Below are 101,889 nucleotides of genomic sequence, written 5' to 3'. Positions count from 1 at the left end.
CAAACATTGAGCGCCTGCTCTGTGCCAGGCTTTTAAGAGGAAAAAAAAAAATAAAAGCACATGTAAAGCGCTTAGCATTAGGGCCTGGCAGATAGTAAATACTCAGTAAGTGTTACCTATTACACACATACATGCACCTATACAGACAGACCAGCTTTCAGGTCATTGATTCAAGAAACAAAAAATCCCCTACCTGCTCACGAATTCACCATCTGCTTCGATCCCCTTTAGCTGAGTGATTCTGGCAAGTTATTTCTCTTTTCCTAAACCTTTGGTTTCCTCACCTGTGAATAAGACTAATAAAAATTTCTTAACTCAAGATTTCTGTGAGGATCAAATTAAATGAGTGTGAGCATACTGGCCAAGAGAGCAAGCCCTTAATAAAAATTAGCTACTGTGATTATTATTCATAACAATTGTCATTGTTTTCGCGTGCAACGTACAGCGAGGCTACTGTTGCCAACCCTGTGCTGAGCAGAGGAGATCAGTAAGATTCTATAAGACAGAAGGCCTGGTCTTTTCAAAAATGGGATGCCATGAAAAATATAAGGGGAGAAACTGTTCTAAAATAAAAGAGCTAAAAAGACTTAACCAAATATAATGTGTGAATCTTGACTGGATCCAGGTGGGTTCTTTTAAGCTGGTAAATTTTTTTTGACAGTTGGAGAAAGTTGAGTATAGCTTAGATATAGATGATTTTAGTGAATTGTTGATAACTTTCACAGTGTAATAATGATATTATGCTCACGTGAGAGAATGTTCTTATTGTTAGGATATGCGTCTGGAGACTCTAGGGGGTGAATGTCATAATGCCTGAGAGTATTTTTTTTAATGCTTCAACAACAAAAAAATCATATATAGAAATTAACACATTTTAAACCGACTATACTTCAATAAAAACTTTTTTAAATAAAGGACTTTGCAACAATGAAAAACAAATATAAACACAGAAAGTAAATAATGCAAAATGTTAGCAATTGTTGGATCAAAGTGGTACTATCAACTTTTCCATATGTCTGAAAAAATTTTTAACAAAAAGTTAAGGAAACAGAATATAAACTGGTACCCATGCTATGATTACAACCATAGAAAAATTCTACCTGCATATGGATAAAGACCGGGAGTGATATGAAAACCTACTGGTGACTTGTAGTGGTTATAAAATCAGGCAGGAATAAAAGATCCATTCAAAGTACAAACTAGACCAATGAGTTTAATCTGACAAAATGGGACAGGAGGGAAGAGGGCAGGGCAGAGCCACTCAAGGAATGACAGCAATTTAACACCAAAATGGTGGAAGATTCAACTCCTAGTTGGCCTTGAAGATTAAGAGGTCTGACTTTTAGTAGACCTTGAGCTTCATTATGTGCTCATTGTAACAGGGTAATAAATAACATGCCCGCAGGCACCATGACCGTCTCAAGGATAATCGCAAAAGGCCAAGGAATGAGCAGTGGCCCAATTCCTGGGAATTCCAGCCCCTTCCCCAGGGTAGTTGGAATGGTCCCACTTGTAGGCATGTGAAGCTACTGAGCCCATAAAAACTGGCAACACCACGCCTAGTGGCCTTTTTTGCTCCCTCCTCTTTGGAGACGGCCCACACTCTGTCTATGGAGTATGTACCTACTTTTATTTTAACCTGAGCACCCAATTCCTACACCTGTTTCCTTGCCTTTCTCTTGCCTTACACTCTATGCAGTATGTATCTCTCTAAATAAACCTACCTTTACTCAACGGTGGCTCGCACTTGAATTCTTTCATGCAGGAAGCCAAGGACCCACACCTGGCCAGGCATGTCCTAGGGGCTCAACCAAGACCTGGGGCATGGCCCTCCTCACGCCCCACATCTGTTTTCCTGCATCAAAAGTATGAAAAGTTCACTGATAGAATTTCACATTCCACTTTGCAATTTTCCTTTAAGACATCTGTCTCCTTTTCACAGAGCAGCAAAGAAAAATATCCACAATTACCTAAAAAGTCATTCCTTTTGAGGACTACTTTTTAGGAAAATACTCCTCCCTCCCTTTCCCCATCTGTGTGAGGCTGGATTTTCTTCATACACTTCAATCAAAGCAACACACCACAGCAGACTGAAATCAGTAGCAGGTATGAGAACGTAGCTGTTTTCCTAGGAAGTCAGACACTAAAGAGCTTTTCAAAAATACAAAATGCTGCTGCTCTTCTGACCAACTTTTTTTGTTTTGACAAGTTGTGTATCATTACAAAATATGTTTTACATTGACATGCAACAAGTTTATGAGAAATAAATTCTCATCCGTATTTTTAAATGTCTCGGTTTTCATTCCTAAACCATGACTAGCAGTAAGATACAGCTCACAAAAACAAAAAAGCTTCTGGGGTCAGCAACAATTTTGCAGAATGGAAAGAAATTGGAAATCAATAATTTTTGAGGATGTCACCTCTAGGTACCAGGAAGACTCCTACTTGACCTTTTATGGGGAGGGGTGCTGGATAGGTAATTAGGTTTATTAATTTGTTTTTTTAAGGGAGGTCCTGGGGATTGATCCCACTCATGCATGCTAAGCATCCATTCTACCACTTGAGCTATATACCCTCCCCTTGACTTCACTTTTGCATGTGCCTTTTCTGTCCACCTCGCTCACTCAGCTCTCTGATGGCCACCAGCTCTGAAAGGACTACTCAGACCATGAGGACCACCAGCTCCAGTTCCTCCTGTTATCCTGCTTATGTTTCTCCATGGCACTTATCACTGGATGCCAGTGTGCAGTAATTTTCAATGTGTATTATCTGTCTCCTCCACTAGACTCTAAACATCAGGAAGCCAGGTGCTTAGTCTTATTCACTGATTATTTTTCCAGCACCTATAACCCTTCTAGACTTCTGGCAGCTGCTCAATAAATATTTGTTGAATGATTCAATGAACAAGTGACCTCATTTAATTCTCACAAAACCCAGTGAGGTGAAGACTATTTGTTGGTTTCCCCATTTTCAGACCAGGAAAGCTGAAAGAAGTCAAGCGACTACTTATGTTGTATATCTATTTTATATATAGTAGTTAGTATCTGCAGATCCCAAACTCCCAATTTATGCCACTCGAGTTCCAAGGGTAGTTCCTGCTCCCACCTCTCCCCCCAGTGTCTTGTCGGGCTCGTAGCTCTCCAACCATCTGTCACTTTGATGGGGCACCACGTGACTTGGGTGCCAGAGTGGCTCTGCTGCCAGTGTCAGTTTTGTCCCGTTAGTAACAATACATGCATCTGCCTCCAAAATCTGCACTTTTCTACCATGTTTGTGCTGTGCCTTAAAACCTCTTGAGGAGTTTTTGCTTTTTGCTTTTAAGTGTATTTTTAAAAGACTGACATCCAGACCCAGTCCCAGACCAATTCAGTCAAGATGTCTGGGTGTGGGCCTGGGCACCGGTTTTTAATGAACCCCCACCTCCCAGCTGTTCTAACACACAGCCTGGACAGAGAACCACCACATGGCTCTCTGGCCTGGGCACAGCCCCACTGGCTGTGTTTCCTAGAAGCACCATGCTCTCTCACTGCTCCGTAGCTTCACAGTGCCCTTCCCTCCGTCTAAAACACCCTTTCCCTAAGTCTAGTCTGGCAGACTTGTATATATTCATCTTGCCAGTCCCAGCACAAGCACTATTGGAAATCACATGAGGTTGGGATTTGGATGGACTTGGGTTACAATCCCTATCACTTACTCGCTGTGTGAACTTGGGTGAGGTATTTAACTTTTCCAAGCCTCAGTGTATTCATCTGTGAAATGGAACTAATGCCAATGGGTATTACGTGGAACTGTTTGTAATGGGAAGCAGATTGTGCAGGTTAAGCATTTGAAACAGCACTGGGTCCTTGGCATAGACTCAATAAATACAAGACAGTAGTAGCAGTAGCAGTAGTGGTAGTTGTTCTTGTAATAGTCATCACAGTAACAGCAGTCATAGTCTGTAGTATCAGAAGAGGTATGCTTTAGAAACAAATCAACTTATTTACAAACAGAAACAAACTCACAGACATAGAACATGAACTTACGGCTACCCAGGAGGAAAGGAGATGGGAAAGGATAAATTGGGAGTTCAAGATTTGCAGATACTAACTGCTATATATAAAACTGATACACAACAAAAGTTCTACTCTATAGCCCAGGGAACTATATTCAATATCTTATAGTAATCTATAATAAAAAAAAGTATATGGAAATGAATATATGTACATATATATATGACTGAAACATGATGGTATACACCAGAAATGGACACATTTTAAACTGACTATACTTCAATATATATACACATATATATATATGTGTGTATATATATTTAAAAATCTAAATTGACAGAGTGTGGGCCCTAATAGTAAATAGTATGTCAATCAAAATGACCATTCCCTGGAGAGGAAAACTAGGGGCCAGATATGGCCCCCTGATTGTTGTTGTAAATAAAGTTTTATCAGAACACAGTCAAACCCAGGCATTTACATATCTCCTGTGACTTCCCTGCTGCAAGAGCAAAGTTGAGTAGTTGCAACACAGATCATCTGGACCACAAAATCTTTACTGTCTGGCCCTTTCCAGGAAAAAATTTGCCCTAGAGCTGTGGTTCTTAAAGTACAGTCCCTGGACTTGCAGCATCAGCCCCTGGGGGTTGTTAGAAATGTAATACTGAGACTCCACCTGAATTCAGAGCCACCAAATCAGATCAGCAATCTGCGCTGTAATACCCTCTGGGGGCTTCCGATGCTTTTTTTTCTGGCTTTTCTCATCACATTAATGCAAGTATTTTTCCATTTTATTAAAAAGAAAAAAAGCCTCACTGGAGGGGAGGGTATAGCTCAGAGGTAGAGCATGAAATTAGCATGCAGGAGGCCCTAGGTCCTAGGTTCAATATCCAATACCTTCATTAAGAAAAATAATTTTAAAATTAAAAAAAAAAGAATAAATAAATAAATCTTATTATCTCCCCTCCACCAAAAAAAAACTTCAAATAAATTTTAAAGAGAAAAACACCTCATACACATTATTTTTCCTACTCTGTGCATGTTTCATGTATATAAATTGTTTCTAATTGTTCACTCTTATGATCACATTAATGAACATCTTCATGCCTAAAGTCTTCTTTCATCTCAAGTTATCACCTTGTATTAGTCAGGATTCTCCAGAAAAATCGAACCAGTTGAAGATGGATAGACAGATAGATAGATAATAGATGTAGATGTGTATATATACGAAGATTTATGATAAGAAGGTGGCTCACGTGATTATGGAGGCTGAGACAGTCCCGAGATCCATCATCGAGAAGCTGGAGACACAGGAAAGCCCATGGTATGGTTCCATTCCAAGATGATTCCAGTCTGGGAGCAGGAGAAGACCAGTGTCTCAGCTTGAAAGCAAAAAGGCAGAGAGCAAATTCTCTCTTGTCCCATTTTCTGTTTCATTCAGGCCTCCAGAGGACACCCACACTGGGGATGACCATCTGCTTTACTTGGTCTTTTTAAAAAATATTTTTCTCTCTTTCTTTCTTTTTTTTAATGAGTATACTGAGGATTGAACCCAGGACTCATGTACGCTAAGCATGCACTCTACCACTGAGCTACACATGCTCCAACACTTGGTCTTTTGATGCAAATGTTAACCTTATCCAGAGACACTCACACAGACGCTTTCAGGATAATGTTTACCCAAGTATCTAGGTGCCCTGTGGGCTAGTCGGGTTGCCACATTCCTACTACTGTGGCTACTCTGTACCACTACTTCTTTATCCATTCATCTGTCAGTGGACACTTAGGTTGTTTCTATACTTTGGCCATTGTAAATCCACCAATTTAAATGTTAATCTCATCCTAAAAAACACTTTCACACTTTCACACTCTGAGTAATGTTTGACGAAATATCTGGGCACTGTGGCCCAGCCAAGTTGACACTTAAAAATTAACCATCATATAAAATAGATAAACAAATGTATACTGTATAGCACAGGGAAATATATTCAATATCTTATAGTAGCTTATGGTGAAAAAGAATATGAAAATGAATATACGTATGTTCATGCATGACTGAAGCATTGTGCTGTACACCAGAAATTAGCACAGCATTGTAAACTGACTACACCTCAATAAAAAAATTAACCATCAGAGATAAATTAACTAAATCAATATTCTAGATATGCAAAATTGAAAGCTGGACTTTAAAATGTGGTAACTGCATCAAGCCACTGTCCTCTATGGGGACTCGGAAAAAGCCAGCCAACCATGTTCTTTGACATCTTTGTGGCATCTCTCCATGTGGGTGATGTAACAAGCACTGAATCTTTTACTGTCAGAGTTGATGGGACCCAGAAACCTTTTAGTTTCCCATTTCCCAAAGTGTGATATGATGACATAAAGCCTGTATTGTTAATAGAGGGAAAACTGGGGAGAGGGCCAGGGGCAAACAATCTTGGGAAATCTTGGGTTCACCAAAGTTAAACAGGTGTCTTTAATGGGACTTCCAGAGGCTGTAATATACAAATGTATAGCCTGATGTGAATCTCCAGAGGGGACCTCACCTCCTGAGTTCCCCAGACATTTCCTGGCCAGAGCTCCCTTCGGCAGCTGCTCAGGGTACAAAGGTGATGCAGGTCACACCCTGAGGGACACAAATCATCTCCAACGATCACATCCCATGGAGTAAAGAACTGAGATTTAAGAGATAAAGTGCCTCCAAGCACCTACTGGATAGCACAGGGAACTATATTCAATTTCTTTTAGTAACACATAGTGGAAAAGAATCTGAAAAAAAAATATATGTATGTATATGGATAACTGATTTGCTTTGTTGTACACCTGAAACTAACACTGTAAATCAACTATACTTCAATATAAAATAAAATTTAAAAAAGAGAGAGAAAGTGTCTTGTCCTGATGGCACGTGGAAGAGCCAAGGCTAAAACCTGCATTCCTGATGCACAGCCTCATGCTGTGTCCAGTCAGAGGTGGGATCTGGTCCCCATTCTGAAAGCAGGAGACACCAAGCACAGCCCTGCCGGGGGCTGATTAGTTATGAAGCTCAGACTGGAACCCTGGTCTCTTCAATTTCAGCCTGGGACAAAGGAAAAGGCCCCCAGCTTTCATGCACTTGGAAGCTCAGAACGGCATGTAGGAGTTATATATTTTTAGCCCTTTTAGGTGACTGAAGGAGTCGGGCTGTGACCCCTGGGCAGATGAATCACTGTTGTGGCATGCCTGGTAAAACTGAGCCGCGCATGAAGTCCCAGAGCCAGCAGATGCTGGAGACCATTCAAAGAGCTGGGCTGCACCCCAGGGCTTCCTGCCCCTGTCAACAGGAAGTCCACAAACGAGGTTCACTTTCTCTGGGATGCAGCAGGTGTGTGGCCCTGTTGAGGTTTGCTCCAAGACCTCTCCAGCCTTCTCAAGCCCCAAGCCTCAGCTACTCTGGGGCCGGGTTGTACTTACCCAGAGAGAAGCCCCATGGTTCAGGTTTTGGCCAGGGCAAAACAGGCATAGCCTGTTGGTGATCCGACTCAGCTTGGAAAGCCTACGGAGGCAGAAAGGAAGCAGAACCCTCTGGCGAGCAGTAATTCTCAGTCACGAGTTAGACTCCCCAGGAGGGCTCGTGAAAATACAGATTGCTGGGCCCCACCCCAGGCATGGCTGAGTCAGCAGATCTGGGGCAGGGCCTGAGAATCTGCATTCCTGACAAGTTCCCTGTTTGAGGACCACTGCTCTAGAGAGACCTCTGGAGGATGCCCTGAGTTCTGTACACACAGAATTGCTCATAGGCAGGCCCCAAATCAATGCTGTCTCTAGTCTTACCATTTTATCCCCAGCCTTAGGGGCAACCCAAGCAGGGAGGTTTCTATCCTGGCTCTCAACCTGTAGCTCAACACATAAAACTCAGAGGATGGGTTAAATTATTGTTTTAGTGTTGTAAAACAAATTTATTGTGATATAATTCACATATCACACAATTCAATGACTTCATATAGTCACAGATACATGCAACCACAACCACTGTCAATTTGAGGGTGTTTCCATCATGTGTACCCTTTAGCTATTGCATCCCTGTCCTCTTTCACCCCAACCCCAGCCCTAAGCAACCATGAATCTAATTTCTGTCTCTGTAAATTTACCTATTTTGGCCATTGCAAATAAATGGAATCATACAAGACATCATCCTTAGGGTCTGGCTTCTCAACTCAGCATAATATTTTCAAGGTTCATCCATGCGGTACCATGTGTCAGTGCTACATCTCTGTTCCTGGCAGAGTAATATTCCATTGTGTTGCTAGACCACATTCTGTTCAGCCATTCATCCATTGTTGGACTTTAATTTTCACAGGGAATAGTTCATTGGTTGTTTAATTTTGCAGAACTACACACACACAGAGTAAACTACTGGATGTTAATTTTTAGAAAAAGGACGTAGGCAACTTCTACTTCGTGTCTCTTAGAACCAGGTTGCCCTGAGCCCACCAGGTGAGAAAGGCCAGGGGTCCAGTCATCAGTCCCCAGTGAAGCCAGCCTTCCCCTCCAAAGCAGCCACAGGTGAGGCCATAACATGGAGGGACCCTGGCCAATGCCACGTGGACTGGTAGACTCTCCTCGCTGAGCCCCACCTCAATTCATATCCAGCAAAATTGGAAGATATAATTAAGTTGTTTTGAACAGCAGCAGGAGGGAACTAGGGCAGCTGTCATGCATTCCCTCCAGAGGTTTACTGGGGAGTCTCTAATCCCAGCCACCACCCACTGCGCGGATGGCAGATGACTACACAGGCCTCTGGAGGGGGTCCCTCCTTCTGCCCTGTCCCTTACTCCCTCCTCTACCACAGGACAGTGCCTGTCAGTCCCTCCCCTCCTCTGCTCAAAGCCTCTGCAATGTGCCCCCAGCCCTCATTCTCACCACTTTCTATGCCTATGTTCCTCTGACCTGCCATGCATACTCCCCAGTGTTTTGTTTTGTTTTTTTAAGTTTTGTTGAGATCTAATTCACACACAGAACATTTGCCCATTTTAAGTGTACAGTTCGGTGCATTTACAGTGTATTGTCACCCTCCCTGCCTGGCCTGGATCTGCTGGTCTGTTTCTTCCACTGGGAAGTAAGGGGTCTTCACTGCTTGTTCACCACTGCCCCCCCCCCCCAGTGCCTTCAGACTACCTGCCCGGCACGGTGTGGACCTCCTTGAGCACTTAAGAGTTGTCAAGCTCCTCGGAGGATGGGGCGGGTCCTTGAGACAAGGGTCTTGGTCTCAGCCAACTCGAGGTGTGGACCTCACCTGTGCATGGATCGGAAGAGGAAGGGTCCTCACTCTGCACTCTGCCCAGCCCCCGGCAGACTGGCCAGTCCCACACCTGCTGCCTCTCTGTGAGAGGGACAGCAATCTTTGCTGACAGCTGAGTGGAAACTAGCAGCTTCCCTGGTTGGCCCCTCTGCTCTCACTTTTGTATCCCAGCATAACACCCCAGGCAGAGACTTGTTATTTTCTTATAGTTGAAAGAGCAGGTCTGAGCTGGCAGCTCCAGGTGTAACAGGTGCCTCTGGGATCCAATACAGACCCTGTGCCCTCCTCTGACTCTACTGCAGGGTGGCCCCTCATCATACACCGTGCTTCCTGCCCAGGAGTAGAGGTCGTTAGGGCCTCTGGGAGCTGCCCTGACTGGGAGGCAGAGGCCAGTAAGTGTTCCGACCCTCCTTCCTTGAACAGATGTGCAGTTTTCTTTTCTTTTTTTTTTAATGTAGCATATTTTTCTTTTTTTCAGTGGAGGTACTGGGGATTGAACCCAGGACCTCGTGCATGCTAAGCATGTGCTCTACCACTGAGCTATACCCTCTCCCGATGTGTGGTTTTCAAACAAGGCCACCAATTCACTGATACCTCCCAGCAAGAGGTACCAGCCCTGTCACCTCCCACCTCCAACCAGGGGGGCTTTTGTGATGCCTTCAAGGAGCAGGATGCAGTGACTATTTGGCTGCTGCTAATCACACTTGGGACACTGGCTTTGGGAGACTTTGGCTGTCATGTAAGAAATCTTGGTGGGGCCACCAGGTGAAGAGATGAAGAGAGAGAAAGACCATGGCCAGGGGTGGGGAGTGGTGTGAAGGGGAGCAGAACTGAAGGAAAGGAAGGAGAAAGGAGGACCCCTACTTGGGCCCCATTGCGCAGTGAGCCTTGGGGAGCCACTACCCAGCCGGGCCTGTTGAGACCCAGGTGAGAGCTGCCTACCTGAGCCCAGGCAAACCTCAAGATTTGTTAGCAAAAATAACTGACAGTTACGGCTGTAAGCCACTGCTTGGGGGTGACTTACTCCTTGGCCGTAGATAAAGCACCTTCTAATCAGTTCTTCCTCCTTCCTGGTCTCACTCCAGCTTCCTGAGGACCAGCTCCCCAGATAAGCCACCTGCCTTCAGGTCCTTGTCTATGGTTCTCCATTCAAAAGGACCCAAACCTGCTGGGGAGGTAAGGTCATTCAACTTGGGTAAGATCATTAACCCACGCCTTGGGGGCTTCATCCAGAAAAACGGAAGGAGTATCATTTCTTACCTAAGATTCCTCTTGAAATGAAAAAATCCAGGTGAATTTAGCATCTGGCAGCTGGTGTCTCATTTGGGGCAGCTCACTGGCTGGGAGGCAAATTCTAATCTGGTTTCCAGGTGTGATGGTCATGGCAGGTACCTCCCGCCATCCTCCCAGAATTGAACTGCCAAAGGTTCAAGGAAGAAATGCCCAGCTGTGACTGGGCAGGTCTGCTGGTGGCCTTGCAACACCTTAGCAGTGCCAGGGAGCTATCTTCCTCCTCCAAGGCCCTAAGGGAAGTAAACAGACTCTGTTCTTATAGAAATGTTCCTGTATCTTTCTGATAAAGATAACACATGGCTTGCCTGTTTTTCTTTTCCAGTCAAATTACGCCAAATGACACAAAGTTAAGAAACAGTTCCATTTCAGGTTCCAAGATGTAGGGCTGCAATCAAGGATCTGAATGAAAATTCCTGGCAAAATACAGTAATTAGAATCATAATGTGAACAGAATTGAAATGGCCCAGCCTCCCACAACACTAAAAGACAGTCTGGTTAATTTCCAAATTATATTTGAGCTCAACATGCAATGGGTGCTTTTTCATTTGGGCAGAGAAAATAGGACTGAAGATTATTACAATAACCACACAAGACTAGGAATGTAATTATAAAATAAGCCATACCCTAGCAGGCAAATCAGTTTTAATGTGTTTCAAGAATTGAATACTCTTTATGGAATTAAAAACAAAAGGGGAAAGAAATCAACCTGCAGAAAATTAAGAGGTTAAGACACAGAAAAACTTTGGGAGTCATAAAATCACAAATACAAAAGCAACAAATTAAAAAAACAGCACACACACAATTACAGGTTTCAGTAACATTAGGAACCAGTACATACCCAACAAATTACTTAATCATCAAATAGCTTACTAATTTTGTAAGGGAGCTGGAAGTTGCTTGAAAGGACTTGATTCCTCCTTCCATCACAAGAAAACCTGTAAAGACTGCCCAAGTAACTCTGAAAAGTGGAGCTCCTTTTCTCAAAGAAAACAGAAATGGAAGGGTTTTTCTCCTCCACACACCTCCAACACCAAAATTTGTACATTCATTCAATCCTTTTAACTAAGGCAACCCAAGGACAATTTCTTGAGACCCTAAACACCCTACGAAACCAAATTCTATCCATGTAAAAAGGAAAAAGAAAAAAAGAAATGAACAACCTTCAAAACAAAGGGTGGTAACTCTACAAAGTACAGGATGTTCACCAGTATAGCTTTTGTGGATTTCATGTTAAAATGCCTGTAAAAGCAGGGGTGGCCAGGAGGGGGGTCAAGACCCAGCCAGGCCCTGGGTTGAGAAATGACACGTTGTAGAAAGGTGATACACAGATCAGGCCTCAGATACCTTTTCAACGCTGCATACTGCTGAGGTAGGAGCTTTAGAAGAAATGTAGAACATCTCAGGGAATTGAAGTATCCTCATACCAAACAAAGCACTGCCCTCTTGCTCGACTGGGGGTGTAAGAGGGCCACGTGTGACCTTACACAATTCAAGAGTTTTTGTACCAGACTGCAGCCAAAAAGGAGAGAAAGCCCCAAGATACAGCCCCAGGAGGTGGGCAGGACCCTGGTGCTGCCCAAGGGATACCTGCAAACTCAAGGGGATGGGGTGGGAGGGAGGAGGAGAACCCCGACTGGCAACTACAAAACACTTATTAGCAAATGGTATCAAAAAAGTATCAAAACATTTAAAAAAACTTTAAAAACTGCCAGGCATGGTGGACACACAGGGCAGGCTCTCCAAGCACCTGTGAAGCTGCCCTATACTTTAGAGGTTTATCCTGGGGCTCAGGCTATCGCCCCTTCCCTTTTGAAGATGCTCAGAATCCACGGAGATGGTGAGGATATCCAGACCACACAGCCAGAACTGCCCCTCCAGGTTTGGGACCAGCGGGCTGAGATTCTAGCCAGAAGTTCTGAGAGCCAAAAGCTCGGTGAGATGCTGGCCAAGCCGCATACCAGGGAGGACCTGGGAAAGGGTGCAGTAGGAGGCTGCTGACTCTAAAAGGGGTGGTGGTGGAGTCCTTCCACTTTCCACGTGGCTGCAAATCACCAAAAGGTCAATCGGGGCTTAGAGGCCAGGCACTCTGGACCACAGGTTAACGCACCTGAACACAGAGGGGATCTTGGAACTGGGAGGGACTCTATTGCCCTTTGGCATTTGGGTTCCCATCCAAAACTGATCACCCTTTAGAGTTGGCTCCTGGGGTCCCTACTAAGTTGCCATGAGGTCAACTTATTCAGGGGAGGGGGAGGGAGGCATTCAGAATATAAACACACACATGAGGTTTTCTACCCAGATCAAGATCTAGAAGCAGTCTTACCTGGTAGTCTAGATTTCTAAAGTGGCAGGATGTTAAAAATACGAATTGAGCCATACGCACAAGCAAGATGCTAAAATAATCTCTGTGTTTATTTTTTTTTTTGGAAGGAGGTGGTATTATTAATTTTTAATGGGGTACTGGGGATTGAACCCAGGACCTCGTACATGCTGAGGACCCACTCTCCCACTGAGCAGTATTTTAAACAGCAGGAAGACCACTCGAAGTAACGATTCTTCAGCTTTTCTACCCTGCTTCCCTTCTAACATTACATTAATGTCTTAAGCAAATGGGGTTCCAACTGGGGTGAGGCTCAAACTCCAAAACGACCACTAATGTGCAGTTAAAACTCCAGTTTTCTAAAAAGGAAGAAAAAAAATTAACACCTGAATAAAAGCCCACCCTGCTCATTTTGAAAGATCAAGATGATCCATGTGTTTCCAAAGGTCAAGCAGAGTAGCTCGGAGCAAGGAGGTTGAAGACACAAGGGCAAACGTCACTGTTTCTGTCTCTAGATGGCAGCCATGAGAACCCCAGCTTTGGTCACCAGGGTTTGAAACCACACTATCGCGATTCCTCAGCTCAAATGGCCATCCGCCTGAGTACATCCCCAAGCTCTGCCCATCTGGGTTATTAATGATTCTCTTCCTTCTCAGCTGGACTGCACAGAAGGGTGCTTTCCATCTTCAAAACACAGGCAGCAAAAACCTGCCACATTCCAACCTCTCTGCTCTCCCATGTCCAGGCAGACACTGCTCACTGGTTGTGATGCTCCTTTCCACCGACGCTTACGAGCTCAAAAACCTTTCTGGGCACAGCAGAGCCACCACCAATTATCTGAAGTCGGTCTGCAGAAGACGACCTCATCAACCCTACCTTTAAAAGAATGCTCGCCACCTCCACCATATTAGATTCTAAGGCATGTATGTCACAAACATCCTTCATAGCGGCCTAGAGAGACATCACACAATATCAGGGGCAGGACACTGTATGTCACCCACAAGGCACAAGAAAATCAGAATAGAAACCATACTGTACCCTTATTTTGGGAAACATCCTGGTAGTCAAAAATACAACAGCTGGCTTTGGCTAAAAATTCATTGCTGTCCTCTTCCCAAGGTCAAAGCCTTCCTGCTCCCCAAAGCATGCATGCATGGAGTCTTTATACGTGCTCCTCTCAACCTGCCCCTGTATTCTGGTTGAATGACCATTTCTTTGTTTAAGACCTGGGCTGAGCTGGGGAGGACAGACCACAGGTCCTGTGCCTTCTAAAGGGTCTTCAAATGATGAAACCTTTCCTGGAATACGAAAGGGTTAAGCTACCTCACATTTGGCAGTGGCTCCACAAAAATGTGTTTTGTGGAGGGCTGGACTAGGTTTGAGACCAGAAAAACAGTTTCAGGCTCAATGAAGTTTGCAAATGCTGGGTTCATGGAGGGTTAACAGTTAATGCAGGACTTCTCAGAGCCTTTAATACACTGAAGTGTTGTATTAAAGAAAAGATCCAAGAAGAGTGTACAGTTTTTTGGTTTGACTGTTTGTATGCCCTGCAGAGCCCCTCAAGAGTTTGTAAGGCTTTAGCAACTTCCCAGCTAAACTCTGCAGACTGGTTGCCCAACTAGCAAGAAAAGGCAACAACTTGGGTACTGAAGCTTTCAGCTCCCATGTTGCTCTCATCTCTCCTGGTCACTATTGAAACAGGCCAACCAAAAATCACAGTAAACCTTCAAGAGAAAGAAAAGGAAGGGCAGTAAAAAGACAAAAAAAAAAAAAAGAAAAAAAGAAAAAAGAAGTATATTAACTGAGATCCTTACTCTAACATCAGTGTTAACAATAAATCTTATATTTTTTAATGGAGGCGCTGAGGATGGAACCCAGGACCTTGTGCGTGCTAGGCACGTGCTCTACCAGTGGGCTCTACACTTCCCCAGACAATAAATCTTGGCATGTTTTCATCTCTGCAATCGGATCTCTGCCGCGGTAGAGATCATTTGCGCCTCCCTAGGCTCACGACTGAAACCCAAGCCCGTTCCTATGGTACTTGTATTACACAACGGCTTGGGCAGGAGTCTCAAACCCTCCTTACAGCACATGCACGACTGCTGTCTATTCCAGTAACCAAAGGAACCAGGGCAGGGTGGTCACACATCTCACAAGGAGGTGCTGAATACATTTTAATAGCTTATCCAGGCTGAAAGAGCTTACGCCCCAGAAGGAGCCTGGCCACTCTTTCAGCTAACCCTGTTGTTCAAAGCATGAGGAAACAGCTCCAGACTTGTTGAAGAAGTTGCCCAGCAGCACAAAACTCCTTCAGAGCAGACGGCCTGCCAGGACCAGGATCTGCCGCTGGAGTTGAGGGACAACCTCCTTATTGGGGATCAATGCGCCCTCACTGGTGCAGGAACTTCCTGTGGCTTCTCGAAGCTGCAGTCCAGGAAAACAATGACAAATCCTAGATGCTCCCTTTTCCTTTCCTGAGAAATAAATGGAGACCTGTGGGGCTCAGTACATCAGTAATATGTGAAACAGTGGGTCCCAGAAAAAAGACACGAAAAAGTAAAGTAAAAAGACAAAAGCACAAATTACAGAATAACGCTTGTAAAGAGCCTCGTGCCCCACTTTTAAAAAGGAACACACTGGATTCCCAAATGTGGCTGAGGCTCAGTCATTCCAAGAACAAGTTAAAACAGTCTGCAGGCACTCCCTCTGCCACTCCTGATAGTTTCAGGTTTGGGAATTCTGTGGGGGGGCCCAGGAATCCATTTTATTTTTTTAAGTTCAGCCAGGTTTGGGGGAGGTGTGGACTAGGGGGTCTGAAATGTCCCATTAGAGCCCTTCGTTTCACTACGAAAACGTCTGCACAACCCCTGACCTGGCTACTCTCAGGAGATGGTCAGGACTGCCTGGGCTCCCTGCCCATCCTGGGGACACATCATGTGGGAAGCAGCCCAGCATGGATCCAGGGACAGTTGTTGCCTGGGCCCAGGTTTAATTATTCAAGCAAGATAATATGTAAATTATATAGAATATTTAATCAGTTACTGTGATACTGTAGAAATACCAAGAATCATAAAAGTAAAAAAAGCTGCAAAGTTGTACATCACGGTCCAGGACTTGACCCAGGTACTGCTGGTCTCTGGGAGGGGCGGGTTCACTGGCCACGGTCCTGGGGTCTCTTGCCCTTGCCCTTCTTCTTCTTGTCCTCCAGCCGCGGCTTCAGTGCGCACACGCAGGCGGACACGCCAGCGATGGCCTTAGGCAGGTCGGTGCCCCGGCTCCACTTGTCCTTCTCAGGGTCGTACACCTGCACCGTCTTGGAGAAGGCCGTGTTCTCCCAGCTGTAGCCGCCCAGGATGTAGATGCGGCCCTGCCACACAGCCACGCCTGACTCGCTATTGGCATGCAGTAGCGGCGCCACGCGTGTCCACTGGTTGCACTGTGGGCTGTAAGCCTCCACACCTAGCACATCGAAGCGCTCCATGGACTCGATGCTGTCGTCACTGCCGCCGATGGAGTAGATGCTGTCCTCCAGGCTGCACATGCTGTGCCAGCCTCGCGCTGTGGTCATGGGCCGCCGCTCCTCCCACACGTCTGTCCGGTGGTCGTAGCACAGCAGGTTCTTGCGGTAGGGGCCGATCTGGTAGTCGTGACCCCCCGAGATGTACACGAAGTCTTTGTAGATGGTGCCCGCGTGGCCGTACGTGAACCTGCAGAGAGATAGACGGACAGACAGAGATAGAGCATGCTCAGTGCGGCGCGGGGCTGGGCCTCCGTGAGCTGGGGACCCAGTCTTTTCCTCCACAAAATGCAGACAAGTGCCCTCTGAGGGGGTCACGCGGGGAACAGGCACCCCCACCCCCTGCGCACTTGAGAGCCGCTGGGTGTGGACTAGAAGGGGCAAGCAGGGCAGGTTACACTCAGGCCCCTTTGCAGCCTAACCGCCTGGGCCAGAATCCCAGGTCTGCCCTCTCTGTCCCTGTCTGAGAGGTGGGGGTTATCACTAGAGAGTTACCCTTCTCAGCAGGGCTGGAAATGACCTGCTTCTGAGGCACATGTATGTACCTGACTCAGGGACGTATCAAATGGGGACTGAAACAGTACAGCCCCAGCTACATGACATTCTGGAAAAGTCAGCACTACAGAGACAATCAATACCGGTGCTGCCAGTGGTTGGGTCGGGGGGGAGGGATGAAAAGATGGAGCCTGAGAGATTCTTTGGGCACTGAGACTGTTTTGTGGGGTTTTTTTTTGGAGGGGGGTAATTAGGTTTATTCATTTATTTATTATTATAATTTTTCAAAACATTTAACGAAGGTACTGGGGATCGAACCCAGGAGCTCATGCATGTGCTCCACCACCGAGCTACACCATCCTGGCCACGACTGTTCCGCATGACCCTGTAACAGCTGACAACTATCATTACCCAACAAAACCTGCAAAATAACACAACCCAGAGAGCGAACCCTCACGTAAACCAGGGAGCTTCGGTAATGCTAGCATTATCAACTTTGGTGCATCAGCTGTAACAAATGTACTGGTCAGGATACTGCCAGACCAGATGTTAATGACAGGGGACACTGGGTGTGCTCAGGGGAGAGCATGTACTTTCAGTTCAATTTTCTCTAAACCTAAAATGGCTCTAAAAAAATGAAGTCTACTAGAGACAAAAAAAGAAAATAACAACAAAGTGCAAACAAAGGGGAAACGAAAAGGGAATGATGTCAGGACATTCAGGATGATGGTTCCTTAGGGGAGAGGCAGGAGGCTGGTGGATGGGAGGAAAGCACAGAGCAGGACCAGCCCCGGACAGACGGGAGTTACTGTTCAATGTCCTGGCTCTTGGGTTAGGCTGTGGGTTTGCGGAGGTACCACTATACAAGTCAGTCAATGAATGAAAAAATAAATGAGTGAATAAATGAAGTAAATGTGGGGCATATATGCTGTAATGATGACAGCATCATGATTATGTTTATTCCAACTCTGACCACCTGAGGTCCATTAAGGAAAAAAAACATAATAGGGTTATTGTAGTACTTAAGGTACATAAATCACCCTGGCTGGCCCAGAGAAAGTGACAGCCACAGATATCAGACTATTCTTCTCACTATAAATAAGCCTCACTTCTCCACTTGTAAAATGGACAATAAACGAGACCTCTGGGAGAACACAGGTCTTAGTTTGCACAGGACATGGGCAGGACTCACACCATTGCCCTCCCTGGGTTTGGGTGATAGATTACTTGGGCACTACCTCCAGCCCCTGGGTTAGTGTGGACATCAAGGGACTCATCACATCAAGCTCTTGGCCCAGGGTTGGCATGTGGTGATCATGACTGTCATGACTACTATCATGACTGTCAAATCATCTTATTAACAGGTGTCCAGCTGTTACTTCATTGGCTTCTTAGAACCTTTACATGAAGGTGGTAGTTACGAGGGACTGGAGGAGCTGGGAACCATACCCAGACGCCTAACCCATGCACTCTTCTAACTCCCAGGGACAAAGTCCCCAGGACGCCCAGATGTGTTACACAGCAAGACTGGCTCAAAGGTCCAACCACAAAGACCAGCAAAAGAACTGGCAGGCACCTTTGCTAAACCCATGGCAGTAATAAAGCAGTAAATGGACACCTCGATGCCAGGAGACTAGAGAGGCAGATGAGCTCCGACCCCGGGAGCATTTCCTGGGTGCCGGTTGGGAGGGGAGGAGACTCCTTAGCTCTTGTCCCATCCTTGCGACAACTCCACAGGGTTGGTATCATCATCACATCCCCTTTCCAGATGAGGAAACAAAGACAGCCTGGGGTGAAGACACTTGCTTGAGTCAGATCTAGGATAGATAACCTCCCACTTCTTTGAACTCCTCCTGCCCAAAATCAGAGAGATTATCAGGTAAATCTTTCACTCAGCACTCACTCCCCGAAACTCAGGAAGTGAAGAGACTAAAGTCACATTTGTCTCAGCGACAGAGCTGACACTTGCAGTCAAACAGCCTAGAATAGGCTCCCTGGCCCATCACCACCATGCCCTCTGCTCCTCATGGTCTACCCGCTGTTATTTACAAGTCGAGAGACTTTTCCTGGAGATGGAGGCTAAAATATCCAGAAAGGGAGGTGGGTTGACCTGTAACCTGAAAGTTGCCATGTTAGTACAGTCCACAAAACCCTGATCACCTTGGCAGGCCAGCCACGTAGGACCAGGAGTCAGTCTTGGGACTGTAGGTCTCAACCGAAGAGAGAGCTCCGTTCTCATTCCGGCCGCCAACAGCCACCAGCATGTCTTCAATGGAGGCAAGGTAGAAATCCACGCGGCGCTGGTTCATGGAGGCCACCTGTTGAGGCGAGATACCTGTACCTTCCCCTCCCCGACCCAGGTCAGCGTCAACATCCAACAGTGTGTCCCCAAACACATCCCACAGAAGGCACACCTGGGGAAGGTGGCCACATGAATCTGGGGAAGGGAGCCAAACTTGTAGAAAGAGGAGTTCCTTAAGTGGGAATTCTCAGAGCTCCCAGGAGCCTCAAAACATCATGAATCCCCAAGAGGGAAATGGAGAACTCGCTTCCCCAAACTTGTCTGGCCACATAGTTGACCTTGTGGCCTAGAATTCTGCAGGACACACACAGTTCACAACTGCTGATTTACTGGTTTCCTGAAATAAAAGTTAATCTTTCCCCTCAACACTCCCATCAGATATTTTTAAAATTAATGCTAATCGCCAAACATGTTAACAGGCAGAAAGTGGCACTCAAAAGAAAATTTACAACAGAAGACCTAACTTTTTCTTTCTTTTTCAAATCACCCAAGCAGAACACACAAATGAACATGGTCCCATGGGAGATCATACGTTCAGGCTGCCACTGCTATGAAGGTTTGAGGATGGGCTCTAAAGCTGGGAGCCTCCTTCCAGTGGCAAGACCTATACCTTGGAGGGTGGTTTTAGATTTTTGAGAACAAAATAGAAAGGTCATCTGAGTCTGTTCAGAGCCTTGAGCTCAGAAAAACACCAAGTTAAGTAAAAAGACTGAGGTGTGAGTATAAAGACTGAGACAGACTTCGCAGGTGGCGGTCCCAGGTCCTCTCCCTGGGAGAAGAGGGGCACACCTGCCAATCAGCGTGAGCTACAACCGCTGACCCTGGAAGGTCAGTGTTCCCCACCCACATCCAGAAGGAGAAACTGGAATTGGGAGAGGGCAGGGAACTAGCCTGAAACACACCCTGGTCTGAAACACAATTAAGCCAAGTTGGGATGTGAACATGGGTCTGATGTCAAGACCCAGGCTCTGCCTGGAATCAGCCGCCACATCTGCCAAAGGGCCACAACTCCCACCAGGGTGAGCCCTCGAGGCCTCCTTAAACCAGCTCCTAACCTTTCCAAAAGAAGAGCTCGGTGGAGGCTCTGAGACAAGGGGAGCCCATTGGGACGTTGGGTCCAATCTCTAAACTGGTGCTATCCAATATGGTAGCCACAAGCCTCGTGTGGCCGTTTACACTCAAATGCACCTCGGTTACAATGAAATAAAATGGAAAACTCAGTTCTTCAGTCCCACAGGCCACACGTGGCAGGTGACTGCAACATCGGACAGCACAGATGTAGAACATTTCTGTTGGTGCAGAAAGTTCGCCCGGACAGCACTGCTCTGGACACTGACTGACCCTGCAGGAGGTGGCCAGTCAGCCCTCACTGCCTACGGCCAGGTGCGGGCGAGGGGCAGTGGGAATGATCTGGCTCATCACTATCACCACACCTCGCTTGGAAGCAGGACAGTGGTCAAGGCCCGCGGTGGGGGGTAGGGAGGGGCAGTCAAGGTTAAGGAGATCAAAAGTCCTCAAGAATAAAGAAATAATCTGGCTTTAATCTCACCTTGATCCACTGTTTACAGCGGGGGTCATACCTATAAAGAAGGTTGGAGGCCGCATCCCCTCCGTTGTCCCGCGAGAAGCTGCCACCAGCGATGAAGATGAATCCCCCCAGCACAGCGACACAGTGGTGGCTCCGCCTGGCTGGCAGGGGTGTCTCCTTGACCCACTGCTCACTCTGGGCGTCCAGGTAGCAGGTGTCATCACTGAGCTCCAGACACCGCTCGGAGACCTCGCCGCCCACAAACAGCAGGCGCTCCTCATTGGTGCGGAGGGCAGTGCGCTTGGTCTGCATGACGGGCTGGGCTGCCAGGCTGTTGTGGTAGCGCACGGCCTCCTCGATGAAGCCCTCGCAGTTGGCCTCCCGGGGCAGCAGTGAGCACACAGCTGGCTTAACACGGTGCAGCAGGTCATTCTTGGGGATGAGTGGGAAGTGGATGTTCTCCAGCACCTGGTAGGCGTGGGCCTCGCGCTCCGGCTGCTGCGTCAGCCACTGCAGGGCAGCCTGCAGCAGGTCGTGCTCACATTCCCGCTGCACCTCGCTGCTGCCCAGGTAGATGCACAGCTTCTGCATGGAGATGTTCTGCAGGAAGTCAGGCGTGAAGGACAGCGTGCCGAAGTGACTAAGGATGAAGCCATCAATGAAGGCATCCAGCCGCTTGAGGCTGTAGATGGAGGCCAGCTCCTGCAGGTACAGGTAATTGTCCTCGCTCACCTCCTGCTCCAGATACTCGCAGCAGAAGTCCACTACCGTCCAAATCTGCAGCAGGTGGGCCGTCTCCAGGATGTAGTCGATGTTGCCGCCATCCAGCGCCAGCTCACCACCATAGAGGAAGTCTACCACAGCCTTGAGCCCGATGTAGGAAGCACCAATCAGCTCCACCTCCTTCTGGAAGGCCTCGCGCATGCCAATTGTGAACATGGAGTTGAAGTAGTCGCTGCACACGGCCAGCAGGTTGCGGTGGGCCGGCACATGCTGCTCGTCCGCCACCAGGATGACGTCGCAGAAGAGGCCTCGGAGGCGCTGCTCATTCAGCCGCTGCAGCACCGTGGTCGAGTGGTCGGCCCAGCGGTACACCTGCGGCAGAGAGCACAGGTCAGGACAGGGGCAGGGGAGCACACCAACTTCCCACTCAACAGCTGCAGGGTCCTGGGATCTATCTGGTATGTCATGACCAGCATTTTCAAATACAGTGGAATGAGAGAGAACAGAAAATAAAGTAGCAGCGCGCCTCCCAGAACAGAAGGCTGTTCCTCCACGTGTGTGTCCGTGCATGTGTATTTGTATTATTTCCTTCTTTATAAAAAAATTCTTAACTCAATCTTTTTTGCTTTCTTTCTTCTCTCCTTTCTCTCTCTTTCCCTCTCTCTTCCTCTTCTCTTTTTTAATAAATAGAATTCCTGAAAGTTTTCCTCCTTCCCTCCTTCCCTGGCTGTGTGCAGGTCACGGCACATAGGCTTGAATACACTGTCCCATCAGGACGGTGGAGTCGCCTGGTCGTAGCCTCTAAAGTCAGACAGAAGCTGGTGGAACCCTAGCTCCGCCACTTTGCAGCTGTGTGATCTCAGTGAGTCGCAAGCAGCCGGGCCTCTGTTTCCTGTCTCATGAATGAGGATGAGGGTATTTACCACCCAGGTTTGGGGTTGGGGGGCTCATGAGACAGAACTTGGCACAGAGCCCACCCGAGGAGAGCGAGAGGGATGTCAGCCACTGTGATGGTCAGTTCCAGGGGTATGATGGGTCCAAAGACTTAGCAACAGATCCAGACTAACATGCTCTGGGGAATCTTACTTTCAGAAACACGGCTTCAATATTCAGTGCCCAGGGTTAAAAGATATGTCTACAAAACGCTCTTTTCCCAGGGGCTATATGTGTCACATGTTGTGCTGTGCTCTCATTTGAGTATCATGAGAACCCTCCAAGGGAATGCCAATTACAATCCCTATTTCCCAGATGAGGAAAACTGAGGCTCAGAGAGACTAAGACACTTGCCCAAAGTCCCACAGTGACTGAGGGGCAGGGCTGGGACTAGAACCTAGGCCTGATTCCAGAGCCCAAACCTTTAATCACCACACTGCTGGAATTAACGAATCAATTAATATGAATAATTAATATGAATTAATTCAATACATTCAGGGTGGTGGACATCTATTGACTGTTAATCTGCCTGTCCTGGGCTTTTGAAGATATAAAGAAAAATCAGACCTAGACAATAGTTTCTAAATCCTTGGAGGACTAATTATGCTTTGGGCTTTCAGGATATTTCACATTGCTTTATTTATTCCCTACAAAAACAACAAGAAAATTCAACATACAGGAAAAAGAGACCATTCGGAAACATCAACTAGGTAGCAGGGTGATTCAAGGCCAACTGAGGAAAAGGGCGAGCTGGGCAGTAAGCCCAAGGTGGGGAACTGGCGGTGGAAAAAAATACAGGTGGGTGAGGGCTCAACAGGTGTGAGCGCCTCGGTGACTGGCTTGCAGGTCCCTACAGGTTACTTCTCAATACATGCCCTCCAGCAGTGAGTTTTTCCTTCCCTTTCAAATCTGTTCTTTGCTGCTGCCAGTGCATCAGTAACTGGGGCCCTTTATTTCCCTGTGGTCATTCTTCATCTTACAACGTCGATCGCTTGGTCTATATGACACTCTCAGGCAACTCCCGCACATTCCAACGAGACCAAACAGATGTGTCCTAAAGCTTCCTTTCCATCCAAGGTTAGAGAGCCAGGCTCCCCTGCCTTACATGACAGGACAGCTTCTTGTAGTCCCATACTCAGACATCTCAGTTTATTCTGGTTATTCATTGAGAGACCCAGGCTGGCTGGGTTTTGGCTTCTAATTAGGCAGGAATCGTCTGGGCTCCAACAGACACTGACTCAGGGACCCTCCTGGGTGTGGACTGAAGAAAGAAAATTAAAAAGCACTGCAGGAGCAGGGTATCGAGTAACAGAGAAGGCAAATGTCCTAGAGATGCAAGTGAGGGGCACCAGGTGGGCTGTCAGCTCACCTGGGGCTTCTGGCTGTCTCAGTGGGGAGGGACGCTGGAACTACCACACTTAGATGGGGGTGTACCCGCCCCAGGCTGCGGTGTGGTAAGGGGAAGAGCCCTGGGGAGGGGCGGAGGCGACAGCTGCGAGGGGAACCATCTGCTCCGTGAGCCAGGCTGGGAGTGGGCAGCTGCTGCTCCTAAAGCTGGGTCTCCATGCTAAGTAGGCACCTTTAATTCTGTACCTGGGTCTCGACTACAGCCCGTTTCTGGTTACTATACTGCAGCAACAGAGATTTAGAGCTAAAAACAGACAGACGTGACTTCCCAATTTCAAAGGGGCAGCAGTAACAGAGTTGCAGCATTTCATGTAATTTAGAAACTCTGACCCTCAGCATTTTCTGATGGTACTAACCCTGTTCATTCTTCATTTCTTATTTCACTGCCTTAGTCAGAGGCTAGGCAAGGTGAGAGAAAACAAGGTACTCAAGATCTAGCCCTGTACAGAATGCAGCAGGTAGTGGGTATTTTATGTTTAAAAAGGATTCAGCATCAAAGGGGATCAACACATTTTAGAGTACCTAAAAGGACAGTGGAAGCCATACAATGGAAGACTCTGCTGTGCTGAGGGCACCACTGATCACCACACACAGCAACTGGGGTGAACTTCAGAAGCAGTGACCACAGCAAGGATCCAGGCACTGGGGGGCTCCATCCTCCTACTCCACTTATGTAAATTTGAGGCCAGGCAAAACTGCAGGGCTGGAAGCTGGGAACGTGGCTATCTTGATTATAGCAGCCAGAGGGGTTTGGTAAGTTTCTTCCATTTATCTGGGTGCTGGCCACGAGGATATATTGAATGTCTAGAAAAATCAAGATTTTTTGATTTGGGCATTTTTTAAATATAAAAAGTTAGGACCATAAATACAATGAACCAAAGGATAGAGAACTCAATTCCTAAAAGCTTTGATTCAGAGAGAAACAAGCTCAGAATCTGGCTTTAAGGGACAAAGATTTCCAGTGCTATCAAACTTAGAAAGCTACACTGTCTCTGCAGCCAAGCTCCATAACAAAGGCCCTTTGAGTCAGCAGCAAGACCTTTCTGGGGTTTCACAGCTGATAACGCCGGGCTTGGCAGGAGCCTTCTCAGTAAACTCAAATGGAAATAGGAGACCATTTCTCAGGAGAACCAACCTCTCCTGAAAATTACACCCTGCTTTTCTTTTACACACACCTGTCGACCCTCGTTCCCTCTTTTTTTCTCTTCACGTCTGTAGGCTGATCACAACTCCCTTTATCTAAAATGGTATTTCTTAATCTTTTTTTATCTTGTTTTCAATCTTTTAAGATATTCCTCCCAATAGCTCACTATGTAATTTTAACCCCATATATATTCTGTATGTCTGTGCAGGTACTGTATGTATAATCGTGCTTTATATTTTAAAAGAATAAAATCCTTTCCACACTCACAAACACCAATTTCACATCGGGAGGGCAATACTGGCCCCACTGAGAATGCATGTTCCAACGTAACTATAGCATTCAATCTTCAAAAAAGAATACTTTTAAAGGAAAGAGTATTATTAATATTTATAAAGAGACAGGTGTAAATGGGGACTGTCCCACAAATTGGTCCCCCAAGACTTATCTATAGCAGCTGTAGGGACAGGGGCCACTCCAAGTCACTTGAAGAGTTTGCTAAAACTATAGATTTCCAGGTTCTGCTCTCAAATTTTAATTTACCAAGTCTGGGGTGGGGCTGGGCATATGCAATTCCAATTAGACACCTTCCCCCTCCCCTTCTCCCTGGGTGATTCTGATGCAGCCAGTGTGACAGTGTGACACAGGTAGGTAGCCCCACCCTGGGGAACCCACCCTCACTCGCTCCTAGGGTCCCAGAAAGTCATGACCGAGGGAAGGTTCTGGATCCTTAACAACCAGGTATTCAAAGTGTTGCCCTCACCATAAGGCTGGGGGCTGGCTTCTCAATGGATACATTCTTGGAGTTTTTGAGTCCCAAGTGGGGACGGAAATCCCATGGTGTGTACCCTGTCTGGTACACCTCTTAGGGTCGAGGTGTAGCATAAATAAATCAAGCTGTGTTTCTAACATCCCTCGTACCCCCAGCTCTCTCTGATTTTACGATTTTTCCACTCCTTCCACCTCTAGTCATCATTAGGGAGATTAACACCAGCACCAAGAATAGAAAATGTCTGTACAACGAAAATGAGCCCCTCCGAAAAATATAAGGCTTCTTTGGCAATCTGCATAGGTGGTGAGCAACTCATTCACAAACCTTTGAAGATTCACTGATCTTGTATGGCCGAGACACTCGCGTCTGCCGGCTTCCCTCCATCATAAAAGAGATTGCAGCCCTAGGACAAGAACAGAGTTTCTAAGCATGTAGTAGTAACTGGAGGTCATTCATTAATTGCAGGCTCTACTGGCAGGCATCAGTGACAGCAAGAGCAAAACAGTCACATGGAGGAGAGAGGGAGAGAGAACTATGAGCACAAAGAACTCCCCGATGCTGAAAGCTGAAAAAACTAGGTTGTTGGAAGCACACAGAGCATTTCACAAGTGTTCCTTTTTCATCTAAAATCCGAGAGCATCCTATCTCTTAGCCTACCTCCTACAAATGCCTACCTTTTGATGCTCCATCTGAATTAGGCCTTTTCCATAGCTCAAGATTATAATGACAACAGGTATCATTTCAGAGCCCAGACCCTGAACCTAGGGAAGGGATTTACCCGTGCTAGCTCAGTTAACATCCCTAACTATGCAGCCAGGCTGATGTCACTTAACCCATATGACCGATGCAGCTCTTGAGCTCAAGGTCACAAAGCTGGTGAATGGCTGGGAATCACACCACACCTGAATCTGTCCAGCTTCGAAACCAGGATGCTCTGCTGAATGTGGCCCAGTCTTTGAGCATATCATGCTTTAAAATTTTTGTGGAGTTAGGATGTGATGCAGTGATGACTACCAAGTATAAAATATTCTAGACATAGGCACCGTCTTAAGTGCTTTCCGGTGTCTTCACTGATTTAATCTCCACAACAAGTCCATGAGGCCAGCACTATTATTATCCTGTTTATGGAGGAGGAAGCTGAAGGGAAGTAACTTGCCCAGTGAAACACACACAGGAAGAATAAACCAAGGGAGAATTCCATGCTCTTAACCCCTAGGCTTTTCTACCTGGCCATTAAAAAAAAATGTCCACAGGCAGGAAATTTATGCTGGGGCCTATGCCCTGCCTGGAACATCCAAGATAAACTTGAACAAGCAAGTCAACCTCTCTAGGCTTTGTGGTCCCGTCTCTATAGTGGGCTGGTATACCAGGTAATGTTAAGGTTTCTTCTACCTTTGAAACATCAAGTAAGTCGCTAACAGCACAGAGCCAGGCTTTAGTGGACTTCAGAGGACGGGGGCACACAAAAGGATTAAGCTAGCAATATGGGCACAAGTCACATCCTGCGATGGAGGGTTTAAGTGGGAACTTTTCTCCCTGCTGAGCTGAGAAGAGTCAATTTGTTACCTACTGAACAAACAGCCTTTTGCTAATGAAGAACAATGTGGCAAGCAGTCAGCACTGTGTCAAGATAATCAGGGACACATCCGGGGACCCCAGTGTTCCCATGGGGGCAATAAATTCAGGCAGTCAATCCTGCCAGCTCCCTGGGAAAAGGGACAACTAGATTCCTCTTGGCAAACTAGCAACTTTGTGACAAAGACCCTAACCCCGTGCTTTCTGACTGCCCCTAGGATGCTGGGGGGGCTCAGAGAACGGAGGGAAGGACACCAGCATTCATGCACTGCCAGTGCTCACTCCTGACTCCCGTTTCACCTTCATCCTCCAAGACAGGTGCCACCACCATTTCTGACACCCAGGCTCAGGTGGCCGTGGGGCTTGCCCAAGGTCACACAGCAGAAAGTCTCCACCACCCCAGGCAGCCAGCCAGGGCTCAGGTTTGCCTTCAGTGCTAAAAGCTTTCTTTTCTAGGCCAAGATTTCTAGAGAGAGTTTCCCCTTGCAGAGGCTCTCTTTTGTCTGCGGGCAAGTGGTTTTGGGACGATTCCTACAGGAGTGTTGGGTGTCAGCTGCCTCCTGTGCTTTCTGGAAGCAGGTGAGAGGGTCAAGCCCATCTGCAGGGACAGTGGCATCCCCAGTGAGGCGTAAAAGGTCTTTTAGCAAAAAGGTGAAGAGAGGCCATGTCGGGACGGGAGGGTCCCCAGGGAGCCTCCTCTCCCGGCTCCTTCCCAGGTTTCGACCCTGAAGCTGCCCAACCTTCAGCGGTCGGGGAAACACAGAGTCGTGGAGATGGACACGGATGCCCGCCAGCACTCACCCGTCCCGGGTCTCGCTGGCAGCGTCTCCGAAGACGCCGCTGTCGCTCGCTCCGACCCGGCACCCCCCGGCGGAACTGCCCGCACAACGGCCGCCCAGGCAGGCTCGAGCTGGCTGCGAGGAGGCGGAGGGAGGCGGAGTTGGGTCGGGCCCCGGGCAGGCGCCCGCAGCGGGACAGGGGGACACTCACCTGGGCCGCGCGGGGCCGGCCGCAAAGGCCGCACCTGTCTCACCTGCGGTGGCGGCGGCCCCCTCTCCCCCGCCCCGCCGCTGCCGCCGGCGTCCCGCCCACCCCCGGCGTGCTTGCCCTCCTCCCACCCCACGAGCACAAAGGGATCCCGGAGGCGGGGCGGGGGCGCAGCACGCGAGGCCAGAGACCCTCCTGAGGCAGGCCCGCCCCTCCGCCCCGGCCCCCGGACGGCGCGCGGCTCCCGGCCCGGGCGGGAGCGGAGCGCGCGCTGATGCCCACCTGGAAGGGCTCACTACGGGCGCGACGCAGGGACCCCCGGCGGCGGGGCCGGACGCACGGAGTGGCGGGGCCCGGGCTCGGGAGCCCGTGGTCTGGCCGGGTGCGCAGCCATGGCTCCGCCAGGAAGTGCGAGGCCGAGGGCGGAGGCGCGCGCGGCCAATGGCGGCGGCCGGGAGGAGGTGGGCTTAGGCGGCGCCGGGGCGGGGCCTGCGCGGGTTGGGCGGGGTCTGCGCGGGGCGGGGCAAGGGGGCAAGAGGGACATGCGGTTGGCGCCCTCCCTCCACAAGCTGTACCCCAGGCCACCGGCCTTCGTAGCCGCTCAGGCGGGCCGCACACAGTTACGCATCGCGAAATGCCTACTGAGTGTCGCCTGCTGTCCCAAGCGCGGGGACTCCGCATGGACGGGACAGGCAAGGTCCAAGTTATGGGGGACTGAGCGGTGTACCAAGACCTGAGTGCCGGGAGGGGACATCGCGGTGACAATTTGGCACCTCGGCTCCTTCCAGTCTTAGCTCGATATCCCCTGTGTTCACCCTATGGTGAGACTGACCCTCTGACCTCTGTGTTTCGAATCACACTCCCTCTCTTCATTCCCCTTCCAGCTTTCCACTTCACTTAGGTCGTACCACCATCTAATACTCTAAATCATTTTCTTACTCATTTAAATTCCTGTGTCTCTCCCCCACTAGAAAGAAACCCACCAGGGCAGGATTCACTGTCGGTTATATTCCTGGCTGGGCCCGCAGAGCTGGCATGTATTAGGCCCTCGATAAATATTTGTGGAATGAATTAATTTAACTCTTAGGGATCTATCATGGACAAACTTATGCCGCAGCATGGATGAACCCTGAAAACATGATGCTAAGTGAAAGAAGTTAGACACAAAAGGATATGTTGTATGATTTCATTTATATGAAGTGTCCAGAAAAGGCAAATTCAGAGACAGAAAGTAGATTAATGGTTGCAGGGGGCTGGGAAGTTGGGGCAAAATGGGGTGCAACTCTGAATATATGAAAAACCACTGAGTTGTGGGAAAAGAGTGACTTTATGGTATGTGAACTGCATCTCAATAAAGCTGTTACAAAACCAAAGCCAAACAAAAAACTTCTCTCTCCCCCTATTTTTCTATTCCCTGCCTCCTCTGGAAAGGATTTTGAGTGTTTTAAAGGGCTGCTGTGTAAAGCATGGTCAGATGCAGCCACTGAAGGGGAACCAGAAAAGAATGAAAAACAAGGATGGAGGGTAGGTGGGACCTGGCGACTCCTGGAGGCCTTTTTTCCTTCTGTTCTAGACAGGACCCTCAACTTGGCTCCTTCCATGAGAAGGTTCCCAGCAAGGCACCACCTGGCCCCATCCACAGCCTTGGCCCCACCCTCACCAAGCCCCTCTTACCAGAGGCTACCTGCTGGGGGTTGGGGGACAGATCTCAGTCACCTCTGGTGCAGAGTAAGGATGTAAGGAGTATTTGTGCAGATCGAATGATTGATTGCCTTCTCCAGCCTACCGGAGGGCAGATTGACATAGGGTGAGCGCCATCCTTTCTCTGGAGTAAGCTGCACCTCCTGAGCCTCAGTTTCCCTGTCTGTGAGTGGGGTCTATAAGTCCACTGCCCACTCCCACCCTGAAAAGCCTTACACTTTTGGGACATTTTTTCTTTTTACCTTTCAATAGTTGAGATTTGTATTTAATATTAATTTGTTCAGAAATAACAGTATAGAAATTCTTTTTAAATTAAAGAGGGTTAGGTTAAAACTACCCCTGGAACCCCTTAGAGAATCCTTTAGATGAAGTTTTCACTGCCTGTATTGCTGTCCTCCATCTCTCTCCCCTTCTCCATGAGGACAAATACACATTCGTCTTTCAGTACTTTCTTCAGGCATCTCTTTACTCCAAAGCCTCACTTGCCCATCTTCAACCCCTCCAAGACCCCTCACTACCTCAACAAAGCTAATCTCACATCTTGTTCTGTGTCTGTATCTTGAGAATCTCCACTCTTACATGAGTTCAGGCACTCATTCATTCATTAATTCATTCTGCAGACATTTAGAGAATTCCTACTATGTGCCAGGCACTGTGGTAGGTGCCAGAGATAGAAAGAAGATGCTTTCAAGGAATTCAGGGAGGGAGGCAAACAAGAGCAATTACTGTATCACAAGCAGTCCTGTGTCAGGCTAACATTCAGAGTGCAATGGATGGGACGTCTTCTTTTTTTACAGGTATAGTTAAAGATTCTCCCTGTACAGACAGACATAGATAAGAACAGACAGATACGGATAAACAAAGATATGTATGGCTCTCTCTGCGTATACATAGATGTATCTCTGCCTCTATCTAGAGAGATTTAACTGTGTATTTTAACAGCCTATAACTTGGCATGGACGTCTGTCTCCCTGGTGTTGGGTTCTATATTAGAACTCATATGAATGAGATATACAACCTGAAAGGGAGGGCCTGGAGGAAGGGCTTGGAACATATTCAGGACTCCCCACGACTTTGACCTGAAAAACATGCAGACTTGGACAACCTGACTTTATCTCGCTGTCCCCATCACCACTTTGGGAAAAATCCTTTCAGTTTTTTTTTCCTTTAAGTCACATTTTCAAATTAAAAAAGCATTGCACATGTAACTGGGAAAATACAGAAAAGTCTGAAAAGAAAACCACTCACTCCTGCACCATCCAAAAATAATCATCGTTCATATTGTTGTTTCTCCATATCTCACCCCTCCAGAACCACTTTATGTAGTTTCTTCACAATAATAACACAAGCACCACCACCAATCATATACAGCTCACTGTGTGCTAGACATGGCTCTGAGCTCCCTGAATTTATTATCTCTTCAACTCTTTGAGGGAGGTACTGTATTGCAAGTGCTCAAGGCCTGGCAGGTTCACAGATTTGGGCTGACTGAAGAACACTCATGGAGCTGTAGGTATAGCTGACATGCCTTTACTGCGGGCAGAATACACAGGCTTCAACGGCGGCAGCTGCCGGAAGTCCTGTCCGCCTTATATACCAAGGCAAGCAAAGCCGGCATCCCTCCACTATGAGCTTTGGGCTAACCAGTGCACTTGCGCGGCACAAGTCATTACACAAGAGTACATGGGTACTGCGCATGCGGGATAATATAGCCCAGTCACTGGGCACCGGATGTCTGGCCAAGGAGCCTGACGAACTCCATTTTCCCTACAGGTACTATTACTTTCTCTGTTTCTAGAGGTGGGGAAACTGAGGCCTGGAATAGTTTAATCACTTGCCCAAGGTCACAGAGCGTGTAAGAAGTAGAGCTGGGCTTTGAAGCAAGGCAGTCGGGCCCTACACTCTGCAGGCCTAACCTTGCCCGCTGCACCATCCTGCCTCTGGCGATGCTAAGAGTGAGATCCGCTTGCTGCAGAGAACTTGGAAGACATTATCTACCCGAGGAGGAGAGCTGTCAGTACTCACATATAAATCCAGCCCAGTGTTTTCTCCCTGCCCGTATCCCTGCTCACTTATGCACCTGACACCTGTGGGGCAGGCCCTTTGGAAACCGACTTTCCCCCATCCCTCTTTTGCAAACATCATGAGCTTTTCTCTTGTCCATAAGTTCTCTTCTATTGGATTGTGAAGTTGACCCTCCTGCACTGTTGGGCATCTAGCTGGTTTCACTATTGTAATAATGCAGGTGAACCTTCTAGTAAACACGCCAGATGGTAAAGTGGAGTGGCTGGGTCAGAGAAGCCACTGTTTGTAAAGCTCTGACCTTCCCCCAAAGGCTGTCCTAGTCAGTGGCCCCTGACGGCAGCTCAGCACCTCATCACTGCTGAGGTTCAGGTATCATCAGATGGAACCAGGGCCAGCTACGTAATCTGCAGGATCCAGTACAAAATGAAAACGCAGGCTCTTGTTCACAAATAAGGAAAAAGGCTTTTCCCTTTCTTCTGAAGTCTCTCTCTCTCTGGGCCCGTCGTGGTGCTTTTTATTTGCTGTTTCATGCTGTGCTCTTTTGGACACAGGGGTGCTTATGGGACTCATGCAGACCCTCACAAGCACCGGGGGCAGTGGGATCTGGGGGAGCAGAGCAGAGCCAGCCCTAGGCCTTCCTGCACTGTGCCAGGCCCCCACTGGGTGACAACGATTGCCAGGCAGGGGCAAGGAAGTCTGTGGTCAAAAATGGTCCTGGGGGCAGGGAGGGTGGTGTTGGGATGGTAGGACCACGTGTGAACCTGCAGAGGAAGCTCCAAGTCCCCCAGCACATGCTCCATTGTCCCATCTGGCTTCACTTTCAAAACATGAAGTTAGAAGATAATATTGTTAAGAATGTCAGGACAACAATCCTAGAGTCTTAATCCCCAAGCTCGGGGACTTTCTGCGTGTGGGGCCCTATGTGAACATTGGCCCTAGATGGGACAATTGGAACTATCACCTGGACATGCAGAATGATACAAAAAAGGAGGGGTAGCAGACTAATTGTGTGTGATCCACAGTCCTTGGGCTAAATATTCTCCAGATCTTCTGTGGGGTCCTCTTGGTACCTTGTGGGTCCATGCTACTGTTATCCCCACTTTACAGATGAGGAGACTGAGGTTCTGAGTGATTGGCCAAGGCATCTCATATCACACAGCTGGGAAGTTAAGGAACCAGGATGAGAAACCCAGGCTAGCGCCCAGATAACCAGTTAACCAGCACCGGATGGGCTGCAAGCTGGTTTGCTTTCAGGCTACCTTCTCAGCTTTGACCTTTCTGGTGCCAGGAGGTCACAGCCATTACTAAGGGGAGGCAGGGGGAAGTGTCAGCCAGCTGCCAGCCAGACCCTGGAACAGCTGGGCCTGGCAGGGGTTGAGGGGGAGGCCCATGAGAACTGCTACTTGCAGCTGCAGCCCTGGTCCTCCAGGGAGTTTCCAGGTCCCTGAGTCTTCTGGAGAAGGAAGGAGGGAGGAGGAGGGAGGGCCGGCCCTTGAAACACTGTTCTTCTTACCCAAGTTTTGTCCTTGGCCCAGCTTGCCTCCCAAAGGCTGAGTAATCTAGAAAAATTGCATCCCAGCATAAATGAGCTGGCCTGGGGGCCAACTTGGATTGCATCGCAAGCAGAATTCTTGGCTGAATCGCTCCTTCTAAGTTTGTAACCATTTAGACCAGAAGATAAGAAGCAACAGACTTGTAGATGGGTGGAGCCACAGCCAGAGTCTGGGCCCAGTCCTTGGTCCTTCCTAGTCTCAGACTAGAGAATAAAGGCCTCCTGTCAGGTGGCACTCGCTGCTTCCTCCTTCCTTTTCCCCAGGGCTTTTCTCCCCAGCTCTGCCTGGAATTGAGCCCTGGCCTGGCTGCTCCCTCACTTTGTGAACTGGACCTCAGCTTCACCTTACCTCCCTTTCCCATCTCCAGTTGGGGTAGCCTTTGTGCCTGTCTTACGACATTGATGGTGAGTTAAACGAATTAATACATGACGACCACGTCTAACAGTACCCTTTACATAAAGCTCTGTAATTTGAGCTTTTGCTGATGATGCCTGATATTCTACCCACGAGAGAACTGTTCTTTGGCTGATGCCTTTGCTTTCTGTTAAAATAGTCATTGTTTGGAAATTGACTCTTTTCTATTTGTCATTTACACCTTAGTATTTGCTTATCAGCATCAGGCATGTGCTCAAGATCACGTTGTTGTTGTCCTGTGACTGGAGGCAGAGAGGTACAGAGAAGGAGGGAGAGGATGCAGGTACCACACAGGATATGTGGAAGCTCCCTCTATATCATGGTTTATCGTGGAACTGACCCTGTATTGGGGCCTGTCCCAGTCAGAACCGCTTGTCATTTAACCCCTGAGGTTCCTAAATAAGCTGGGATTGCCCACAGCCTGACTCTGCCATGGTCTGCCAGATTGGCCACATGCTTCTCTTTTTACCAACTGTTAAACTGTGGTGCTTGGGATTTCAGGGTTGCAAACCCGGCTGGGTCCAAGGCAAGTAGGTAACCCTGAGTGAGTCATGTCTCCTCTGGAATCTTTAAATCTTTCATGTGTAAAACCAGATGACACAGATAAAAGCCTTTCCAGAATTGTTGTGGCCAAAAGATCACAAATGCAGTTGCTTGCAGGTTCACTCATTGGTTATACGCCCTCTCCTCCTCGATGGAATTATAACTTCAAAAGTCTCCATGTGTCCACTTGTGACTTGGAGAACCTGGGCTGCGTGTTCTCTAAATAGGCATTTGGTATCAGTCTAGGATCAAGCCATCAAGCTCAGATTCGTGCTGGGCAAAATGGTCACCATCAGCCACATGTGGCCATTTCAATTAGTTAAAATTATATGAAATTTACAATTCACTTTCTCTTTTGCCTTAGCCCCATGTTAAGTCCTCAGTAGCCACAAGTAGCTAGGGGTGGCCATATTGGACAGCACAGATTATAGAAGCTTTCTACTGTTGCAGAAGTTTCCAGAGACACTGCCCTAGAGCAGCTCTTACAAACTGCATGACTTTGAGCAAGTTATGTATCTCTCTGGACCTCAGTTTCCTCATCTGCAAAATGGGAGGTAATCTATTCAATAGCCAATACTTACAGAGTGCTGGCCACGTGTCAGGTACTCTTTTAGGCACTGGGGATAATAGCGCTAAACAGATAAATAAAATCATGAGTCACATGGAGCTGACATAGAGGAGGAACAAGAGCATTTGTCTCTGAGAGTTGGCTTGAGGATTAAATGAAATAGAGCAGGAAAATCATCTAACATGGTGCCCAGCACATTCAAAGTGCTTAAGAAATGTTAGCTGCTATTGTTATCAGCAATCTGCCCAATGCCCTTCTCCCACAGCCTTGTTCCCTGGGATGGTAAGCACATAACATTCATGCCTCCACTTCTCGTCCAGTACCCATTGCAGACATTGCTAATCAATCAGAGTACTTCCCTACTGAGCGCAGAGGTACTGATGGAATTCCAGGAACTGAGAATTAGGCCACACTCTTAGATACATCTTGTCAGAACTCACAATCACCCTCTTCAACATCACCTCTAAATTCCCCTAGTAGCTGCATGGTGCCTACAATCTGGTATGCTGTCTGCCTTAGGTCCTGTCTGCAGAGTTCAAGCTCTGACTCTGACCCCAGGCCTGACCCTTCTTAGGGGAAAGTGCAAGTGCAGATCAGTACCTTGTCAGCTGAGCAGCTGGTCCTGCTTTGACCTCCTGCCAGTAACTGGCTTCTTGTTTCACTGCTTCTTGAAGTGGGGTCTGGCTGTGTTCTCACCAGGGCTGCTGCAGCCTTGAATACCGTTCCTCTTCTTTATTTAAGAAAAATGGATTGTTTCTGGGCTAGACAAGCAGTCCGGTCAAAAAGGCCTGACTGAAACCTGGCTCCGTATCTGAAGTAGGAAAGACAGACACGGGAACATGCACTTGTAACATGGTGAGATAAGGCGGAGAGCAGAGGCTGGCCCTTGCTGTGGGAACCTGGGGGAGGACAACACTGGGTCCCTGGGAATCTGCTTTTGGGGGAGTGCCCTCCTTCTCCTGCATTGGCAGCCAGACCCTTTGAACTGCCTGTCCTAGTCCTACCCTCCCCCACTGCAGGGTCAGACCTGGACCACCCGACCTGACTCAGCAGGGCTGCCCTTTCTCTGGATCGCTATCATTTTGATTCTGCTGGTCACATTCATTCACTCATTCAATTATTCGATCGGCACAGCGTGCTGTAACAACAGGTGTTGTGAAGATGTCTAAATTAAACTCTGGCTTCTGCCACTTACCAGCTGTGTGACCTTGGACAAATTACCTAACCTCTCTTTCCCTTGCTTTCTTCCTCTGTGAAATGAAGTTTACAGTAAAGCCTATCCGCCTCCCCTCTGTGGAGAGGACTTAGGATGATGTCCCCTATGCAGTATTGGCTCACCGCTACTGTCAGTCACATGCACACCTCTAGATCCTTGGAGTTTTATCTTTTACTCTGTTGGCATAGTTAATTGCATGAATGAAAACTTTTTTTCAAATGCTAAATTTTCCTGGCACCAGGGATACAGATTATCTGCTCATGATATATTAACTATTGGGGGAGTGATGTTTGAGCTGTGTTTAAAACGGTAAGTGGGAGTTTCCAGGAGAATGAGAGAGGAGAGGGAATCCCAGGCAGAGAGAACAGCATGTGCGAAGGCCCAGAGGAGTGAAGCAACAGACAGTCAAGGAAGAACCCCAACTGGCTGGAATGTCAGGGTGCTTGCAGGAAACAGCAGGAATGACAGGTGGACAGGGGCGACTGGACTCCACGAGGTCAGAAACCCTTCAGCACTGAGCTGGATGCCTGGCAAGGGTGGTTGAAGTAGCTTTATTATAAATTCCACAAGCACACAATGAATTTTGGGAAGCGAAGCTCTTGGATCCTAACTCTTTGTTACATTTATATATATTTGTTGTCTGTGTCAAAAATTTCAGCAGCCTTGAGGCTTCTTTTTCCTATATAACCCACAATCCATAAGTAGAGGACGCTGCCCAGGCTGTGCCAGGTCCTGCCTGCTGTGACCATCAGTGCCTTCTCTCCTTGAGTGCCTGGAAGGTTCCAGCCTCCTCCCCTTGAGGACAGCCTGCAGCTAGCCAGTGGCTGACAATAAACAGGTGTGATGATCTGGCTCTTGCCTCAAGGTAGAGAGGACAGTTTTGTGGTTCTGTTCATGCTCCAGAGTTCCTCTGGGGTCAAGTTAAGGCTACTCTCCCGAGAGACCACCCCTTTGCCAGGCTTTCTTACTGCCCTGTGCTGCATCCTCAGCTCCTTAAATTTTCTCCTGAGAGCTGTCTATTAATAAGTCACAGCGTGAGAATCCAGGTGGCAGGTTCTGTGTCTTAGAAACCTGACCTAAGACACCACAGATGAACAAGTGAATGAAAGAGCAGTGATGTGGGTGACAACTGTTGTTTTTTTCTGCTTTTCCTTCTCTCCCAGTCCTGACCTCCCACCCCGTCTTCCCCTCCTTCTTCCACCAATCCTTTTCTCCTTAGTCTGAGTTCTCCCAGAAGCAGCCCCAGAGGCTAGAATTAAGCTTCAAGTAGATACTTTGGAAAGTACAGGAAACACTAATGGAGAGGAGTGTGGGGAGACAGAGAAGGAAAGAGGCCCTAACAGCAGAGGTCAAGCAGCCACTTCTGAGTATGGCTGGAACTTTACAGGGAACTCTGGGAAATATTGGAAAACACACACCTTAGAGCTTTCCCCTCCAAGGGTGGGGCAGATGGGGTACTTGTACAACATTCCTGGTGCGTATTGGCTGACAGCTGCTTGTTAATTAGCCTGCATTTCCAGCCTGCTGGGCCAGTGGGCAGAGCATCTCCTGTGAATTTGGAGCAAAGCCCTCAGACTCAGACCTGCAAATCCTGGCAGCTGGAGAAATAAGGCCCGAGGAATATGGATGGAACACCGACAGTAACAGTTGCACCTTCCTTTAGGGAACCATTCCTCTCCAAAGTCTTTCCAAAAGCTTCTGTTGAAGCTGCCAATCTGAGAACCTCACACAGCCCCAACCACAGGTGTGGTCACATGATTAATGTCTAGCCAATCATGGTAGCCAGTTCCTTGACTACCGTGATTGGCTGAAGGGGTGCACTTGTCATCCAAGCTGGGCCAATCAGAATTGTTCCCTGAGATTTTTATACAGTGTCTGGGAGACAGAAGTTCTCTCTTCTCTCTGTCACTAACTGGGGAGGGTATAAACTCAAATTCTGTACATGGAAGTAGCTCATTTGCAATAGAAGCGAATGTGGCCAACACTCAGAGAAACAGAACTGAGAGATGAGAGAGACAGAGGGAGAGAGAGGGTGAAGATGATGACATTGAATCCCTGGTCCTATTGTACCTCTAGTTTCTATCAGTGGTTACTTGTGCCTGTAAATTCTCCATCATTTTCCCCCATACCATTGGCTTAAGCTGGTGTGATTTCTGTTTCTCTCACTTGCAACAGCTTAGTCCTTACTAATGCAGAGTCTATTCATGTTTTAATCCCTTAGACTCAGAAGTGGCAGCATTTCAGGGGTGAAGACATATTTGTTGACTGAAAATCTTGGATTATGAGTCTATATACTTGAGGCCAGGCCATTCCCATGCTGTTGGTTCCTGGAAGGCTGAGCTCAACTGGAAAATTTCATATTTTTCTTTTCCAAGTTACATAATACATGTGACTTCAGAAAGCAGAATTCAAGTTGGGGATGTGGGACAGGGAATCAGAGATTGTCGGTCAAGGGATATACCCTTAGGTCATCCAATGCTGGGGTGACTGTGTGGGACCTCTTGCGGAGCCCATGAAATGCATCTCAGAACTGTCCACCCAGGAGATGGAAGGATGGAAGGGGGACATATTTGTTTATTGATTCCTGCACCACCATTGTCAAGTTTAGCAATGGGAGTTAACCCCACCACCAGTTTCTGGGTTGTGCAATGTGATTCCCTAGAGGGCCATCGTGTTGAGAAGTCTGGGGACTGAAGGTGAGATGAAGGTTGGTCCTGGCTGTGAATCCCCATCATTTTGCTTTTGCACAAAATAGGTGAGGCCTAGGCAGAACTGCTAGCTGTAGAAATAGGAGTAAGAAGTGGGGAGAGAGGATCTGAAGCACTGCCCTCCAGCAAGTGACCATTTCTCATCTAGCAGATTGAAGACCACAGTCCACCCTTCCTGGGACTTTCTCAGATCAGGACAAGGACTGTAGAGTTGTCTCTGCCACAAATCTTATCTGATTGTTGAGCTTCAGTCCTTGCCAAGTCCCTTTTCTGGTCTAGGTGTCACCTTCTGGGCATCCAGAGATTTGGCAGGCCAGGGTTTGCATATTGGTTCCCTCCCCTCCCCACTCCCTCTGACCCTGTTGGTGGACAGGCACCAATACTGCCCTGGCAGGCATGTCCTCCCCTGGCCCCTTCTTGGGTCAGTCTCAGAGAATTCTTTTATTTTTTTTAATTGAAGTACAGTTAATTTACAATGTTCTGTTAGTTTCTGGTGTACAGCAAAGTGATTCAGTTCTACATATATGTACATATATTCTTTTTTCAGTTTCTTTTCCATTATAAATATATATGAATATATATATATATATATATATAAATATATATAATGAATATGGTTCATTCCCTGTGCTATATATTAGGACCTTGTCTTGAGAATTCTTAACATTGTAAAGGAAAAAGGAATTCTGACCCTATCAATTCTGCCACCCATTGGCAAGCAGGGTGGGCTGGTTATTCCCCATTTGTTTGCTCCCCAGATCCAGTCTCCACTTTCTCTCTCTCCTGGAAGTCTGACCTTGATGGATGGCATCACCTGGGCTCCCTCCCCTATGACTTCTTGTTGGGTTCAGCCAATGGGAGGTACCAGCTGGAGACTGGAGGGTGGGAAGAGAGAGGTTGGGGCATTTTCCCAGCTGCGTATACCCCCTGCTTTGGGCTGAAGCTCTATCAGTGGCTGCAGTGACCACAGCTCCTACCAGGCAATCCTGTTAAAGAGAAATTATTCTGACGCTTGCTAAAGATCCAAGATAGAATTCATTCAAGACTACTGCAACAGGAGAATCTCCGCTCACCTCTGAAAATAGCAGAGACAGCTAAGTTTTTATAGCAGAGTAAGAGGAGCTGTCAAAGGTTGGGAAAGTCTTGCTAAAGGCAGGCCAAGGACTTAGATATCAAAGGTAGGGGGTGAGGAATTTGACCAGTTATCAAGAGTCTGGAGAGTCTCCCTAAACTGACTTAGTGGGTTACTTTGCTAAAACTGGGGTCAGCAAGCCAAAGACAGGAGGGGGCCATGGTCGAGGCCTTGTTGAGAGCCTGACTAAAGTCTGGCCAAGGAGGAATCTTTGCAATCCCTCCTCCAGGCTCCAGCCCCCCAGGCCCCAGTGATCCTCTTTCCTGCCTCTGTGTCTTCAGGCCCAGGGTGGTGACAGCTCCGTTCTTGCTAGCCCTGGGTACCTCAGTAGCCCTTGCTGGTTCTTTTAATGCAGTTCTGTACATAGTTCTCTTAAGAATTCCATCTGATGTGTTTTCTGTTTGCTGTCAGCACTCTGGCTCCCCCCACTGGGAAGATTTGTCTTTCAATCCAATTATCTGTCATTTTCCCGAAATGACTTGTAGAATTGTCTGCTTTCTCCCTCTTACTGTCAACATGGAGAACCTGAACTTCTGGTGAAAGGGGAAGATAAATATGAATCCACCACTTTATGTCAGGAAGACTGTGAGGATCTATAATCAGGAGAACTGGGTTTGAGGCCTGGCTCTTTTACTTTCCACATGTGTATGACAATGGACAGGTGGCTGAGCCTCAGTCTCCCTGTCAATAAAATGGGCACAATAAAGTGATCCTGCCAATCAGCCTGTGACAAGCATGGTGTCTTGTATTGTGAGGTCACAGAAGGAATATTTATTGAATGTAAGAAAGAGTGGGTGACTGAACAAAACAAACGAACAAAACGAATGCAAAAAATGCACCTCTACCTTCTAATGTCTAAGCAAATTTCAATTTCTTTCTTTTTTTATTGAAATATAGTCAGTTTATAATGTGTTAATTTCTGGTGTACAGCATAGTGATTCACTTATATGTATTGTATATATACTCCTTTTCATATTTTTTTCATTATAGGTTATTACAAGCTATTGAATACAATTCCCTATGCTATACAGTTGGACCCTGTTGTTTATTTTTTTCCAACTTATTTAAAAATTTTTTTAAATTTATATATATATATTTATTGAAGTATAGTCAGTTTACAATGTTGTGTCAATTTCTGGTGGGCAGCACAATGCTTCATTCATAAATGAACATGTATATATTCATTTTCATATTCTTTTTCACCATAAGTTACTCCAAGATGTTGAATATAGTTCTGTTTATCTACTTTATATGTAGTAGTTAGTATCTGCAAATCCCAAGCTCCCAATTTATCCCTTTAAATTTTGATTTAAAAAATTTATTTATTTATTCATTTTTGGGGGGAGGTAAGCAAATTTTAATTTTTCTACATGTATTTTGGAACATGCTCTCTCAACCACCTCCCACTTAACTGACTCACTAGATTAACCCCCTTGTCGCATTTCTTCCGTGAAACACACCAGCACACCTACCCCTCTACCTACATGCGTCCTCCCTACCTGTTGGCCTCTATGCTCAGGTAGAGTCAGTTGTATTTGCTCCCAAACTTGTTTATGGCCATTGTGTTTATTCTTGTCATTGACTTATCTAATTCTGTGTTATAGAAATTGTGGAAACATGAGGGTGAAGAGAAAGAATATTGTCTCTATGAAAACTGAGATGAGACATGGGAAAACTTGAAGCCAGTGGCTAAGGAAATTGATGTCAGATTAGCTGCAGAGACTGAGGAAGATGAGATGGAAGGGAACTGTGAGCCCCAGGAAGAGGGTGTCATTCTGCACCTAGGTGACTTTGAGAGCATCTTTAAGTTCTCCAGCAGCTATAAAGAACAGGAAATTGGAAATTGTGGCAGAAAGGTTGTAGACATCGTCCATGAAAGAAGAAAGACACAGGCCTATGTTAGCATGTGCTCAAAGAAGAGTGTACACTCACATATGTTACGTCAAGTCACATACACACTGTCTGGATGAATTTAAGGTGACTTCCTGGGACAACTGACTTCTTAGATTCACTATTAGCTGATTGACCAAAGTCCTGATTTTATAGGATAAGAAACTAAGGATAACCTGTCTGTCTGAAGTTCTCTGTCTGCTTTTTTTCCCTTTTCTTCTGTTTTTTCCTTTTCTCTGCTATTTTTCCTCGCCTTTTCTCTGTCTATTATATGTCCAAATATGGAACTGGTTTTTAAATTTACTTAACTTCAATTTTATTTAATATTAAAATTGAAATTTATTTTTAACTTATAATATTTAATGAATTAAATGAAGTATTCTTTGTTAATTAACTTAAATAATATTTCTTTATCCACTGTATGCTGCGGTTATATGGTGCTTAAAGCCAAAGGGATGCTTGTTTTAACAAATACTGCAGACATTTGTGGCTTTTTATTTGCATATTGTTCACATTAATTTCTTCCTCTCTGTAGGCCTCCTCCATATAATAGCTTCCTTTCTCCAGCATAAAATAAACATTTCCAAAAAAAATCTTATATGAACCTGAAAGTATATTTTAACCATTCTAGGGAAAATTGTTGTTTAAAAGAATTCAGTGGTAGTTTTTTTTTTTTTTTTTTGGTTTGTTTTTAGTGAAGCCAAGAACCAAGATTTTCATACACTGTATTTGCTTAAAGTCAGGCAGATCTACAAACACCTTCCTGTCTGTGAGGAATTATAGCCTGTTAAAGGGAAGTAAGACAGAGGGTTTTTACCAGGCAAGTTTAAAAGTTTAACTGATGATACAAGATCTTCTGTGATACTGAAACTTCTTTGACAGGTCAAAAATCGAAGGTAGTCCAGAATGGTAACAGTCACTAGAACTAACTCATGATTCCTTTGTTGTGATGGGGAACTCACTACCTCACAGAAGAGCTCATTTCATCTCTGTTGGATAGAACTTCTGTATTGACTCCAACTCTGTCTTCCTGTAACTAGTTTTTTTTTGTTGTTGTTGTTGTTGTTTTGGGGGTTTGTTTGTGGGGGGAGGGAGGTAATTAGGTTTATTTACTTATTTATTTTAGTGGAGATACTGGGGATTGAACTCAGGACCTCGTGCATGCTAAGCACACTCTCTACCACTGAGTTCCATCCTCCCCCTGTAACTGGTTTTAATCTGGTCCTGGAAGAGTCATAGAAGACTATCATAGGCTGCAAGAAAAAAACCCCTCTCAAATGGAGAGGCCATTCTCCTGTCCTCCAGGAAGCTGCTCTCCTGCAGGATGAACTGCATCTGTGTCTTCTCTCCCCTCCCAGTGTCAGCCAGGGTCCTCCGTTAAGCATAATCACCATACCAGAACACAATTTTCAAAGTGTGGTCTGACCAGCTCAACCCTGTCTTCTCCTTCCCTGGTTCTGGGCATTAGTGCTGCTCCTCCCACTTGCCCTCCTCTGCTCGGAATGGCTGGAGGTGGCAGTGGAGTACAGGGAGACCCTTCCCTCAGACTGCTTTTCCCAGTTCCTAGTCAGAGGCAACCTATTGGGTCTGACAGTGGGAGACATGAGTGAGTGGAGGGTGGGAGGGAAGAAAAGGCTGGGCTATTTCTACCCCTCTCTGGAGCAAATCTCCAGCAGCCACACCTCCTCTGTGCTGCAGCATCCTCTGAGTGACCTTGGCCCCAGGGATCTAGTGTCCCCCTCTTCCTCTGTCTGTCTCTCTAACCCAGGGCTGGTTGCTAATCTCTGCGCTGTGGCTGATTTCTGGTGGTGCTCCATCAATGTGCTCAGCTTCTCAGCTCTGCCATCCCTGCTGCAGCCAATACCCTGCATTCAATTCTTCCCACTTACGTACTTCTCTCTCTCACTCTTTTGATTATTTGTATATATACAGTTTCTGTTTCCCAGTGGACTCGAGTGCAGTGTGCTATTTCTAGGAAGGCAGTTTAAGATTGAATGCAGATTGGTGGGAGGGGGCTGCTGGCACCTAAAATACCAGCTGCTGTTATACCCTTTTACATGCATTTTCCACATGTGATCCTCAAACAGTTCCTCTGTGGGAGGTACCCACTTCATGGAGGAGGAAACTGAGGCTCAGGAAGGGTGTGACCAAGCCAGGATTTGGGTGAGTAGTTGCCTGAACCCTTAGGCATTAAACCATGCTGCCCTACTCAGAGACCTAGACCCACCCTGCCCTTACTCACTGGTAGATAAAATCCCTCTTCCACTGTCTTCCTGCTGGATTTCTGGAACCTGACTGTTCTCTCTAAGCAACTCAAAGTTCCTGAGAAAGACCATTCAGGAGGTAGGTATTACACTCCCTTGGTCAATAGCTGAGCATCTTCATTTCCCACACGTTCCTGGGAGCCTCTTTTCAGAGATCTGACAATCAGTGAGCTCAGTGCCCGTTCTATAAATAATCATTTTCTATAAATATCCTTTCTGTGTAAGGCACCTGCTTCAGAATGACAAACACCTTGCTGAGAACAGCAAGTTTCAGGGTTATGTTTTATTCCCATCTCTAATTACAGCTGAGCTGGGATTTCTTTCTTTCTTGAAATTTATAGCACCAAGGAAAGTGTGGCAGCCAGGACACTGACCTTAAACATTCTGCAAGGTTTTTTTTGTTTCATTTTGTCTTAAAAATGTCAGCCCAAATGTTTCTAGTATCTCAGAGCACAGGTAGCTGAGCTACCCTGGGTCAATGTCACAGTCTACTAACTCTGCTTCTTGAAGGAGAGGCTCAGACCCCAGAGGTCACACTGCCTGGGTTCAAGCAGTGTCCCTGCAGTGTTCTTGCTGTGTGACCTTGGGGAGATGGCTCTACCTCTCGGTGCCTCCGCTCCCTCCTTTATGTTGGGGGGTTAGGGACATGGTCTCCTTGGGCTGATGTGAGAATTACCTGAGAAAATAGTTGTAAAGCATTTAGCATGGTGCCTGGCAGAGAGCATACCACCAGAAAACATTGCTGTCACCAGTACTGTATAATATAGTTACTATATCACATATAAGATATGTAATTACTATTATTACTAATGTATCGATATATATTATATAACTTGCCCATCTGCTACTCAAAAGAGGTAATAGTACCCATTGATGGACCTAGATATGATCGTACTAAGTGAAGTAAGTCAGACAGACAAAGGCAAATACATGATATCATTTATGTGTGAAATCTGAAAAAAATGATACAAATAAACTTATTTACAAAACAGAAAGAGACTTCCAGACATAGAAAAAAATTTATGATTACCAAAGGAGAAAGAAGGGAGAGTGATAAATTAGAAGTTTGAGATTAACATATACACACTATTGTAGATAAAATAGATAAACAAGGTCCTGCTCTATAGCACAGGGAACTATATTCAATATCTTGTAATAATACATAATGGAAAAGAATCTGAAAAATATATGTATGTAAATGTATGACTGAATTTCTTTGCTTTACACCTGAATCTAACATTGTAAATTAACTATGCTTTAATAAAAACAAAATTTTAAAAAGTCTTGTAATATCCTATCACAGAAAAGAATCTGAAAAAGGATTTATATGTATTTGTGTATATATATATATATATATATATGTAAAACTAAATCACTTTGCTGTATACCTGAAATTAATACAACATTGTCAACTAACTGTATTTAAATGAAAAAAATGGTTAAATAGGAAAAAATAACAAATCAAAAAATTTATTTGTTCACTGTCTCACATCCCCTCCCCACTTGCTGCTCCCTTCTTCTCCCCTGCCTAATATTACAGGAATGGGTCCTAGCTTGTCCCATGCTGGTTGCTCCCCCTTTCCTGAAATGCCACCTCTCCTGGGCTTCTTCCTCCCTCTCTGGAAAGCCCTTCTCTACTTCCTAGGCTCCTTTTCCCTTACATGCTGGTGACCCCTGGGGCCCTACCATAGACCTTCTTCTACCTAAGAATCCTCCGCAGGGTCCTCTCAAACACCTCCGCCTGATCACTACCGGTAGACCCGAGGTCTCCAGATCTGCATCTCCCACCCAGTCTCTGTTCTGAGTCTTTATCCTATAGCTCTTCTGGATGTCACCACTTTGATGTCCTATGAGCAGTTCAAATGCCACCTGTCTCAAGCCAGACTCATCTTCTCACTCACCCAGATGCTCACACCCCAACTCCAAACCCAGGAGGCTTCCTTCACTCTTTTTTGGGGGGCGGGAGGAGGTAATTAGGTTTATTTATTTTAATGGAGGTACAGGGAGTTGAACCCCGGACTTTGTGCATGCTAGGCATGGGCTCTACCACTGAGCTACACCCTCTCTCCCTTCACTCTTTTTAAAAATTTCATGGAACATTTTTAAATTGAGGTATAGTTGATTACAACATTATATAAGTTTCAGGTGTACAACAGAGGGATTGACATCATTAAACATTTTTGAGGTGTGCAGTTCAGTGGTTTTTCATATATTACAGAGTTGTGTGACCATCTAATTCCAGAATATTTTCATCAACACCCCCACAAAGAAACCCCATAATCATTAGCAGTCACTCACTGTTCCCTCCTCCCTCCAGTCCCAACAACTACTAATCTGCTTTCTGTCTGCATGGATTTACAATTCTGGACATTTCATATAAAAGGAATCTTACACTCTGTGGGCTTTTGTGACTGGCATCTTTCGCTCAGCATAGTGTTTTCAAGGTTTATCTGTGTTGTAGCAGGATCAGTACTTCATTTCGTCTTATGGTCAAATCATGCTCCATTGCATGCATAGACCACATTTTGTTTATCCAATCACCAGCTGATGGACATTTAGATTTTCACTTTTGGGCTACTGTGAATAATACTGCTATGAACATTCACATACAAGTTTTTAAAAAATTTAATTTATTTAAAAAATTTTTTCCACTCAAAATGTAAAAAAATGGAAGTATAGTCAGTTTACAATGTTGTGTCAATTTCTGGTAAAAAACAGCGTAATGTTTCAGTCATACATATACATACATATATTCATTTTCATATTCTTTTTTATAGGTTACTACAAGATATTGAGCAAGATGGACACGGTGCCCTCATGGACTGGATGTTCTTCTGGGAGTAAGCAGACAATATACAAGTGAAGAGAGACATGAAAAAGGTGATTTCAGATCACAATGAGTGCTAAGGAGAACAAAAGGTTATGTGGTAGAGAGTGACCAGGAGAGGTCACAGAAGGGGCTCCTTTATATTGGGATGCTGGGGAATCCTCTTTGAGGGGTAACATTTGAGGTCTCAATGAGAAGTTATCCACACAGAACTGGGGGTAAGGTGTGCAGGCAGAGGGGCAGAATTTGCCTGAAGATGAAACTGGCACAATAAAGAGAGCAAAGGAGAAACATGCAGAAAGATAGAGGCAAAGCCCAGATTAAACCATACCTGAATTCCGTTAGCTCTGGGCTTTCCCATCTTGCAACCATTGCTTTCTCCCCACTGTTTAAGCCTATTTGAACTGAGTTTTCTGCTGTTAACAGTCAAGAGTATTTATACCGAAGTTAACTTTTCTTCCCTTCTTGACTGCAATCCCCAGGACAGGCAGGGAGCATATTTGTCTAGTTCAAATTTGCATGCAGGCAACTCTTACATGAAACATTTAAAAATTTTTATTGAAGTAGTTGATTTACAATGTTGTGTTAGTTTCTGGTGTGCAGCATGGTGATTCAGTTATATATACATATATATTCCTTTTCATATTATTTTTCATTATTGGTTTTTATAAGCTATTGAATATAGTTCCCTGTGCTATACAGTAGATCCTTGTTGTTTATCTTACATATAATAGTTTAATCCCAAACTCCTAATTTATTCCTTCCTACCTCCTTTCCCCTTTGGTAACTATAAGTTTGTTTTCTCTGTCTATGAGTCTGTTTCTGTTTTGTAAATAAGTTCATTTGTGTCATATGATCTTACCTGCAACATTTTTATTGCCCAAGTTAAAAAAAAGCAAGAGGTTTCACAAACAGATCCAGATTTTTGGCTTTTCTTAGACAATTGGAAGTCTTGGCTCCATTATGCTAAGATTTCTGCATGGCAACCTGGGTGGATCTGAGAACCAGCGGCTCTCTTTAGACATCAGTTCTGAAGATGAAACTGACACCCAGAGGAGGATGACCTTGAGAAAAAATTTTCATAGGAGCAATGTGCTTGGCTCATTTACATTACATGCCTGCCCCCTACAGGCAAATGAGTTTGTGAATCCTTTGGACACTTAAGGGGCCCAGTGCCAGAGATGAATGAATGAATGAATGAATGAATGAATGAATTTGTACACTTCCCCAATTCTTGACATAGTGTATAGCACATAATGTATCAAATATTTTGATATGATTTATCTTCTAAAGAAACATGGACCGAATTAGATTCAGTGTGTGGCTCTCAATTTAAACAAATATTCACACACAGCATTTATTTCTGGTGTGCAGTTTATTTTTCTGCCTTAGGTGAGCATGTTGGCCTCAGGGCACTCAAAATCACAGTTCTCCTTAAAACCAAGCCTTTACATTTTCACTCCAGTAGAGGGCGAAAGCAACCACGATTAAGTGAATGGCGGTTAAAGGTGGAATACCTTCAAGGCACGCCCCACCAAGGAACTGAGGAAGGAGTCATAGTCAGGATGGGAGCCACTTTGTTGCTGTTATTTAATATTCTTTTTTTTCTTTTTTCAACTTTTTCTTATTTTTAGGGTTTTTTGCTTGTTTGTACTTTTTCTTATTTATTTTTTTTGGGGGGTGGGGTAGTAATGAGGGCCATTTATTTATTAATGGAGGTACTAGGGATTGAACCCAGGAACTCATGCATGCTAAGCAGGCAGTCTACCACTGAGCTATACCCTCCCCTCCAATAAACCCTCCCCCCACTTTACCCAAAAGGTAGCAACACCAAAAGGTGTTTCAAACATACTGTTCTGTACTTTGCTTTGTTCTCTCATGATGTGTCTTGTAGAACCATCCATATCAGCACATAGAGAGAAGGCTCCCCATTATTGTCTATTCATCTGGCCCCCTAGCAATGGGGGACTTCCGCTACTAGAAATAAAGCTCAATGACCTTGAATATATTTTGCACACAATGGAATGTGTCTATAGCAGTGGCCATCAGCCCCCACTGCACATAAGAATGGCTGAGAAGGCTTTTAAAAAATCCCACCCCCTAAGCCATACCTCAGAATCTCTGATTGTGGGACCTGGGCATGTAAGGTGCCCTATGTGCTCTCAATGTCTAGGGGAAGTTGATTGGTGGCGATCATACAGATTTGTAAATTTGCTAGATATCAACCAATGGTTTCCCATAGCTGGTTGTGCCAACATGCCCTCCCACCGGCTTGGATGAGAAGGCCTGGGTCTTTAACGCCTCGTGCTGGTCAAACTGCTTTTTGCCAACCTGCTAATATCTCAGTCTTGCTCTAGTTTGCATTTCTCTTATTGGGGCTTGAGATTGAGTGTCTTTTCATGCGTTTAAGAGCCTCTTGGAGGTTGAGGGTATAGCTCAGTGGCAGAGTACATGCTTAGCATGCATGAAGTCCTGAGTTCAATCCCTAGTACCTCCATTAAAAAAAAAAAAAACTCAAAAAAATGTTAAATGTTAATCTCATCCAAAATGTACCTTTTTGAAAACATCTAGAATAATGTTTGACCAAATATCTGGGCACCATGGCCTAGTCACATTGACACATTAAAAAACCAGAATATATATACATATATATATAGCTTCTTGATCTGTCTGGTCATATCCTGTGCCCATTTTTCTTTTCTTATTTTTAGGTTGGCTTCTTCATATGCCAGCAAGACAAATTCTTTGTGATTTGAGTTGTAAATACTTTCCACTGCTTTGTCTTTTTTTTTTCCCCTTTGAAGAAGACTTTTTATATATTTGAATGTATCCATATGGATTTTGAGTCATGGTTAGAAAGACCTTTTCCATTTCAGACTTATAAAGGAAGCTTCCTACTGTATAGTCCAGGGAACTATATTCAATGGCTTGTAGTAACCTGTAATGAGAAAGAATATGGAAAAGAATATGTGCATATATATATATATCTGAATCACTATGCTGTACACTTGAAACTAATACAACATTTCAAATCAACTATACTTCAATAAAAAAATAATAAAAAAAGAAGCTTCCTATGTTGTCTTCTGGCACTTTTGTGGTTTCCTTTATTTACAGGCAAATCTTTGATCCTTTTGGAATTCACCCTGATCTATGGTGTGAGGGGTGGACCCATCCTTGTTTTCCTCTCTAATGGCCAATTGTCCCACTACCTTTATTTAAGTGTAAGCTAGGAGCTGCTTTGGGCTGGGCTGCATCAAACTGGAATTTCTCTGTTTTTGTCTTTCTATTTATAGCACACCAGCTACTACTTTCCTGAAAATGTGGTCCCATCCACCACCCCCACCCCTACTTTACCTGTCCGTTGCTTGCTTGATTGATTTCCTTTGTTTGTTACTGTGAATTTTATTATTAATTGGAAATTGTCCCTGACCTTTAGGGTTTCTAGTTAGATCTATGTTAGCTAATAACCAACAACGATGACCTTTTGTTGAATGTCTAGTCTAACATATTTGTTTACAAGTATCTGTTCCATTAAACCATAAAACAAACTTATAATGTCAGTACTATTACTATTCCATTGGAGAAAGTAATCTCAAAGTTTTTGGGACTTGTTCAAGGGCCCACAATTAGAGGCAGAACTGGACACAATTCAAGAGCTGGGTCTCTGGGGTCCAGCCTTTTTACATTGACCCTGTTACTGGTCTTTGTGGAATGACTGCAGGAGGGAATGAATGAGTGAGTCAGTGAGGGATGGAAGAAGATAGAATGAGTCAGCTCCAGCACTCAGAGGAACACAAAGGGGAAGATAAGATGTGAATGCAAATAACCAGAACACAAAGTAAACAGTGATCCCACCAGCGTTTTGGAAGCAGTCCACTTTCTATCCCCTCTTATTTAAAATGCTTAATTCTTTCCAACTCCTCTCCACCTAGAAACCACGGAGCCACACACTGGGGTGGGGGAAGTCTCCTTTGGTTTGATCCATGAAGTCACTCACTCAGAGGTCCCCTGTGAGGTCCCCTGTGGAGCGCAGCAGCCTTGCAGCCTGGGAGCGGAGGGAGGAGGGAGAAGGATATGGAGGAGGGAGATGCAAGGTGGGGGAGGGGAGAGGAAGGGAAGGAGAAGGACGGGAGGATTAGAAGGAGGAGGGGAGGCAGGAGGAGGAAGAGGGGAAAGGAGTGGAGGTGGGAATAGGTAGGAGGGACAAGGGGTCAGGGAAGCTGGAGGAGCGAGGAGGGGAGGCGGGGGTGGGGGGTGGGTACGGAATAAGGAGGAGGGAGAGGGAGTAGAGAAGAGGGAGGGAAAGGAGAAAGAGGGCTTGGGGAGAAGGAAATGGGGGGAGGAGTTGGGGGAGTGGAAGGACGGAGAGAGGGTTGGGGGAGGGAGAAGAGAGGAGATGGATTGACGGGTAGGGAGGAGACAAGGGGAGGGAGTGGGGGAGGAAGGAGGAAAAATCCCTTTCTTCAGCCCCTACTGCAGAGTTGCGCAACTCACCCGGGCCGGAATTGGCTGCAGGCGAGTAAAGACGCTCCGCCCCCGAGGCTCTACTACCAATGGAGAGAGGGGGCGGAGCGGGCTGCGTCCTGGGCGGCCAATGGCCGGAGGGGGGCGGGGTGGCGCAGCCTGAGTCTGGCTCGCGGTCCTTGCGCGCTCAGAGCCACAGCCGCTCTTGCCATCCGCAGCCCGGGACCCAGCACCGCCACCGCCGCCGCCGCCGCCGCCGCCGCCGCCGCCGCTGCCGCCGCCGCCGCCGCTGCCGCCGCCGCCACTCGCCCTTGGCGCTTCCCCGCCTCGCTCCGCTCGGATCCCTGCAGCCGGCCCGGAGCGCGATCTTCAGTCGCTCCGGGCAGAGTAATCCTCGTTGCAGCCCCGCGGTGATGGCCACCAAGATCGACAAAGAGGCTTGCCGGACAGCGTACAACCTGGTGCGCGACGACGGCTCAGCCGTCATCTGGTGAGGAACTTTCCATTGCTCTCCAAGCCCCACTCCCCGAGCTCGCGAGGGGCCTGGTGCACTGAGCCGTCTTCCAGACGGGGCGGATTAAGGGTCATCCGTGCTGTCTTTTCGCAGCCTTAACCCAGGACAGCGTGGAAAGTCAGCGCTGGCTTCTCCCTAGCCAGAGCATCTTTTAGATTGTCCTGCTGGAAGCTCAGCACCGTGCAGCTACCAACGCTGATATGTGTGTGTGTGTTTTTCTCTTCTCCCAATCCAAAGGGTGACTTTTAAATATGACGGCTCCACCATCGTCCCCGGCGAACAGGGAGCGGAATATCAGGACTTCATCCAACAGTGCACAGGTAGGGAGAAGCGCCTTCTGGGGAAATTCTCCGTCTTTTGGGAAATTGTCAAGGCCAAGGTAGGAGCCTGTGGCCACCCTGGGCTCCTCTGGCGCTGGAGGAACCAGATTTGAGCATATTAAAGCCTCATAGGTCCTTCTTCCCTCTGGACATCTAGAGCAACCACAGGTGACCACCTGGCTTCCTTGCTCCCACAGTACCCTTTAAAGGCACGACAGCTCTTTTGCCCCCTATAAGTCATTAGTTTTCCACCGTTAGCTCACTCAGTTCCAAACTCCAGTGTCCAGCCCTCCCCGCTTTCCCTTTTCATTGATCAGTGAGCCAAAATAACAGTCTTGGAGTTTATTGTCGAAAAAAGAGACTGTCAGCTGTACCTTCCTTTCTCCTACAATCATTGTCCATGTGCTGGTGATGTGTTTTTATTCGTAGAATATAGAACCTACAGATATGAAAGTGTACTTAACATATGATTCAATTTACATGAAATTATAGAAAAGGCAAAGGTAATCTGTGGTGTGAAAAGTCAGAGTAGTGGTCACATTTTCCAGTAGATAGCCACTGACTAGGAGCGGGCACATGGAACTTGGGAGTGGGGACGGGTGGGGTTGGAAATGTTCCATATTTTGATCTGGAAGTTGATTGACACAGGTGCGAACATACGTAAGAAATCATCAAGCAAAATACTTAATATTTGCAAACTTTGTGCCCTTCCCTGGGATGTGTTGAACCATTAAGGGGAATGAACGCATGGATGTGTAATCACAACCCACAGACAGAAGCAAAAGGTTCAGCATCGTTGGTAGTAGGGCCCCTTAAAGCTGAGATTGGCGAATGATATTTATACTGGTCTCTGGTCTCCAGCTTGGAAATAGATATATTCAGACAAAGGCAGTGAGCCTGGAGGTTAAGGTGAGGACTCAGAGTCAGCAAGGTGGGTTTGAATCCCTGTGTGACCACTTTCTAGTGGTGTGATTTAGGGCAGCTTAACCTCTGGGGGCCTTGGTTTCCTCACCTGTAATCTGAGAGGGCTGTTGTGAGGATGGGTGAGTCAGTGCGTGTAAAATGCTCAGGATAGTGTCTAGGCAAACGACACAGTCGTTTGTGAAATAAAGAAAAAGTACACTCTTGTGCAAAGGATTGTGTGACAGCCCCTTTCCTTTATTCAAGTGATATTTACTCTAATTCAAAGAATATTTATGGGGGGTGGGTATAGCTCAGAGGTAGAGCGCGTGCTTAGCATGTGTGAGGTCCTGGGTTTAGAGCCCAGTACCTCCAAAAAAAATTTTTTTATGAAGTGTCTGCTATGGGCTGGGTGGTACTAAGGTTTCTTTTCTTTTCTTTTCTTTTCTTTTCTTTTCTTTTCTTTTCTTTCCTTTCCTTTCCTTTCCTTTCCTTTCCTTTCCTTTCCTTTCTTTTCTTTTCTTTTCTTTTCTTTTCTTTTCTTTTCTTTTCTTTTAAATATTCTCCCAACTAAAACATCTCCCTGAGAACTGCCTCTAGATGTTCACTCATTGCTTTTGTATAGGGTTGTTTAAAATATCAGATGTGTAAAGTACTATAACAACCTGTATTTAATGAGGTGCTCAGGGCTTCTTGTGGAGAGCTGGTGGGGTCAGGATTGGAACCCAGGCCCCTGACTCAGGAGCCCTGTCTCTCCACCACTTCTCTCCTTCCACCACCGTGATGCTTTTGCAAGTGGACTAAATGTAGACTCCTGCTCTCCCGTGGTTTGGTGCAGAGCTAGGACGTTCAGCAGCTTTTTTTGCCTTGTTGGCGTGAAGCTTTCTCAAAGGCCAGCTTCCTTCCTCTCTCAACAGTAAAGTAGCACTTTCTTTCCTCCAGACTGCTGTTCATCACCCCACCCCCCACCAGACTGGAGTCCCCTGCTTCCCCCAAGCTATTGTTCTCCATGGAATAGTGGTCGAATAGTAGAAGGTGACCCGGGGAAGAAAGAGCATCCTGTCAGTAGATTCCAAACAGATGCTCCTGGCCATCGGGCAGGCAGGGAGGCTTTGGTCAGAGAACACTTCCTCCTTCCCTGGGGCTTTGTGGTTTTCTCCTCTGACCCTTCCCCCAATGACAGGGCCGGCTGTGGGGAGGACCTGGTGGGTGAACTAAAAATGTTTCCCCTGCTGCTCATTGATCTTGTGAATGGGCCTTGGGATCTGAAGGCTCCGTCTGCTTTGGCTGGAAGTCTGCCTTCCTTCCTCAGCCATCTGTTAGACAAATGTATAGGCGAGTGGTGGTTGCCGTGTCTGCTCTTGTTTGTCTTAGAAAAGCTTGTTGTGTCCCACTGCCATGTCCTCATCACCCGGTGACAAAGGATTGTGAATGCTGACTTGTAACTTTCTCTATGCCAGACACTGCCCTTGACAATGCCTTGTCTCCCTTACTGAGCTTGTTTCCCTTCCGTAGGGGAGGCAGCCAAGGCCCAGAGATGTTAAGTGACTTGCCTGAGATCACACAGGTAGGATGTGGCAGAGCTGGGACTCGAACCTGGGCAGGCTGGATCCCAGGCCTGTGATCTCGGCCTCTTCTCTCTAAGGAAGTGGTTTAGATTCTCATCTTCAAGCCAGGAGGCTCCTTCAGGGGTGCAGCAAGTTCTGATTGGGGCTTGGGGGATTGTTAGCAGGTTACAAAAGACACTTTTGCCCATTTGTGTGATGCAGGGAAGGCTCTTTGTGGCCCTAATTCCCAGCCAGATGTCTTGACAGGCCCTTGGGTCCTGAACTCTGAAGACACGCTCCCGCTCTGACACTGCCTTCCTATTTCCAAACATCTTCTCAACAAGATGCACAGTGGATTTGGAAACCTGGAAACAGGACCTGGTCTCTCTTCCATTGGCACTGGGGTGGCAGGGTGAAAGGTTTCTTCGTGGGCTCTCTTTCCTCTCTGACAGCCCCTCCTTGGGCATCTTCTCTCTAAAACCTCCTCCCCCTCTCTCCACCCTCTGGCTACTGTCTTCCTTCTCCTGTCCTTCCCCCAGGTTTTCCAGAAGGGAATCCTCCTGTCCAGCCTCTCCCTGTCATCTCTCCTCAGCCCCCAGGCTGGCCTCTCCTTGTCTGCAGGAGCTGTTTTCTGAAGGTCATGGATCTGGAAGGTTGCTGGGCCCTCACTCTCTTGTTTCTTTCTGCTGGCGGGATTTGGCACTGTTTGTGCCCTGCACTAGGTCTTCTGGCACTGGGCTCGCCTGTCCCCTCTCCTCTTGCACTAATCACTAGGTCACCACCTCTGCTCTTGCTTCTTGTCCCAAACTTCAGTCTGCGTAGGATGGTTGGAGATCTTTCAGGTGCAGTGAAAGAAGACCAGTGCTGTTAGCTTAAGCAAAAAAAAAAAAAAAATAGTCTATAGTTGCTTTGGTTGGAAAGTTTGGGGGTACTGCAGGTGAAACTGCCCAAGCTCAGTTCCCGCCTCTCCTCTGACTCCCAGCTCTGCCTTCCTCCTGTATCACCCCTCTTGGGGGCAGGAGGGCACATTCTCCCTAAGTGGTGATGTACACAGCCACTAACCACCCTGGCTTCCAGGCCACAGGCAGAGCCATCCTGATGGGGAGAGAGAGAGATTCCTCTGCCAGTGAATTCAGCAGAAATCTCCCAGACTGGCAGACTCTCTTTGGGCTGCCTGGGTTCATATGCCCATCCTGAACTAATTACTGGGTTTCTGGCTGGCTAGACCTGGGTCAGTGCCCACCCCTGGAGTAGGGAATGGGCAGCCCCACCCAAACCAGGAGACAGAGTAGGGGAGAGTGGTTTCCTAAGGGAAGAGGTAAGGGGGAGGCCATGCTGCTTCCAGAAGAGGGGCAAACCAAAAACAGGTCCATAGCCCCTCCCTCCACCCTGCTTTACTGCAACTGTCTCTTAGTCCTTGGTCTTTCTTGTCTCATATCCATTCCACCCCGCCTTGCTGGAGTAACTCTTCCTAGCGTGCAGCTCTAATCAAGTCACTCATTAACCTTCTATGGCTCCCCTCTACCCATTGCATTAAGCACAGGCTGTCTGCTTGGCATTCCAGTCAGTCTGTTCCCACCCACATCTCCTGCCCAGTAACCCCCCCATGCCCTTCTTTGTGCACCTGCAGCCTGACCCTGTATAACACCCCCAGCCATCAGGCCTGTGATTTTGGAGGTTCCTTCCAGGGGGAATTCCTCTTCCCTGTATCAGTCTAAGATTCAGCCATCAAACCAGCCTCCTGCAGTCTCTTCTGTATTTCAACAACCAGGATCCTTTGGAATCAGAAAAACCCTAGATTCACATCCCAACCCTGCCTCTTGCTGTGTGGCCTTGGGCAAGGATATTTCTTCCTCTGCCACAGTTTTCTGGTCTGTAAAATGGGAATTCTGTTGGTGCCTGCCTGCCTCTGATGGTGACTGGGGGTGTTAATTGAAATTAAATGTCTACAAATAAAAACTACAATGAGATATCACCTCACACTGCAGAAGGCCATCATTCAAAAGTCTATAAATAATAAGTGCTGGAAGGGATGTGGAGAAAAGGGGACCCTCCTATACTGTTGGTGGGAATGTAAATTGGTGCAGCCACTGTGGAGAACAGTATAGCGTTTCCTTAAAAAACTAAAAGTAGACTTAACTATATAATCCAGCAATCCCACTCCTGGGCATATATCTGGAGAAAACTCTAATTGGAAAAGATAAATGCACCCCAGTGTTCATAACAGCACTATTTATAGTAGCCAAGACATGGAAGCAACCTAAATGTCTATATATATATATATATAAATATTAATCAGCCCTTAAAAATGAAATAATGAAATAGTATGTCTAAAACAAAAGCACAGCGCCCTGATGCACATTGGCTGTTGTTACTATTACTTTTTATATCATTTTTACTCTCATAGTGCTTATGATGACAGTGTGCTTTCTGACCTGAAGCATGCCAGCTCAGCGCACAGTAGGCACTCAACTCTGGGTTTGCCCACTGGAGGCGCTTGACCCCAGGCTGGCATGCATCAGACCTTTGGCCCTGGGTCTGCATGCAAGAGGTGCTCAATACATGGTAAGAGGGTGGTTAGCACAGAGGTTAAAAGTTTGGGCTGCTTCAGATGGCCTGGGTTCAAGCAGTTGCCAGTCACGTGACCTGGAGCAGGTCATCCTTTTGCTATAATGTGGTCATTAGGAGGATTAAGTAAGTAAGTCCAGGGTGCCAAGGACACAGTAAATGCTCCATCAATGTTAATCACTGTGATTGTCATCTCATTGGTGGAATTTAACTGATGTGATTGTAGAGTATGTTGTCCGAGAGCAGGAAGGTAGGAGGGAGAAGAGATGATCGGGAAGAAATGGGTACTGAGCTGTGCTAGGGAGTCTCTGGTTCCCCTGACAAGAGCCACAGGGAGTTGGGGGAGCCAGGGCTCAGCTGGCAAGGGAAAGGAGCTGTTTGCCAGACTGACTGGCCATGTGATCTCTCTGATCTCATCAGAAAGGGCTCACAGATCACGTATACATATCAGAGCAGCGGCTTGGGCTGTCTATTAAATCGTGTTTTGTTTATGCATCTTCCAAGTAATACATATTCTTTGTAGAATATTGAGAAGACAAGAACAAGCAAAAAGAAGAGACTAAAAGCCAGATATGGTTCAGATATAGTTTTACCACTCAGAAATTTGTTCATTCATTCATTCACTCCCCTTTTCCCTCTCTCTTTGAATGTATATGAGCAGCTATAAATAGGCACTCTTAAGGCACTGAGGATAAATATCAGCAGAGAAAGTCCCTGTCCTCATGGAGCTGATCTTTTATTGTCATCACCCAGCCTTTAAAGTGACTCCAAATGTTCTCCTGTATAAATGTAACATTGTTTAACAGATCTTTTATTGATGGACCCTAAAGTACTCCATTGCAAGCAGTTTTATTTTAGCAAGAATCTAGGCATCTGGGAATGAATCCAGTTTTCTGTTGGTGCAGATTTTAGAGATGACTGGTTATGAGCATTGATGGTGGAGCCAGGATGTCTTGCCTTGACTTGTAGCCTTGCTGCACTGTGTGACCTTGGGCAAGTCTCCCAGATTCTCTGTTTCCTGTAAGATGGGGATAATGATTGCACCTAAGGCACAGGGTTGTTGTGAGGATAAATTGACGTGGTACACATAAAGCTTGCAGGGCAATGCCTGGTATAGAGTCAGTGCTCATAAATGTGGTTATTGTTAATGTAGCAACTTGGAAGGTGGTGCCCATCAATAGGTGGGTTGAAATAAACTTGGTGTGTGGTATGGCTACCAAAAAAGGTGCATGCGTGGAGGGCAGTGTCAGCACAAAGCTTGACTTGGGGTGGATACTCTGTGGTATTGGCTGGATGATGGTGTATCAGGGTGCAGATGATATTCCCATGATGCTCTGGTGAGTCTGGAGTGTTAAGCTCAAAACATCACTCACAGAGAGTTGTGGGGTTCCATGTTTTTGTCTGTCCAGCATGCCATCCTTTCACTCTTACTCTCATTTCATAAAAATCCTGCACAGCCAATGTAATTCTGGCGAGGCTGACTCTGCTCCTTCCCACTGGGAGGGCTTATGACCCAGACCTAACCAATCAGAGTCAGCCATCCATCTGTTAACTGATTCGTTCAAAGTTAGGCACATGTGACTCAAGTCAAGCCAATCAGCTCCATCTCTTAGACTTTGGACAGTTATTGGGAAAGTGTCCTTTTGTCATTTTTCTGGGATCAAGCACAGTGAAGACTTGGAGCTTGCAGGGCCCATCAACCATTTGGAGAGAGAACTTGTCTGAGAACTCAGGAATAGAGCCAAAGATGGAGGGTGGACACTCAATGACATGGCTTAAACTCTTGGATCCAGCCATGCCTGAAGCTCTCTCCTTGGGCTTTTTGCTTTCATGAGTCAATTAAGTTTTTTTTTTCCTTAAGCTGGCTTGAGTGGGTTCTTTATCATTTCCCTCTAAAAGTCCTGGTCGTAGTCCCCAGGGTAGATGGCTGGGGCAGGCTAAGAGAGGAGAATCCAGGTTGGGTAAGGAACTCAACACATTTCATGTGAGAAATGACTGAGGAAATTGGGCATATGTAACTTGGAGAGTCACTTCCGTGGGACATGAGTGTTGTCTTTAGATGTTTGAAGGGCTGTCTTGTGAAAGGTGTGGATTTCTTCAGTGTTCCTACCCTTACCCCAACCCCATGTGTTAGGAGACCAAACAGCAGAAATTGCAGGGATAGATTTTGGGTTTGCCTGAAGAATTGGCCTCAAGTTGGAATGTAAGGTAGTGAGACCCCCATCATGGGACGCATGTCACAGGGGGCTGCCTGACCACTTGGCATATAGATGTTTAGGAAAGGGATTGCAAGTGGCCCTTCTTGACCATGCATTCTTCTCTCTCACGGCCCCCTTCTCTGGTCTGTTTGCTCCCGGGAAAAGTGACAAGTGCATTAGCTTAGGCCTGGGCAGTGCCCATTTGGGATGGGGTCAGCTCCATGGGATGGGGACTGAGTGTGGCAGTAGGATGGTTCGTAAGGAAAACGGGGGTGTTTTTACTGTTGAAGAAAAAACATGCATTTTAACACTTGTTAATGAAGAGAAAGGCGGACTTTGTTCAGGGGGCTGACTGTTGTTACAGGTGGAGGGACCACTACAGGGGTTTTGCAGTAGTGGGGAGAGGTCAGGCTCCACTCTGAATACAACAAGAAAAAGTGGGAATTTATAGTCAAGAAGCAATATGAGGATCAGTGGATGGGAAGTTACCACGAGGAAAGGGCAGTGGGGAGGGGGGATTCTGGCTAAACTGACCTAACAGGATTCTTGCTGAAGGCAGGCCAGGGATCAGACATCACCTGGGGCATGGTGACAGACGAGGAGCCCGATGAGATATCGAAGGCGATCAGATATGGAGTATGAGGGACTCTGGCTAAACTGATTTAGCAGGATCCTTGTTAAAACTGGATTCTGCAGAGATGAACACAGAAGTCCAGAAGTTAAAACCTAGTTGCAAAAGAGCTCAGAAGAGCCTGTTTAGGGTTTCGTCAAGGAGAGAATCTTTGCTATTCCTGAAAAAGGGATGGGATGCAAAAGAGACAAAAACGCTTGGTGTGTATGGCTTCTGTATGTGCAGCTGTACCACACACATAGAAGTGGCAGTCTATTTATCCTGCTGTTCCACACTGGGACTTCTTCCTGACTAGTTGCACATACACCTTCCCCTCCCCTCAGCATCACTTATATTTAGAAATTTGAGTGAAAAGGGAAGGAGAGAAATTGTCCAGTGAGGCTAAGGGAATATGAGGTCAAAAGGAAGCTTTCAGTTGGTGACAGTGATCTGGACATTGCAAAGTGCTGAACAGTCTGTCAGTCATGTGTTCAACAAACATTGATTGAAAGATCTTTTCTGTTGCTCCAGAAACAATGTTGGGTGATGATTCTTAAGTGGCACCTGAGGGGCCATTGAGCCATTGCCTCCACAGTTTTTTGCAAAATTCAGTCTCCCACTGCCTTCTTTGTTCACACATCTGTTGCTGGGAGGGCCTGAGGTACTATATACCTTCTTTGTTTCATAAGATGTGTGGGCTTGGTGACAGCTCTTTTGGGGGTTATTTGTGCTTGCTTTTGAGTTTGTGGCTATGGAGATGGTTGCTAGATGTCCATTTTCTTGGGTGTCTCTTGTTTAGAAGAAGTATTTAATTTGTTGAGTTGAACTGAGTTTTTGCTTCTCGAAAATCTCGAGGAGGTAATGCAGAGTTTTTGAAAGCATTGCTTGTGGACTGTATAGATGTTATATCCATGTCCTCATCCCCAATCCTTTCTTCACCTCATTACATCCTGGTGTCCTCCCATAACCGGAGCATGGCGCCCCACGCCTAGGTCCTTAGTAACCTTCTGGTGGCCAAATGCAGTGACCGTTTCTTTGTCTTCATTGCACGTCCCCTCCCTCTAGCATTTGTCAGTGACTGCTGCTTACTGAGAAGATAGTTTTCCCTTCCCTCTGCTGCTGCACAGCAGAGCTCACCGAGTTCCCCTTTTATGTCTCTCATCTCTTGTTCTCACTTCCTTCTGCTGGTTCTCCTTCTTCCCTCCCCTCTAATAAGTGTGGGAGTTTCCTGGGCTCCACCCTTGGCCCTGGTTTTCCTTCTCCAGGACATTCATTGAGCACCAACTGTATCCAAGCCCTTTGCAGTGTGCTGAGTTGGCCCTTTCCCGACACTGGTGAACTCGCAGTCCAGGCTGGGGCGGGGTCGGGTAGGGGTGGGGTGCCTTCTCCACTGCACGTCAGCTGATATCACTTTCTCTCCCCTACACCTTTCATAGCTTTTGCCCATAAGGTCCAAATGCTTAGAGATGACATGAGCTGCCCTTCAGAATGGGATGCTTACCAGCTAACCCCACCAACGCACATCCCCCAAACATGATTCTGACCTCATTGGTACTAAATTCCAGGCGCTGTGGGTGCTTTGCATGTATTAACTCATCTAGTTTTTATTATCCATAAGGGGTATATGTGTAACGAGTACAATGGCACCAAAGTAGGAGTCATCCCCATTTTACTGATGAGGAATATGATAGTTTCCTTGGAGTATCAGAAGTCACTTGCTTGATAGACTCACAGATACAGAAATCATACTAGTGGTTACCAGTGGGGAGAGGGAAATGGGAGGGGCAATATAGGGGAAAAAAGGGGGTTATTATGGGATTATATGAAATCATGCATTTGAAACTGTTGAAAATTGTAAAGCGCTATAGAACTTAAAGAATTTTCCACTCAATTAAAAATTTTTTTTTGAAAGTTACTTGCTTGAGATGGCACAGTAAGTAGAAAAACTGGACTTTGAACCCAGATCTGTATCTGAGACTCCCAGCCTTTCCCCTGCACTGTGCTGCCCTGCCCTCCTCCTTCCTTGTGACCAGTGCACAGTATTCCCTCTTTTGGCCCTGTCCTTGTCCATTTTGCTTTCCTGGAGGACTCCTATACATCTGTCAAGGCCCAGTGCAAAAATCCCCTCCACTCAGATGCCCTCCTTGCTTTTGTGATGCTCCCTACATTGTGCGGAGGTTACGTGTGTGTCTATGTCTTCAATTCCACCGTGAGATCCTGGAAAGAGGCACATTGTCTCTCCGGTGGTGATGTCCTCAGTGGAGCACCTCCACCCTTCTCGGGTAGCTGGTCCCAATCTCTTTTCCCCAGTGGATGCGTCACTTCCTTGTGTGGGCCCAAGTCATGTGCTGTAGCACTTACCAGCTCCCCAAGTGACATCCACACAAGTGTTCATGTAACAGTTGTCTGACTCTCCCGCTGGAATCTGAGATCCTAGGGGCAGCATCCTGGTCTGTTAGGTTTTCTTGCTCTACTGTCAGCAACTAGAACAGCATCTGGCATTCTCCCCTGATGTATGTAGAAATGATGAATGAACAGGCCCCCGAGATACCTGAGAGCTGAGCTCACCCCGGAAGGTCTGCTGTCCCCTCTGCCAGCGTAACAGCCCAGTGACCCTTATGAATGGTCTGCAAGCGCCGAGGCCCCTTGCCTGATGCCCCTGCCTCCAGTGGCTTCTGGCCCAGGTCCCTGCCCTGGAGCCCCTGCATGGCTGCACTCCTCACTGATTTGACTTGATTTTCAGATTCTGCTCAGTGGCCTCAGCAGGGGCAGGTGCCCAGAGGCCAGCATGTGATGGCAGGGCTGTTACCTACACATTTTCTGTATTATTTCATTAGTGCACTTGAAATTAACATGCCTTGTATCCTGTTTTAGTTCTGGACTTAGTTTACAGTCATTCAGCTCTTTTTCTCTCATGCACTTTTTCTTATTTTATCTTCTGTGTATTTGTGTCAGCTTTCATGCAAATAGTAAGTAATAATAAAACTTAAAAAAATATCAGTAAACACTCTACCTTTATTGTGCCCGGAATTGTGCTGAGGTCATTGCATGAGCTTCCTGTGGCTGCTGTAACAAATTATCACAAACTCAGTCACTTAAATTAATACAGTTGTGTCATCCAATAGTTCTGGAGGGCAGAAGTTCAAAATAACCTCCCTGGGCTAAAATCAAGGTGTGGGGAGGGCTGTGTTCCTTCTGGAGGCTTGAAAGGAGGATCCATTTTCTTGCCTTTCTCATCTTTTAGAGGTGCCTGCATCCCTTGGCTCGTGGCCCCTTCCTCCAGCTTCAAGGTGGCAGTGGCTGGTTGAGTCCTCATGCTGCCATCTCTCTGCCCTCCTCTCTTTCCCATTTGAGGACACGTGATGACACTGGGCCCACCCAGATCATCCGGGATAATCTCCCCAAGCTGAGACCCTTAATTTAATCACATGGGCAAAGTCACTTCTGTCATGTTGAATCACATAGTCACGGGGTCTGGAGATTCGGATGCGGACCTCTTTGGGAGCCATTGTTTTGCCAGCCAGAGTCGTCTAGTTCTGATTTCATTTCATTGACACTGTGACTGAATGTGGTGGCCCAGTTGTCATTCCTATTTCACAGGCAGGAAAACCGAGGCTCAGAGCCACAAAGGCACCGGCCCACAGTTGTGCAGGGGCTGAGCTGTGCTCCTTACCCAGTGCCTGCACTCTTGGCCACCACTCTTGACACCCTGCTGCTGCCCAATACTTGCAACTGAAATTCTTTTGAAACAAGGAGGGAGGACCACAGGCGAACTCTTTTCTTTTCTTCTTTCCTCTTTTTCTCCCCCAGTTTTTTATTGAGAAATAATTGACATACATCACTGTCTAAGTTTAAGGTGTGCAGCACAATATTTTGGTTTATATATGGTGAAACAATGACCGTAGTAGGTTTAGTGAACATCTATCATCTGATATCGATACAATAAAAAGAAAAGGAAAAAAAATTCTCCTTGTGGTGAGAGCTCTTAGGATCTACGCTCTTAATACGTTGCCGCAAGCTCTTTTCTTGGATGCTCAGGGGCAGACCTGAGGCCCATGCCGCCTGCTAGTGGCACTTCCGTGGGAATGGGCAGCTCAGAGGTACTTTTTCTGCCTTGGTTGAAGTGGAAAACCTGCGATGGTCTCTGGGGAGCAACCCTCCTTAATTCAAACGCCTCCATTCTTTCCGGGGAAGAATTCTGACTCCGATGCTTTTGACTGAAAGGATGTCCCTCGGAGGTTGGAGGTTGTCTGGTCTGACCCGGAAGTAGTTTTCCTCCCTCTTTTGGCTCCCATCTACCCTGCCTCTAGAATGGAGTATACTGTTCGTGGTTTGCAAATAAAGGAACGGGTGGGCCAGGGGCCCCTCTGGGTCACGCTGGGGCTTCTGGGAAGGGGTGAGAAGAGCCAGGCTTTGTGCCACCCCTGTGTTCCCCCCGACCGCTCCTGTCCAGTGGAGGCCTGTGTTCACTCTGGCGAGCTCTGGCAGCCTGGACTGGGATGCCACTTACTCTGTTCTTTTTTTTGCAACATGTAAACTAAAAACATTTTTTTTTTAAATTGAAGTATATATAGTTGATTTACAATGTTAGTTTCAGGTGTACAGCAAAGTGATTCAGTTATACATATACATACATGTATATGTATTTCCAGATACTTTTCCACTATAGCTTATTACAAGAAGTTGAATATAGTTTACTGTGCTATACAGGAGGTCCTCATTGTTTACCTATTTTATTTATAGTAATGTGTGTCTTTTAACCCCAAATTTCTAATTTATCCCTCCCCTCCCCCGCTCTGTTCTTGATTTGGCAAAACCTACTGCTGTGTCTCCGAGTTGGTGAAAGTCACTTATTCTCTTCTTTGGTGCTTTGTAATTACTCATTCATCCAACAACTAGAAATCGAGGACCTACTATGTGCCAGGCACTCTGGATCCTGGGAAGGTCGAATGATCTAGATCACAGAGCTGACTTTCCATTGGGAGTGCAGAGACAGATAAAAGGTAAGCTAGCAGTTCAGATCCTTTCAGAATAGATGAAGGCCAAGAAAATAAAATGAAGCAATGGGCCAGAGACGGACTGGAGGGAGGCCATTGTTAGCCAGGTGGGTCAGGTGAGTCTTAAAGAGGAGGTGACACTGAGGCCAGACCTGGATGAATAGCAGTTGGGCACGTGGGTGTCTGGGTGAGGAGTGGGCCAGCTAAAAGGGAGGTCCTCAAACCATATACTTGGCGATGGTCTAGCTTCCAGAGCATGTAAAGAACTCTTACAACTCAACAGTAACAGGACAACTAAAAGTGGGCAAGGGATTTGAATGAAAAAAAGAAGACATACAAATGGTCAATAAACACATGAACAGATGCTCAACATCATTAGTCATTAGGGAAAGGCAGATCAAACCACAATGAGCTAGCACTTCACACCCACTAGGAGGTTATAATATCAGGTGTGGGGAGGATGTGGAGAGTCAGTACCCTCAGGCCGGGCTGGTGGGAGAGGAAATCTGTGCAGCCACTGTGGGAAACGGTTTGGCAGTTCCTGAAAGGTTAAGCCTAGCGACCCTATGCCTTAATATCTACCCAAGAGAAAGGAAAACCCACAAATACTGGTACATGAATGTTCACAGCAGCATTATTCACAATAATAGCTGAAAAGTGGAAACCACCCAGATGTCCATCAGTTGATGAGTGGATTAGGCAAAACGTGGTCTGCCCATCAGTGGAATATCATTCAGCCATAAAAAGGAATGACACACTGACATGCGCTAAAACAGGGATGAACCTTGAAAACATGATGCTGAGGGAAAGGATCCAGTCGTGAAAGGCCACATATTGTGCAGTTCCATGTATTTCAGGTTTCCAGAATGAGAAGATCCATGGAGATAGACAGCAGATTTGTTGTCGCCAGGAGTAGGGACTGGGCAATGAGGAGTGACTGTTCATGCGCCCGGGGTCTCTTTTTGGGGTGATGAACATATTCTAAAATAGACAGTGGTGATAGTTGTACAACCTTGTGGATGTACTAAAATCTAGTCAATTGTACACTTACAAGGGGTGAATTCTACAGTACATAAATGATATCCTAAAGAACAAAAGGGATGAGAGAGAGGGCAGAAACTGAGCCAGGTGGTGGCCCCGCCTGTGCAGGATTGTGGGGTCCGTGGTGAGGACTCTGATTTTGCTTGAACAGCATGCATTTTATTCCCACGACCTTTGTCCCACGACCTCCTAGAATTTTGCCATATGCCTTTCTGTGGTTAATTCGCAGGTCAGCATTTTTGGCTCTGCCACTTTTCTCTCCAGTACAGACCTGCCTTTCTCTGGGGTGATGGTCCAAGCCCCAGGGCCCAGACGCACTCAGCCCCACCTGCATGCTCCAGTGTGGACTTGATTTTGCAAGTTCTCCTTTCCTGCCACCTCTGTGTGCTCTGTCCTAATTATCTATGTCCTTGTCAGCATCACTGTCCGGTGTCTTTCGTGCCACTGGCTCTGTGCCAGGCCCAGTTCTGAGCCTTTATCCACAATTCTGATGAGAATTTATAGCCAGACCTGGCATTGGACCCCCCCAGACCCACAGCTTGGTTTTCACCTTCCAATCCAGGGCCCGTACAGAGCTGGTGTTTAGGAGATGATTCTTTGCCTGCAGCCCTTGCATAAGAAATGGGTACTTAAAGGAAAGTGGACAGTCTGTCTCAGATATTCATGTGGGTTAAGTAAATGAATCAATAAAAGAGTGGCACGAGTTGGCTGTAAATTTGTGGGTGAACTCGAGGGCAGCGGGTGTCAACAGCCATAGGGATGAAAACCACATGGGTGTCTGTCCCCGCCACCCCAGGGCTCTGAGGCAGGCACAGAGAAGCCACCTCCTGCCTTAGCCCAGAGCACTGGGGATCCAAGGCGGGATGCCGCTGGGCCCTGGTCATACGATGGAAAGAGGCAGAGCTCGGACTCAAACCCGGGTCTCCTTGCTCTCTTAGGTTGTTGAGGGCTAGAGTTTGCTTTGCTTCTCTGGGACACTGTGCTTGGTGATGTGAGCATGGGAGGGAGAGACCCCCCAGGTCATGCAGGCATTGCTAATCCTGGCAATATTATGTTGTTGGGCTTCCCTAACTATGCACTTTTTTTTTTTAACCATTCTTTAAAAACTGAAGTATAGTTAATTTACAATGTTGTGTTGGTTTCAGATATATGGCAAAGTGATTCAGCTATATATACATACTTTTTCAGATTCTTTTCCATTATAGGTTATTATAAGATATTAAATATAGTTCCTTGTGCTATACAGTAGGTCCTTGTTGTTTATTTTATATATAGTAGTATGTATATGTTAATCCCAAACTCCTAATTTATCCTTCCCAGCCCACTCCCTTTCCCCTTTGGTAACCATAAGTTTGTTTTCTACTTCTGTGAGTCTATTTCTCTTTTGTAAATAATTTCGTTTGTATCTCTTTTTTTGAGATTCCACATATAAGTGATATTATATGATATTTGTCTTTGTCTCACTTACTCCACTTAATATGATCATCTCTAGGTCCACCCATGTTGCTGCAAATAGCATTATTTCATTCTTTTTCATGGCGGATTAATATCCCACTGTATAAATATACCACATCTCCTTTATCCATTCATCTGTTGATGGACATTTAGGTTGCTTCCATGTCTTGGCTATTGTATATAGTGCTGCTATGAACATTGGGGTGCATGTATCTTTTCCAATTAGAGTTTTCTCCAGATATATGCCCAGGAGTGGGATTGCTGGATCATATGGTAAGTCTATTTCTAGTTTTTAAAGGAACTTCCATACTGTTCTCCACAGTGGCTGTGCCAAATTACATTCCTACCAACAGTGTAGAAGGGTTCCCTTTTCTCCACACCCTCTCCAGCATTTATTATTTGTAGACTTTTGCATGATGGCCACTCTGACTGGTGTGAGGTGATACTTCATTGTGGTTTTGATTTTCATTTTTCTAACAATTAGTAATATTGAGCATCTTTTCATGTGCCTGTTGGCCATCTGGGTGTCCTTTTTGGAAAAATGTCTATGTAAGTCTTCTGACCATTTTATGATTGGGTTATTTGTTTTTTTGATATTCAGTTACATGAACTGTTTGTATATTTTGGAAATTAATCCCTTGTTAGTAGCATTGTTTGCAAATATTTTCTCCTAGTCCATAGGTTGTCTTTCATTTTGTTTATGGTCCATGCACTTTTATTTAAAGGACAAATTTGTCCAGGCCAGTCAATTGCTATCTGTCTGTTCCTATCTGATTATTTCTGCTGGTCTATTCATTTTACTCTCTGGAGGTAGAAACCACACCTTTAAAATCTGGGGAGAGAATTGGTTTTATTCTTAAATAAATAGCAGCCCCCACTGAAGTGACACAACTGAGGATGAGGCACTGAAATGCTTCTAAGCAGCTAGAGATGGGCTCAGGCTCCTCTTTTTTTTTTTTTTTTTTTTTAATTGAAGTATAGTCAGTTACAATGTGTCAGTCAGGTTCCTCATTTATTCAAGAAAGATTTATTGAGCGTGAACAGTGTGTCAGGCATTGTTCTGGGCGCTTGAGACGTCATAGGGAGAAAGGTTCCTGTCCTCCTGGTGCAGGGATGAGCAGGCTGTCGGAGCCTTGAGGGATGTCATTCTGAGCCTTTAAACTCTTGTTTTACACAGAGTAATAATAAGCTAATTGTATGCCCCTCTAGCCTGTGGCAAGTCAGAAATAGAGAGGGCCTGGTAGAGGAAAGCATTTTAAATTTGCCTGTAGAAGCTGATGCTTTTGTCTGTAGAGTTCTGTCAGAATCTATCCCTCAAGTTATTAACTGTAGGCCCCCGCCTTCCTTGTTACCCTGTTAGCTGGATGAACTCTAGATCATCCTTCAAGACCCAGATCAAACATCACCTCCTCTGTGAAGCCTGCCCTAATCACCACCCCCCAGGCAGAGTTCATTTCTTTCTTTCATGTTCCCATATGTATTGTGATACCTCATGGCTATGGTACCAACTTCATTGTATTCACACACTGGTGTTTGGTTTTGTTTTTTTTTGCCCTGCTAGATTGTGTATTTTTTGAGGGTTGAGATTGTGTCTTATTCAGCAAATTCACGAATTGCAACAAATGTTTGTCAAATAATTAACCAACAGCATTGGAAGAAAGAGCAAAGTTATAAAAAGTGGATACTAGAATGCCAAGCAGTGTACACCAAGGGCATCTAGGGCTCAGGTAATCAGAATACTTCAGTGTCCCCAGAGTGTCTCACTGTCGATGCTGCAGTGATGGCCTCAGAACCTCTAGGAACTGGTTGTAACCATTCTTCTCTAAGTCAGAAGGTGGAGTCTGGTATAACACACTGACTTCCATTTAAGGAAGTAAAAGTAATCGTTAAAAGAAAGGATCTGGTGCTTTGTCACTGGGGGAAAACTTTCACTATATTGATAATCTGGGTCTCCAGATCAGCCCATTCCCTGAAGTAATCATCTTTCTTTACCTCAGGGTATCCTGCACTCCATTTTCTCTTGTTCTCTGTCAGACTAGGGAAGCTGGGTCATTCTGTGTTTATGAAAATTCAGTGAGGAAGGAGTCATCTGGGAAGTCTCCTGCTTTGAGGAAGTGGTGGGACAAAGAAGTAGTCTGGATAGACAGTGTGATCTCACATACAGTGACTCGGTTCATATCCATGTGTACACATGGGCTGTAGATGACATAAGGATATAAAATCTCTCTTCTTCCGTTACAAGGAATAAAGAATGTCTGCTGGTTTTATTCCTAGGATAATGAGTTTTCTTTATTTATTCATTTATTTATTTTTATTTTTTTTTTCTGGGAGGAAGCTAATTAAGTTTATGTATGTATGTATGTATGTATGTATGTATGTATGTATGTATGTATTTATTTATTTATTTATTTATTTTAATGGAGGGACTGGGGATTGAACCCAGGACCTCATGCATGCTAAGCACACGCTCTAGCACTGAGCTATGCCCTCCCCTCACTTACACATTTATTTTTTTAAATTGAAGTATAGTTGCAATTGTGTTAGTTTCAGATGTACAGCAAAATGATTCATTTATACATACATATATATGTATTCTTTTTCAGATTCTTTTCCATTGCAGGTTATTACGAGATATTGCCATTGGATATAGTTCCCTGTGCTATACAGTAGGTTCTTGTTGTTTATCTATTTTATATATAGTAGTGTGTGTCTGTTAATTACAAACTCCTAATTTATTCCTCCTCCCCAAAGTTCTCATTATTTTTTATACTTTTAAATATTTTGTGTAAATTTTTGAGTGGGACAGGAAGATTTTTTTGTTTCACTAATCAGAACAAACAAGAAAAGTCACTTTGAAGAAGAGGGAGAGAGTGACATGGGGCCTTTCAACAATGATAGCCCTCCCTTCAAGGGAAGGACTGGCTCCTTTAAGCCTCAGACCTCAGTCACCTCTGGCCCCCACAAGCCCTCATCCTCTGTGTCTGAGAGAGCGGACATTTTCCGCTTCCCTGGTCCTCATCTGTTGTTGCCTGGGCTCCCCCATCCGCAGCCCACTGGAAGTGAGTGAGGCTGTGACTACTGTCCTGCTGTCCCCCTGCCCAAGCGACAGGATGTTTGAATTCTTTCCCATTTCCTTTCATGCCCCCTCCTGGGAGCTCACTTGGTGGAGGCTGACAGCTCAGCTTTTTGGTGTGTGGGTTGTTTTCTTCCTTACTGAACCTTGTTTGCTTAACTTCTCAGGGTGTCTATATAAGGTAAGGTCAGCTGCAGGCGAGCTGCAATCCTGCCCTGTTGTGCTCTGGGGCAATTTCCTGCTGTCTCCTTCCTCGTTTCTTTTGTCTTGCTCTGAAGTTCAGTGTTGGGTGGAAATTATAAAATGATTACTTCTCTCTCTCTTTTTTTCTCTCTGTTGGTCAGCAGATATGTATTGGGCACCTCCTGTGTGCCTGGCACTGTGGTTGGTGCTGGGAAAATGGCAAGATCTGGACAGATCTCAGCTAAAAGATCAAAAAGACAGGTACCCAGACCTCCTGTAGAACACAGGGAACTATATTCAATTTCCTGTAATAAGCTATAATGGAAAAGGTTCTTGAAAAAAGATATATCAGTATGTATATATACAACTGAATTGCTTTGCAGTACACCTGAATCTAACATTGTAAATCATCTATACTTCTATGAAAAATAAAATTAAGAAAAAAAAGGACATGCAACCAAAGGTTTACTTAAGTGTTATTAGGGAGTTTACTTAGGTTTATTTAGGTGATGGACGCCCGCCCTCTTATATTTTGCTTGTTTGCACTTCTAATTATACTACACACAGTATGTGTTCTGTGTGTAATGAAAAAAATTGTTCAAACCATTTGCAAAAGTGTGAGAAAGCCTCACACTGCTTGGCCCATGACAGATCCTCAGTCTCCTCTGGGTTTTGTCCTCCATCCAGTGCCAGCTTTGGGAAAGGGCAGAGGGGAAGACCAGGGTCTTTTAGGGGGCAAAGGCAAGGGTCCTCGATCAGTGTGGATCCTGTGTCGGGGTCACTGTGGTGAGAATACTGAAAGGGACTAGTCAGAATCTGCCCCTTGGTGATTCTGAGCCTCAGGAGACTTCAAGTCTGGGTGGGAGGGGTGGAGGAGAGCAGGAAGTCCTTGAGAATTTGGTAAGGATTATGTGCTGTTCCTAGTTTTTGGGAAAATTATTATTAGAGCAGCTCATCTTGGTGGCCTTGGTGATTCCACAGGAATCTGATTCCTCCTTTCTTCTTCATCCCTATTCTCTTGCCCTTGGGTCATCTCCCAGTCTTTGTGTCATTCTGTTTCTTCCTCCACATCCACTCCCCTACTCTCCCTCCTTACCTCTCTCTGTTTTCCTAAGTTGCTCTCTCCTTTCCAGCCCTAGACAGAGAGCTGGAGGAGGGAAGAGAGGGGTGGTAAAAGCAGTGGATAGGAGCAAGAGAGGAAATGCAAGGATGAGGAGGGGATAGAGGAGGGCCTGGGGAGGAAGGGGCTGCAGAGGAGAAGACACCTGGTGAACAGAGCCGGCATTTTTGAGCGCTAGCTGAGAACTTTACATGCAATGACTTTACACTGCAAATTAACTTCCTAAGTAGATAAAGGCGAGGAGCCTTGAAGAGAAGAACAGGACTTTGAGCCATGTGGTGTCTCTGGGTCCAGGTGGATCCTTAAGGCTGTGGGATTGGTGGGTCCAGGAGCTGTTAGACACTGATAATCAGTCATTGGTCTGTGATGAGGCTTCACAGACCAACCGAAGGGCCAAGTTCTTTTGAGAGTGGACTTATATTAACTCCCTATGAGGACCAACTTTTCATGAACAGGACTCTCATTGGGTGGGAAGGGGAGGGTGTCCACAGCCCTGAACTGGGAGCACCTAGCACCTAACGTGTAGTCAGCCTCAACACTGAGCCCATAGCGGGGGCCAGAAGGAGTGAGCAGTGGTGTTGACCATCCTCGGAGATGGGGTTCCTAACCTCTGTCATTGGTTGATGGCTCCCCCGAGAGGGGGCTCTGTGGTTTTGTGATGCATTTGGGACTGTTAATGATGGCTTATGTCAATTGAGGGAACAGAAAAACTCCCTGTTATCCAGCAGCTCTTTTTCTAAACACAGCTCTCCTCTGTGGGACTGGGGGAGAGAGAGTCTCTGGGGGGACAATCCCGATGGTCTTTGGCGGTGAGATGCTTAGGAACCACACTTAGATGCTTCAAATTCTGTAAATTTCAATGTTGAGGAAACAGACCATACCGGAAGCTCCTTTAGGCGATCACTTCCTTAAAATAAAACGGTGGGGATGGGGAAGTGGGGGTGGGGCTGAACTCTGGGCACTTTAGCCCACAAGACCTTTTGTCTCGCCCACTTTCCTGGCTGCTAGGGAGCAGGTCCTCTGAGCTGAAAGCCCCATCCTCACCTCTTCTCACCGCTTCCGCTAGGTTAGTGGTTCTTGGGTTTTGGAGGCATCAGAATCCCCCCCAACCCCTCCCGCCCCCACCCGAGGCTCATTCAGACTGACTTCCCACACCCCATTTTCCAGAGTTTCTGAATTCACAATTCAGTGAGTTCCTGGGCAATACTGTTGCTGCTGGTCCAAGGACCATACTTTGACAACTGCTGCTATAGACATAACCAGTTTCCATTGGGCAGGGAACCAGATGTCTGGCTCCAGATCACTTCACCTCTCTGAGCCTCAGTTTCTCCATCTGTAAAATGGGATTGTGAGCCGTGCTGACCTGACACAGAGGTCAGGCTGAGCAAATGGGCAGATTGTAAGTTCTTAGAATGGCGCCTAGCACGTAGGAAGTGCTCAGTGAACAGCCTATTGTCTTCAGGGCCCTCGCTGGTCTTCTCTGTGCCCACCCCAGTGCTTAGCCCTGGGCTTAACACAGAATACGTCCTCAAGAAATACTCATGGGACCAGCAACTACATGACTGTGTGCACCTAGGAGCGCCCCTACTTTGAGACCCCCGGGGGTGAGCATGGTTTGGAGGGTACAGGAAGGCAGCAGAGAGGCTGGCAGGAAAGACCTCTGAGGGTCGTTTCACCACATGGCTGGGAGAGGAGAACAGTAACCATCCCCATCAGCCAAGCCTTACATGTCAATTTTTTCCCCCGTTTAATTCTCACAGCCTCCTTATGAGGTAGGTATTTGACCCGTTTTGCTAATGAGGAAACTGAGGCTTAGCGACATCTGGGAATTTGGTCTCGCCACAGAGCTGGTACAAAGTGGTGATGAGTATCTCAGGGATTCCAGGACTTGGACTCCACCTGGACGCTGTAGACGGGGGTGTCAGGGTGAACTGTAAAGGGAGCAGCAGGTGTAGGTAGCTGTGCTGAGGGCTCTCACAGAGGGAGCTCAGGGTTTCTGTCCCCTGGTGTGAGTTCTGGGCCCGGCTCCTTTCACTGGCCCGTTGGGGACCAAGTGGCACCACGAGGGTGACAGTAACCTCAAGTACTAACCTTCTTCTGGCCAGTTTTGCCACCGTAGTGTGTGTGCCCCCACACGTACATCCACACACATGCAAGAACATGCACACACATGCACCTGCAGTACAAGTCACCCCCACATACTCATATACACGCATATGATGGAGTTTAGCTCTGCCTTTCAGGTGATACACCCCGTGGACATCTGCATTCCATCTGCCTCGTTTGTTCAGAGGAGGGAAATTAGCCTCAACCAGCGATTCAACTAGAACTTCCTCCTGCACTGAGCAGTTGGAGGTCAAATGAGTTTAGAACCTGCTTCAGGATGAGCGGTAGAGAGGTCTGTGTGGGCAGCTGTGAAAATGTTACTGAGACGAATACGTTTTTCATCTCAGACCTTCAGCTGACTTTTTGATGTCTTGCCAAATCCTGAGTGGCAAACATTTGTAACCATAACATGACTTGTGGATTTTCAAAAACGTCAGCAATCTTCCTGGCTGGATAATTTAAATACAGTTCTGGAAGGTCTTAAAAGCCAAGTTGCCCGCATCCTTGAGGGTGGAGGAGAGACTTATGGTGCGTTGTCTTTACCAGGTCCTGGGCTGGTACTTGAAACGCATGGTTTTTAACTTTCCCACATGGAGGCTCTGGCCAGCGATGGGGCAGTTGGGATCCAAGTGTGGTCATGGGAACCCAAACATCCAGGCTGACCAATGAGGAAAAGGGAAATAGAGTGGTTGCCGTGGAAACAGACCAGGGGTTCTTTCCCTTGTATTGTCTCACATTAGCAAGTTGGGAGGCATCTGATGTGTGGCCCGCCTCCCGCTCGGGTCAAGGCTGCAATTTAATTAAACACTTTGGAGCTGGTTCTCCTGTTCCTCCAACAACACTACTCAAAACAGTGCGCTGGCTTCCCAAACACAGCCACGAGTGCCGGGAAATGCTAGGGAACAAAAAGGCTTCTCCCCCACACTCTCTGTCTGCACCAGCCATGCATGGCTGCGTGAATTTCACTTCCTCAGCCCTACCAGGCACATTTCCTGTGTGCACTCCCCACCTGCAGCTCCGCCCTGTGGCTCAGGCTCCAGGGAGAAGGTTCTATCATTTCAGTCCAGGCGGATTTCAAAGCGTCCTACTTAACCTTCATAGTTGACAAATGAGGAAGGTGTAAAATCACCTCAATTTGGAAAAATCCCAACTATCCATCAGTGGTTAAATGGATGAACAGAACAGAATGTGGTCTATCCATACAATGGAATATTATTCAACCCTAAAAGGAATGAAGTACTGATCATGCTACAATGTGGATGGACCTTGAAAATATGCTGAGTGCAAGAAACCAGACACAAAAGACCATATAATGTAGGATTCCGTCTGTGAGAAATGTCTGGAACAGGCAAATCCAGACAGAAGGCAGATTAGTGGTTGCTTAGGGCTGGAGGGAGCAGGGGTGAAGAGGGACTGCTTGGGGGGGAAGGGATTCTTTCTGGGGTGGTGCAGATGTTCTGGAATTAGAGGTGATGATTGCACAACATTATGAATACACTAAATGCTGCTGAATTGTATGCTTTGAAACAGTTAAGATGGTGAATTTTATGTTGGTTGTGTGACTTTTAGCTCAATAAATTTAAAAAAGGACAAAACTATCACCCCATTTACAGATAAGGCCGCCGAGGCAGAGATGTTTGCGGATTAAGTCAGATTCCCTGGGGAGTAGGAGATGGAGCTGACATGGTCTCTTGTCCCCTGGACTTCTCCTTCCTGACTCCTCGTGGCCTGCCAGTCACCAAGCATGTCAGTTTGGCCTGTGAAGTGTCCCTGAGACCTTTCTTCTCTGTCCTTATGGCCTTGTCACTCACTGACCCCTGTGGTCAGGTCCCAGGCTGGGTGCCCATCACACTCCCATGGCTGGGAGGGGGCAGTGCCCCAAGGGAGAGGGGCTTGACAGATATGCCTGAAATGTCCCAGACCTCCCTCTGCTTCAGGCTGGCTTCATTACCTTGGGCACATCACTTGACCTCTAAGCCCCATCTACCAAATGGTTCTTTGGATGTCAATGAAGGTGACAGTGATGTCCCCATGGCCCACCTCCCAGCACCTTTACGAAGACCCAATGAATAGTAAAACACAGACTGAAAGATGCTGTGATTATGATCTGTTTTCTTTAAGAAATGACTGTCATAGAGTCCCTTGGCCTGGATCTAGAGTTTGAATCAGAGTCTGTGGCCTGCCGGGACTGTAACTCAGCTCCCACAGGCCAGATGGTTCCCCATCAGACGGGGTAGCTTGTGGTCCAGGGCACCCTCGTGGCTCAGAGACCCTTCTGGGGATGTGGATCTGGGGTGTTTTAACCGAGCACTGTGCCTTCCTTTTGCCGTTGGTGCAGATGATGTCCGATTATTTGCCTTTGTGCGGGTCACCACTGGGGACGCAATGAGCAAGAGGTCCAAGTTCGCCCTCATTACATGGATCGGCGAGAATGTCAGCGGGCTGCAGCGCGCCAAGACCGGCACGGACAAGACCCTGGTGAAGGAGGTCGTGCAGGTAATTGTCCTTGTGTTCTTTTAGGGCTGGGGTAGGGGGTCATAACCTATAAAGAGTCACCATTCAGCAGGGACACAGCAAGGCTGGGTTTGGCTCCTTGGTCTCTGACTTTGAACATGTGCTAAATCTCTGAACCACTAGCACCGCTGGTGACATGTACCCCAAATTGTTTTCAGGGTGTGGGCTAGGAAGTAGGTTGCTGCATTTGCGATCCTGACCATTGAATACCAGAAATGTGGTGGCTGGAGTCTACCTTTTTGGGTGGGGCAGGAGAGGGTGCTGGAGGGATGACCAAAATGATGCCCCTATCTGACTGGGTGATAGATGACTTCCAATGGTGGCCGTGAAGACCCAATGGGAGAATTCATGAGTGCCCTCTGAATAGTGTCTAGCATGCAGTAGGTGTTCAATAACACTTTTTGAATGAATAAATGTCAACCATATGAACACCAGTAGGGTTTTGATGGCCACAGAATAACAGGCTATATCAACCATGGTGCAGTCTCCTAGCCTGGGTAGCTGGGCCCTGGCCTTGGCTGACTTATACCTGTGTCTCTGTTAGACTGAAAGGAAGAGGAAAAGGTGGGTGTCCCTTTGTGTATGAACAGTTCTGCAGCAGTCTTTATTTTAAAGTCCCCCCCCCCCCATTCTGGACATAAAAACTGACACTATCACAAACTTCCAAAGCAATTTATTTGGGGCTAGGACATAGGGTCATGCTAAGGAAAAAAAAAGCAAAACCCCTGAATTCCAGAAAGATAAACCATGGAATAGAGGTGAACAGGAGAGTTTTTTCCTTACCAAAGGGTTCTCCATATTGCAAAAGGATTTCCCCAAAGCCAGGAAAGGGAGGTGGTAGTTAACATACATAGGGGTTCTCTTTGAGGTGATGAAAAGATTCTAAAATATTCTAAAATCTGTGGTGATGGTTGCACGTCTGTGAATATACAAAAAGCATTAAACTGTAAGAAATGAAAACAAAATGCACATACATGCAAATCGGCTCTATGCAACATGGTATCCTGGCTTGGCTCCTGGAACATAAAAAATGATGAAATCGGAGTGAAGTCTCTCCTACTTCTGCATGGCTGTGGTCACACCCTGCAAATCATGCCCTAATCAGTTTCTTCCTTTTTTTTTCTTTTCTAACATAATTTCATAATGTATGTGGCTGCAGAGTGTGGGAATGAATGCTCTTCTGGCGGCCGAGTGTCCAATTTCACAAGTGCACTGTGATTCCTGAAATTTTCCCTGGTGTTGGCTTCTTGAGTTGCTTCCAGTTTTTATTGTTGTAAATAATGTTCTAACCAACATTTTAATACCCGTAGCTCCTTTCTCTCATCTACTGGATTATTTCTGTAGAATATGTTTTCAGGAGGTGGGGTTCCAGAGTTAATAGGGGTAGCAATCGTTTTAAAAAGGTAGAGATTGTCAGAGAAACTTCTAAGGGTTAGCACTGTGCCTGGGACATAATAGATGCTCAATAAATGTGTATTCCTCTGCCTAATCAGCATTACCAGTGAACACGGCTGTTGGCACCCTTCCTAGCACAGGCATCCTTACTTTGGACGGCCATCCACTTGACCCCATGGGCTGTTTTTCTCCAAGGCAGTTGGGGTTTTAATGGTTAACCGACTTTCAAGGGTCTCCTTTATGGTGGCAGTATGGAAAATGCAGAAGAATTGCATGTTCATGGCCAAAGGTCCCCCGCTGAACTCCACCATCCACACTTAGCCCTCTTGTTGGCCAGCCTGGTGTGGCCAGGGACACAGAGAACACAGGGAGAGACTGTTTGCTGTGGCACATCCAGTGGGGGCAGTCTTTTGAATCCCGCAGAGTGCCTTTTTTCTTTCCATTTTGATGACTGTGGTGAAATACAGCAACATAAAATGTTAGCTGTTTAAAAGTGTATAGTTCAGTGGCGTTAAGTCAATTCACAGTGCAAGCATCACCACTGTCTGAAAGTTCCAGAACTTCTTTATCATCCTCAAGGCAACCCTGTCCCCATTAGCAGTCTGCAGTTCCTTTTAAATCTAGACCTCTTCTCAGTTTGGTTAAGTGGGTTAAGAGGGTGATTTGGAAAGGTAATTCTTTGATAGAAAGACTCCAGTTGTGAGCATTGGTTATAATTCATTTGTTTGCAAGCTTAAATAAAATTGCAGCAAAGAGGGGAATTGCTTAGCTCTCTGACCTGGGAAGTGCAGGGATTGTTGAATCTAAGGCTGAAGCATTATCTTCTTTTCATCTCTCTTTTCTCTTTCCTCTGGGTTTGGCCTCAGATGGGCTCTGTGCAGCAGAAATTGTCCAGGTATAGTGGTTCTTCTGGGTCTTGATCCCAGGGGAAGAGAGAGCCCTCCTCCCTCAATGTCAATCATCCCCTTAAAAGGACCCAATTGGCCCAGGTCACATGTACATCCTGTGGGGCAGGGAGGTGGAGGCCTCATGACTGGCAGCTCCAGATTGATTCCACTTGTTAAAAGAAAGGGATGCTGATAGAAGAAAATCACAGATGTCCGCTTTGGTGGAGAAACTAGGATGCTGTCTTGACCATGTCCACCTCTGCATTTAAAAACGTTTATTACCTGAAGCTATTACAAGACCTCATATTTATCCTCCAGTTGCAGATACAGCCATAAATTTATGTTACAAAGGGTCAGTTTTGCTAGCATAATGGTGTCTTTGGACAGTCACTAAAATCATGCTGGTCCTCGCATGTCAGTTGTTCTCTCTGCTTGGTAGAAACTCAGAACAGATGTCTCTAAGGGGTCTCCAGATGGACCACTCTGGATTCCATGTCTTGGGGACAGGATCACATCCCCAGCTGCCTTTTACCATGATTTCCATGTGAAGAATAAATGGATTGAGTTTTAGTTAAAGATTATTAATAAATCCTGGGGTTTTATCATAATAAAAATATTATACATATGTATAAATACATCCTTATGCTTCATGTGAAACATGGAGAATATAAATTAATGTAGAGACAGTTAAATCAAGAAGGGTGAGTGTTTTTTAGTGAAGTTCAGTTGATTTACAATGTTGTGTTTCTGGTGTATAGCATAGTGATTCAATTATATATATATATATTATTTTTCATATTATTTTCCATTATAGGTTATTATAAGATATTGAATATAGTTCCCTGTGCTATACAGTAGACTTTGTTGGTTATCTATTTTATATATAGTAATGTGTATCTGCTAATCCCAAACTCCTAATTTATCCTTCCCCCTCTTCCCCCTTTGGTAACCATAAGTTTATTTTCTATGTCTGAGTCTGTTTTGTAAATAAGTTCATTTGTATCATTTTTTAGATTCCACATATGAGTGGTATCATTTGATGTTTGTCTTTCTCTGAGAGAAGGGTTGGTCTTTACGCCACCTGCCTGCCTGTGGGCAGATCTCTCTCCCTTCCTGGGCCTCAGTTTCCCCATTTAGAAAATGAGTTGGATGAGTTGATTTGCTGTGTGATATTCTGTTTTGATATATTCTGAAATTTTTTCTTTCTTAAAATGGGGTCCTTTGTTTATGACAGCCCATTAACCTTATTTTTTAATTAAAAGATTTTTTTTCGTGTTACCTTTAAAGGAAGCTTATTTTACTTCATCAGACAAAGAGACGATGCGTAGTGCAGTGGTCCGGGGGGAAGCCTTTTGAGCCAGATGGTGTGAGTTCAGATTTCAGCCCCACCGTTGGCTGTGTGACCTTGGGCAAGTTGCTCTCTCTGGGGCTCAGTCTAAAGCAGGGCTAAGCATAGGATCTACCTCTTGTGAGGGGTTTAAGTGAGCAACTCTAAGGCAAGGGCTCAGAACTGTGTCTGTGAAAGACCCAGAAGTAGCTGTCTTTGCTCCCAGCTTTCCTGTTTAGACACCACCAGGATGCACAGCTTTCTGCGCTGTGCCGTGTTTCCCTGGGAGCTGGTCGGTCCACATGCTAAGCGCTGGCACTGGCCTGAATCTTGTGATTGAACCACCCTGCCTAATTGTCTTGCCAATGGCTTGGACCAGAGTCACATCCATCAGCAGCCCTGGAAGGTCCTGGCCTCACCTCCTCTGGCCTCTGCTGACTTCAAACAATCCAAGCCTCCCCTGTGACCTGCTGGCTGCATAGGTGCATCAGCCTGTGAGGAAACTGGGGTCCAGAGCCATGACAGGACTTGCCTCAGACCCACAGCTAAAAAGCAGCAAGTCCGGGCCTGGAGCCCAAGGAGTTAAAGTCAGCAGGTTTGACTCTGGGTGTCTTTAGTCTGAATTCAGAGCCAGGCTGAGCAACTGAGCTGCATCTGTGGCTGTGGAAAAACAGAACAAGAACAGCAAGGCACGGGCAGCAGAGGGTTGGACCAAGGCAGGCTGGGCGTTGATGACACCCGGACTTGAGCCCCAGGAATGTGCCGCGTGGACAGGGTGCAGGGAAGTGCCCGGCTGGTGCCGGCGACACAGTCCCATTGTCCTGGCGCCTCGGCAGGATTACAGGGACAATGCAGTTCCCCTCTGTTAGAGACCTGCCCGCGCCGGGCCGGGCTGTCTCGATTTAGAGCAGACTCGGTTGATGAAGCATCGTGCTGGCCTTGCAGAATCGCTTTTTTCACATAATCTTTTCATCTATTTTTTTTTTAAATGGAGGTACTGGGGGTTGAACTCAGGACCTTATGCACGCTAAGTATGCCCTCTGCCACTGAGCTCTACCCACCCCCCATCTATTTTTTATTTTTTAATATCATATGAATGCTCAGGGAGCCAGGTAACCAGAGGTACATCTCAGCTTTCAGCGCTGGGAAAAAGAACAGCAGGGAACGTTTGCTCCAAGGAGATGTGGAGGTGGGGATGAAGGGCTGTCAGTAACCACGTAGAACCATAACTGTAGTCTGTATTCCGATGGCTTTGGACCCCCAGGAGCAGAGGCGGCTTACATTCTGGACCCCCTACCACCCCGAGGGCCGGGACCAGATGTCCTCTCTTCTAGAAGGATCATGTTCGTGTATCAGTGTGGTAATAAGATGAATAATGAGTTTTAGTGTGCCCCTACCACATGCCCAGCACTTTCAGGGACTTGCCACATAGTCAAACCATTTATTTTTGGCAACAAGGCCAGTTCTGTCATTATCTCCATTTTATTGACGAGTTGCTAGGACCTGGGGAAGTTGGGTGAGTTGGTTAAGGTCCTCAGTGCTTGCAGACTGGCCCGAGGGCCCCAACTCAGTCATTTCACCCCTCTTCCTTTTTCCCCAAGTCCTCTAGCACCAAGCAGAATGTTCTGAGGCCACATGCATTTTGGAAGCTCTACTTTCATAGACTCACATGGTGTATTAAAGGCCCTGAGAAGTTCTGCAGGAAACAAACTTTCTACATTTATTTATTTATTTTTAATCTTTTTTGTTTGTTTGGTTGGTTTTGGTTCATTTTATTTTTTGGAGGAGGAGGTAATTAGGTTTGTTTGTTTATTTATTTGTCTTTTTTTTTAATGGAGGCACTGGGGATTGAACCCAGGACCTTGTGCATGCTAAGCACGCAATTTACCATTGAGCTGTATCTTCCCCCTATATTTACTTTTAAATTTACTGATCCGGTGCTCAATCTTCCTTGATAGTAGAACCCCCCTCCCCTCTTTTTTTTTTTTAAACTGGAAACTGAACATCATTGCCCAGTGCTTATTTAAAAAAAAAATGCTGCTGTGTCAAATGGGAAAGATCATGGGCTTAAGGAGTAAAACCCAAGTCGCTATTTCAGCTCTATCAAATTCTCACCCTAGGACCTTGGGCAAATAACTTTATCTCTATACTCTGCTCTCACTTACGAATAAGAGACTGTTCATTTTCATAGAGCTGTTGGAAGGATTAAAGAAAAGCAAAGGATGTGAAAAAGTTTCCCCTTTTGGTGACTGTTGAACTCCTATTCATCCTTCAAAATCCTGATTGTTTACTCCATTCTCCTACCAGCCTCAATCAGAATTAATTGCTCCTTTACGTGTGTTTGTACTATGACCCAAATTTCATGAATTATGGTTGTGACCCTAGAAGGACCATGCCCTCTGTATTTGGTAGTACTCCTCATACTTAGACAAGTACTAAAACTGAAAAAAAATCAAGAAACGAATGTGTTCATGTTTGCGTGTCTTGGCTGTGTTCATGTCATGGCTCTAGTCTGCGTCTTATTCTTTGTATATACCTAGGACAGAAGCTGGTAAATGTCAGTAACTTCTCTTTGGGCTGAATTAAATTGTGGAAGCCATTTACACTCAGGGAGGGATTTGGGGGTGGATTGGAATTTCCAGAGGCTCTGCTTTTGTTTCCACGGAAGGCAGAGGTGAGAGCTGGTTAGGTCAGCAGGGAGAACCCACGCCCCTTGGCCTAATGAGATTTACGGGGCTGCTGCTTCCGCTTGCAAAGCTCTGCTGCTGCCGGGCCCTTGGGGACCAGCTTAGACGCTTCATTCCTCCTTAAAGGGTTTTAGCTGTTTGTTTTTACGGGGAGTTTTATGCTTCTTCAAGCCCATGGTTCATGAAAAGTCCTTTTATTCTTCTCAGAACCAGATAAGGCCAAGGTCCTGGCAGGAGGGCTCCATCGCACATGTCATATATTCAAAATACAAACCACCTGATTCCAAATTCAAAGCTCCCATACAGCCTGTGATGGTAGTGGTGGTGCCGGGGATACTGTGTGGAGGGGCCGGTGCTGTTATTACACCCAATACACAGATGGGGAAACTGAGGCTGAGAGAGATGTGTCCTGAGGCCAAGGTTAGTGTTGAGACAGACTCCAGATGATGGGGATCAGAAATGCCTTTAATGGTGGGGAGGGCAGTGGGGAGCCCTGTGGCCACGTCTGCAGTCCTACTACCAAGTGGTTAAAAGCCCTGGGGAGAAAGAGGAAGATGCCCACACCCTGAGCCCAGAGGGTAAATGGAAACTGCTTTCACAAGCCAAGAGCTCTGCCCAGTGGGCTGTGGTCAGGTGCCCGTCACTAAACCCTAGGTGGGTCCCACCCTGGATCTGCTGGCCCTGGTGTGGTGCCTGCCGGGTCACCCGCCAATGCCCAGCAGTAGTCCTCCTGATGCCCCACGTAGTGATACCTGACACTGTCAACAGCTGACAGTTTCCAGGCTGTGAGGATGCCAGATTAGAACATGTGCAGGTCTTCACAGAAGGAGCCCAAGCAGGAAGTCCAGGCAGGTCCCCATGGGTGACATGCACACCCATGGTGCTTGTGGGGGCTGAAGCCTGTCTGCTCGCTTTACCTCTGGAGTCTTTCATGTTTTCCCTCCCTCCTTCCCACCCCTTCCATTGTCGTGCTCCCACTTTTGTCCTTCTCTTGTCATAGTTTGTCCCTGTACATCCTGCCCATTTAGAGTCCCTCCCAGAACAAGCGACAGGCTCTCTGTTCTCCCCATTCGTTGCTTCTCCCAGGGCGTTGTAGTTTTGACAAACAGTTCAAACAAAATTAAGGAATTAAATGACAATCAGCCACAATCCTCCACCCAACACCGTGATTTTCGTGAATTCCCCTGGAGCCCTGGCCACGTGGTACGTGTTAGGACAAACCTGCTTAATCATAGCAGAGGTACAGTGTGTGTCCTTTCACTTAACATTTCATCAGTGTTTTCAGTTTCCATAATTTCAGTGGCTGAATACTGTTCTGTTCAGTGAATGCAGGATTACATGTGCATGTGTGTGTGTGTGTGTGTGTGTGTTCACTTTCCTAGTAAAGACCTCTTGTGAAGTTAAATGTGGGTTTTGGTCCCAGCCCCACCACACACTCACCACTGTGTGTGTGACCTTTTGCTGCCTACTTCACTTCTCTGAGCCTCAGCTTTCTCTGAAAATTAGAGATGATTATATCTAACTTCTGGAGTTGTAAAAACTAAATGAAATACTGCATATCATAAGTACCTGCTATATATGAAGTGTTCAAAGTAGACATGATTCACTCATTTACTCATCTTTTGTTGGGAAGTGGAGGTAGTCTGGTATTTACTGACAATGAACATCTGTGAGTATACGTGTTGTAATTGTTAAAAGATTCTGTTGAATTATTTATTTGGGAAAAATTCCCCAAAGTGGGCATCACCAGGGAACAAGAAATGCTATGTACAATTTCCATCAGGCAGAAACTGAAGTCCTAAACCTGGATTTGGTATTGTTTGTCAGTTGAGGGATAGCTGGGACTCTTTGGAGGTCTGGGTTAAGAAGGATTCTGAGGTGAAATCTGGACTCAGTGGGGAAAGTGCCATGATTGATTTGTGATGTCTGCCACAGATACAGGAAGAGAGAATAGAGTTTGTTTCCCACATTCTTACCATCCCTGATCTAGATAGAGCTATAGACAGAAATCAGGCAAAGGGGAGTCAGAGCTTCTGTAAATGTTCGTGGTCAGGAAAGCAGGGGTCAGAATCCAGGCAGTCACCCAAATGCTAAAGAGGTGGGTGGCCCTGCAGGGGTCAAGATTCAAGGCATATGGACAGCTGCCCCATTTGGTTTGGACCTAAACCTACCCCAGCATGCAACAGGACAGCATGCCTTCCCGCCATCCGTCTATGTTGGGCAACTGCCTTGTGTCCACTCAAAATGCCACTGCAGGCCTCTCTCTCATCCTTTGTCTTCTCCCTAGTGAAACATGGTTGTGTCATTTGTGACCTGTGCCGGTGAGGCAGGTGCCTGTGTTCCCAAATCTGTCAAACACTAGGCCATACCATTTTGATCTATTTGTTTTTCCCTTGTCTGTGATGACTCATACCAGTTAAAAGAACCTGTCCTTTCCGAGTAAATTACACCTTGCTGGAAGAATTTTGAAAAGCTTAGTCTCTGAGGTGCTGTAGAGTAGTTGTAGGAGGGAAGGTGTAGGGGGCCCAGGAGGGGCTGGCAGGTTTGCTGCTGTGCATTTTCATCTGGCTCGTGTTTCTTGAAGGGTGCCTTTTCTCCTTGCAAGATGCGGGCTGCTGAGCACTGACTGTGTTTCTTCAGCATGCCAAGGTCTTTGGTTTATAATTAATCTTTGCCCACTTGCGGAAAAGATACATTATCGTGGCCAGCATGTGTCTTGTCCGCCCCTATCCCACCTCACATATGTGGGAGGGGAGAGTCTATCCCCTACTTTTTTGCAGGAATTTGGGACTGGCCTGAAGCTAGCACACAGCCTTTCTTTGGAGAGCCATGCTCTAATCCCAGAGTTGACTTTTCTGTGTCTGATTCCCCATTGCTGCTTGGCTTTGGTGTCCAAGGTGGAACTTTGTCTCACATGATTTGGAGGGTTAAGTGCAAATCTGTGGATGGCTGGTGGGGAAAAGACTGGCAAAACCTGTTGTCAGCCCTTCCCTTACCAAGGTAGAAACCAGGGCCCAGAGCCATTGACTGCTTCCTTCAGGGCATTTTAGAGCCCCCTGCTTCTCTTTTTCTGCCCTTAAACTCTCAGAGGGACCCCTATCGACTGGATTTTCATTTCCCAGGGCCTAGGAGAGTGTCTGGCATATAACAAATGCTTCAGCAAGCCTGTATGTATTGGAAGAATGAATTGCATTAGCTCTTACTGTTTTTGGATACAATGAAGGTCAGTCACCTTTCCCCCCTGGCCCCACTTTGTAGAAACGTACATTTCTGGCATCACAAACTCCCCACTTACTTTTTCTTCCCAGACTTCCCTGCACCCATGTTCTCCGCGGAGGGTAGCAACCCACCATAGTCCTAATGTTCTAGGTAGAAGACCAGACACTCCTACCCTGACATCCTCCCTCCCTGTCCTCCCAGGGCTAACCCTGTGCTCAGCTTTTGGGTGGGAAGCTGGATTGCTGTCTCCTTTCTGCATGGGCGAGAGGAGCTGGTGTCACTACCTTGGTTATTCTGAGGAATTCCCCAGATTTCTCTTCTTTAAAAAGTAAACAGAGGGGATGGAGAAATCTGTGGGTGAGAGAAGAGGAACAAGCCACTCCTTGTGCCTTCACTCTGAGTATTTCAGAAAACTTTTTTTGGGGGGTGGGGAGGGGAGGTAATTAAGTTTAATTGTTTATTTATTTATTCATTCGTTCATTCATCTTAATGGAGGCACTGGGAATTGAATCCAGGACCTCGTGCATGCTAAGCACGGCGCTATACTACTGAGCTATACCCTCCCCGCAAAACATCTTTATAGCTCAGACTCCTCTAACACCCCTTTGAGAACAAAGGTAACCCAGGATCATTTAAAAATACTACCTAATCATTCTTGAGCACTTCTTCTGTGCTAAGCACAGTCATCAGATGCTCATAACCAGCCTAGGACATAGGTTCTCTTATTGTCCCCACTTGCAGATGAGGAGACTGAGGCTCAGGGATGGTAAGTTTCTGGGGAGGGTCTGCAAATGGACAGCTGTCCCTACTTATATTCGGCACAAACTACTCCCAGCCTGCTTTGGGACTGAAGCTGGGGTTTAAACCCAGGCAGTTGGGAGCCATCTAAAAATGAGATAATTTAAAACCAAGGGTAGGAAAATACTTACACACTTTTTAAACCAAGCTTGCAAATAAATTCTTCACTATATACAGAGCCCCAGGTCCTAACCCCAGTCCTCCTCTAGAGGCGTCTTCCTTGGAAGCAGACCGATGTCCATTTTATGTCTTTGAGTCATGAGCTGAAATGCAGTTGAGAAAAGTCACAGGGACAGAATGTGTCCTGAACTTGATTGGTATGTGTTTCCAGACCATCTTGGAGTTCTATTTAGCTGGATGGAGACTCTTTGAAAAGTCCTGCCCTGGTGAAAAAGGGAGAGACAGGGTCTGGAGGCAATCAGCCAGGGGCACTGAGTTCCTAGGCATGACAGAGAAGATCTTTCTGGAACCAAAGGTGACAGTGCCCCCAGTCCGGCACATTTTGCTTTGAAGTCTTCGGCATGTGGCTTTGGCAGCATTAAGGGTATGACGGATGCTGGCGTGGGAGGCACAGGCAGCCTGGAGCAGCCCACTGGGTGGGATGCAGAGGATGCTGAGGAGAGAGGACCTGCCTCCAGGGCCCTGCCTTGAGGCTGCTGTGTGTCCTGGGAGGGATTGCCTCCCCTCTCTGGGTCTCTTGCTGCTTCTTTATCAAATGAGAGGGTAGGGGGTGAATGTTGGGGTTTCAAAGGCTCTTTCAGCTCAGTTCCCCACATCCCAACCTTTTTTCTTAGCCAAGGTATAATTTACGCAGAGGAAAACACACATCTTAGGTGCAGAGCTTGATAAAATTTTTGAATTGTAAAATTTTGAATTTTTGAACATACCTATGAATCTATTGCCCAGATCAAAACATGGAACATTTCCAGCCCCACCTCCCCCACTGAAGACTGCCCCTCCCCGACTCAGATCAGCTCTAATGTTTTGGGATTAATGATTCTCCTTTACCAAGCGCGATATTCTTTCAGACTCTTTCCTGTTCTATCTAGACCTGGGCTGCCACTGGCAACGTGTGGCTGCAGAGTAGAGGAGGTGTGCCTTGTCAACCCTGCTGTGCCCGAGAATAAAATACACACCAGCTTTCTGAGACTCAGTGTGGAGAACACAATGTAGAGATTTTACTAATGGTTTTGTATATTGATTACATGTTAAAATGACAATATTTGGGGTGTAGAGTTCGATGAAATACTATTACAGTGAATGTCATCTGCTTCTTTTTTTCTTTTTTCTTTTTTTTAATTGAAATATAGTCAGTTACTATGTGTCAATTTCTGGTGTACAGCATAATGTTTCAGTCATACATATACATACATTAAATATTTTCGTATTTTTCATTATAGGTCTTTTTTGCTTTTTTCAATGTGGCTACTGAGAAAATTTTAATTTCCCTATGTGTTAGTGTTGTTCTGGGCCCTGACAATCTCCTTTCTTGCTGGAATTCGGCATCTCGCATCTCGTAGCCTTCCGTGTTGCCTGCCTCTGCTCCAGGAGGTGCTGGGTGGTGCGTGAAGGGGGCCAGGGACAGTGACTGAGAGTGTGGAGGTGAGAGTGTGGCGGGGAGGTAACCTGCTGTGTGCAGATGTGTTCTTTGTGGTTTTCTGCACAGGTGAATCCTTGCAGACCCCTCAGGTCCCGGGTGTTGTTCCCAGGTCAAGGTCTTGACTGTCCACAGAGCTGTTTTTGCTCTGCTTCTGCCTATTTTTGAACACTCACATTTAAGCCCACTCCCCAGAGGTGTTGGTTCCTCCTTTGTCATGTGGAAGGCCTACTATGTGAGGACCCTGGAAGGAACAGAGGTGGAGAAGTGTACATGTCATTTTGAGTTGTGTTTAGTTTGACTCAGACCTTTTGGGGACTTTTTGCAGAGTCCACACCCTGTAGGGAAGCGACATCTCACCTTTGAAGCCTCTGCTCCTCCCCAGCCCCGCATCCTGTGATCGGGGAGGCCCATAGCCAGCCACCTCCTGCCTGCCCTCTGCAGGGCCGGGGCGGGTTCACATAGTGGGGGTGGGTGAGGTTTCTTTTCTGTATACTTCTGTTTCATAGAATCATTTTTTTTGGCAAATCTTTTGGTTTTAAACATGTCTCAGATGTATAGGACTTGGGGCTTTTTTTTTTTTTGTACTTTCAGACATAGGTTTTTGTTTTTGTTTTTGTTTTTTTAGCTAATATTGTTCATTTACATTAATTGTTATGTTACATCTTACTGGGTTCTGCTATCCTGATTTGCTCCTTTTGGCTATAATTGAATTTCTCAGCCTTGTGGTTTTCAGGTGGACTGTGCACAGCTCCAAGTGCACTTCGATTATGGATTTCTCAGACCTTATCAAACTTCTTAACCCAAATTGTCTAATGGCTAACAGACACAAACACCACTTGTTTCTCTAGATTGCCTTATATAGCTATCATGGGGCAGAGGAACTTTGGACTTCCTTCTATGGGCATCTTGAGCTGTGGGCCTCCTCTTCCTCCTGGTCTATACTCTTCACTCCTCCCTCTGCAGCTGGGGCTCAGGTTGAGAAGCACGTTACTTCTGGGTTCCCCTTTCTGGCTGTGCCATCCTGCTTGTGTTCACTTGTGTGCTGATGACGTACAGAGACACTCAGTAGCACAGCATGGCAGACTGGGAGTAGAAAGGATTGGAAGGATGCTTAGTCATCTGGGCTACTTACACAATCTCTCCAAGCACAGCCCATGGGTCTTATCTTTGAAAAAAAAAAACTGATAGACTAAGGGAGGATCAAGTAAGAAAATGTGTGAGACTGTACCTGGCACATATTAATTGCTTGATAAATATTAACCCCCCATTTCCTCCTTGTTAGTTTTCTTGATGGCTTGACATGGTAGAGGTTTTGTCTTAATGCTGTGAAACTTGACCTTGAGAGCTCTCTTGGTTTAGTCATTCTTTTTTTTTTTTCCCTTAAATTGACGTCAAATTCACATAACATAAAATTAACCACTATTTAAAAATATACAATTCAGTGGCATTTAGTACATTCACTATGTTATGCAGCCAGCCACCCCTATCTAGTTTCAGAATATTTTCATCACCCCTAAAGGAGATGGCGATGCTTTAAAGAAGGCTAGCTTTATTGGGGGAAGGTAGAGCTCAGTGGTAGAGTACATGCTTAGCATGCGTGAGGTCCTGGGTTCAATCCCCAGTACCTCCACTTAAAAAAAAAAAAATAAACCTAATTACCCCAAAAAGAAAAAAAAAAGAGAAGGCCAGCTTTAAAGTCAGCTGGACCTACTAGCTGTATACCCTTGGGCAAGTGTCATAATCTTCAGCATTTATTTTCTCTTTACAATAGAAATAATATTGATCATTTTGCAGGACTTTTAAAAAAAACACAGCAGCTTTATTGAAGTATAATTTACATACCACAAAATTAACTCATCCTAAGTGTACAATTCAGTGATTTTTAGTAAATTTACACAGTTGTAAATCCACAACTTGTGGTGTGCTATCACCACAATCCAATTTTAGAGCATGTCCATCATTTTCTGTTCCCATCTCCAGCTCCTAGAAACCACAAATCTACTTTCTGTCCCTCTGGATTTGCCTTTTCTGGACATTTCCATATAAATGTAATTATGCAATATGTGGTCTTTCATGTCTGGCTTATTTCACTTAGTATAATGGTTTTGAGGTTTATCCCGGCTGTAGCCTGTGTCAGTACCTCATTCCTTTTTAGGGCAGAATAATATTCCATTGTATGGATAGACAATGTTTGTTTACCCATTCATGTGTTGATGGGCATTTGGAATGTTTACACTTTTTGGCTGTTAGGACTATATGTGTTTACAAGTGTTTGTGTGGACGTATGCTTTCATTTCTCTTGAGTAGATCTCTAGGAGTAGAATTGCTGGGTCATACTAAAAGGTTGGAAGAATTAAGTCTGCTAATGTGTGGCAGTGTCTGGTACACATAGATGCTTAATAAGTGGTGATAAATGTTTACCTTATTTCCTTGTGGTCTTTTTTTTTTTAATGTGGATGATTTTCTGACCTTCTAACTTGTTATTCATATTTTGGCAATTTTTTCTGTATTCTTATCTGTCCCTGTCCTGAAATTTTCCTTGTTTATGGAAGTCTTGTGATGCATGTATTAAAGTAACTCTTGATTCTTCATGGCTTAGGGTTATTTGATAAGTCAGATCACTTGCTTCACTCATTCATGCCACAAGCATTTATGAGAGCCACATGTGTGCCAGGCTGGTGGGGTTTCATGGTTGAAGCTTGTGCACCTGAGAGGGCACAGTGACTTTATCCATTTTGCTAATCTCTATAGCTCCATCACACAGCATGGTGATTGTTGAATGAACACAAACAAATCTCCTGCCTTCTACTAAATGAGTATAGCTGAAGAGCCCAGAACTTATTTCAGTGTGTTCAGTGCCCAGGCTGATCACTCAGACCTGGGACCGGAAGCCCTGCATCTCTACGACTGGGGGACTTGGGGGTGCCTGAACCTAGCACCAGCAGATGACAGCCAGTCATGAAACTTGTTCACCTGTATACAGTGACATCCTATTGGTAGCTTGTAATCAACCACTGTGGGACTATTTACACATGGAAATGGGCAAAAGCTACAAATTAGGGCTCCCCCAACCCCTTTTCTTTTGGACAGCCAGGTGTTAAACATTTATCAGCACACCAGCCTGCCTTTTCAACTTCATCTTCTTTTATTCTACTGACAAGATGAGTTTTCACAGATGAAGAAACTAAGGCACAGAGATTTGAAGCAAGTTGCCCAAGGTCACTCAGCCAGAAAACAACAGAGCCAGAATCTGAACCCAGACCTGACCTTGGCCTATCCTCATGGTCTTGGGACCAGTATATCAACTTTAGTCATTTTCAGATCTCTGGTCATGTTTTTTGTTTTCCTGCCAAACCATTCTGCCACCAGATTTTCATTTTGATCGTTTCTTAGTATTTTAGGTGCCAAAACTTCCTGGTGTGTTGCCTGAGCAACGCTCAGATCCTGCCCCCTCCTCTTTAACGGGAACTCTGTGTTTTATTTTGTTCTTGCAGAATTTCGCTAAAGAGTTTGTGATCAGTGATCGGAAGGAGCTGGAAGAAGATTTCATCAAGAGTGAGCTCAAGAAGGCGGGAGGAGCCAATTATGACGCCCAGACGGAGTAACCCCCCCTTGCCAAAGTCATCCGCCTGCTCCCCAGGGGAGGGGACCACAGCCTCAGCTACCAGCCCACCAGCCCATCAGGGAGAGGAGATGTGATGAGAGGCAACGCCCACCACCCTGGCCAAAACCCAGCTCCCCTCCCCGCTTCCCTTGTGCACCTGCTGTGTCCTAACCTATGAAGCTCATGGAAGATCTTTCTTTTATCTGTTTTTCTTTTTACCCCGCTTTCTTGTTCTAAAGAAAAATCATTTTGATGCCAAGGTCATGCACTTCATCAGGTTGGAGGCGCCTCCCGTGGTGACCGTGCCTGGCATTTGTCTTACGCACAAGCAGCCTGCTTGGCCTCACCCACCAGCCTCGTGTCACTTCTGGCACCGGGGCCAGGGCCGCTATCTTGGTTTTCTCTGGCGCCTGCCTGCTTCCTGCAGTGGGGGGCAGCTGTGCCAGGAGCTGCACCCTCGACAGCGGCATCTGTAAGCACACCGTGTCCCGTTGGCCAGGTTCACCCCTCCGAGAATTGCTCCACCACCCCATTCCGAGTTGCCTAAGTTCCATGTCCAACAGAGACGGTGCTTGGTGGAGATACCTGCAGGCCTGACTCAGACCGAACGAGAAGAGAGAAAATTTGCCTTAAATGTTGCCTGGCTTGGCCACTGGTCTGAAGCAACCCATTCCCACCCTTTCGATTGAAATCTCATTATGGCACGGAGTGGGGCCAAGGTCTGAGTCCAGATTTGACAGGAGGAGTCTTTTCAGGGTTCATTTTCCGGGCTCCCCCAGTATTGAGAACATTTGGGAGAGAGGCTCGGGACACGGGATGGGAATCTAGGTCGAACAGGTCCTCTGCCTGATGGCAGGGACAGCCAGGGACAGAGGCCTCCTACTAGGCCACCTCAGCCACGTGTGCAGCAGAGCCCTGCCCTCCTGGGACCAGAAAGTGATTTTCATCTGAGGTTGCACCCCCGCGGGCAAAAGGATTTTCCTTTTTTTATTTTCCTCAAAGAAAGATGAGATTGGCTTGGTTCTCCAAGAGCACGTTTGGTGGCATTCTTTTCTCTTTTCCTTGCTCGTTTCATTGGGGGAGGTTTGTGCTGTGTTGGGGTTGTGGAGGGCATGAGCACTCAAATGGTTTACAGAAATAAATGTTTTTTTGTTTTTCAAAAAACGAGGTTGGCTGATGTGTGTCACAAAGCTCCTCTCTTTACTGGAAAAATGACGGTGGTTGTCACATTCAGATGTAATAGGCATTCGTGGAGCTATTGGGGGCTAGGCATATTCAAATACGGTGGCTTATTTAATTTTTAGCAACAACCAGAAGAAATAAGTGCTGTTGGCATCCCCATTTTATGGAAACTGAGGCCACCCTGCTAGAAAGTGGAAGAACTGGGATTCGAACCTGCATCTCTGTTTGGCCCTGGGGCTATAGCTTGGGAGGGGAGGGGAGGAGAGAGACCCCAGGTTTGACAACGGCAGGATTGTCATGTTTCTTATGTGGTCAGAACCCTTCAGACTGTCTATTCAGGGAAAGCTGGGAGAGAGCGTCCTCCTCACTTGGGCTGTGACATCCTTTCTAAGGTTGTCCTGGAGCTTAGAAACGGGACTTCCAGCACGCCAACCCCAGTGGGAGCTCAGAACGAGGCCGGAGGTGTTTCAGACACACAAATGGATTTGGAGGAGTTGAGTGTGGTGCGGAGAGGGTGTGGGAGAGGGCAGAAACCAAAATCAGAGCAGGAAGGAATCCTGCAAGATGTGGGTAAGGCCAGAGGTCACCCTGGGCTCACAGCCAGCCATGCTTCTCTGCTCATAGCTGTGTGGCTTTCGTCAAGTTAGTCAACCTCTCTGGGCTTCAGTTTCCTCAACCATGAAATCCTTAAGGAGCAGCAAGGATTTTGAGGGTGTCAGTAAGGCTCAGTTCTCATCCCAGGAGGCCCGCTCTGAGGTCTTCTTAGCTCTCCGTGCCTCAGTTTTTTCCTATACCTAGAACAGAGGGAGCTGACGTAGGTCTCTGGCTTCCTGGCCTAAGGGTTTAGCTCCTGTCAGAGAATTTGGGATGATTACAAATGCGGATAAGCCCCCCTGGGAAGAAAAGCCAGGTTCTATGAGAGAAAATTACAAAGGGATTGGGCCTGGTTAGGGGCATCAAGGAGGGCTTCCCTGAGAAGGTGACATCCACACCAGAAGAGAGGAGTGAAGCAGGACAAGGGGACCAGGCATAAAGGCTTTGCAGAGTGTTTGCCGAGGGGAAGAGCAAAGAGGGTGGAGCCAGGTTTATCTGTCAAAGAGCCTGATTTTAATCGAAAGCTGCAGCTCAGGCCTTGGCTGGGATTTCAGAGGGCGCCTGACGGGATCTCGAGGTCTTCAAGGGCAGAGAGACCTTGCCTTTATCTCTTTATCCCCTGTAACTAGCATCTAGCAGGTGTCCAGTAATGTTGCCTGGAGCTGCCTCCACCTGCTCCTGTCTCTGCCCAAGGCCCGGACTTGGGGGTGGGGTGGAGCTCTGGGTCCTTGAGTCTGCTTGCTTGCATATATTCTGAATTATTTGACACATTGTTCATTCAGCCACTGTCCCAAACTGGATGGTGTAAAACAACCATGTTAACTTGCCCTTGATCTTGTGGAACAGGAATTTAGGAGGGGCCCCACTGGTGATCTTGCTAGCAGGATCTCTCCTCTAGTTGCGGTCAGATCGACTCTGCTGGACATCCAAGCTCACGTGGCTGGCAGCTGATGTCAGTGCTGGTCTGGGAGCTCAGCTGGGCTGTGGATTGGAGCACCCAGCAAGGTCTGTCCCACACGGTAGTGTCAGGGCTGTGGATTTCTTCTCTCAGAGTGGGCATCCCAGAGGACCAGGGGAGGCTGCACGGCATTTTCTGACCAAGCCTCTGTTGTTAACAGGGCAGCATTTCTGCTGGACTTTATGGGAGAAAGTGGTCATCAGCCCCCCAAATTCAAGGGGAGGGGACACTGGTCCCTCTTTTCAGTAGAAGGAGTGGCAGTATGTGTGACCTTCTTTAAGCACCATGCTGTGACCAAGCACTGCCCTAGACCTGGGGTGCCTTGAGCTCAGGGGACCTACATGAGGTTGGGGGTGGGGTAGAGGAGATCTACAAGGAAACAAGCCAGTAACAGTAAGCAGCGTGGCGTTTCTGTGCCCTCCCCGGGGTTGCTGCTCCTAGCTGATTGATCCCTGGGGGAGGCTTCTGTTTCTCAACTCTGCCCACCCTCCTGATGGCCATTTACTTTCCAGGAGGCTATCTGAGGCCGAGAAAGGAGGCCAGCCCCTGGATGCCACCCTGGTCTGGGGTGGGGGCCTCCTGCTGCCCCCACCCCCAGGATGAGTTGTCCTGGTTATCAGCTTCCTGCTGCTTCCTGTCCCCGTGTCTTAGTGAGTCACAGAAGAGAGGTTAAAAACAAGAACCAAAAAAGGTCCGCTGTGAGGACATGACTCATCATGGGACTGGAGGCAGCTCTGTACTCAGGTTGTGTCAGGTCGGATGTGGCCAGCCAGGTGGTCTGGACCAGTTCCTTCACCCCTCGGTGCCTCAGTTTTCTCCTGATGGCACGGGGAAGGTAAAAGGTTCAAATTCCAGCTGTACCACCTACAGGCTGTGTGACCTCAGGTAGGAGGCTTGACCTCTCTGAGGAGTAGCCAGGCAAGTCATACAGTCAGGATGAAGTTCAGCGGGGCAGGGATATATCACCAAAGTATTTGTGAATAGAAATAGAGTCCATCACACACACCTAGTAAGTGGCTGAGTCAGGATTTGAACCCAGGCAGCCCTGGGTTCAAGCATCTTTTCATCAGCCTTTTCTGTGGGGTTGCCCCAGGAATGAATGAATGAGCCCACAGGAATGAATGAACAGGTGAGCGCCAACATTCTGTCCAACAGGAAGTGGCTATTTAGCCTCACCTGGGTCCCCAGATACCCGCTGGCCAGGACAAGTCCCCTTGGTAGGTGGTCCCTCCAAGGTGTAGGCAGGACAGAGCAGGAATTCCAGAAATTGGGCTCCAACCCAAAGAAAGACAGATAAACATCAGGCAGCCAGACACCACGATGACCATGGTGCCATAATGGCCTGAAACCATCCCCTTTTCCCTCCAGTTTGAAACAAGAGTAAAGGAAAACTAAAGGGGTGTCACGGGTACCACATGATGCTTTATCTGGGGGCCAGACAGACATGTGGGACCACCTTATAAGACAGACCCAGAAATGTCACTGGATTGTGTAATCGGTTTCAACTGCTGAAACCCAATGTTGGTTCTCCTCATATTGGTCCAAGTGTCACCACAGACGCCTTAGAAATCCTAACGTAGAGATGTCAAGAATTTCGCTGAAACCCACTTGTAAATCTGGCCAAAGAACAGGTACAATGCGCCCTTCCACGAGAGCACCCAGGTACAACCCGTGACGTCATCAGACAAGGCCCAGCTGTGTCCGACATCTGAGGCATCCTCTGAGAACTCCATTCTGATGCAGGATCAGCTCCATGGGGTGGTAGGTACTGACCCATCTTCCCGCTTCGCTGTGAGTGGATATGTGTCAGAACACCCCCAAATCTCAGGGGGCAGTTCCAGCCTCGTGGGATAGGGAGGACAAAGCGGGAGGCACTTGGGCTACTGGACGCCACAGTATCCGGTAGAGGAGTCCCGTAGAGGCTGCTCTCTCGCGAGACTTGGAGGGATAATCCCAAATCAGCGTCTCGGCTTAAGCTCTCCGCTTCTTTTCAGCCTGAGCTCTGGGAGTCTGACCGCCTTGTAGCCTGCAACACGGCTTTTTTTTTTTTTTTTTTTTTTTTTTTAATGTAAATTCCTAAGGCAGGAAACTAAGAGAAAAACATTTTTAGAGCTGATTTCTTTTCAAGATGATGCTTTAATTTCCAGCCTTGCCTATCAGAAAAGCTCATCCTAAAATTAGAAGAGAATTTCGCCCCTACCTGCAGCCCAGTCTTCGCCCTTTGCTAACGTCCAGCTATGAGCGCTTTGTTGCCCTGTGATGAAGTTTCAACTTCCGAACGGGGGTCCTGGGGCCCTGTTTGTCTCTCCAGCCGGGACCCTGTCCACTTCCTCCTTGGTCCTGGATCTGGCTGCCTTTCATTCCTTCACTTTCCGGAAGGCCCGCTCCCTCCCTCTGGAGCGAGACTGGTCCCTACTCAGATTCGCTTTTTCAAGAAGGATGTCCCACACCCTGCCTCAAAGATTCATCCAGAACCTGTCCACAGGACCTTACTTAGAAACAGGGTCTGTGTGGATGTCATCAAGTTAAGGATCTCCAGGTGAGAACATTCTGGATTTAGGGTGGGCCCTGAATCCAATGACAGGTGTTTCTTATAAGAGAAAGCAGAGGGAGACTTGAAACAGAGACACAGAGGAGGAGGCTGTGGGAAGATGGAGGCAGAGACTGGAGGGATGCGGCCCCAAGCCAAGGATGCCTGGAATCACAGAAGCTGAAAGGGACAGGAAGGATCTTCCTGAGAACTTCTGACCTCTGGAGGGAGCCCGGCCCCACCATCATCTTGATTTCAGACTTCCAGCCTTCAGAACTGTGAGAGAACACATTTTTGTTGTTTTAAGCCCACCAGTGGTGGTCATTGTTACAGGAGACTTCCCTCTCTCGTTAGCTTCTACCCCTCCCCCACTAACTGTGGCCCTGTCAAGGACAGAGATGGTGTCCCCAGGGCCTCACACACAGTAGGTGCTCAGTAAAGAGTCTGTAAGCAGGGCTCCACTGGAACAGGTGTGCCAGGTCTCCGAGCCCCACTCAGAACCCAAGTCTGCCTAGATTGGGATCAGACCTGGTTTGTGCTTGACTATGCAAAGAGGTCCTGGGGCTTCCCAGCCTCCTCCACCCAGGACCTAGCTTTCACCTCACCTCCCAGAGGGCAGTACATACCTCATGTACCTGTCTACCTCTTTACCTGTCTCATGCACCTGTGGCGCTTCTCCATAGCTGGGGGCTCAAACCCATTATCGTGATTGCTTCTCACTTATAATCATCTCTGGAGGATTCTTTTTTTTTTAATTGAAGTATAGTCAGTTTACAATGTTGTGTCAATTTCTGGTGTACAGCACAATACTCCAGTCATATAGGAACATACATATATGTTTTCATATTCCTTTTCACCATAGGTTACTACGAGATATTCAATATAGTTCCCTGTGCTATACAGTATAAGCTTGTTGTTTATCTGTTTTATGTATATTAGTTAGTATCTGCAAATGTAGAACTCCCAACTTATCTCTTCCCACCCACTTCCCTCCTCCCCCGTAAATATGTTTGTTTTCTATGTCTTTGAGTCTTTCTGTTTTGTAAATAAATTTGTCTCTCTCTCTCTCTTTAAGATTCCACACATAAGTGATATCGTATGGTATTTTTTCTTTCTCTTTCTGGCTTACTTCATTTAGAATGACATTCTCCATGTCCATCCATGTTGCTGCAAATGGCATTTCTGAATATTTTTTATGGCCGTGTAGTATTTCATTGTATGAATATACCACAACTTCTTTATCCAGTCATCTGTCAGTGGACATTTAGGTTGTTTCTCTGTCTTGGCTATTGTAAATAGTGGTGCTATGAACATTGGGGTGCATGTGTCTTTTTGAATTACGGTTCCCTCTGGATATATGCCCAGGAGTGGGATTGCTGGATCTATGGTAAGTCTATTTTAGTCTTTTGAGGAATCTCCATACTATTTTCCATAACAGCTGCACCAAACTAAATTCCCACCAACAGTGTAGGAGGGTTCCCTTTTCTCCACACCCTGTCCAGCTTTTATCGTTCATGGACTTTTCATTGATGGTCATTCTGATTGGTGTGAGGTGACACCTCACTGTAGTTCTGATTTGCATTTCTCCGATAATTAGCCATATTGAGCATTTTTTCATGTGCCTGTTGTCCATTTGTATGTCTTCATTGGAGAATTGCTTGTTTAGGTCTTCTGTCCGTTTTTGGATTGTGTTGTTTGGTTTTTTTTCTTATTAAGTTGTATAAGCTGTTTATATATTCTGGAGATTAAGCCTTTGTCAGTCTCACCTTTTGCAAATATTTTCTCCCATCCCGTAGGTTGTCTTTTTGTTTTGCTTATGGTTTCCGTTGCTGTGCAAAAGCTTGTAAGTTTAATTAGGTCCCATTTGTTTATTTTTGCTTTCATTTCTATTGCTTGGGTAGACTGCCCTAGGAGAACATTGCTGAGATTTATGTCATATAATGTTTTGCCTATGTTTTCTTCTACAAGGTTTACAGTGGCTTATCTTATGTCTAAGTCTTTAAGCCATTTTGAGTTTATTTTTGTGTATGATGTGTAGGAGTGTTTTAACTTTATTGATTTACATGCAGGTGTCCAGTTTTCCCAACACCATTTGCTGAAGAGACTGTCTTTACTTCATTGCATGTTCTTGCCTCCTCTGTCAAAGATTAATTGACCAGAAGTTTGTGGGTTTATTTCTGGGCTCTCTATTCTGTTCCATTGATCCATATGTCTGTTTTTGTACCAATACCATGCTATTTTGATTACTGTAGCTCTGTAGTATTGTCTGAAGTCTGGGAGGGTTATTCCTCCACTTCATTCTTTTTCTTCAGTAATACTTTGGCAATTCTGGGTCTTTTGTGATTCCATATAAATTTTAGGATTATTTATTCTAATTCTGTGAAAAATGTCCTGGGTAATTTGATAGGGATTGCATTAAATCTGTAGATTGCTTTGGGTAGTATGGCCATTTTAACAGTATTAATTCTTCCAATCCAAGATCATGGGCTATCTTTCCATTTCTTAAAGTCATCTTTAATTTCCTTAGTGAATGTTTTGTAGTTCTCCGCACTGAAGGATTCGTAAGATACCATGAGGGAGGCTGCTGCAGAGGCTGGAGTGTGCCCTGGGGCCAGGGCCACTGGGGGACTTTGGCTCCCTCTGAGTGGGACAGAAGGGGCAGTTGTGGCCCTTCAGCCAAGAGCCACACTAGTGAGTCTGGGCCCTGGACAGGATGCAGCCTGAAGAGACTTGCAGGTCTCCTCAGGACCCATGCTACGAGCCAGGGGAGGGAGCGGGTGTTCTGTCTGCTGGTGCCAGGGACCTAGAGAGGGAAGTCTCCAACCCTGGTTGTGTGCCCAGCAGCTGAGGGATAAGGGAGAAAAGAGGCCCCTTTGAACTGAGGGCTAACAGTCTGCCCAGGTTATTTCTGATAAATCCAAAAGAAGTAGTGCAGTCATTGGCATTCCCTGGGCTCATCCCCAGTAGGCCCCAGGACTGATGTCACTGCTGAGGACTTGGGGAGCCCGTGGATGTCACGCACAGGCGTGACAAACTTGTTCTTCCGATAAATCCCCAAACATGAAGGTGGGTGTAAAAGGCAACTTGCGAAACGATGGGGATATAGAATGGTAAGTGTGGAGTTAATTTTCACACAGAGTAACAGGACGTATTGGTTGTACATTGATACCCACGAGCAAAAATATGTCAAATGCTGTGAGAATGAAGGGTGAGCCCCCGGGGAGGGAGGGCAGGAGGGAAAGGTAGTGTCAGAGTGAGAGTCCAGCTGCGTCTGTTTGATTTCATCTATTTTTCAAAGAGCTGAAGGAAATATAGATGATAAAATGTAAGCATCTGTGTCATGGGCAGATGGGCATTTGTTAGATTTTCCCCCCTGTTTGTAATTCAGAAGCTTGGCAGTTTTTAAATAACAGACAAAAGAATTTGCATAGGGCACCCAACAACGCTAGGGAGGAATGTCAGAGTACTCACCTGGACAGGTGATTTTGTTTGAAGTAGAAGTGATGGAAGATGGGGGATAGGGTATAGCTCAGTGATAGAGTGAGTGCTCAGCATGCACAAATCGAGGTTCCCCAGTACCTCCATCCAACGTAAATACATTTAAAAACAAGAGAGAAAACTGATGGAAGTGTCCAGGGAAGCTAAGGGAGAAGCGATGAGTGTTCTCACAGAAGTCCGACCCAGAATGACAGCCTTGTTTGAAGAGTCCAACACCAACCAAAATAAGGCTGGTTGCTGTTGAGAATAAATTGTTGGTCTCAAAGATCAAGAGGAAGAAGAGCACCCTCTTATGCTCCCAGGGCCCTCCTCTAGGCTGCCTCCCTCTAAACCCGAGGCATCCATTGCCCAGGCCCCCTGCCTCCTGTATCCCCCGCCCCCATCTCATCAGCCTTCGCAGAAGCCTTCTATTGGGTGCCTGCTGCTTCTGGCTCTGCCCCAGGATCACCCCTGGAGTACAGGGATGTGGCTTATGCATCTGTCCAGCTCCTGGCACGGTGCCTGGCTTACAGTAGGAGCCCACTTAATACTCAATAAATGGATACCACCTCAATGAGCTTGCCCTACACAGAGATGCTGTGCTTCTCAAAAGATGTCCCCAGGTACCCACAGCAAAACCACTTGGCATATTTCCTAACATGCAGATTCCTGGGCCCCAAGCCAGACCCAGTGAGTCATGATCTTTGGGGATCATCCTGGAATCTGCATTTTTCACAAGTTAACCAAGTGGTTCTTAGGCACTCTAATGAGAATGTCTTTTCAGAGGGTAGAGCCTAAAGATGCTTTTCCTCAGTAGTTCTTAGTGTTTATCGTCCAGGGACTGCACCACTGTCACCTGGGAACTGGTGAAAAGCAAATTCCACAAGCCCAGTTGCTGACCTATTGAGTCACAA

The 101,889-nt window shown here is 46.4% G+C and overlaps 2 protein-coding genes and 1 long non-coding RNA gene across 4 annotated transcripts; 1 reads left to right on the top strand and 2 right to left on the bottom strand.

Annotated features, from left to right (window-relative positions):
• Positions 1-1,800: 1,800 nt before the first annotated feature.
• On the bottom strand, positions 1,801-7,615 carry LOC116665849. The gene is made up of 3 exons (XR_004322585.1): positions 7,443-7,615; positions 5,246-5,371; positions 1,801-1,855 (listed from the first exon to the last, which is right to left on the bottom strand). It is a non-coding gene; the product is annotated as an uncharacterized LOC116665849 (long non-coding RNA).
• A 3,548-nt stretch (positions 7,616-11,163) lies between these two features.
• On the bottom strand, positions 11,164-28,699 carry KLHL36 (kelch like family member 36). Of its 2 annotated transcripts, XM_032486891.1 has the most exons (6): positions 28,546-28,689; positions 28,078-28,190; positions 26,026-26,104; positions 20,747-21,820; positions 19,056-19,213; positions 11,164-16,590 (listed from the first exon to the last, which is right to left on the bottom strand). In XM_032486891.1, the coding sequence occupies exons 3-6, from the start codon at positions 26,086-26,088 to the stop codon at positions 16,035-16,037; spliced, it is 1,851 nt and encodes a 616-aa protein (XP_032342782.1). In that variant the 5' UTR covers positions 26,089-26,104; positions 28,078-28,190; positions 28,546-28,689; the 3' UTR covers positions 11,164-16,034. The 2 variants fall into 2 exon arrangements, with proteins under 2 accessions (XP_032342782.1, XP_032342781.1); XM_032486890.1 differs by lacking the exon at positions 28,078-28,190 and having other exon boundaries at positions 28,546-28,699.
• Positions 28,700-51,748: 23,049 nt separating this feature from the next.
• COTL1 (coactosin like F-actin binding protein 1) lies at positions 51,749-93,398 on the top strand. Its single transcript, XM_006183966.3, has 4 exons — positions 51,749-52,061; positions 52,323-52,405; positions 76,542-76,699; positions 92,125-93,398. Exons 1-4 carry the CDS (start codon positions 51,985-51,987, stop codon positions 92,233-92,235), a joined length of 429 nt encoding a protein of 142 aa, XP_006184028.1. The 5' UTR covers positions 51,749-51,984; the 3' UTR covers positions 92,236-93,398.
• Positions 93,399-101,889: the final 8,491 nt, after the last annotated feature.

Source organism: Camelus ferus, chromosome 9, assembly GCF_009834535.1.
Source record: "Camelus ferus isolate YT-003-E chromosome 9, BCGSAC_Cfer_1.0, whole genome shotgun sequence".
In the NCBI taxonomy this organism is placed as follows: domain Eukaryota; kingdom Metazoa; phylum Chordata; class Mammalia; order Artiodactyla; family Camelidae; genus Camelus; species Camelus ferus.
This window is presented reverse-complemented; position numbering and strand designations above follow the sequence as displayed.

Bases quoted from the DNA above. Each gene is read 5' to 3' on its own strand.
- KLHL36 (XM_032486890.1), bottom strand. From the start codon at position 26,088: ATGATGGAGGGAAGCCGGCAGACGCGAGTGTCTCGGCCATACAAGATC. The intron at 21,821-26,025 runs GTTTGTGAATGA...TCTCTGCCGCAG, and splicing joins AGATCAGTGAATCTTCAAAG to GTGTACCGCTGGGCCGACCA. The intron at 16,591-19,055 runs GTGATCAGGGTT...ATCTCTCTGCAG, and splicing joins TACGTGGCTGGCCTGCCAAG to GTTCACGTACGGCCACGCGG.
- COTL1 (XM_006183966.3), top strand. From the start codon at position 51,985: ATGGCCACCAAGATCGACAAAGAGGCTTGCCGGACAGCGTACAACCTG. The intron at 52,406-76,541 runs GTAGGGAGAAGC...CCGTTGGTGCAG, and splicing joins CTTCATCCAACAGTGCACAG to ATGATGTCCGATTATTTGCC. The intron at 76,700-92,124 runs GTAATTGTCCTT...TTGTTCTTGCAG, and splicing joins TGGTGAAGGAGGTCGTGCAG to AATTTCGCTAAAGAGTTTGT.